At 34.2% G+C, this 139,227-nt stretch overlaps 9 protein-coding genes, 2 long non-coding RNA genes, 2 other non-coding genes and 12 pseudogenes across 16 annotated transcripts; 13 read left to right on the forward strand and 12 right to left on the reverse strand.

Annotated features, from left to right (window-relative positions):
- Positions 1 to 5,396: 5,396 nt before the first annotated feature.
- On the forward strand, positions 5,397 to 8,012 carry LOC120135836 (annotated as a pseudogene).
- Positions 8,013 to 8,861: 849 nt separating this feature from the next.
- On the forward strand, positions 8,862 to 12,106 carry LOC120136273 (annotated as a pseudogene).
- A 503-nt stretch (positions 12,107 to 12,609) lies between these two features.
- On the reverse strand, positions 12,610 to 13,481 carry LOC120135837 (annotated as a pseudogene).
- A 5,739-nt stretch (positions 13,482 to 19,220) lies between these two features.
- On the reverse strand, positions 19,221 to 20,004 carry LOC120136028 (elongator complex protein 3-like). The gene is made up of 2 exons (XM_039152149.1): positions 19,721 to 20,004; positions 19,221 to 19,551 (listed from the first exon to the last, which is right to left on the reverse strand). Exons 1-2 carry the CDS (start codon positions 19,931 to 19,933, stop codon positions 19,393 to 19,395), a joined length of 372 nt encoding a protein of 123 aa, XP_039008080.1. The 5' UTR covers positions 19,934 to 20,004; the 3' UTR covers positions 19,221 to 19,392.
- A 1,179-nt stretch (positions 20,005 to 21,183) lies between these two features.
- Positions 21,184 to 46,497, reverse strand: LOC120136106 (nucleolar protein 56-like). Of its 2 annotated transcripts, XM_039152225.1 has the most exons (10): positions 46,485 to 46,497; positions 43,520 to 43,525; positions 23,790 to 24,020; positions 23,186 to 23,400; positions 22,930 to 23,087; positions 22,618 to 22,805; positions 22,277 to 22,529; positions 21,924 to 22,072; positions 21,714 to 21,848; positions 21,184 to 21,500 (listed from the first exon to the last, which is right to left on the reverse strand). In XM_039152225.1, the coding sequence occupies exons 3-10, from the start codon at positions 23,992 to 23,994 to the stop codon at positions 21,199 to 21,201; spliced, it is 1,605 nt and encodes a 534-aa protein (XP_039008156.1). In that variant the 5' UTR covers positions 23,995 to 24,020; positions 43,520 to 43,525; positions 46,485 to 46,497; the 3' UTR covers positions 21,184 to 21,198. The 2 variants fall into 2 exon arrangements, with proteins under 2 accessions (XP_039008156.1, XP_039008155.1); XM_039152224.1 differs by lacking the exons at positions 43,520 to 43,525; positions 46,485 to 46,497 and having other exon boundaries at positions 23,790 to 24,082.
- LOC120136107 lies at positions 27,732 to 29,388 on the reverse strand (annotated as a pseudogene).
- On the reverse strand, positions 38,670 to 42,532 carry LOC120136109. Its single transcript, XM_039152226.1, has 6 exons — positions 42,384 to 42,532; positions 41,031 to 41,076; positions 40,020 to 40,140; positions 39,703 to 39,758; positions 39,155 to 39,255; positions 38,670 to 38,794 (listed from the first exon to the last, which is right to left on the reverse strand). The coding sequence occupies exons 1-6, from the start codon at positions 42,501 to 42,503 to the stop codon at positions 38,738 to 38,740; spliced, it is 501 nt and encodes a 166-aa protein (XP_039008157.1). The 5' UTR covers positions 42,504 to 42,532; the 3' UTR covers positions 38,670 to 38,737.
- Positions 46,187 to 49,349, forward strand: LOC120136108 (annotated as a pseudogene).
- Positions 49,350 to 49,691: 342 nt separating this feature from the next.
- LOC120135838 lies at positions 49,692 to 50,799 on the reverse strand (annotated as a pseudogene).
- Positions 50,800 to 51,463: 664 nt separating this feature from the next.
- TRNAS-UGA lies at positions 51,464 to 51,545 on the forward strand. Its single transcript has one exon. It is a non-coding gene; the product is annotated as a tRNA-Ser (tRNA).
- Positions 51,546 to 51,783: 238 nt separating this feature from the next.
- TRNAS-CGA lies at positions 51,784 to 51,865 on the forward strand. The gene has a single exon. It is a non-coding gene; the product is annotated as a tRNA-Ser (tRNA).
- A 3,099-nt stretch (positions 51,866 to 54,964) lies between these two features.
- LOC120135954 (CBS domain-containing protein CBSCBSPB5-like) lies at positions 54,965 to 59,358 on the reverse strand. Its single transcript, XM_039152092.1, has 13 exons — positions 58,966 to 59,358; positions 58,721 to 58,860; positions 57,554 to 57,722; positions 57,153 to 57,285; positions 56,893 to 57,063; positions 56,684 to 56,762; positions 56,472 to 56,585; positions 56,251 to 56,317; positions 56,026 to 56,131; positions 55,876 to 55,940; positions 55,555 to 55,664; positions 55,342 to 55,473; positions 54,965 to 55,000 (listed from the first exon to the last, which is right to left on the reverse strand). Coding segments are annotated over exons 2-13 (1,275 nt in total). The 5' UTR covers positions 58,849 to 58,860; positions 58,966 to 59,358; the 3' UTR covers positions 54,965 to 54,999.
- A 4,279-nt stretch (positions 59,359 to 63,637) lies between these two features.
- LOC120136032 lies at positions 63,638 to 65,947 on the forward strand (annotated as a pseudogene).
- Positions 65,948 to 66,261: 314 nt separating this feature from the next.
- Positions 66,262 to 67,589, reverse strand: LOC120135975 (annotated as a pseudogene).
- A 1,892-nt stretch (positions 67,590 to 69,481) lies between these two features.
- LOC120135839 (60S ribosomal protein L7a-2-like) lies at positions 69,482 to 77,403 on the reverse strand. Its single transcript, XM_039152023.1, has 6 exons — positions 77,350 to 77,403; positions 77,062 to 77,263; positions 76,674 to 76,843; positions 70,064 to 70,192; positions 69,884 to 69,976; positions 69,482 to 69,746 (listed from the first exon to the last, which is right to left on the reverse strand). Exons 1-6 carry the CDS (start codon positions 77,401 to 77,403, stop codon positions 69,615 to 69,617), a joined length of 780 nt encoding a protein of 259 aa, XP_039007954.1. The 3' UTR covers positions 69,482 to 69,614.
- Positions 77,404 to 77,658: 255 nt separating this feature from the next.
- On the reverse strand, positions 77,659 to 79,085 carry LOC120136254. 2 transcript variants are annotated; one of them, XM_039152348.1, is made up of 3 exons: positions 78,244 to 79,085; positions 78,044 to 78,171; positions 77,659 to 77,889 (listed from the first exon to the last, which is right to left on the reverse strand). In XM_039152348.1, the coding sequence occupies exons 1-3, from the start codon at positions 78,402 to 78,404 to the stop codon at positions 77,753 to 77,755; spliced, it is 426 nt and encodes a 141-aa protein (XP_039008279.1). In that variant the 5' UTR covers positions 78,405 to 79,085; the 3' UTR covers positions 77,659 to 77,752. The 2 variants fall into 2 exon arrangements, with proteins under 2 accessions (XP_039008279.1, XP_039008280.1); XM_039152349.1 differs by having other exon boundaries at positions 78,036 to 78,171.
- A 7,975-nt stretch (positions 79,086 to 87,060) lies between these two features.
- Positions 87,061 to 88,083, forward strand: LOC120135980 (NAC domain-containing protein 83-like). Its single transcript, XM_039152107.1, has 2 exons — positions 87,061 to 87,304; positions 87,569 to 88,083. Exons 1-2 carry the CDS (start codon positions 87,130 to 87,132, stop codon positions 87,982 to 87,984), a joined length of 591 nt encoding a protein of 196 aa, XP_039008038.1. The 5' UTR covers positions 87,061 to 87,129; the 3' UTR covers positions 87,985 to 88,083.
- A 3,982-nt stretch (positions 88,084 to 92,065) lies between these two features.
- On the forward strand, positions 92,066 to 99,146 carry LOC120135840 (annotated as a pseudogene).
- A 9,177-nt stretch (positions 99,147 to 108,323) lies between these two features.
- On the forward strand, positions 108,324 to 111,659 carry LOC120135841 (annotated as a pseudogene).
- A 932-nt stretch (positions 111,660 to 112,591) lies between these two features.
- On the forward strand, positions 112,592 to 114,841 carry LOC120136218. Its single transcript, XR_005517319.1, has 2 exons — positions 112,592 to 112,858; positions 112,941 to 114,841. It is a non-coding gene; the product is annotated as an uncharacterized LOC120136218 (long non-coding RNA).
- A 1,813-nt stretch (positions 114,842 to 116,654) lies between these two features.
- Positions 116,655 to 118,835, forward strand: LOC120136215 (annotated as a pseudogene).
- Positions 118,836 to 120,228: 1,393 nt separating this feature from the next.
- On the reverse strand, positions 120,229 to 124,551 carry LOC120135842 (annotated as a pseudogene).
- LOC120136219 lies at positions 121,238 to 122,173 on the reverse strand. Its single transcript, XR_005517320.1, has 4 exons — positions 122,094 to 122,173; positions 121,821 to 121,902; positions 121,646 to 121,729; positions 121,238 to 121,285 (listed from the first exon to the last, which is right to left on the reverse strand). It is a non-coding gene; the product is annotated as an uncharacterized LOC120136219 (long non-coding RNA).
- A 1,983-nt stretch (positions 124,552 to 126,534) lies between the features above and the next one.
- Positions 126,535 to 128,047, forward strand: LOC120136216 (elongator complex protein 3-like). Its single transcript, XM_039152321.1, has 3 exons — positions 126,535 to 126,563; positions 127,450 to 127,602; positions 127,771 to 128,047. The coding sequence occupies exons 2-3, from the start codon at positions 127,513 to 127,515 to the stop codon at positions 127,930 to 127,932; spliced, it is 252 nt and encodes an 83-aa protein (XP_039008252.1). The 5' UTR covers positions 126,535 to 126,563; positions 127,450 to 127,512; the 3' UTR covers positions 127,933 to 128,047.
- A 2,829-nt stretch (positions 128,048 to 130,876) lies between these two features.
- Positions 130,877 to 131,788, forward strand: LOC120136012 (zinc-finger homeodomain protein 2-like). Of its 2 annotated transcripts, XM_039152135.1 has the most exons (2): positions 130,877 to 131,350; positions 131,390 to 131,788. In XM_039152135.1, exons 1-2 carry the CDS (start codon positions 130,968 to 130,970, stop codon positions 131,772 to 131,774), a joined length of 768 nt encoding a protein of 255 aa, XP_039008066.1. In that variant the 5' UTR covers positions 130,877 to 130,967; the 3' UTR covers positions 131,775 to 131,788. The 2 variants fall into 2 exon arrangements, with proteins under 2 accessions (XP_039008066.1, XP_039008065.1); XM_039152134.1 differs by having other exon boundaries at positions 130,877 to 131,788.
- Positions 131,789 to 139,227: the final 7,439 nt, after the last annotated feature.

A 139,227-nucleotide genomic window follows, 5' to 3' on the forward strand; every position in this document is an offset into this window, starting at 1 on the left:
CCTGTAAATTTTCTCTCTTAGTAAAAGATCTGCAGCAGTCCGGAGACGTAAGCACAATTGGCTGAACTCCGTTATCAATTTCGGGTATTATTTTTCCGCTTTTATTTTGCATTCTCACTAATCTGGTTATAGGAAAATTACTTGTACTCGGTTTATTTCCCAACAACTGGTAATCAGAGCTTTTGGGTTGTGAATTTTGTCAATTTTTTGCGAGGTTACTATTCGGGTTACTATTCACGTGAATAGTAAATTTCGTGAATAGTGAAATTCGTCGGCGATACGAGTTTGTCGACGGAGGTGTTCTAATACACGACGGTTCGTAGAAATTGTCAGAAATGATCCAAACGAAGCCAGATTCGAGTGAGAGCGATGGCTGCAGACGAAGGGAAGGTGAAAATTGAAAAGTTCGATGGTGCGGACTTTGGATTTTGGAAGATGCAAATTGAAGATTTTCTATACCAGAAAAATCTATATCAACCCCTCTTAGGAAAACAATCAGAGGGCATGAAGAATGAAGATTGGGCTCTTCTCGACAGACAAGCCCTCGGAGTTATCCGACTGACGTTATCCCGCAATGTTGCTTTCAACATAGCAAAGGAAAAGACCACGACGGGCCTTATGACGGCTCTCTCCAGTATGTATGAGAAGCTATCGACCTTAAACAAAGTTCATTTGATGAGGCGATTATTTAATTTGCGGATGACGGAAGGGGCATCGGTGGCACAACACCTAAATGAACTCAACACAATCACAACTCAGTTGAGTTCAGTGGAAATTGAATTTGATGATGAAGTTCAAGCTTTAATTCTCTTATCATCTTTACCAGACAGTTAGAATGCTACTGTTACAGCAGTCAGCAGTTCGTCGGGAAACATCAAATTAAAATTCGACGATGTTCGGGATCTTGTACTGAGCGAAGAAATTCGACGGAGAGAATCGGGTGAAGCATCAACCTCCTCAGCCTTGCACACGGAGTCTAGAGGGAGAACTTCAGAAAGAAATTCAAATCGTGGCAGATCGAAATCCAGAAGGGGAAAATCAAGAACAGGAAATAAAGATTTTACCTGTTATAATTGCGGCAAGAAGGGCCACTTCAAAAGAGATTGCCAGCACCGAAGAAAAATACCGGCGCACAGGAATCTGCCAACATGGAGGAGACAGGTGATACCATGATTTTAAGCGTCAACAGTCCGATTGAATCATGGATTTTGGATTCAGGGGCATCTTTCCACTCCACGCCATGCCAAGAAATCATGGAGAACTATGTCAGTGGTGATTTTGGGAAGGTTCATCTTGCTGATGATGAAACCTTGAAGATCGTCGGAAAATGAGACATCCGACTAAAGTTGCCAAACCAGACCACCTGGAAGCTGACAGGAGTGAGACATATTCCTGGTCTCAAAAAAATTTGATTTCTGTAGGACAACTTGATGGAGAAGGATACAGTACAACCTTTTCAGGTTGTGAATGGAAGATTACCAAAGGAGCACTCGTCATTGCTCGTGGTAAGAAGACTGGTACTCTCTATGTAACCTCAAATTTAGAGAATATCATTGCAGTAGCAGATGCTGATGGAAAATCAAACCTATGGCACCAAAGGCTTGGCCATATGAGCGAGAAAGGGATGAAGACACTTTTGTCAAAGGGGAAGCTGCCGGATCTAAAGAATTTAGATGTCGGACTATGCGAGGATTGCATCTTTGGCAAACAAAAGAAAGTCAGCTTTGCAAAGATTGGTAAGACACCCAAGGTTGAAAAGTTAGAGTTAGTTCATACTGATGTATGGGGACCATCTCCAGTTCCATCTCTTGTAGGCTCATTATATTATGTCACCTTCATCGATGATTCTACAAGGAAGGTGTGGGTTTATTTTCTGAAGAAAAAATCAGAAGTCTTTGATACCTTCAGAAAATGGAAGGCCATGGTGGAAAATGAGAATGGTATGAAAGTCAAGCGGTTGAGGTCTGACAATGGAGGAGAGTACAGAAATAGGAGATTCAGAGATTTTTGCGCAAACAATGGGATCAAGATGGAGACAACAGTTCCTATGACACCGCAGCAGAATGGCGTAGCAGAGCGCATGAACAGAACTCTGAATGAACGTGCCAGAAGCATGAGGATACATGCTGGATTGCCCAAATTTCTATGGGTTGAAGCTATCAACACTGCAGCTTACCTGATCAACCGTGGGCCCTCAGTTCCTTTGGATGGCAGAATACCAGAGGAAGTTTGGAGCAGGAAAGAAATAAACCTTTCACACTTAAGAGTGTTTGGTTGTATTTCTTATGTACACATAGACTCTGCTGAAAGAAGTAAACTTGATGCTAAGTCCAACAAATGTGCCTTTGTTGGTTACGGCGGTGATGAGTTCGGTTACCGGTTTTGGGACTATGAAAATCAGAAGATCATTAGAAGCAGAGATGTCATTTTCAATGAGAATGTGATGTAAAAAGACATGTCAACTGTAGAATCAAGCAGCTCCAATACCAAAGCTGAAACAAAGGAATTTGCTGAGTTTGAGGAGATTTCTGGAAATGATGTTCAGATCAGTCCTGAAGCAGTTCAAGAAGAACCAGACACACCGGAACTAAGACGCTCCTCCAGAATTCCTAAACCAACCCAACGGTATTCTCCTTCTTTGCACTACTTGTTGCTGACTGACAATGGTGAACCAGAGTGCTATGATGAAGCAATGTAAGTGGAGGATTCAATCAAGTGGGAGTCTTCCATGAAAGATGAGATGGACTCGCTTTTTTCAAATCAGACGTGGGAATTAGCTGAATTACCACCAGGCAAGAAAGCGCTTCACAAAAGTGGATTTACAGGATCAAAGAAGAGCACGATGGGAGCAAACGCTATAAAGCAAGATTGGTTGTCAAAGGTTTTTAGCAAAAAGAAGGTATTGACTACAATGAAATTTTCTCTCCAGTCGTGAAACTGTCTACAATCAGACTGGTGTTGAAAATTGTAGCTGCAGAGAATTTACATCTTGAGCAGTTAGATGTAAAGACAGCTTTCCTTCATGGTGATTTGGAGGAAGAAATCTATATGAGGCAGCCAGAAGGCTTCATAGAGGCAGACAAGAAAAACCTGGTATGCAGGTTGAAGAAGAGCTTGTATGGTTCAAAACAAGCTCCTAGATAGTGGTACAAGAAGTTCGATAGTTTCATGAGTAGCAGTGGTTTTACCAGATGCCAAGCAGATCATTGTTGCTACATCAAGAGGTTCAACAATAGCTTCATTATTTTATTGTTGTACGTTGATGACATGCTCGTTGCAGGCTCAGACATACAAGAGATTATAAACTTGAAGCAAAAATTGTCAAAGCAGTTTGCCATGAAGGATCTGGGCGCTGCAAAGCAGATTCTTGGGATGAGGATCAAGAGAGATACAAAGTCAGGGACTTTGATATTATCACAGGCTGAGTACATCAACAAAGTACTCTCCAGGTTCAACATGCAAGATGCTAAACCAATAAGTACACCTTTAGGTGTTCATTTCAGACTCTCCAAAGAACAGTCACCAAATACGGAGGAAGAACGTGCACACATGGTGAAGGTGTCGTACGCCTCAGCGATTGGAAGTCTGATGTATGCCATGGTTTGTACCAGACCAGATATTGCTCAAGCAGTGGGAGCTGTTAGCAGGTACATGAATAATCCGAGCAAGGTACACTGGGAAGCAGTTAAATGGATCCTCAGATATCTACGGGGTACCACAAACAAAGCACTTTGTTTCAAAGGTGGAGATACGATACTGACAGGCTATGTAGATGCTGACTTAGCCGGAAATGTTGACATCAGAAGGAGCACTACAGGGTATATCTATACTCTAGGAGGAACCGCAGTGAGTTGGGTTTCTCAACTACAGAAGATAGTTGCTCTCTCCACAACTAAAGCAGAATATGTCGTTGTTACGGAAGCTAGCAAGGAGATGGTTTGGCTCCAAAGTTTCTTGGAAGAGTTAGACAAGAAACAAGAAAACAATGTCTTATATTGTGACAGTCAAAGTGTTATACATCTAGCAAAGAATCTGTCTTTTCATTCCAAGACAAAGCACATACAATTGCGATATCATTTTATCCGGTCTCTTCTGGAAGATGAGATTTTGAAACTTGAAAAGATCAGTGGAGCTCAAAATCCGGCAGATATGTTGACAAAGACGGTGACTACAACAAATTGAAGTTTGTTCAACTTCAGTTGGCATGCTAGAGTAACAAGACTAGAAAAGTGTTGCATAGATCGAGGTGTGAAGACAGATTAAAATCAGTCTTCAAGTGGGAGATTGTTGAAAGTATTAAAATGGTTTTCAAGTTTGGTAACCAACTTTGAAAAAATGATTTTCAAAGTTTGGTAAATGTTTCTTTGAAAATGGTTTTCAAAGTTTAGTAAATGTTTCTTTGAAAAATAGTTTTTCAAAGTTTGGTAGATGTTTGTTGAAAAATGATAATGGGATAATCACAATTAATCCATAGGTTTTAGGGTATTTACAAGATTAAGTCCTTAAGTTTCAACTATAAATACCCTAGCTCATTTAGCTTCAAAACCATCCCAAAAATCATTTCTTTCTCCAAATACTAGAGAGTTTTCTTGTGAGTAGTGAGTGTTTTGTAAACACCTGTAAATTTTCTCTCTTAGTAAAAGATCTGCAGCAGTCCGGAGACGTAAGCACAATTGGCTGAACTCCGTTATCAATTTCGGGTATTATTTTTCCGCTTTTATTTTGCATTCTCACTAATCTGGTTATAGGAAAATTACTTGTACTCGGTTTATTTCCCAACAGGCACCTACTGATTGAAAGTCTAAAACAAATACTAACACTTATAATTAATCCTACATGTTAATAAAAAAACATATGTTTCTTAATTTCTTTTATTTTTTATATATATAAAAAAAACTTTAAATCCCTCCTTTAAACATCCACCAACTGTTATTGCTTTTATCATCCAATCTTACTATGGATTACCCTGCTCTTTTATTCTGTAAATCATGAACACGAATGAACCACAACCGATGTAATTTCTACCGAATTTTTAACTGGGCTTTAAACCTAATTTCAAATCAAGCTAAAGCTTTAGCTCTCAGCTGGATATGATATGACTACACGAACGTTAAATACCTGTTTGCTGGAAAGACCAGGGTTGATCCCATGCCGATCTCTTTAATTTTTAGGCAGTGTTAGGGGCCAGACCAATCATGGCTAAACAATTTTTAAAACACAGTCCCTTTAGCTTTAGCTAAGACTCGTCTCGCAAGCAAAGGCAAGATACCAATTCAATGGGGGACTTTATTCCATCACCCACCACTATATAAACCCTAAGCAAATGCTCCTTAAACAAACCACAAAACAACTATCAATCGCTTGAAAAGCAAAAAAACTATTCTTCATTTGGCAAAATGATTCCGGATGTGGCAACCCAAGGCTCACACTCACAGGAGCAGCTGATGAGATCGAGTGACAGTGTGATGATGAAGCAAATTCTGTCGACTCATTCGCCGATGGTCGTTTTATTGACGTCAGACCTATTCTTCGAATCATCGACAATGTTTTGCGTCACCTCACTCCGAACATCGATCATCATGCTCTGAACGTATAGCTCTAAGTTTTCTCATTTTTTTAATGTCTTTCAACATATAGTTTTTAGTTGGCATTTCAATCTATAATTTGATTGTAGGGCGGACAAGGGCACATGGATGCTATTGATGATATGTCGAGTTCTGCTGCTATGGATGGAAATTGCATGCTTGATGCATTGGCTTATGTCATTCACAAGATCTCCTGCGAGGTACGTGCATGGATATTCATGCAAGATTCCGAGTATCATAGTTCTCATGGTATCCTTTTACGGCACTTTCTTTTCTTTTTCAACCGTGATGAAGCTTGCTTGTGAATGTTGTTTACAGATATCATGCAAGTGCTCGGGCGAAGGCGATGCTCATGCGACAACGATGGTGCTTCTCAACATGCTTTCAAGCTATTCATGGGACGCGAAAGTGGTGCTAACATTGGCAGCTTTCGCAGTGAATTTCGGCGAATTCTGGCTGGTTCTTCAGCTCTGCACCACGAATTCGCTCGCCAAATCAGTTGCCCTCCTTAAACAACTGCCGGACGTGTTGGAGTATTCCCACACACTAAAACCCCATTTCGACGCACTTCACCAGCTCATCAAGGCAATGATGGAAGTAACCAAGTGCATCGTCGAGTTCACCGAGTTACCTTCTCAGTACATATCGAGTGATGTGCCGCCTATGTCGGTTGCTATCACTCATATCCCTACTGCTGCTTACTGGACCATTCGAAGTGTTGTGGCTTGTGCTGCGCAGATTACCAGCCTTGTCCGCATGAGACACGAGTGAGTAAACTCGATCTGATTGTTACATTTTCAAATGCTCGAAGTGATGAACTGAATCAATCTTTTTTTTTCTCGGTGAGTTTTAGGTTCAATACATCGACATCGGAGGCTTGGGAACTATCAAGCTTGGCCCATAAAGTCTGCAGCATACATGAACACCTTCAAAAGATATTACATCTTTGTTATCAGCATATAGGTTAGTCCTAGAAATCGAATTACAAAGTTTTATTTTATCAAAAGGATTCGATTCTATGTGCCCGATACAAATATATTCAATATTGCAGATGAGAAGAAGCAAACAGAAGCTTACGAAGGCCTAAAACACACATTCGGAACGCCTCAACTCGACAACTCGAAGATTCTCCTAAAAATTTTCTCACTCAGCAAGGAAGACCCTCACTCTCTCTTAGGTCCAAACAAGACCAAGGTTCATATCGATACACTGAGAAGAAAGCATGTTTTACTGCTGATTTCGGACCTCGATATCATCCAAGACGAGATCCATGTTCTGGAAGCTGTTTACAAATACGAACGAAGTTCCGAGGTTAACTACGAGATCATATGGCTCCCGATCGTGGACAGCTCGGCTTGGAACTATATATGGTTATCAGCAAAGGTTTTTGAGTCTGCAATCGATGATGCCATGGTACACCGTGAGCCATCCTTCGACTATCGAACCGGCCGTTGTTAAGTACACCAGGGAAGTATGGAACTTCGTTAAGAAGCCGATCGTGGTGACATTGGATCCGCAAGGAAAAGTGACGTGCCCCAATGCACTCAACATGCTGTGGATATGGGGAAATGCGGCCTTCCCTTTCACTACTGAGAAAGAAGCAAGTCTTTGGAAGGCTGAGGCTTGGACCATCGAACTACTTATCGATGGGCTTGAACCAAACTTATTTAACTGGGTACATCCTTATACAGATATTTTGATTGTTATGAATATGATTCGAGTTATTGACTTTGTGATTATGGTCTTGCTTGATTTATCAGATGAGACAAGACAAAGTGGTATGTTTATATGGTGGTGAAGACATTGAATGGATCGAAAACTTCACTTCCGCAACAAAAAGACTTGCACAGGTTCTCGGCATCGGCTTAGAGATGGTTTACGTCGGAAAGAACAACGCCAAGGAACGAGTGAAAAGGATCATCGGTTCGATCAACGAAAGGCAGCTCAGCCACACTTGGGAAGATACCAATGTCTGGTTCTTCTGGAAACGACTGGAGAGCATGTTGTTCTCGAAAACACACCACAGGGTGACCAACGAGGCCGATGTCATAAAACAGGAAGTGATGACATTACTCGGATACGACGGCAGCGAACAGGGGTGGGTGGTGTTCTTTTCGGGGACTCAGATGGTCAGAGCCAAAGGAGACAAAACTCTAAACTCCATTCACAGCTTCGAGCAATGGGAGGACACTGCTCGAGAGCATGGTTTCGTGTCGGCGATCCGCGGACACTTAGAAGGGGTCGCCGACGAACATCACTGCACTCGGCTTATCCTCCCGGGGAACAGCGGGGGAATTGCGGAGAAAGTGGTGTGTGCCGAGTGCGGACGTCCCATGGAGAAGTATTTCATGTATAGATGCTGTGTTGAATGAAAGCCAACAAGGATTGATGGAATGGAAGAGTGGAAGAAGATTTCATCAGAATAAACAATCGCCTTTTGGTGGTTCATTTTACTTAGTTCTAAGCGATCAATATGTAATAAATGAAGTGTGTTTTGGGCTTTGGCTATTACCTTACATTTGAAGTGATCAACTTTACATTTATCTCTAAAATATTCTTTTATTTTTTTAAAAAAAAGTAAAGACAAAGAAAGTCTTTAAACATAAAACAAAATGAATTTATTACATAAATTAATCACTTAAATTTGATAATTAAATATATGATATTGATGAACTCATCCAGAAATTTTAATGGTTAATGAAAGTATAATTATGAACAAATATTATCATATAATTAACAATTAAATTTACTTTTTCAGAAATGCAAAAAGTTAAACAAAGTATATGTACAAATACAAAAACAATGCAACTGAAAAAAGGTTTATTATACAATAATACCTGAATTGTTAATGTTCCTCAAATTAGTACTCGAATATATTTTTGTCTCAAATTAATATATGTTTTTTTTTAATTCTCAAATTGATGTTTGTATTGTTACTGAATACTGATTAAATTGATTATTTAAAATAATGATATCATTAAGTGTCAAATGTCATAATATTATTGGCCGTTGGAATACCACATCAATAACATATACTATCAATTTTAGATTTTCTTTTCAAATTTAGATATCAATTTGAAAATTCTTTCTAAGTTAAAGTACTAATTTGAGAAAAAAATTAGGTACCAATTCATAAAATTGTAATGTTCAGGTATTATTTTGTATAATAAGCCGAAAAAATATTGCAGAAAGTTTCTTTTATCTCTATCTTATCTCTTTCCTATTTTAAATAACAAAGCTTTTATCTTTTTAGTTTATTCTCTCTCTTATCTCTTTGCTATTTTTCTGCTGAAATTAGGGTTTTGAAATGTGGATTTACAATGTCACAATACCAATAATAAAGCTAAAAAATATGACAGAAAGGTATTATTTAGGTACCTTTTTTTTCAATAACAAAGCTTTGATCTTTTTAGTTTATTCTCCCTCTTATCTCTTTCCTATTTTTCTGCTGAAATTAGGGTTTTGAAATGTCGATTTACAATGTCACAATCTGAAGAAGCTCCGATCTCCAACACGACTGCTCTAGCCGATTCTGCCCTTAACGTTTTAGGGCATAACTTTCCCGATCCGAATCCGACGACTCGCTGACGCTGTCTGATCTTAATAAGACGGCTGAGAAAACCAAGCATGACGATAACAATATCAAAGAGCAGTTGGAGGACCTTGATTTGAAGAAGGACGAAGAGGAGAAGGCTGCTGAGACGAGAGACGAGGAGGATAAAAACGAGAGAGAGAATGATGGTGAAAACGTGAAGAGGTATGAAGGAGTGAGGTCGCATTATCCGGTGAGACCAGACGCAGAGGATTGCGCTTATTATATGAAAACCGGACTTTGCAAATTTGGATCTAATTGCAAGTTTAATCACCCTTTTCTAAGGAAGAATCAGGTGCTTTTCTCACCTTATTTTAACTTCCATTTATTTGTATCAACTTTATACGTTCTAGAAATGTTCCACCTTTAGCTGAATAGGAGCTTTGTTAGTTTCTATTTGTTTATTTTTAATATTTTTTGCTATATTACTATGACATTTGTCAAAAAATTACTTCTCATTTTGAGATTGACTTGTTTGCAACATACATGTACTTATTGATTTCGTGCTGACTTTTTTATTACGGGTATTTTGGATTTATGATGTTTAAAGTCTGTTCAGGAAAAAATCAAGGAAAATGATGAACCAAGCCAGACAGAATGCAAGGTCAGTATTCTATTAATGACTGAATTTTGTGCAATTTATATTTCTTTCAAAGGTTAGCGATCTCCTAGCATTTGACAATATTGCTCGAGATTTTTGCAGTATTACCTAAGAACTGGTGGATGTAAGTTTGGTAAGGCATGTAGATACAATCACTCAAGGGCTAAATCGTTAGCGGCTCCAATTTTAGAACTTAACTTTCTGGGACTTCCTATCCGACAGGTACCAGTCTGTTTTTGTTATATTTGTTAATTGATTTTTCCTGGACTCCATAACTCAACTCGTGGTCCTCATTTGCTTTTGTCTACAACCAACCAAATCGTAGGAGTTGTCTTTTAGTGGCTATTTGGATTTTGGAGTCATCATTTTGTAAATTTGAAAGTTTTAATTTATTACAGGGAGAGAGAGAGTGCCCCTATTACATGCGTAATGGGTCTTGCAAGTATGGAACCAACTGCAGGTTTAATCATCCTGATCCTACCACTGCTGGAGGTTGTGACCCACCTGCAGCATATGGTAATGGTGGATCTGTTTCATCACAAGCTGCTTCACAAGTGAATATGGCATCCTGGTCCTCACCAAGGACATTGAATGAGACTCCTACTGCTCCCTATATGCCAAATATGTTCTCACCAACTCAAGCTGTTCCACCTCCAAATCCAGAATGGAACGGGTATCAGGTAATATCATTGCTCGTATGTTGTTTTAGTTTCTGTTATTATAGTCTATGGCATCTATTAAGTTCATCTTAGCATACTATAGTGCATGGCATCTATTGAGTTTATCTTAGGATTACAGTGTCCTCGCCTCCATCTTAGCATCTATTCAGATTATTAATGGAATATTTTCAATTTTGAAGATCAGATGGTTAAAAAAAGTTTCTTGGCGTGTTTGTACTCTTTGGGTTTTACAAACAAGTGTCCTTTTAGGGGGGTCATTAAGGTTATTATTTGAAATAATTTAATTTTCAATGCATTGGAGTTCACAACATTAGCTGCCAGTCGCTGCATTGAATACACAAGTATTACTATAAATACTTGAATTGAATGGTATATTACCTAACTTGAAGCGGCTAACACTCGTTAACAAAACTTTACTTTTGGCCATCTTCAGAATGTTTTGGTTGAAATTATGCTGACTTTCAAGTTTCAACCTTTCTGATGAAGCTAGGTCACTTTGTGTATCAAGTTCTGAAATACATTTGCATGTAGGCATGGTCATATACAGGCCATTTATAGGAGACCACAGAACCACTGTTATATTCATTCTTCGGCAGAGTAAAAAATGCTGAGACTTGCACCAAAGAAAGCTAAGTAGAACCTTGACGTTGGTTCAGTTTCATGCATGATGGATTGCTTTGTTTGGCTTTATCTAATGTTTTTTTTCATGGAAAAATGTTCGAAGTTGGTAGATAAGATATACTAATTGCTTTGACAATCTATAATGTTAATAGATGCATGAAGATGGAGAATCAAATTTTTTCCACGTCTTTTTTTTTTTGTGCTCCATACAACACACATTTATTGCTTCTGTTGCAATTTTAGCTTTTATTTATTTCACTGCATTAACTCAAGAAGCACATGTTTAAAAATGACTGATTGGTGTAAAAGCTGGGTCTGCATATAATGTTCTCCAATAAATCAGCTTTGTTTTTTCAAAATATTTAACCAATATGGTTCTGGACAATGACTTGCTATTGTTTGCCTTGTCAAGGCCCCTGTTTATCCCCCACCAGAAAGGAGTTTGCATCCAACCCCAACTTATGTCATGAGCAACCCCTCAACTGACATCACTGTCTATAATCAACATCAGCCAGAGATGATGGTTGATGAATTCCCAGTACGGCCTGGTCAACCCGAGTGCACTTACTTCCTGAAAACTGGGGTCTGTAAGTTTAAATCTAATTGCAAATATCATCATCCAAAAAATCGATCTGCAAAGCCGGCCCCATGTTCTCTCAGCGAAAAGGGCTTGCCACTGAGACCTGTAAGTTTGTACTCCTTTAGGTTATGATTTTTATCAAATATATATGAACTTGGTAGTGTGACTTCATTTTAAAGAAAGCCTTTTTATGCCCACTGAAATTGAAAACGTGACCTGAAATCCAGGATCAAAGCATCTGCTCACACTACAGTCGGTACGGCATTTGCAAATTTGGGCCAGCCTGTAAATTTGATCATTCAATGCAAGCGGCTCCAACAACAACTGCATCTGAACTAGATCAGCCTCCACCATTCACCCATTCTGCACCATTAGAGCAAACCGGAATGGCCAGAAGTAATGGTACTGATATTGCAGTTCAGCAGCCCGTGTAAAATTATTCTTCAGTCTAAATTTTCGTTTTCCGAACTTGAAAACTCTGTTTAACTTAACTTTCACTTGCTCCGTTGCCACAAGCTTTTATACGGGATGGTTTTATACACACATATATGATGGGTTGTGCTTGTAGTGCTACAAAGCTCAAATTTGAAATCAGGGTCTGTAAATTATCAGTTTCAAGTAAAATTTGGGATGTGTTCTACTTCCCTTGAACATGTGCCTCAAATGTTGCATCTCGGTCCAGTTGATTTCCTACACATGGATTGCCGGATTACGGTCGGGTTATTTCTTCCCTATTTGAGCCTGACCCGATCGTTAACCCTAAAAAAATATCTTTTTCCAAGAAACAAAGAAATCTTTTCTTGTAATTGTTTAACCCATTCTTAAACTTTATCTTAGGACTAAGAATTTAACATGCAATGCGTCTGACATTTTTTCCTTTTTGGAACACAATGCACGACTTTTAGTTAACTATGAAATACAACATTACATCAAGTTACATGGCTCCCAAACTACACTTGTTTTTCTTTCTTCTTCCTCTCAAGGTAGGGTTTATAAAATTCAAGATTGCAAGCACCAAATTCCATAACCCAATCTCTGGCCAAAGCACCGACATGCTACATAAATGGCTACCACATCTCTGCCAAAGCAAGAAACTGCTCAGCCGGTTTTCCCCTCCTGTCCGGATTATAATATCCGGATCCGGTGCAATCGCCATATACATGTTCTTCTCGAGGTCCATCAATTTCATTATTTCACCATTGCCGCTGATCTCTCGTACACGATCAATATCACCATTGTTGTCAATCTCTCGTTCACAATCAATATCACCATTGTTGTCAATCTCTCGTTCACAATCAATGCGCTTTTCTTCACAAGATTCTTCAATGGCATGCAAGATCTCATCCCTAGAAGTGTATGCAACGCAAATGGTAAGCACCGTATTGGAATATCCGGCAGTTGCTTCCATAAGTTTCATGGCTAAAATCCTAAACTCATCGCTGAAAAGCCCCAAATTCCCTGTGAAATGAACCCTGATGGCAAAACGTTCGACGACCTTCTCCAGGAGATCAAATTTCTGCAACATCAAATCCATGAGTGTTTGAACTTCTTCTGGTTTTCGTTTGAAGTTGTCGATGCTAAAGGAATAGGCAGCGACATATTTCACCCCGAGCTCATAGCAGTACAACATCATAATCATGAGAGCCCAAAAGCCAGCATCATGGCCGCCACCGGTCTGTTTATTAGCATATCATCGGTTTCCGTCCATGATGAAAGCAATGTGGTTGGGGATTGGACCAACTCTAAGAACTACAAAGATGCATTTTCTGATGAAACTGCTGTCACCACGTAATACGTTCCCTACCCTAGTCGAGCCACTCATCACTTCTTTTTCCCATTGGAAAGTGAGACATGAAGCTTGGGAAATTATAATTATATATACATATAGGAGTCTGTTTATGTTATCGGAATTCGAGACGAGTGTTAACTACGAACGTCCACCTAAAGCTATCGCTTTAACAGCCAATTTCTGGGTAAACAAGGATCAAGTGGTTTTGTTTGTTGTAACTGAAACCGTAAGTAACGGTTTTTTAATAGGTAATTTTGATGCCTACATCCGCAAAAACTACGTGTTTGCTTAGTTAATTTGTGCTTCTCCTCGAGGAAGTGTACGATATAATTAGAAAAAAAATGATAAAATATAGTATCTCATATCACTCAATTATATGATCAGGAACAAACATATTACTTTTTTATATAAAAATTATTATTTATTTATTTATTTAAAATATTATTATAAATAAATTATTAGTGGCTATTTTTTTTTTTGATAAAGTATTAGTTGCTAAAATTAAGACATATATCTAATATAACTTGGCATAATAATAATTTTTTTTGGTAACTTTGAAGCTGTTCAAAGGAACAATTGAAGTTCACCTTTGTTTATGGTCACAGGAAAGTTAACACACTAGCTGACGCTTTGGCTCGTCTTAGGCGTAAGACGAACCTGGGACTCTCTTTATTTGTTCAGCCCCGAATGAAATCCAAAGATTTCTCAGGTTGGATAATGTCGAACTTGAGGAGAAGGAATATCCACTGCCAATGCAGTGCCCATTTGTAACAGAAAAAAAAGCTCTAATATGGACTGTTGCGAAAGTAGAGTAAGTGTGCCAAATGTATCGAATGTATTTTAGGAACAGATATGCCTCCAAGAGCCATAGCGCCCACACCAATATGCATCCCTCCGACGACAATGTTAACGAGTGCCCGTGTCATGACAAGTGTGGTGGCTCGGGGCGGCTCTTGTATAGATAATCTAGAACTCTTGAAAAACTTAGGGAACAAAAAGTGAAAAAATGAAAAGAAAAGAAAAAGGGGGGCAGACATTACCAATTCTGCAATTAGTAGGATCAGAATGAAAGAAAGATAGATTCTTTGGTGAAAGTATACAAAATATTCACAAATAATAAAGTTCAATAAATAATCAAGTTCAATAAATATTCACAAAATCAGCCTTTGTCCTACTTCAATTTCTTAAATTTCTTGAATTTAGTGTATCTCTGCCTTTGCAATCTCTGAAATTGGGTGAACAATAAATCTCCCAATTGATGGTTTCTTAAAATTAATCCGTGCTCGACTTTATCAGTAACTTCGTCCAGTTTTTCCAGTGGCGAAACTTGGTGGTAAAGTTTGGGATGTTTAATTAAGAACATTAAAAAAATTTAAAGTTTAATATGAATTTCTAAAAAATTTGAAGGGGAACAAATTAATTTAACAAAAATAGAATCTTAATTATAATTTTGGTACTTTGGCCTTAAAAAAGAGGGAGTAAAAAACTAGTCTATGTACAGTTTTTTCTCTTTTTTTCACTTTTTCTGCAATGATAAAACTCACCCATGTTTATAGATTTCAGTGGTCATTGGATTGTTGACCCATGTTAACATCTTAGTCATTTAACATTATAAATATATAGATTCTTCTAATAAATAATTCTACACATAATATTAAATAATACAAATATATAGATTATTTTATGAATATACATAGACATCTACTCTTTCTATATTAATATAGAATATTCTTAAGGTATATCTCCTAAATGATAATTATATATTTACCTATAAGTTGGTACAATAATAATTTGTCTTAAAATTTATATATTTTTATAAATCTTGTTCTAATCATAAACGATTTAATAAATATAATCCTTTATATAGAAATTCTATCAAGAAGGATATTATCAAACCAAAATAGTCCATTAAATCAAAATAATAATTGAATATCATAAAATATTGATAAATTAACGTTAAAATGTTATTATACCAAAAAAATTATAAGAAATTAATATAACATTTTTTTAGAGAACAAAAAATTTAAGGAGAAAACAAAAATTAAGATGATAATTTTAAATTTTTAAATATAAAGAGTTATGTTTATTAAATTATTTTGAATTAAAATCAAATTAATAAAATATATAAATTTTAAAGAATAAAATTATTATTATACCTGACACAACATTCCGTTTAATATTTAATAATAAGTGACCTATAATAATAGCGAGTGACTAAATTATAATGTTTAGGAAAAAAAGTGACTCGTTTGTTATCAATCATATAATTGACTGATCTCTCTGTATTTTGCCCTGAAAACATAATGACTACATCATACATTTAATAGACATTGAAGAAAAATATAAATGCCTGTGATGCATATTTATCATTTTAAGAATTTAATCATTTACTTTGTATACTTGAATTATCTGTAATCACTAAAATTATTGCTCGGTCGAGAAATCCATGTTTATATTGATTTATCTTTCTAACTTTAAGATACTCCAAAAACTTTCGATCGAAGTAATTACATGTTCGACTCGAACTTACTTATCGGTAGAAATTCTCCAACACTCCACCTTTTGTCATAATAAATATTCTATTTAAGGATATTATCAAACCAAAATAGTCCATTTAATTATAATAATAATTGAATATCATAAAATATTGATAAATTAACGTTAAAATGTTATTATACCAAAAATATTATAAGAAATTAATATAACATTTTTTTAGAGAACAAAAAATTTAAGAAGAAAACAAAGATTAAGATGATAATTTTAAATTTTTAAATATAAATAATTATATTTATTAAATTATTTCAGATTAAAATCAAATTAATAAAATATATAAATATATAAATTTTAAAGAATAAAATTATTATTATACCTGACACAACATTCCGTTTAATATTTAACAATAAGTGACCTATAATAATAGCGAGTGACTAAATTATAATGTTTAGGAAAAAAAAGTGACTCGTTTGTTATCAATCATATAATTGACTGATCTCTCTGTATTTTGCCCTGAAAACATAATGACTATATCATACATTTTTTTTGGATAAATTTCTCTCTCTTATATTATCCAAGAAGCAGTAGAAACTCACTGCTACAGCCAAAAACAGACAGCCAAACCAGAAACAGCCTCCTAGGGAGTGCTAATCCCCCAAGCTAGACAAAGATTACAATTAACAACATTATTCTTAATAGCTATTCTAGTAGCTTTTATCCTAATTACATCCTTAATGCAATAGATCACATCATCAATCTCCCTATGAATGCTCCTAAACTGCCTATGATTCCTCTATTCCCATATACAATATATATATGCACACTAGGCTAATCTAAGAATAAACGAATGAAGAGTCTTACCTCTGAACCGAGATATCGCCCAGTCCAGTTCCTCCTCCCAATTTCCCACAGTTCTATCAACTACACAGCCGCATAATCCCTTCCCAAACAGCCTTTGAAAAGGGGCATTCAAAAAAGATATGGCTGCGAGTCTCACACACAACATCACACAATCTGCACTTATCATTCATCTCAATCCTCAACCGAATCAACCTATCAGCAGTAGGCAACCTATCAAGGACCGCCATCCAAGCAATGAGGGAGTGCTTGGGTATATGCATGGGGAACCATATAATCTTCTGCCACCCAACCTTCTCCTTCCTCCCCCTAAGCCCCTGCCACAGCCATCGAGCATTGACCTTGTCCCAATCCGTGATTCCTACAAACAGAGGATATACTTCCTCCCTGGCTTTCAAAATTTTCCTCATGCTCCAGCTGAACGAGGCTTTGCACTCCATAGACCAAAAATCAGCCCCTTTAAGAACATATGTCCTCACCCAAGCAACCCAAAGAGAGCCCTCAACAACAAGAATCTCCTTAACCAGCAGCATTATACAAGCCTTGTTCCAACATTTCAAATTCTTAAGGCCCAGCCCCCCTCTGATTTAGGGGTGCAGATTACCTCCCAACTCACCCGAGCCCCCTTAGCTGGAACATCACCTCCCTTCCAAAAGAACCTAGCACAAAGCTGGTCCACTCTTTTAACCACAGCAGTAGGGAGAATAAGTTGCCTGCACCAAAAATTGGCAATATTGAACATAACAACTTTCACCAGTTGTAATCTGCCAGCATAACTCAGCCATCTATTGGACCAAAGTCCAAGCTTAGCTTTAATTTTCTCCACCAGATTAACACAATCCTTCTCAGTTAATTTCCTGGAGACAAGAGGTACTCCTAAATATCTCACAGGGAGGCAACCAATTTTGAATCCAGTAACCTCATGCACCGAAGCCTTTTGATTACCATTGACACCAGCAATAAAAATTTCAGTTTTGGAAGCATTAAGCCTCAGTCCAGATATCTCATAGAACCTCTCCAAAACACATTTCACCCCAACAATTGAATCTAAACTACCTTTGCAAAAGATAAGTAGATCATCAACAAAACATAAGTGAGTTAGGTTCACCTTTCTGCACTTAGGATGAAATTGAAAAATCTTATCAGAGGCAGCAATGTCAAGCAACTTGGAAAGAATGTTCATGGCTATCACAAATAGGTAGGGGGACAGATGATCTCCCTGCCTAACTCCTCTACCACCTCTGAAGAACCCCACAAGGCTTCCATTCAGCACAATAGAGAATCTAGAGTCCATAACACAAGCCACTATCCAACTTATAAACTGCTTTGGCAACCCTAACCCCTTCAGAACAGCAAGCAAAAATTTCCAGCTTATAGAATCAAAAGCTTTCTGCAAATCAGCTTTAATGGCACATCTAGGGGAAATAAAATTTCTACCATACCCCCTAACAAGCTCCTGTGCCAAAAGAGTATTACCTTCAATATTTCTACCCTTCACAAATCAGCTTATAATTCTACACATAATATTAAATAATACAAATATATAGATTATTTTATGAATATACATAGACATCTACTCTTTCTATATTAATATAGAATATTCTTAAGGTATATCTCCTAAATGATAATTATATATTTACCTATAAGTTGGTACAATAATAATTTGTCTTAAAATTTATATATTTTTATAAATCTTGTTCTAATCATAAACGATTTAATAAATATAATCCTTTATATAGAAATTCTATGAAGAAGGATATTATCAAACCAAAATAGTCCATTAAATCAAAATAATAATTGAATATCATAAAATATTGATAAATTAACGTTAAAATGTTATTATACCAAAAAAATTATAAGAAATTAATATAACATTTTTTTAGAGAACAAAAAATTTAAGGAGAAAACAAAAATTAAGATGATAATTTTAAATTTTTAAATATAAAGAATTATATTTATTAAATTATTTCAAATTAATAAAATATATAAATTTTAAAGAATAAAATTATTATTATACCTGACACAACATTCCGTTTAATGTTTAACAATAAGTGACCTATAATAATAGCGAGCGACTAAATTATAATGTTTAGGGAAAAAATGACTCGTTTGTTATCAATCATATAATTGACTGATCTCTCTGTATTTTGCCCTGAAAACATAATGACTACATCATACATTTAATAGACATTGAAGAAAAATATAAATGCCTGTGATGCATGTTTATCATTTTAAGAATTTAATCATTTACTTTGTATACTTGAATTATCTGTAATCACTAAAATTATTGCTCGGTCGAGAAATCCATGTTTATATTGATTTATCTTTCTAACTTTAAGATACTCCAAAAACTTTCGATCGAAGTAATTACATGTTCAACTCGAACTTACTTATCGGTAGAAATTCTCCAACACTCCACCTTTTGTCATAATAAATATTCTATCAAGAAAATGTATAAATCTCCATGATCTTCTGAAAATATTTAAAGGAGGGTATACAAATACGGGTTCATGCAGGCAAACAAATTGAACAAAAATTATGATTTATGTGTTGCTAGAATTTTACGCTATTTTTTAAATCGAAACTAGCCTTATCAGACTATACATTTGACCATGTAAGGGCCTTCAAGCTCATACCCTAATTTCCTATAATAATGCCGGGTTCCTACACCAGATATAACAGCTATTTTTGTCGACCTATGCTCTTTGCTGGCTATCCGTTCAGCTTCTTCCATCAGAAGTGTACCGTAACCCTGCGAAGACGGGAGAAACACACATGCGCTCAGAGTCAGCTGATGATTACTTGATGACCTGGCTAGTCTCGGACATTTTAAAGGAATGTATCCACATTGAAATAGAGTAACTTCTGTTCGACTCCATTCTCTTTACGTATTATTTTAGTACTAATGATTTGACCATTACCTGATATTGCAGTTTGTCAGCATCCCTGCCGTGCACTGGAACAGCGCCGTCGGTGGAAGTGGAAGAGAAGATGGAGAGACAGTATTCCGCGGCGGAGATAGGTTGATCAGGTGGCGGAAGAGGGATTGGCGGTCTCAGGCTACTGTAAGTTCTGGTCTTGTAACAGAATCCGGTCTTTGGATCCATTTGACGGCTGTGATTTCTCTCCGCCATGGAAATGGAGATTCAAAGCTGGTTGGAAACTCAAAATGTTGAATTTTATTAAGTAACGTCTCGAATTTGGCTTTGGCGACGATTTGTTTCTTTAAATTAAACATGCAATTATTGTAATTACGCTAACGACAATTATTGGAAGCGCTAAATGTTTGAACTTTTCTGATTGTCCTTTTCGGGGAAGTATGCTTCCGACTTTTATAAAATATATATATTACGTAAAATTATATATTAATTTAATTAATGATTTTTTTTAGATTTAAAATTTTAATCCAAATAAAAGTGTGCGTTGATTGTTGCCATCATTGACTTTGACATAATTTAAACTGTTAACTATTTAATTGTTCGCCTAATTGGTCCTATTCACTGTTTACTTTTAAATTTACTATAAAATCTTCAATTTTGATATCTACAATTATCAAAAATTGAATTAAATATCTGCATTAATCAAATCTACGGGATCTGAACTCGATAACTTGGATTAGTTAGTTTCCTTTGTAGTTAAAATGAAAAAAAAAAGTTTATAGATTTCGAATTAATTAATAATGCTAACATAATTGTTTTATTCCGATAAATTCACAAACATCTTATAATTAAATGTTTTTTTAGATTTAAATCATCAAAAATATTAAATTTGAGATAACTGATATTTGATTCAAATGAATATTTAACCATATGTATTTTGTCATTGATACAACCACCACCTAATATTATCTTGATGGTCACCGTCCTTATGTCCCCTACTTGTCATCCAACAATATATTTTTTTTCCCAACGGAAAGCTCTCCACTATTTTTCAATCATTTGAACATCTATCTTTTACCCTTCGAGCAACCTTGAATTTGATTGTCTCTTCCATCTAAAATTTATCTGCAATTCGTTTGAAATGATTTTTAAACAATTCGACTGCCAAGGAAAGGAAAAGATGGATAACTGATTGATTCGTTTATTATTAGTTCTTTAGCTCAAAATACGTGTTTTGTGTGTGTTCTAAACATGTGAATGGAGGCTTCGGTTTTGGCCGTCAATGACAAATATATAATCATATGGATAAGGGTTCTACAAAATTTGTGCCAAACTTTGAACGAGTCCCAACCCAAATACCATTCATTGTCTGAAAAACTATTTCCAAAATCAAAGACTTCCAACTACCATATTCAGATTCAACCAGAAACGTCGGCCAAAACCTAGAAGTTAATAGAATTTTCAAAATAAAACACTATTGGCATTTCAATACATGAATTTCACCAAATTGAGATTATATTTCACTCTTGGGGCTTCTTCTTCTTCTTTTTAGTTTCATCTGTAGCTACTTCATCTTTACTCTTCTTTTTCTTCTTCTTGGCTGTTCCGTCATCCTCATTTGCGCCATTTGTTTTCTCCTCTTCGTTATCCATCTCTTGCTCCATCTTCCGTTTATCTTTCTTCTTCTTTTTCTTCTCTGATTTAGATTCCTCCAGGGCATCTCCATTTGTAGCAGCAGCTGGGGCATCATTGGTTTTTGATTTCTTTTTCTTGCTTTTCTTTGCAGAAGTTTCATCGGGCTGTACTTCCTCCATTTCCGTATCTGTACAAGACATGCAGTAAAATAATTGATAAGAATATCATACACAGAGAAAGCAGATGTGCAGCATGCTAAACCTCCAGTAGAAACCAATGAATTCAGCATATCAAATCAAAGACTTGAATGTTAAGTATTGCACTTGTCTCTTGACTAAATATCTTTTTAAAATGTGTAATCTATAATTGAATTAGTAAACAGAGTCATACACCGGTGTACCTTTGCTCTGAGTACTTTCAATCGCAGATTTCATCACATCAATGTTTTTTCGAGGTGCAACGCCCTTGTCATAGAATTCAAGTCGTTCCTCCACTTGTTCCCGCAGTTTCTCCCCAAAAACAGTGCTGCCCCTCTCTGAAAACAGGAAGACAATTGACATGTATTATGGGGAGAACTTACAGTGTAAGAGAAAAGAAGATAAAAGATTACCTGCAAAACAATCAATACGAGATGCAATTGAACACTTATTTGCAAGATAGCGTGCCATTCTGCCCTTGTTTTTTGCAGATGCTCGACCAATGAAAGATGAATGGAAAATTAGACCATACTTGGGTGTGTTTCCACGTGTTTTTAGTGCCCTGAAGCCAGTAAGCAATGAGTGAAGCAATGTCTTGAAACTTAGGATTGGGGGGAAATCTAGATAAGAGCTTGCACTCAGATTAGCATATAAGATTTTAAAAGACACGAATCAAGCTTTTGTTCAACGAAGGCCTAAATTTTAGCGTCCCGTACGTCTCGGTACTGCATCACTTCATAAGAATAGGGAGTGAGAAGTCAAATACCTGAAGAGGGCCTTCTCTGCACCAAGAATCTGAAGAGTGGAAGAGGGGCACTTGGCCAAATTTGTGAGACTACCGGCATGAGAGATCAAACGAGCCCCAACAACTTCCCCGATCAATGATGCCAAATTTGGTGCAATGTCATTCATCTTAGTCACTAGATAATCATAAAGATTCTTTCTGTACTCGGCAAGATCCATTACCCTTTGAGCAAAAAGCTGAACATTAATCAAATCAACTGGTGTCAAATCCTGTCCTGCAAAAAGAGTAGGAGAAAAGGAAAAGGTAAATAGGAGTATGCAGAGAAAAAAGGTTGAACTGCAGCATAAATGCAAGAGATGTACCCATTGATGCTTTGCCAGCTTCTACAATTTCTTTTGCTTTGTCCTCGTCCCCAAGGATCTCAGTTAATGCAGGGACATGTTCTTCAGACAACTTTGACTTGTCCTCTATAAGCTTAGCAACTCTAGCATATAGATAATTATCATTGACAATCTTTACCAACTCGGGGAAATGCCAAGAGTACCATTCCCTGCAGGAAGAAATCAACAAGGGGATGCTATATAAAATCATGTCGTGAAACAAGTGTACCAACTAGTTACGAACACACACTAAACTAAAAAGGATGTTAGCTTCAGGGTAAAGTGAATACGAACCTCACTCTCATTGAAAAAGAATTAATATCCTTGTCAAGAGTATCAAGAAGGAAAATTGCTTGAATAACCATATTGTCAACTCGATTGACATTGAACTTAACCTTCGCTCTACTGTAACTGTGCGCCAAACCGAGCTGAGCTTTCTCTAAGTCCCCAGACTACCATGTTTAAGAATAGACATGAAGAGCAACACAAAAAAATGAGGAAAATAAACAGTTGTAGCCATATTGTAAAAAACACAAAGAAATATGCAAACCTTTAGGTCCTTGATAAACTTATCGAAATTCAACCGCACACCACGAAGAAGCTCAAGAACAAACTCTCCACTCTGACATGGAAGTTTAGTTGTCTCAGAGATGTGGGAACCAAGCTTAGGCTCTGCAACTCCCAAGCTGAACTTTGGCTTCTTGCCTTCCTTCACTTTTGGGAGATTCAGCTCCAAAAAACTCCTCAACTCATCTGTCATAAGCCCTGCCAAATGAAACCAAACATAACCCGATAATTAACCGAACCTGAAAAGCAAGCAGACTCATTTCAAATGTGTTATGCAGAGACACTAATTCGATTAATGCACCTTCTTTTAACGATTAGTTCAGAATGATTATTAAACATTTAAAATTTTAACAGGAACCTAACTTCATCAGATATCACAGAAATGGAGCAAATAAAAATGGAAAAATCCTTTATTTCTAGCATCACAATAACTTATATAAAAGAACCGCTAAAGCTTTGCAATGTTGTACTAACAGATGCCTTTGCAGTAGAAATATATATCCATAAAAAATAATCAAGAGAATATAACTGATGACAAAATGAAAAACACGCCCAGAATCTTGAAGAAAGGTAAAACGTTACGATACCTTCAGAAACAGAATTGCATTGATTGAGACCATCGAGAGCGGACTCAAAAGGCTGAAACGCAGTGAGTTGGACCACTTTACCAAACCGGTTCAGATCCGAAACGGAGTTCCTGACGGCCTCTGTATTCTGACCGATTTCATCGAGCCCGTGAGCATGGAACAGCGCGTACCCAGAAGATGACTCGAACAACAAGTAGAGAGCCATTCAAGAAAGGCTCCAAAAACGCAACCCAGAGAGCTTAGTTAGCTTCAAAAACAATCGAAGCTAGATGATATAGGCGTGTCTGGTTGTCTAGGGTTGGGGAAATGCGAGACTGACATGGAAGTTGGAACTAGGGTTTAAGGCTCTCATGGTTTTATACCGCCTGCAATTATTTTCCAAAACTTCGGATTAGTCCTTGTTTGTTTTCCATTTATACAGTTTAGTTCTTGTTCCTTCAATTCACTCTATAAAAACTTTAGGATAAATTATAACTATGACCACTTAATTATTATAATTTTTTATTTTGACCATTAATCTGTTAATTTTTCCAATTAAACTTCTTAACTATTTAAGTAAGAATATCTAATGAAAGCGCTTATGTGGTAGACAAAAAATTTACATAATTATACGTTTGGTCCTTATTATTTACATATTTTATTGATTTAATCTTGACTTTGATTTTATTTAAAAATCTTAATCTTCTAATTTGATGATAATATGTGTCATCATTCGAAATATGTTTTGGGGTTTATGAGGACTCAAAGGCTCGAACATAAGTATGTGGAAGAAAGGTCAACCACACTTACCACATGGTTAAATATCATTTTTAATTTTATTTTAAAAGTTGTATATATTTTATAATATAATAAATAGTATAATTTTTAAAAAATAAAGTAAATGTGACAAAACGATAACTTAAATTTCGGTGAATTAAGAAAGTTGATAGCATCTGAACCACTTAAATAAATTTAATACTTTATTTTAAATTAAATATATCAAATTTTAATTAATACTATATTCAAAATAAAAATGAATTTAATATTTTTTTAAATAAACGAAACTATCAAGTGATCTCAGTGATAAATGAGAATGTGATTTTTCTTATAAGTATTGGGTTTGAGTAGCTACGTCTAGAGTATGTGTGCACGTCATTAATTGATTAAAAACTTATGAAATATTATCTTATAATCATATTAGATTATTAAAAAAATATTTTTAAATAAATAGCTTATAGTTCAGCCCAATTAGGTGAGGATAAAAAGGGGTCTTTAGCCGGCCCATATTAATTTATTTATTAGTTTATTTGAGCCCTTGGTCTATAAATATTTAGATGGACTAAACTTATTTATTTTCCTATTATCTATATTACTGAACACATTATCCAGCTGATAATCAAAAATTAATTAGTGATATATACAAAATATTCAATTATTATTAGTAATCGCAAATTGATTGATATGATAGATATAGAATAATCTCAAATTCTAAGTTTAAATCTTAAATATTCTTAAATTTTAATATTATTTCATATATGTAACAAATCATACGATCTTTTTACATATTTTGAAAAGAGATGATAAAACTGGAATTACCTGATAGATTATGCACCGATTTGTCTGGAATTACATGATATGAGATAATAATATAATTGTATTTTATGTATTTAGGGATAATTGTTATAATATTTTATTTTTTATATTTTTTAATTAAGTTATTATTTTATCGAATGAAAAATTATAATTAAGTAAGATTGAATCAAATATACATAATCTCGCCCCACTTCTATTGCCATTGAGATAAATGTTGAGCATGGATAAGAGTGGTCCACGGCCATTGCTGCCTTCCCGTTCAGTTTATATCATTTTCTTGGCTGGACTGGTCCGACTGGATAATGCTGGTATGGCATCCCATCATAAAACCACATAACGTTGTAAACATGTCATATAAAATACCTCATATCTTACGTCATTTATCAAAATTCATCGCTGTAAACAAATAATTTTTTTTTACTTCAATTTCCATCTTATGTTAAACGACACTATTTTAATATTTGATCACAAATAATATATATGACAAGCATAGATGCACATCTTCGGGTTATTGGGGTTGGAGGATTTCATAGGGTTGATGGAAGGAGGGGAAGAAGAGAAGATGAATGATTTGAAAGAAGCGTTGGAGATGTACGATGCCGATGGAAACGGGTTCATCACGCCGAGGGAACTCAAGATAATGTTGACGAAACTCGGTGAGTTTAAGTCCATCGATGAATGCAAGTAGATGATCAAACGATTCGATCTTAATTGCGATGGTGTTATCAGCTTCGAGGAATTCAAGTTGATGATGCAATGACTCCATGGGAGGTTCGTTGCTTCTTCAATCTATGATTCACCATTGATGTGATATTGTATTTAATTTCGAATTGATTCTTTGAGACCCATGTATCTACATTCCAAGTATTCGTATTTTTTTTTAAAATGATTCGTGTTGAACGTATTTATTTATATATAAAAATGAAAACACAATTCTTTACAAATATTTTACATATTAAAAGTTTTTACAAATTCTAAATATATTTATATTCGATACTCATTAAATTATTGAGCAATCTTAATGATAAAACAAAAGAAAATATTTATTTTTACATACCATTTAGATTGGATTGAGTTTTTAGCCCACCCAACCTAAGTATAACACACTCGCATAACATTCTACTTGAGTTTAGGGATATTCCACCTGAATCGATTGTTGAGATAAAGATCAACGTCCGACTAAATATAGAGAAATAAATATATATTAATAACTTTAATTTTTATTACGTAAAATATAGACATAATTAAAAAAATATAAGTAAAACTATTATAATAATTATTCTTAAATATATAAAGATCAATTATCCTATCTTTTTCACATAGAAACTGATATTTTTTTCTATATAAACCTTAACTTGATTCAAATTTAAAAATTAATATACGATTAAATCTAAAAAAAATTGAATCAAGTTGAATGTATGCAGAGATATAAACGTTAATTGTCAAATGATTGAGAATCTTTAAACATATATTACCTTATATTTTCTAAGATTTATTAAAAAGAAAATGGGTGATGAATTGGATACCGGTTCACTCTGTTTGAACAATTTACTGTTTACAAACGGGAAAAACATGGGGAGAAGACCCTGTTGGAAGGAAAGTCCAGTCTCCCGCGTTTGCTCTTCAAATTCAACGTAAGTAGCCCATACATATTTTGTAGGAGATGAAGTGCCTGATAGGTCCTTCGATTATAGGAATCTATTCAAGTTAATCCTTAAGTATTACATGGAATAATTTAACGCTTCTATTATAAGGATCCCTTCAAAATTGTCTCTCTATGATTAAATTGATCAATTTAGTTATCATATTGGTGACAAATATCAGATAACATTATATTTAGTCTTATTTGATCATTTACTATTGGTATATATAGTAAATTAACCCCCTTTAATAGTAGGATGGTTAATTTGAACTGAGAATAGAGAAACTTGTTAAAGAATTAGTAAATATAATTATTAATTTAAATTATAATTATATCATAATTTTTTAATTTTATAATGATGTATTATCATTTAATTTATTAACGAAACATGTAATCGATCAAATCCATCAACAATCGAGGCAAGAAATCCATCAAACCTATATAAGAAGATTATAATACACTTCATTTGTTTGTTGACCTATAATCACTCATATTATGGGTCATATTAAAACAAAAATATTAAACAATATGAGTGATTATAAGATAATATCTATTTAGAATTTTTTTAAACTATTGACAACACATGTACCTTATAAACGCAGGACCTAAAATTTATTTGACGGAGGAAATGATAGTTTTTAAGGTAGGATAACAAATAATACATGTTCATTCAAATACAATTAAGCCATACATATGGATAAGATGGAATATATGATTTAGTGGTAGCAATGAGCGAATTTCAATAGATGATGGTTACTAGTACATGGAGAATAATAGAAATAGTAATATTACGCTGATTAACGCTGGAGGCTTTGTCTCGTTATTTGAGTTCCCTTCTCTTTACCATGACATAGAGACCACCGGCCATATGACCGGTCAAGAGAGGAACAAAAACAGGCTGATCCCCATTCACCGGTCTGATCTCGAACCGTTTTAGAATAGAAGCCACCACATACTTCATCTGAATGAAGGCCATTTCTTTACCAAGGCAAACTCTTGGACCAGCCTGAAAAACTGGGAACTTGAAAGGGCTGACTGGCTTTAACAACCCGTTTTCCGCACTCGGTTCTTGGAACCACCGGTCCGGTTTAAACTCGAACCTGTCCTTCCCCCACAACGCCTTCATCCTCCCCATTCCGTAGGGGAAATACGTTACCCTATCTCCTTTCCCGACGAAAGTCCCGTCGGGCAAAACGTCGTCGTATAAGGCGTGCTTGGAGTCCCATGCAACCGGAGGGTAGAGCCGCATCGACTCACAAATGCAGGCCTTGACGCAATTCATTTCCTTCAAGGTTTCGAAATCGAATCCATTTCCTCCATTGTTAAGCATCGATTCCACTTCTTTGACAACCATTTTCTCGGCGTTTTGATGCTTCGAGAGCAGCCAAAACAGCCACGTCATGGCGGAGGAAGTGGTGTCTCTTCCGGCAATTATGAAGCTAATCACCATATCCCTCACGACTTCCTCTTCGTGGCCAGCGGATAACAACCTCGACAGGAGATCGTCACCGCCGAGATCGGCGCCGCTTTTGGTTTTCGCTTCTTCGAGAGCCTTCTTTTGTTCCGAATGATCTCCAAAACACAGCCGTGAACGAGCTCGATCGCTTCCTTGAGTTTCTTTTCCGAACCAACGATAAGTGCTCTCTTTAATTTCCACACCAAGTACATGGGCGCCATTCCCCGCATGGCGGATATCTCCGACGCCGTATCGAACGCCGTAACGAGCGGCGGCACCGGTTTCGAAAGATCCAAGCAACAAGGATCGTAACCCAATGATACCTTACACACACTATCGAACGCGAATCTTCTAAATACATCCTGCAAATCAAGAACTTCCTCCGTTTCCATTGCCGATTCAAGCAAGGGTACGAGCCGACCGTCGACTTCTTCTTGGAGCGTTTTTACGAGGAATTCTCTCAAAGACTTAGTGCTAAACTCATGGCTGGCGAGCTTCCTTTGAGTGCTCCACAGCTCCCCATCGACGTTAAATATCCCACAACCGAGAAGATCACCGAGAATTTCAGTGAAAGGCTTGCCTTTAGGGAAATTCTTGAAGTTGTTCTTGAGTATATGTTCGACGTTATCCGGGTTAGCAGTGACGACCGTACGCCGTGCACCGAGCCGCCTCACCACGATGGTCTGGCAATGCGACACCGACAAAAGATCGGTGTACCAATCCAACAGACGGCGGCGGTTCCTGTAAAAAGAGATTAAACAGCCGAGAACCGGATAAGAAGGAGGCCCCCCATTGGAAGTTAAAAACGAGTTATTGGCCAAAAAAGACTGCAGGAATCCTTGCATGGAAGATGAAATGAAACTGAAGGACAAGAAAAACCCAATCACAAATCCCAATAAGAAACCGATAACCATGACTGCAAATTATACAATGAAGAACAAACAAATGTGTGTGTGTATATATATATATATAATTGTTTTTTTGAGAAGATGAAATGAGAGCTAGAGAAGTAGCTTAGGGTTGGTTTCTGGTGGGTCACAACATGAAGAGTTATTTATAAAGAGATTAGAGAATGGAGACCGACCAGAAAAGCAGCAGTTTTAATTAGGGCTTAGGGTTTGGGACGAATAGGGACAAATGGTCACATCACGTGGTTTGTTTTGGGGTTCATGTCGACTTGATTTGTAGAAAGAAGCAACATATACTGTAGATAACAGTGAGCAAAGGTTGTATCATTGGGTAAAATAATTGAATTATATTTAAATTATTTGTTATTGAAATTATTTGAGTATCGAAGAAATAGTAAATTCATATTTTTCTGAAACCTCTCCACTCGCGGTAGGGATCTGAGATTTTAAATCATTTTTTAATGATATAGAAAGTAAACGATTTTTTAATTAAAATGGATTATTTCTATAATTTATTAAAATTTTAATTGAATTTATGTTAGGAGTTAATTAACTTTAACTCATTTAGAAAATCACTCAAAGTTTACTACTTTGAAGTTTAATAAATATTAAGGTTAATTAATTATTTATTTAGTATCTTTTATATTCTTATGTTTTTGTTTTGATCGTCTAACTATTTGTTTAATAAATCATGTATAATATTATTATTTTTTATTTTAGTCACCGTTCGTTAAGTTATCATCAAAATTTAACGGTTATTTTAATAATTTGGTCATCTACGAACATTTTCATTTGCATTTTCATAGGGTGTAGCCAATGATCAATCTGGCAATTTCCTCCATAGTGAATTATTTTAAATTAAGATCTAATTGTTAGAATGTATAAAATTTGAGACTAAAACTTTTATTATATCACATCATGTTATCATCTACATTAAGTTTTAACATAAACACAATAATAGATGGAATATTAAATAAGTAGTTTACCTAAAATTATTATAAAATTATTTATTTATTTCAAGCTTTTACCTAAAAAAATCTTTAAATAAAGTAATTAAAATTCATTATTTAAAGATTCAACATTTCACTGTTGAATTTGTATACAAATATTTTGCTGCTCTAACAATGACTATTTACTCAATATTTTTTAAAGTTTTTTTAATATTTTACCTAAAATATTTCAGTTCTAATACATCAAAGAATTTTTTTTACATAATTTAATAAACATGTTTTGTTCTCAAAATCTCGCCAAATTTTCCTTTTGTGAATTATATAATCATTTTATATATAAAAAACTAAATTATATAGCATAACTATAATGGTCTATGGAAACCCCTAAACCTTCAACATTTAGATTTAGATCTTATCATACAAAAATTTCTTCAATTAAATTAATATTATAAATTGATTAAAAATAATAATAAATAATATAATACTTTTAAAATGCATTTCAAATATATTTTTATAGTATCTTCACTAGATGCATTACAGTAACAAATCAAATAATCAATTGCTAGCTTCAATATAAAATATCAATAAATAATATGTTGAGTTCCCTTAAAAATATAACAATAAAAATATTGTGAAGAAAATATGTTCCACCAAAATCTAAAGCAAAATAATAAAAAAAGGGTGGTCGGATATTTGTAACGTAATGTAGTATTAGTCTGCACGTGCTAATTTATGAGGCGAATATTTCAAAGAGCACGTGGGAGTTAAAAAGCACGTGGTGTTCGGGAATCCCCTAGATCTTGACAGTAACACATTGTCTTTTTAATAAATGCTGACATCACTCTTTCAATCAACGCAATTACTGCTGCGCCATTCGCTTTATCTACACGTGTTAAATATTCTGATTTAACTTTTGTTCAAAAGATATTCCCATTTAATAATGGGTAAACTACATGGGTGACCATTTAACTGTGGTGAAAATCATTTTGACTATCGATGTTTTAATTTAATCAATCAGATCACTCAACTATTTAGATGGTTTAATCAAGCCACATGTCATTAATATTTAACGAAATATGTGATGTGACAGTTAAAATATTTTGATATAATTATATAATTGATTCTAGTACTTATATATTATTTTAATTTGGTCATAATTGTAATAAATCAAAATAAATTATATTTAGATGTTTTAATTTGATCAATCATATCACTCAACTATTTATATGTTTCAATCAAGCCACATGTCATTAATATTTAACGGAGTATATGATGTGACAGTTAAAATATTTTGATATAATTATATAATTGATCCTAGTACTTATATATTATTTCAATTTGGTCATAATTGTAATAAATCAAAATAAATTTAATAATCAAATTAAAAGGTGCTATGTGTCATTGAGGAATCAAACCCAGGACCTTTGTCTGTAATAGAAGAAACGAAACCATTAAGCCAATGCAATCATTTAATATGTTTTTGATAATAAAGAATATATATATTGTATCTTAAATATGTAAATGCTTTGCTAAAAATTAGTAATATTTTATATATCTTAAAATTTAAAATTATCTTTTAATTTTGTAACTTATTAAATATATTTTATTTTTATTTGAATGTAAAAAAATATTTTATTATTATCATCACTTAAAAATATATTTTTAAAAATATCTTAACTTAAAATATATTTAAATATTTTATTATTGATTTAATATAAATATATATTTGTTACTATTATTTTCACTGAAAATTATATTTTATTCTTATTTCAAATTAAAATATATGTTATTATTATCTTAACATTAAAAAACATATTAAAATATATTTTTAATTTAAAATAAGAATAAAATATATCTTAACTTCAAAATATATTTTAATATATTCTTAAAAGTTAAAGATAATAATAAATTATATTTTTAATTTGAAATAAGAATAAAATATATTTTTAAGTGAAAATAATAGTAAAATATATATTATATATTAAAATAAACATAAAATATATTTGTTAAGTTAAACAAAAATAAAAGATATATAAAATATTATTAATTTTGATTAAAGCATTTACATACTAAGATACAATATATATATAATTTGTTGTCCAAAACATACCAAATTATTGCATTGAGTCAATGATTTGGCTCATCTTATTTCAACCAAAGGTCCTGGGTTTGACTCTCATTGCCTTTTTTTATTGCGCAAATTTAATTTCTTTCAAACAAAGGATTAAATAATCAATCTCTAATTGTGGAAAATAAATCTATTAAATTAAAAGGAAATTTAGTCTTTCAATCGAATAATGACACCAGTCATGACAATGACACATGACACCTCTTGATTTGAGGATTAAATTTATTTTAATTTAGTACAGTTAGGACCAAATTAAAATAATATATAAGTAACAAGGACCAATTGTGTAATTGTACCAAAATACTTTTACTGCCATGTCACCTACTCCATTAAATGTCAACGGTAGGTGGCTTTATTGAAGCATTTAAATAGGTAGATGATCTTATTGATCAAATTGAAACATTGATGGTCAAAATAATTTTTGACCATGGTTGAGTGGTCACCCGTGTAGTTTAGCCTTTACTAATACACAAGATTCTTGATGATTAGAGATATTTAATTATTAGTTCTGGAAAAGTTAAACGTGATGTATTGTTTTTTATTAATTTTTATAGTATAACAATGTTCATTAAAGAGGTGAACCGATTTCCTTGAGTGTCAATATTATATATATAAAAAACAATGTTTATTCAGGAAAAAAGGGTAGTAAATTCTTTAAAAATTTTAAATTATTATATATTTTAGATATTTTTTTATTAATAATTTATTTACTTCTCTTAAAATTTTATAAGTCCCCTCAAATTTTTGACATATGTATCTCTAACACAAAATCTTGTGTTTGTCCATGATATTAATTATTATATTTTTATCCACAAGTTGTAGATTTTTATTGTTAAATTACTCAAATGTGTACTCAAAATATAATATTTTATGCTAATAAAATATTGACACAATTACGAGATTTTAATCACATACTTTAAAGATTATTGACTGGTTCTTTAACATTTAAGTTTGAGGTTTACCTTACATGAATTATCTTTGAACTTTTTTTTTTAAATAATTTATACTTAAGGGAAGAGAAGGGGAATTTTACTCTTAATATATACTAAACCCACAACTTAAAAGAGAAAAGAGGTGTCAATTGAGAGCTCTTAATCACATGCTCTAAAGATTAATGACTTGAGCTTTCTAATTAGTTATAGTTAATTATTGAATTGATTATTATAACATTACTTGTAAAGATTGATGCAACTTCGTGTTTGTTTGTTTCATTATAGATATTGAATATAAAAAATAATATAATTTATTGTAAAAATTATTATTGTTATTTTAAAACATTATAATAATTAATTAATATTATTTATATCATTATTATAATTTAAATATTAATTTTTGCTATTTTATAAATAAAAAAATTAAGATTTATATATCATATTGTAAAGATATCAATAAATTTATTTTTAATTTTTAATAATATGAAACGATTACAAAATAATATCAATTCAAATTTTTAGTCTGGCAACAATATATACATAATGCAAATATAACCGTTTAAACTTAAATCTTTAAGCAGTATAACATTTTATTTTACCACTAAATTTAAGAGAGAAATAGTCTTTTTTTTATATAAAAGATAAATTATTTTATATTAATTTAGAAACTAAATTGCTTTGACTATAAGGATTTTCTTCCTAGTGAAATTGGATGTGGCGATCGTGTCGTGTTTAAGACCTATCATTATCCATACCGACATCACTGCATGCCTCTTAAATTTAATCAATCATATGCGCCGTTGTATTTTTGGCTGCAGCCGAAACCAGGACTGCGCCGCTATTAAAACAGTAAACTCGAGACGTCTCCAAAAGAGAATATTAGATAGGGGCGATCCTGTCCGATCGTGACCATCGCCTCCGTTTTGGCCTTCCATGATCTTTTGGGATGTCGTTGGGACCTCGCACCGTCCACTTACCCAATCAGCGATCAACATTTCTTTCTAGTTTTGTCCCATTCTTAATTTCAAACCCAACACCTTTGTCCCCTCTCCACAGTGATCACTGACTTTTGCTTCAAACTTCAACTGAATACAACTTTATGATGAGGATACTCACCACTAGGGTTGCATATTTGTCGGATTTCAATTTGATTTGGATCAGTTTTTATCCGATCTGGTTTTTTTCCATAAAAAAAATTGGTTTATAAAATAATTGATTCGGTTTTTAACCGGTTTGGAGGGCCGAATATCCTAATCGGTGTAACCGGTTTCGATTTAAAAAAAAACCGGTTTTTTAAAAAACCGGTTATAAAAAAACCAATTTTAATATTATTAAAATTACATCGTCATCAATTGCAACAAAGTTTACGATAATTTGTTGAAAACATTTTGATATTTCGATATAACAAATTAAGTTAAATGAATTTTAAGATTTTCCAAATGATTTTCTAAGTATATTCGATATAATTATTCGAATATCAAAACATTACTTCAAATATTTCAAAAATCATTTTTAATCCTTAGTTAAGTGTAAAATTAAGTTTTAATCTTAAAACAATTTCAAAATAATCTTTCAAAGTATTTCGAACCATTTCAAAGCCAAAAATTCCAGATTGCTCATAGGGAACCGATTCCCTCCAAGGGGGTACCGATTCTCCCATGAATGGTTTGGCTTCGAGATTTCCAGAAAGCTCGGAGGGAACCGATTCCCCCATAGGGGGTACCGATTCTCCCATAGGGGGTACCGATTCCCCCTATTCAACGGTCGAAATATTTGAATTTTACACTTAGGGAACCGATTCCCTATGAGAGGGTACCGATTCCCCTCACGCTCCAAGCATTTTTATTAAATGTTTTCACACTTAAACGGCTATATTATCTTCATTAATTATCCCTAACGTTCAGAAGTAATTCAATGTATATTTAAACAAGCTTAGAAGCCATTGATCAAAGACAAGAAACATCAAACAACTAGAATCAAGAAAGAATCAAAGAAAAAACATCAAACCTCAAGTTCGATAAATTCAAATACTTAATTGAAATACTTAATTAACTCAACATAATTGAAATACTTAAATACTTCCAAGTTTGATAAATTCAAATACTTAAAAACTTTCAAGTTCGATAAATTCAAATACTTAAAAACTTCAAATTCGATAATTGAAACAAAGTTTACGATAATTAAAATAAAGTTTAAAAATAAACTACATTGCCATTTCTTCTTCATCATCTTCGCCTTCTTCATTTGGAGGGGATATTCCAAGTTCGACTTCTTCAATGTGTAAGTTTGCTTCCAAATCGGCATCAATTGCATCTTCTAGGGTGGTGATATATTGCTTACGAGCCGCTTCATCCAAATAATCCTTTAAACAAATGCATACTTCCACCGACTCAGGACTTAGTCTTGATCTCCGTTGCGATATAACCCTGCCACTAACAGAAAAAGCGAATTCCGAAGCTACCGTAGAAGCTTGGACGGTTAGTAAATCACGGGTCATGGCGGCTAGAATCGGAAATTGTGCTTCATTTTCTTTCCACCAAGCCAAAATATCCAAACTTTCAAACTCTTCAAATGTCATTTTTGATAGAAAATCGCATGACATGTAATTTCCCAACTCGCTACTTAGGGTGGTAGTACGTGATCGTTTGGATTGGGAATTTACAAGAGTGTTAAAAAGATTCAAATTTATGTTACTTGGACGTCTACTAGATGATTCTGCATTCATTCTCATTTGATCATGTATTACACTACTTGATCCGTATTTAGTTAAATAAATTGCAAACATGTCTCGAAAACATTTGTTAAAATAATTTAGTTTTGGACAAAGTTGGGTTCATCATCGGTTAAATTAAAAGCAAACGCAATTTGTTCAATTAGTATTTCAACCCTACCAACATTTAACGTTGGGTTTAAAGCGGCGGCACAAGTAAAAATGGGGAGAATTTCCTTAAAATATTTTAAAAGTTTTTCCTTCATTGCAAAGCCAATTTCTTGAAAAACTTCGGTTTCAAATTCAAAATCATTTAGTCGGGTAGCCAACAAAAATATTTGATTAAGAACCAACGGGCTAGTAGGGTAATAAATACCAGATAAAAAAATTGTTGCATTTTTAAAAACCTCAAGCAAATCAGTTATTTTGGCTATAGTTTCCCAACTCGAATCCGGATAAATGTTTGGGACATGACCCATCTCAAAAAGCCGATGTTTGAAATGTTTGCAATGACCCAAAGCTTTTTTATAAACGGACTTACAAAATCGTTTATAATCATTTAGTTTTTTGTTGTTGTTAAAAAGAACCGATTTTATCATTGTTTTAAATTCTAATCTAATCGGCTCAATAACCTCCAAACCGACTTGCACGGATAAATTAATTATGTGTGCAACGCAACGGGTATGAAAAAACACACCGTCTAAAATCGGTGAAAGTAATATTTTCAATCTTAGAACCGCGTTTGTATTATTCGATGCATTATCAAAGGATATAGAAAAAACTTTATTTTTTAATTTATAAAGACAAATTACCCTTTTTAAAAGTGTAAATAAATTATCACCGGTATGCGACTCACCGAATAATTCAAACGCGATTGTTCTTTTCATCATTTGCCAATTATCTTGATCTAACCAATGTGACGTAACAGCTAAAAAAGAATTTCCGGTATTATAAGGGGAACTCCAAACATCACATGTAAGCGACACACCATAACGGTGTTCTTGGAATCCTAAAATCATTTTTTCCCTCGCCATACGCCACATTTTTATAGCATTTCTTCTAAGGGTAGTACGACTTACTTGAGTATAACGTGGTTGCATTAATTGTTGAATTGTTGTCGTGAAATCTTCATCATCAAAGTGGTCGAACAGCAATGCTTTTGTAATCACGAACTTTGTAAACGCTTCTCGTAATTTTTCGTTATCGTAAACAAAAACACTACCTTGCAGTGTAAGATTCGATTGACTAGGATCCGATCTTGAGCGAAATGCCTTGCATAATTTTGTCAAATGGTTCTTCAACATTGTGTTTCCTTCCGATGCAAGAAACTTTAGACAAAGTTTACAACGCACCCTCCTCGAGCTATTTGACATCTCACATAAATCGTAGTAATCCCAAATATCTTTGTTTTGAGTGTGTTCGATCACTCTTACGACTTCAAGGTTTCCCCCGACGGAAGATTTAACCGTTACTCATGATGAACAAAAAATTACAAAAATAAGATTTGAGATATGTTTAGGTATTGTGTAATAAGATTTGAGAAAGTTGTAATCAACCAAATATATCCCAACCTATTTATACATGTTTATGGTGGTAAAATGGTAATTTTTTAAAGAAAAACGGTCAAAAACGATCACAAAACCCCCCAACGGCTATATTAACGGCTAGTTTTTTAAACCCAAACCAATTTTTTTTTCCGGATAAAAATCGGTTTTTTAACCGATTTTTTTCAAACCTGTTTTTTATCCGGTAAAAAAACCGATCTAGGTTTTTTTCTCCAAACCGAATAAAATAACCGGTTTAAAAAAATCCGATTCGGTTAAAAAAAACCAATTTTTCCCAAATCCGGTTTCAGATATTTTTTTCGTAAAATCGGATATTCAGATTTTTTTTTGCACCCTACTCACCACATCCCTCGCTTCCAATTATAAAATTCATTCCTTTTAAAACATAAATGTCTCGAGAGATTAATTTCAACTTTAACTCCATTTAATATGAAAATTTACATCATAGTCTTATTTAATATCTAATATACTCCATATTGGCTCTATTGAAATTTAGTTATTTAATATTTATATCTTCAATTCAACCCATTGAATCAATACCTAAAAATAACATATTGATTTCCGTTCTTAAACATTGCTCCTCAGTTGACTAACATATTGGTTCTTTCATTCATGTTAATGTAGGTTTGACTAACAAAGCACTTTCTCTAATACCAATCGTAGGCTTAGAGCATAACCTACTTTAATGGTCTATCCAACAGACACTTCTTTATAATCTATAATTCAATCTACTCACGAACCCAAACATGCGTTAAACTCCCATCTATTACTACCCATTACTAAATAATCATTCATCAATATTCATAATCATAATTTACATAATCCATGGATAGGTCTCATGCATATGTATAGCAATGATTAATATATTGAAAAGTAATAAAACATAACACTAAATATTAACCCCACCCCCCGAAAAAGAAAAGGTCTTAAAATTACTCTGAATCATTCTTATTCTTTTCAGGAAACATTAATCTTAAGTAAATTCCACCCTTTTGGTATCACTTTCCTAAATTACATCAAAAGGACAACATGACCGCCTACTTCTCTTACCTCTGCGTGCGTATACATTGCAAGTGCTGGCAGCATCAGCCCGTCTTCTGAGATGAACCATTGAAACATTTCAAACGAGCAATCAGTTCATCCTGCACAGCTCGATGAATCATTAAATGGGTTCAGAATTTAGTAGTAATTAGCTCAGCGTGTAAGTAAATATATTCTATGTTATTCAGATATTTGTTCATTCAATTCTATCCATGTATCAGGATGGTCTTTGGAGAGCCGTATCCCCATATCCATTATCCAAGAATGCGTCATATATGGATATTTTAAGAAAAAATGAATAATCAGAACATAAGCATGTGGTGCCATTGTGTCATCAAAAATGCAAAAGAAACACCACGGAGATATCTATTCTCGGATCATTAAATATGGCTGACCACCCAGAGCATTTAAAATTAGAAGACTTAAAAATGGCATCCAATAAAACTTTCAAGAGAACATGCCTTCTTCCCCTTGGAAGAGAATCCTCTTTCCCTAAGAAGGGCACGAAGCCTCTCTACTGTTAAACTATGGTACTCCTCAGCTACACGACTGCTTGATCCCTCTGCAAGTTTTTAAGTTGTTAGAACTCGTGATATATTTCTCTGAATAATGAAGCAACAAATGGTTGAGACAATTTAAAAGATAAATCATACTCATGCTGAAGGACAATAAGGTGGTTTGATGAAAATAGAATGGCTTCATTTACATTACATGCCAATTTATTAACTAGAGCACGGAAACTCATCACTAGAGATCGGTCAGGGAAAAAGAAATTTGAAATATATAACACTAATCAGACAATTTAATCCAGAATGTCATTTTTTTACTACTTTTAATAAGAAATTTCATAAATCCAATTGTAGAAAAAAATACCAGCTACAAATGACTGCAGTGACATTCTGATTTCCCGACATTTTTTACCCCATAATGGAAATATGCACATGAATACACACATGAGGAGAATGGACTAATACAAAACATCTTACTTACTGACCTGATCGAGGAGTACCTTGTGTATTGGCTTTCTTTGCAGAAGCCCTGCTATCCATGACTCTTTCACCAGCCCTGCAGGAAAAAGATTGGCAAGCATCATACAATCTACCCTAGTCATCTTGTATGATCGGATGGAATAATATGAGAGTGCAATAACACATGATGTAATCCATGTATTTTGCTACAAACAGCAAGCTGAACAAAGTTATAAAATAGTTCTTGATGTCCCAAAAGAGGGTTAACAGTGAAACATAAGACAACTAATATTAACACATGCAATAAATATAAACAAGAAATTAAACATCGTTCACCCAAGAAAGATTAAACCCATACCTCTTTCTAGGGCCGTCAGCTGCAGCTTTCACATCCTTTGAACAAGAATCAGCTTTCTTATCATTAAGCATGAGTGATCTAATAAGTATGTTCTGTTGGTTTGTCTTTATGTGCTGGTTCTCTGGACAAAGAAGAGAAAGTAAGATTATCTAGCTTCTGAATTAGGATAAATCTCATAACTATTTCCGCACCAACGGAGATCTTGAGCATAGACAAGATAACCCGCAGACAATTCATGGATATTAGAATTATAAACAAGACAATAATAAAATACAAAGAGAAACAAAAGGACACTTTAATCGCCATCCAACACTGAAGATAGTTTTATACAATCAATATGTGACTTAAGTTACAGTAGGGAAGAAATATTTAGAGCGTCAAATTAATATCCTTAAGATACATTATAAATTCCATATAGCTTTGAATTACAAAATCATTAAGCTCCCAAACTGTTGCAATGAGTTCCATGTCTTAAATTTGTAATGAATTTCTCTATTTTCTGCTAACTATTTCACTTGATAGGTGTTTCAAGCCTTCAACAGTACATGTTGATTATAAAAAAGTGAAACAAAGTAACCTATTAAAAAAAGTTGGGAATGATCACAGCAGAGGTAAGGCAGGCACCAGAATGCAATTAAGTGTAGTTAGCCATGCAAGTTGATTTTTCAACAATGGAATCCAATATTAAGCCTCTTAGAGAAACTACAATGCAAATTGGCAGAAGGCTACCTAGAGCTTCCCCATAAACAGGTTTTGCAAATATCAATTTTTAAGACCTTCAGTGAATCAAAAGTGCAAAATTTAGGATCATTCTAAATAGAGGTATATACACTAAAAAGATCATGTACATTAAAATAGATGTAATAGCAGTAATTAATGGTTCTTAAGTGGAAAAGGCAGCGACTGAGTGGAATGGTCATGCACATATTTAAATATTTAAATTAAAAGAGAAATTATTTGCAAACTCTCAAAACATATAGAAATCCTCAATAAGTTGAAGTTTACAGAAACCTGGTGGAGAAGTGTTGTTCTCACAAATATAAACTCGCATCCCCCCCTGCAAAAAGTTTGCAATATAAGCAACATTTTTTGAAAATGAAATGCTCTAGATAAAGGACAAATTATTCATTGACAAGACTAAAAAGAATAATTCAGTTCAACATACAAAGCAGGGAAACAAATATGCCAAGAAATAACTATATTAGTTAAATAGGTGATTGCATTCAAACTAGACAGCCACCCAGTTTCCTTTTACTAAGCTGATCCATTCTTTAACCAATGAGAAACTCTTAGTTTGCGTCCCTAGAAGAAATTAGTATATGACTGGAATTGAAATACAGATTTTACTTTTTTATATTTTTCGAGGAGACTCCTTGAAAGAAATAGAAGGGAATACTTAAAATGGTGCCAAAAACATAGCAGGGAGAGAAAGAAGCCAATGGATACAATCATACATAATCCTAATTACATGACATCTTTGTGTGGCAAGATACGGTTAAGGTAATTGAAAAAAAATATGGTATAGCGAAACAGACAGATAACTAAAGAAACCATTATTTGAAAGTATTTATGCCCTACTGAATACAAACACAAGGAAATGACTCAAATTTGACGAATAAAGCAGAGTACATTCAGAAACAAAAGACTGCCACGTCCAAAATCCTAAAACCACTGCAAAGCATAAGAATTCCCAAGGTGTAACTGGCTATATCCTAAAACCACATAACTTACACATGGCAAGAAGAATTAAAGTGAATGAATAAGGCTGTGCTATGTCAAAAGATATGTGCAAATGGAACATTCTTATAAAATGCTAAATCAGGCTAACATGACATTGTATTTGGTCAGTAAAATCAAGTATTTGGCAGACAAAGATGCAGGAATTCATTCCAAGTTGAAAATAAGACCCCCTAAAATAGCTTGACTAAGGACAACCCGAATTTTAATCCCAAAGAGATCATATTTCAAATAGCCTCTGTATACAAATATTTTACTGCTAAATAATTCTTCATTAGCTCAAATAACAAATTTCTCAACACTTTCCAAGTCAAATTTCTCACTGCGAACCCTACCAAACCATCCACCAAACATAAACTTAATCACATTTGACACATTAATCAATGCATCCTAAAACCTCCAATCCGAACCATAAATCGTTTCATCGCTGCTAAAATTAAACGAATCCTAATCTAATATCATAATTATTTCCTTTTCCAGTCTGAATTCAGTAAAACTACTTTTACTTCCACAAACAGTTCAAGGCTGAGTTCACTTATCACTTTATACGCGACAAATGACAAAAATAAAGTTATAATGACAATAATAAGAAATTAAGTAAATAAAAACGAGAATGAAAAACGCTACCAGATTGGAGGAGATGACGGTAGAGGAGAGGTGGCCCCGAGAGGGGAGATTGAAAAGGAACTTGGAAGCGCCGGAAGGCGGTTTATCATAATGTAAGTGTTGAGAAGAGGAGCCTTCCATCGGCCTTTGCAATATCCCTCGCCCCAGTTCTTTTTCAAGTTGAAAACTTTTTTTTAAAAAAAAAGTTGAAAACTAAAACTAGAAAAAGGGTGAAGAAATAAGTGGAAGACGAAGCGCGAAAAGTCGAGAAAGCCCGCCATACTTATTTTCCCGCTATATATCCTGGATTTCCCACTTCGTGTGACAGCCTTACAGGTTAGAGTGGGTCTTTTCGTATTTTGGTTTTTTGGGATTTTAGTTATTTAGGACTGAATTCTTTTAGTTTTAGTTATTTATAATTTTTTTATGAATTTAGAGGACTGAATTTACGAGATAATGTTGTAAGAAAAAAAATTCACGAGATAACGCGTTCTAACAATTAATTATTGAGATAGGGTGTTTGCTACAGGACCAATGAAGGTCGCCGGGTGGTCTGGGCGACCAATGAAGGTCGCTAGGTGAGTTTGGGAGAAACAATCAAACAATAATTGTTTGGGTTAAATGCAAATTTGGTCCTCATAACTTTACACTCTCATACATGTATTTATTTTAGTCACAAACAATTATAATTTAGTCATACATGTTTCTTGTTTATCCTATTTTAGTATGTATTTATTTTAAAATTGATTATTGGGATATCTTGTTTTGTATTTAGTATGTATTTATTTTAAAATTGATTATTGAGATATCTTGTTTTGTATTCAATAATTTTTATTTGTTCTATGTTTATTTATTTCGAGTATTTTCACTATTTTTTAGTTTTATTTAGTTTTATTTTATATTGGAAAAATTTGCGAAATAATATCGTTGGTAGGGAGAAATAAATACATACTAAAATATGATAAACAAGAAACATGTATGACTAAATTATAATTAAACATAAATACTAAACAGTGGCTAAAATAACATGTTTACAAATTTCATGGCCAATTTCGAAAATTAAGGAAAATATATAAAACACATGAAATCAGTGATTAAAATGAAATAACTAAAAATATATTATGATCAAAATGAAGCATACACAAACTTGACAGAATAAACAACTAGTGACTAAAATATAATTATTAAAATATACATGCCTGAAACAAAACATTAAAAATATCACTAAATGATTAAACAAATAGATTACAAAGTTGTGCCAATAATCAATTTTAAAATAAATACATACTAAAATAGTATAAACAAGAAACATGTATGACTGAATTATAATTGTTTGTGACTAAAATAAATACATATATGAGAGTGCAAAGTTATGAGGACCAAATTTGCATTTAACCCAAACAATTATTGTTTGATTGTTTCTCCCAAACTCACCTGGCGACCTTCATTGGTCGCCCAGACCACCCGGCGACCTTCATTCGACCTGCAAACACCCTATCTCAACAATTAATTGTTGGAACGCGTTATCTCGTGAATTTTTTTTTCTCACAACATTATCTCGTAAATTCAGCCGAATTTATTTAGAGTAAGTATAAGGTAGTATATGTTTAAATTATTTATAATTATATATCAGTATCAATTATTAATTAAATATTATTTTAAAGTAAACTCCAATTTCAATTTGTAATATAATATTTTTATTATATTTTATTAAAATTAATTATCTAGATTAATAATTGTTTAAATAACTATCTTTTATTTTTTTTGACAAATTATCTTTTATTTAATAACACAAAAAATATGTTGATGAAATAATTATAAATTAAAATAAATAATATGTTCTAAATATTTTTAAGTGGTAAACCTTCACGATAGTTTTATACTTCTATTATAATAAACCTTAGATTTGTTGTTTTTATTATTCATCTAGTGTTCTTATAGTTATATTATAATGTTTGATGTCATTTATATTTGTATTTAGAGATTAATGTAAAATTTTATAGTAGTACGAACTTTTAAAATTTTTAGGATACAAACTTATAAAAAATTTATAAAAAGTATAAACATATTATCAATAGAAAATATAAAAATCTAAAATATACAATAATTTAAAATTTTAAGAAAATAATTATCCATGATCTCTCCCCTCAATCTATTATTGTTCGTATCTATTAAAAACTTATTTACTATGCTTTTAGTTTATATAATTACTCTAATTTTTAGTTTATATAATAATTTAAAATTTTTAGAAAATAACACTATTGATCTACATTATGTTGCAGTTATGGATTCATCTCCTCGGGGGGTGAAACTACTGGCGACACTATAGGCAGAAAATCACTAATTATGGGTAGTGGAGGCAGTGGCAACGGCGCGGTGGAAAAGCTGTCGGAGCATAGTGGTATCGATCATACCATGGGAAATAATGGTCGGCCCTCCTGTAGGTGGAAATGGGTGAAGTGATCCTTGAGGACTGAACCTATTTCCTCCAAAATAGCCATGGCAGTGATGGTAAAATGGCTCCATGTATTGCCCTTCAAATTTAACCCAACATATTTCTCCATGTTTCCCATTCTTTTCAAAGATGTTCATGATCACATATGGATTTACATTTCCAGAAACTCTCGGTGTCCCTTTTTCTGCATCAATGACTACAGAATATACACCTGAAATCCACCAGAGAAAGGGAAATATTACTTTCTCGGAATCCATTTTTCCAAGAAAAAAGGGTTTCTTTTTCTATCAATACAATGTTCATCGAGGATGGGAAATTGAATTTACCATGGAGATTTTGCAGCACAGCCATCACCTTCCTCTTGCATGTATCACACTTGACATTCACTTTCAAAAAACATGACTGAGTAGGGGGGGAAAACAATAGAAGAAGGTAAATTAGTTTTAAGGCGAAGTGATGGAAAATATGGTTTAAAAAAATTCTGCCATTTCTGCACGAGATTCCATTGAAGCAATTTCTTGTTGAAGAAAATAAAATAAAGAAGATAATTGATCGAAAATGTATACATTTGTATTTATGTTATATGTGAGAGGAGGAATTTAGTCAGTCAAATAAGGTAAGTAATAAAAGAATGGATTTTTGTTTTTTTCTCCACATGTAAATAAAATTTCCTAAACTATAAATGAGGTTTGTTCATCACCCAATGCACTCTTATACTTAGGTCATCTAATTATAAAATTTTTAATTTGATCACTATATTCTCGAATTTTACTCGTTTAGGTCACTCAACTGTTAATGAAACATGACCAAAGGATGTCATCGCAAGAAAATTAAGACCATGAACCAAATAGAAACCAATGACAGAAACCTGCATTGAAAATCTAAAGGCGCCAGTTATGATATCCTCAGTCAAAGAAAGAACTAAAAACAATATGATAACTTTCAAAATGCAAAATAACTGCTACAGAGAAACTTTAATTTATAAAAATCCAAATTGTCATTAAAACAAGAATAAAACACAAATCATTTCCATTCTCTTTAATTTCGTCACTAGTAATACAACTTGCTAAGTGGATATATATGGTATCAAATCATGGATGAGTTAGAGAAAATCCAATAAAATCTATGTGGATAGATAAATAAGTCCCCGGCCCACCCCCACCCCACTCCCAAATTTTATATTAAATATTAATTATTCAATGTCCTTTGTTTATCAAAATCATTGATTCTCTCAGTACCAATATGTTTTTGTTAAACTCAAAAACTGTGCCAAACCCAAAGATATTTGATCAAAGTCACTGTCAAGAAATAGGATAGGATAAAGCAAGAGTCACCATAAAAAACCACGAACCCCAGTCATCAAAACAAGTGGCAGCCATTGAAATCCGGATGGATAAGACCACCCCTTCCGCTTCTTCCTTGCTATAAAGGCAAACAAAAAAAAGAGCAAAGTTAGTTTTTTACACACTTGCCCGAACAACCTCGTCAACGGTCGATCGAATCATTGTTTCATCCTTTACACAGTACTTCAAAAGTAACCCTCTTATCTCAGACCATTGAATGAGCAAAGTTGTCAGCTTTATGAACATTCGAGTTGAAAATAGGGAGAGAGTAGTGCATTTTTCTTTTTGGGGTTTCGGTTTGGTTGAAGATGGCGAGTTTGCAACTGAAAAGAGAGAGTGACACGGACCAGGAGACTCCGCAGAGTCCAGAGGCAAAGCTTGGGATGGAAGGGAGGATCTATGGGGTATTCAGGAACCAAAGCTTAGTCCTACAGAGAAGCTCAATGCTTGCTTTGAGAGCATCCCTGTCTCTTCTTTCCCTCTTGCTCCTCAAGGTCTGTTTTTATATTCATCTATTTGCTTGCATGGTTCCTATGATCATATGCGCGATTTTGTTCTTTCCCCTGTTTTGGGTATGGGGTTGATGTGTTTGTGCCAAATACATATGACAATGAGAAAGTATATATGAAGATATTGACTTGTAATGTTTAGTTTGATCTTATTTGGTTCAAGACAATGTTGAATTCTGTTTGCAGGGGTTGAGATAAGATCGGATGCTAGTTTAGCCGAGGCTGTTCGAATTCTGGCTCAAAACAAGATTCTTAGCGTACCAGTTGTTAACGTTAATTCCCTGAGGATGCAACATGGATTGACAGATACATTGGCATTGTAGAGTTTGCTGGAATTGCTGTATGGATTTTGCAACAGGTCGAAAAATCAAACTGAATTTTTATGAATGATGAATCTTAGTTTAACCTTTCTTTTGTGATATTTAGCCTCCGAGTATGATGTTTAGGTTGAATATGCAGTTGTTTGAGCCATGTTGGGGCTGGTGGGTATGTTACTAGGATTTAGTATGGATGTCGAATGCATGTATGTGTCTGACATAAGTATTTCAAGAAAAATGGAGAGTCGAATCAATATAGCTCGGTGGATATTTTATCCCTCTGTTGTCCACCTCTAGTATATGGAATTTAACATATTGTTTGTAAACTGGCATTGGAATGCCACAGAAAACTTATCCTGCTAAGGGGGAAGATGGATTGAGTGCAGAATTTCATGGTTTTCATGTTCTAGTTTATGTTACTCAAATTTGGGTTTTAGTCTATATGAGTACATATTTGTAATGAATAAAAATTTCCACCATTTGCAGTCAGAACAACCTTCACCTAGAAGCCATTCATTATTTCCTAGCGGAACCGATGTTGCAGTATCCATTAATGGAATGACCTCTGCGGTGGGACTCGGGAGTTTAGGCCCGAAGATGCTTCAATTACTTCCGGAGACTTTTTTGAGGCTTTAACATCCTCTCAGTTCTACAAGAACACTAAGGTGCTATTTCTAAATCTCTTCTGTAGAACAGCTTCCACCATATTGAATTCTTTCCATTTCTCGGATGTGTGTATCCATGTTGTGATTGCATACAGGTTCGCGATATCTCGGGAACATTCCGATGGGCACCCTTCCTGCTTTGCAGAAATCAACTCATTTTGATGTTACTGCTTTCCAGTACAAAATGAAGAGTGTTCCAGTAGTTGATCTTGGTGAAGGAAAGATCGATAACATCATCACACAGTCGGCTGTCATCCACATGTTAGCAGATGCACTGGGTTTCACTGGTTCGAAAGCTGGGGAAATAAAAAACTTTCGGAGATTGGTCTTCCAACGATGTCACCTAAGCAGATTATCAAGTGAGTGGCTGTTATCTGTTTTTGTTTTATGGATTTGAGTCTTTCCATTTCCTTTCCTACCACTAATTCATAGCTTTATTGAATGTCCTGATGAGATGGCACACCTTATCCATTGCAATTGAGGCTAGGTAAACTATGTTGCTCTAAACTCAGTTGTGAGTGTCGGATACGTCTGGATTTATATCTGACATGGATACTTAAAGAAAATAAACAGTCGGAACTTGGAACAACATAGCCAGTACCTTGTAGGAACTAGGAAGCCCTAAATTTAGTGACTGTTCTCCAAGGATGCAACCTAATGGTGCTTCCTGCAAGTGAACTATTTAACATCAGGGAACTCGTAATCACCAGACCTGCTCGAATGATAGAGCCTTCTTAAGAGCAAGGTTTCTTGATCTCATCCTGTTTGTCTGGTCACAATTGCCTTGCATTTCTAACAATCCCCCCCGGGGCCAATTTTCCCTTCAACTAAAACTGCTCCTTAGCAACATGTTAGTAAATCCCTCTTTGCATTTCAGGTACATGAGGATGAACCGGTGCTTCAGGCATTCAGTTAATGCGGAAAAATAGAATTGGAGGTGTACCAGTCATCGAAAGTGGAGGAAGAAAAGCTATCGGTAACATAAGTCTTAGAGATGTACAGTTCCTTTTAATAGCTCCCGAGATCTACCGTGATTACAGGTTTGTGATCATTTTGAAAACTTCGATTCTGGATCAGATACGTTTAGAAATTTGGTGTTCTGAATTATGTTCCGTTTGGTTGTGTAGATCCATCACAGCAAAGAACTTCCTGATAGCAGTTAAAAAGTACCTAGAGAAACATGACAAGGGATCGCCGATGTTGAGTGGCACGATTACTTGCAAGAGAGACAAAACCATCAAAGAGTTGATCAAGACACTTGACTCACAAGAGATCCATCGAATGTATGTCGTGGACGGCGATGGGAATTTGGAAGGAGTGATCACACTTAGAGACATCTATCGAGGTTAGTACACGAACCGCGTTGGGTACTTTGGTGATTTTCTTTGATGGAGTGTTGCCTTTACCGCAGAACAGTAGGGTTTAAAGTGACCGGATAGTTCAGGCCCTACATTTTCTCTGTGTTTTGCTTTCCCGGTGTCGGAGACTAATTGGATGTGTGGATTCTAAGTTCTAACACAGATGAAAAAGCCTTGTGCTCGAGTTTACTTCAGGCTTGACAGGTCCGATTTCTGTAAAATTTTGTAGTGAAGAACTCAAACTCCAAGTGTTATCTTAATAAGAACCCTTCTTATTTCTCTTGAAATAATTGTAAAGGATAAACAAGTAGTGAAATGAAGATTATATTTGATGACAATTCTTGATTGGACCGCATGTTTTTTTTTTCCCAAACGAAAATAGTCAAGAAACAAATCTCCGTATACCTCAAATCGGATCGCAAATGGATCAAAACGTGAACTTTTCGGACCGAAGTAAAACGATTTCGGATAACAATCACTAACAATTTATTGGTTCATCATTCTCGATATATGGAAACATAGGCGTGAAACATGGAGAGTTTAAGAAAAATGTTACGACTTTGAAGAGACCGAGTAAATCAACAATTGTTACCTCTTCAAGCGTGTTTTTTTTTACAATAATTGTTAATCTTATACAAACAAAACAAAGTAATGAAAATGGTTCTTACAAGGTAAAAAAAAAGCCTATTCCATGGAATCAAAACTTGGAGCATACCACCCTAACTGGTCACTGATCTTCTTCAACCTCTCTTCTTGTCCTTTCGAGTCACCTATTGCAGTTGTGAAAGGATATAGGTCACTTTCATGGCCATTGACCTGTATGTAACAACATCCCCTTTCACTAAAAACTCCATCACATCCGGACCAAACCTTCCATCTACCTCAGCCTGCATATTTTCCCTGATTTGTTTCAGTTTCATATCAATCATCTTAAAAATAAAAAAGCCTTAAATCCCAATTTACAACATCATATAATAATAACTAAGACTCAGCTACGAGCTACACATGAGTACTTATGAATCATATCTTCGTAACCCGAATCCGATTAACACGAGTAATTCAAGAAAAAGAAAATGAAGAACAATGCAGCTGTTTCGGTTTTAACTTACCAGTTGGGGTATCTTCCACAACCAAAATCTTGGCATTCTTCTGAGTTTTGGGAATTGCTTCCTGTAGTTCCTGCAATGAAACAAGCTCTCAAAAACCAAACCCATCATGAAACTTTTGAACAAATTTGTCAAACCTGAACTGCATCTTTAGAACTCTCGGGTACAATCCATGGGAAAGCAAAGATGATGACTTTGCATTTGTTGAAATACAACCCGGATTTGTTGATGGACAAGGCCTAATTTTCCTGTGACATCACTCATCATCATCAAGAAAAACAACTAAACATTAACCATACATACACACATACATACAGGCAGTGACTTAATTGAAACCCAAATAAAGTGCTGAAGTGAGATCGCTCTCTAAAAATTTTAATTTTTTTTATATTTAATTTTTTTTATAAATTTTTTTTAATTATTTAATTTTGTATATTCTAAAATTTAAGATAAATTTAACCTATTAAACTTTACTATTTATCATTCACTTATTAGTTATACTTTAATAAACCGTTAATTTTTAACTGTGTTATGACATCACTTAATTAATCAATTTTTTAATCATTAAAATGTATATTAAAAGAAAAAATAGAAAAAGTAATAAAAATACCTGAAATCTGTTTACCTTAGAAAACAATCACAGTAAAATGCAGCTTCACCGCCGCCGAGAGCAGATTTCTGCATCCTAAACTCCAAATTCCAACTCACAAACCCCCCCTTCAACGTTGTCACCCTTCACCCTACGTTCTGCTATTTGGCCTCACCCTCCACCTTAAGTTCTACTATTTCATCCAAACCCAAAATGATGAAACAATGGCAGTCGACATTCACTCTCGAGGAAGAAAGGCATGTGATTGGGTATTAGCGGCTTATGTAAATTTCTGGTGCATATATTAAAGTGGGCAAACTAAGGTCGAACATGACTCAAATGGTTCAAATGCTTGAAGGGCGTGCAAACAATGTAGTTTAATTTCTTGGTGAACTTTAATAAAGTCAAATTGAGTTTCAAATGAAGGACAACAGCTGTTGTTTCCATTTGTCTCAACACCATTAGCTCTTGGTGAACTATCCTATGCCACTTTTTTATTTTCATTTTTGAAACCCATTTTTTTTAGAAACTTTGAATTCTGTAGAGCTCGTTGAAGGAACATTCCTGAAGAATTATGAATATCTTGGAAGTGGGAGTTTTAGACAAAAACCTGACCAGGAAGGAGAAGAAAAAGGGAAAGCAAATGGGGGATAATAAAAAAATATAAATAATATCAATAATTAAAAATAAGTGGATTAATACTTAAAAAAAGTAATTTCATTATTAATAAAAGTAATAAACTACTACGTCTCCACATTCGTCGATATGTCCGAGTGGTTAAGGAGACAGACTTGAAATCTGTTGGGCACTGCCCGCGCAGGTTCGAACCCTGCTGTCGACGGATCTCTTTTTCTTTTTAATGTTATTTGTGCTTTTTTATTTTACCTTCTCTGCCACCGGCTTGTTTTAGGCAAATTCGGCAGCTGGTGGTGCCCGTCACTTAAAAATGGGTGGAACTGGAGGTGGCGGCAATTGTGCTCTCGTTGAGGCTCGCTTGAGGTATATTGTGTTCATTTTCTCGCGCTATGCTCGCCGATATTTAGATATTTAAATAGTAAATACTAAATAGGCATCAAAGTGTCGACATGTCCGAGTGGTTAAGGAGACAGCCTCGAAATCTGTTGGGCTCTGCCCGCGCAAGTTCAAATCCCGCTGTCGACGTTATGTCTCGTTGGTGGTGCCCATCACTTAAAAATGGGTGGAACTGGAAGTAGCGGCAATTGTGCTCTCGTTGAGGCTCGCTTGCGGTATACTCCGTTCATTCTCTTTACACAGTAGTGGTAATTTTTCACTCTATATATTTTCTGACTCTAATTTTGTTTGTATTAGGGGTTTTCATTCGTATGAATTTTGAATGTGTTTATATTAGTTCAAGGAATATGTATCTTTTAATCTTTAAATAGGCAAAAACATTTGAAAACGGGTTCAAACTGCAGATGAAGCAGAGGTTGGGAAATTAGAACTCCAAGCCTTTTACAGTAGTAGTATGCTTTCCACTCTTTAATGGGGGTGGATTTGGCTAACTAAATTAGCTGACCCTATTCTCATATGTAATGAGAGTAAGGGGAGGTAGAATAGTAGGTTGTGCCCCAACGCCAGGTTGAGAGCAGCTTTCCGTAGAAGACCTTAGTTATGAATTGCCCTAAGTGGAACTCGATCCCACGACTACAAGGTTAAAAGCCTTGTGCTCTACCAACTGAGCTAGACGGCTACCTTAAACAATGTCTCCTTCCATGTTGAGCTTAATAAACTATGTGGGCTAAGCTTGGGCTTCGGATTTTTTTTCTCTCTTATGTCACCTTTTCTTTCCTAACAAGGAAGCCGAAGCCTAGGCCCTAGGGAGGGAAAGGGATTTTGAATGTGCTGAAGTTTGAGCTTCATTTTTTAAGTAGTGTCTTAGTGTGATTCTATCTTGGTTTAGAAGGCATAGATATTGGAATGTTTCATGTTATTCTTGGAAGTGTTAACAATGAGGCCTGTAGCTGATCATTTTCTTTCAGTTGTTGTTTTATTTTGAATCTTAATCCATGAACCTTAGTGTCATTTAGTGTCTGCAAAATGCAGCTAATCTGGTGATTATGTTTATAGGATCTTGCAAACGAGAATGAAAGCATCAAGCTTATAATAGATCGACAATGGGAAATTTTACGGACATATCTACTTGGCAAGTATATAAGGTTAGTACAATTATTATTATTATTATTATTTGATTAATCTGGGGTAAATACAATGTAGTATTTATTTAAAGATAACTTTCAACCATTTGACATTGAACCCTCATATTTAGTTTTCATATAGAAGAAACATTCAAAGCACCTTATGGTTCACCACTCTTACAACCTCCTCTTCTAGTTCTACTACTAATATTTCTGAACCTAACGGTCCTCCTCCTCTGTCCAACAGCTCTATTATAGGCAACGATGATCCGATGTTGTATGTCACTTGGGAATGGGCGAAACTAGAGGTGGAAGCAATTGTGCTTTTGAAGAGGCTTGCTTGAAGTATAAAAACTCTATTGATTTTCTTCGCACCGTGCTCGTTGCCAGTCCCAATTCTCAGAAAGTAGTAAAAAGCCTGAGATCAATGTTTTGATATTCTGAGTGGTAAGGAGCCACACTGAGTCTGTTGGGCATACCCCGCACAGGTAAATTAATCCATATGCACGAACAAAATTACCTCATTAATTAAAGAAATAATTGTTATTCCTATAGATCTCAAGTTCAAACACCAGGGACAACAATAACGTTTGAAATTTCGTTATCAAATAGTTGAGAATCTTTAGAACAAACATCACCCTAGATTAAAAAAAACTAATACATATATTAATTGTTAAATATTTATTATTTAATACACCATAATCTGTGAATAATAATTTTATACATAAAAAGTGTCAATGATCAATCTAATTGTAAAATGGGTACGTCATATCCACAAGCATGTTCTGATATCTTTATTATAAGTTGATTATAGAGAAATATGCTTTTTTGTAATAATACTAACTCAAATAATGTCTATAAAATATGTGAATTTGTCCAAATAAAAAGGAAATAAATACTAGTATAATAAAACCACAACAAAAAAATTATTAAAAAGAATAGATACCATAATATAACCACAACGGAGAGACATAATCGAGGGTTGTTTCTGGAAAATCTAAAACTGAATTTCATGAAATGCAGCTCTGTTTATTTTCCTTACACAAGGTGATTTCACCCTTCAACAAGTGTCAAAATTTTCAGTGGAGACGACCAATGTTGAAAATTATGCAGGCAGCAAAGAAGAAGCCATCAAACAAAAGGATTTGTTAATCTCTATGCTATTGTATGTTGACCTAATAAATTAGGGAATAAATCAAGCACAAGAGCCATTTTTATGAAGGGGAAGTTTAACAATGCTAATTACCGGCTTTCTTCAAGTATGCTAATAAGCCCAGCCCAGCACAACAGCAGCCCCAGCTGCCACCGCACTGTACGCGGCGGCCCACGCATCAGATTGAGCATAATCCAAGCTTCCTGAACCCGAACCCCTTCGATGGTTTGTTTTCCTGAATAATCTAAATGCAACCTCAAACCCTGCAAAATTCATCAACCAGATTTTACTTAATTGAGCTTAATGAAGTTGTTATTGATGAGGGATCTTTCTATTGTACGGCCGATTGCAACTCCTAATAATCAGGTATTATTTCCTTGAGATAACATTATCATAGAATGTTTGAGGTCAAGCAGGGTGTAGAGCACTATTAAGAGAGCTTGGTATTCACCTTAGCACCACTTTACACCCTTCTCGACCTCCCTTCCGAGGCGCTCCCCAGGACCCGCTAAGGGTTAGAAGACAAAACCTCAATTACTCTATGACAATGCTGTCTCAAGGACATAATACCTGGCTGTTAGGAGTTTCAACCGATCATGCAATTGGAAGATCCCTCAATAATTACTATCGGAGGAACATAGCTTCGGAGGAATGGTGAATTCCACTGTAAAATACTCTATCAGCTTTCTATTCATAAAAAGACGGTTCAGTCATACCTTCCAACCAACTAATTTTGCATGCTCCACAGCCGCTGCGAGATCACTGTCTGATGTCAGTACAACTTTGTCATGATCTTCATCTTCATACTGCATAATATGCCCACCAATTATCAAAACATACAAATTTGACACACATCGTCTTCATCTTCATCAAAAATAATTTTTTTTCCCAAATGCCTACCAGAATTTGGGGCACCCTGTTCCTGTCTATGTCATCCTCCAGTCTATGAAGGATTGCAGTATTAGATCTGTCATACTTCGCGTATCTGTATTGTGAAGCAATAAACAAACTACCTATTAATGTACGATTTTCCTGGACATAACAGTAGGTATAAATGCAGGTTGTTGATGAAGGAGAAGATCCTCCTATACTATCTACAGAGCATAATGCCCAAGACCATGAACTAACCAGTTGTTAATCACACATATTAACAATAAGATTAGAACTTGGATCAAAAAAAGGTGAAAGATCAATTCTTGCAGCTAGTGTCATTTATAAGATTACTTGGCAAGTTTTGGTTAGGCTGCACAATTTGATAAGACAACAAACGCTTGCACCTGTGCCGCATGCAAAATAAAGGGCTATATTTTCATGGAACAGAAGCATACCAAAAGAATCTATGCATTCTTCCCCTTTTGTCTTGTATTTTGAAACCGAATGTGTTTGGCAAATTGGGTGAAGGATAGGGAAGAACTCTCCCTGTCTCAGCTACTTCAGAAGCCAGCTTCAAAGAATTATCACTGAGACATCACTATCACTAAGTTAGTAGACGGTAATGGCAAAAATACAACTATATCTAGAGGAACATAGATAAAGAAAACCTTCGAGCATCGTCATCAACTTCATTGGGTGGTAAGGCCAATGCAGAATCCCAAAACCTTTGCATCATCGTCGTGGAAGTCTCATTATTGATTCCAGAAGCAGTCCCAACCTAGTTATTGAAGAAGACGCCAAGACCATAAAAAATCATGAATTGCGAAGGAAATAGGAGAAAGAGAATCATAATCTTCTTTGATTCTCAAACCCATCTACAAAGATATGTAAACAGGTTTGTTAAATGCTTTGGAATAAATATTCATATGCTATAGCATTTATCCCATAAAATTACTTCAAAAACACCAAAGTCTTGGAACAATACTGACTTGACTTATAGTGGCAACAGCGGCATGAGTAATGTGGAGTACATCAACAGCAACAATCTCTCCATCTGCATCCAACCATAGAAACTTATTAAGAACCAGATTGATGTACATACAACAATATATTCTTAGCAAGGTAGCAATTCATATAACCTCTATCTACTACAGGAAGGTGTAAAAATTTCCCATCATGCATGGTATGCAAAGCATCAACAATTGGTGTGTCAACTGTTGCACATTCTGGGTTCGGAGTCATGACCTATCCATGAGATCAAAACGAATATATAGGTTAAAAACTGGTAAGTTGCTACTAATGTGCATACGACCAAGTCATGAGAATAAAATGGGAACATAAAATGAGATCAAGGTAAAATTCACCGTTTCTACAGTAGTAGTCTCTGGAGACAGATTTTGCACTATTACCCGCATCAATATATCCTTTGAACTGTCAGAATTCAAAGGCATAAGTTAGAATATAGGATATGCCACTGACAACCGCAATAATTAAAAACAACAAAACAGATTAAAACTCCATCCTTTCCTCCCTCAGCTACATAGCGAACAATGTAGAAATGCAATTTGATTCAAAATAGACTCACGTTATAATCCCTCGTGGTTTTTTGTCAACTGTCACAACTGCAGAGTTAAATTGAGATTCAAGCATCTTTTTTGCAGTAGCTAAAACTGTGTCATCAGGTGAAACCGTTACAAGCCTGACAGATGGGCATCACGTTAAGCAAAGCTACTCATAATATAATGTGTGGACAGAACACCATTAACAGATAATGCATAAAGAGAAAGTATTACCTACTTTGGATTGTCTGTAATAATCGTAGACAGTAACGGCCTGAACATACGCTCCCGAAGTGTCTCAATGAATGTACTCTGACCTGCATATCACCCCATAAGATTGCACAGACTGAATTGGTTTGCTGATTCCAAAACTAAAACACAAAAGGAAAACCACAACTATGCACAAAAGCAACTCCATTGAAAAAAAAGAATACACTATCCACCAACCAGATAAAGATGTTCCCCAATTCTTTTCTACACCCTCAACAGCTGCAACAATGGCTTTTCCCTTCTCAGCTGCCCTTTCCATTCGAGCAATAGCATCATACAAACACTTAGCTATATCGAGTAAAGCAATGACTTCCCCATTCTCTACAACAGGCAAGTGTCTAAATTTTCCTGTTTAATGAAATCAGAACAACATTAGACGATAAGCTATAAGAAAGTATATCACACAGAATGGTGGTTGTCAATCACATAAGGCCAACCTTGCACCATCTTCTGGAGTGCCTCCACAGCAAGAGAGTCAGAAAGAACAAATACAGGATTCCTAGTCATCACCTTGGAAACAGGTGTCTCCTCCAGACTAAGTTCCCGGGCAATCACTCTTAGTGTTATGTCCTTCAGGCATTAAAAAGATGAAAACTCACTAAATAAGAGACATCATAGTTCACTAGACGACTGAAGGCAGTGAGTACAAAAGCCACACCCTCCCCCCAATAGCTAAAGAGTAAATAATTGAGTAATACAATTGTCAAGTCTGAAATGCCTGAGAGAGCATAGCTTAAGATATCATATCAGAGTGAAGAAATTAAATCTTGTAGCTGTCGCAACTTGTTGGAGAATTGTGTATAAAAGAATTTGTTACAATCCACAATATAAGTCACACCTTGTCAGTGAGGATTCCACAGAGTAATGCATTAGAGTCAGTGAGTAATAAAGCATCAACCCTACGAGCAGCCATCCTACGGCAAGCCTCATAAATGCTTGTACTATCAGGTACCGTCAAAGCCTTTGATAGCCGCAGCTTCTTCACGGTACGCTCTCCAGAAAGTGCCCTTTCCACATGCAAGTTTAAACAAAAAGTTTGATTAATACTATGAAGACGAAATTTTATACTAGTTAGAATTCCAAAAATTTCACCAATTATCAAGAGTAATAGCAGCTTCTACTCTTGTCGATTAAATTTCAAAATAACGAGACCAAACATATTTTAAAGAAAAGAAAGGAAGGTTCATGTTTAAAGCAGTACAGCTAGAAGATGAAACGTATTGATCCAACCCTTTCAGATTGATTGAAGTACTTGTGTTAGACACATCTGTAACCTAAACATGAGCACATCCTCAAAAATATAAGTATGAACCTCCAAATAAAAGGGAAATAAAGAATGCTCCTATGTTGGATGCATTGCCAAGCAACATAAACAACACATACAAGGTAAAAAGGAAAACGAAGATCGTGGTTACTCTATGTTTTTTAATTCAAATCCTACGCAATATACCCGTCCACAGTCCATACCCTCTTCCTTTGCAGAAGACAGCTTCCCAAAATAGGCACACCACTCACTTTTTATTGGCAATATTCAAGAGCTAACGCCAAGTTAAAAAGAATAAAGTGTGGAAACATCTGTTAAGAATCATCTAGAAGTGACCCACAAAATTTTCCAATCAGGTACTCCCCAAACCATTGAAGATTATTCAAGCAGCAGCAATAAAGCTAAAGATCTTTCCAAAAGCAACTAAAATAATGTATACTAGTTATGTTAATTATAGTTTTCCTTCAATCCATTCAAATTCAATTATCCGTAATAAAACTCTAAAAAAGCTCAGGAAATTTTAAATTACCACATAGTTTAGGTATTTATTTGTATGTTATATTGATGATTTAATTCAGTTTCTCTTAGCTTTGTAGTTTCACATCCTTATATTTCTAATATAATTTTTTAAAATTCATATCCTAAAATTTTCCTTGGCTAAAACTTCAATAATCCTTTAAAATTCAATTCAACTAGTATCGCGGTGAAAATTGAACATGATATTGAAATTAAATAACTTACATAGAACGAGAAGACGGTAAGAGTTTTCGTATAGATTCTGAACCTCCACTCTCCGATATTCTTTTTCTTGCTGGTGACATACTTACCATTGATAAACTTCGCCTCGACGAACCACGTTGACTTGCCATCTCTAATCCAAGCTAATCGCATAGAATTTCCAATTTTCAGATATTAAAGAAAAACGAATAGAAACAAATTAACAAAAAATAAATCACACCTTCAACAAAAAATAATAAACCACTTACAAAAATTAGAAACTTATTTGATTTGCGTCGAATCAGGGGATTCCAATCAAACAGATAAATATATTAAAATTTCAGCTGGAATTTATTAATTATAAACAAACTGAGCTGAGCTTAAGAGGGAAACTGAAGTGATCGAAAAAAAAGCACTGAAGACTCTTAGCTTCAGAAAAAGCGCAGGGGAGTTCTTTGGAGTTTCTGAATTTTGACGTGAAAAATGGAATAACCGTGGGTCGTGAATCCTGTTGGGAGAACTCGCCGGAACACTTTCCGACCGGAAAGAGGAGATAGGATAACAAACGGAACCACGAAAACCCTAAGAAATGGGAGATTATGAAATTTGTTGGAAGTGTAGCCAACCACGTTTTTCCACGTGGAATATTTTAAAACTGAAATTTGATCCAATTTAATGGGATTTAGTGAGATTTCTAATTTTCGCGAATTTTTTTATTTATATTTTATATTTTAATTATTTAATCTTAAATTTTTTATTTTATCATTTAATGTTCAAACTTCGCTCTTGTGTCACTCAAGTGTTTCGTGTCCTTTCGTGTAAAAAAAAAATCTTAAAACTCTCTCTCAAACTCAAATCTTTTATACTTATTTTATTCAGCAATCACACAGTTTTTTTTAAACAAATCAAAACGACGACGATCGGAAACAAAAGAGAAGTAATAGATTTAGACTGTACGATGATTAAACGATAGAGATTTCAAATCATGCCATAAAAATGTTGAAACTTTAATTCATTTTCTTAATTTCGAGAAAATTAACTAAAAAAGAAGAAAGAAGATAAAAATCAATATATTTTACTATTGGTTACTTCACTAATGACAACCTCAATTTAAAGTTTAATAATTGGTTTTTTTAATAATAATCAGTACATTTAACATTTAATGCAGTTTCAACTATTTAATCATGATTTATTTGAGTTGAAATTTTAAATATGAGTTTACTTTTTTCCCGAGCATTTTATTAGGTTTATTTGATATTTAAATTTTTTATTATAAAATTATATTATCCTATAATCATATAAATCTGTATAATATTTTAGGATCGGTTCATTGTGGTGCTCAGCCTTAGTTGAGAGATTCTTAACCCAAATGGATTGCTCACCATTCGCATTTCTTTGGACCAAAGAAAAGGACCTTCGCTTGACCTTTTTTTTATATATAAAAAAAGGTTATCAAGCATTCATACTATTCAATCTAATCGAAGCTGTTCATTAAAAGAAAAGAATTTCACCGTTATTTATTGGAAACTTTGATCGTATTCAAAGCATCCCAAAGCAAGAATATAGAAAACAAAAGGTATATGGTTATTGTACTTTATGTTATTAGAATTTGGAAGTAAATGTTGAATGTATTTGAAAGATCATACATGTTTTTATTATGAATATTATTTGTATAGAAAGGTAACATTGAAAAATAATAATTTAAATTCTTTTATGTTATTGCTTGAATTTTATTTGAATAATATTTGGATGATTAAACTTTAAAAAGTTTTAATTTAATCACTCAACTTTCAAATTGTTTCGTTTTTAGTCATTCTAACGTTAATCATAAACAACAAGATGACGTGGTCTAATTTATTAACGTGTAAGTCATCTCGTTTTCTCTCTCTTTTTTATTTTTTTTCCATTTATCGTCTTCCAAAGAACCTTAAAATTCTTAGAGTTCCATTCATGTATCATGTCGCCTTCGACATAATTATTTTTATAATCATTTAATGCACTTATGAACTCATCTCATTGTCTCTTACCACTCTATCAATTAAGATTTTTCCAAAATCTCTTTAATCTCATGAAAAAATAACTCAAACTTAATAAAAAAAAATTGATATGCAATCTCCATCATCCTATCGTGGTGGAATCATAATATATTGTTCGTCTCCTCAACATCCTCGTCATTGATATTGAAAAGAAAAGATACTCCAACATCAGAAAATCAATGAGGATTCGAAAAGCTAGGTTAAAATTTTGGAAAGAAAATTTTAGAGATATTTTATAAATCTAAAAAGAAGTGTTGGGGCCTTTTCATTTTTTTTAAAAATATAGATGTCTTCCGTAACATCGCTAATAATTAATGGCATAGTGATAAAAAAAAAGAGAAATGTGAAAAATTAAGTGATCAAATTAAAAGGTTTTAAAATTTAGATATCAAATCAAAATATAATTAAAGTTAAGTGATGAATATGTAATTTACCCATATGAAAGGTCCATTGCACTTTACGCAACAACGCGAAACTCTAACAATACTCTTTGAATTTCACCTTTTTCGTTTTTTCTCCATAATTATATAAGCTCGTACTAATGTACCATTGCATTGTTTGAAAGCATTCCTTGTGTTTGTTGTTTTGACTGAGAGAGTTCACAGCCAAAAGAAGAAAATCATATATCAGTCTATAAGCGCTAACAATGAAGGATGGGCGCCCATTGTTATAGGGCTGTTGCTCTTCATACTGCTCTCCCCGGCCTCCTCTTCCAGCTTCCGGGGAACAACCGAACTTTCGAGTTCGGTAACTTTCAGACCAATGGCAAAGCCTCGTTATCCACACTCTTCTCTTCTTTGTCCTCTTCACTATCCTCATTTTGGCCGTCGGCATCCGCATCTACGCCGGATAAACTTTTTTTTTTAATTCTGATTTATTATTTGGACTTTTATTGCTATATAGTTGTTGTGTTTCGATTTACTACGCGGCTGACGTCTGTAGTAGCTCGAGTCCGTTTGTCTCGACTCGTGGATTTAGCCGGAAAAATGATGTACGACGGTATTTAATTCTACGCTTCTCATTGATGTTGATTATGTAACCCTTTGTTTATCGCTTTGCTACTTCTTGTTGTCTTCAACTCCCATCACCATTCATCTGAAATTTTAAACTTCACTTGTCACTAATTTATTGAATCACCATTACGCTTATCAAGGGTGAATAGTAAACATTCAAGTCAAGGAAAAAAAAAGACAAAAGAATAAAGAAATAAATTAATAATTTAACTTACCATGTTATATCTATAATTGAATGATTATTTATTATACAAATCAATAATAATATATAATATAAGATAATGTAATATTTTACGAACATTAACGACGTTGATATAATTTACCAAAAATGAGAAAATACGAATAGAATAAAATGAATTTCATTTAGTTTCAATCATTTCCCACAACATTTATGATTTAAGTCTTTGAGATTACCTTTCAAATGTATTGATTTCACATATCAGTGAAACTCCTTTATGTGAACATATAAATAGAACATGATGCTCCTTGGGTTTGTTAGTTACGTTGCGCATAATAATTTGAAAGGGATATAAATATTATATATAAATACAATCGAACGATTTTAATAATAAAAAAAGTAAATTTAAATAATTATATCCGCTCGAAAAATATTTAATTTTTTAAAGAAAAAAAACATTAATGGTCCCTAGATCGACAAAGATATCTCGACACCTGTCTTACCAGGTTCACCATTCAACTTTCGATCCATAATAGCAAATAATATATACCCTCCAATCCCAATTCCAATCTTACGTCTTCAATCAGCAGTTTCATAACACGTGTCGGCCTCCCCTTGGGTTCCAGAATCATTTGATTGTACCATGATTCATACGTGTCGAATAACCATGTATTGTTTGGAAAAATGCCTAGCTGGGGACTGTAGGCTGATGTATCCGTTATTCACCCATTAGCTCTGAATGAACCACCCCTGTTGGCTGATTGCCGGTTGTGGCAGATCAACTCTTAATTGGATATGAGTATATTTTAAAATTTAAATTTTATTTAGATAGTTATTTTTATTGTTGTACCTGTTTTAAAATTTATTATAATTATATATGAAATTTGTATTATTAAATATATGTCTATCTTCAAATTCCGACACTGATTGTTGATTTATATATGCTACTCCACTATTATCTTGGACTAAAACAAACTTTATATCCATGCCCTTTTATCTTGTTTTCTCTCCTTGCAAATCATTTTCGAGTTGAATATATCAGCATCATTTTCTTTAATCATGTGTTGGCATCAAGCAAATTGGAGTTTTGTTGTGACTAATTGCATATTGAGGGAAATTATAGTATATTTTAGCATTTGGGAATGTTTATGCTCTTACACATGCCTCATATGTGTTTTTTTGTTGAAAAAAGGTTTATTTATTTGATGTTATTAGAATATGGTTATTGACTTTATTGATTAATCCCTTTGAAAATTTCCCTGTTCATCTCTCTTAGGATTAGGGTTTAAGTTAGTGACCTGATTTGAGTAACGCTGAGCATGAGTAGGGTTCATCTTTTAGTAGGCAAATGGAATTGATCAATATTATTCTTGAAGTAAGCTTGGTTTTAAAAAGTAAAATTTGATTGAATTCAAATGATGTCTCCAGTTACTAATTTTAAATCAAGTTGAAACCTTTTTCTATTTGAACTTGATGAATATAGTATTATTCTATGAATCTATGAAACTGGCAAGAAAGCTAATAGGTAAATACCATCTATGCTTTTATTTGGTTCTTCTGGTGGTAGTGGGTTTCCTAGGGACCCCATTGTACAAGGAAATCAAGAAATATTTGGAATTATGAGAATGCATTTGAGTAGCGTGGTCGTGTCACCAGAGTCGTCGTTTTTGCCCGACATCTATGCTCTAATTGGATGATGGTAAGCTCAATCGTTTTTTGCTTGCATACAATGGGGAACATGTCTTCATCTTTCATAATCAACACCCTTTTCTTTGTTTTCTCCTTTTCTGCTTTCGTTTCTTTTAAAAGTATGGCTAAACATTGAAGTTTAAGCATAAAACATTTTTACTAGATTTAGGTGGATACAAATGAAATGGGGAGAGGCAAGGTTGAGTTGAAAAGAATTGAGAACTCAACAAGCAGGCAAGCCACTTCTCAAAAGAAAATGGGTTCTCAAGAAAGCTTTGAGCTGTCCATACTCTGTGATGCTGAAGTTGCCTTGGTCATCTTCTCTTCTTCCGGAAAGGTTTACCAGTTTGCCAGTCATGAGTAAGTTCAATTATCTCAAGTACTCTTTCGTTACATTTTCAATCGCGGTGCTGTGACCGGCATTTAAATTCATGGACGGAGGTAGGATTTCATGTCACACGGTGCTGACTTAAGAAGATACATTATAAATTTAGATGTGTTTCAGAGAGTATGAAATTAGATTCGTACAAAATAAATAAAATACCAACACCATATGATAATTTGAAATTTTCAAAGGATATGACCGCATCCCTCAGTCCATCTCTATTTAAATCCTTACTCCCACCATGCATTTTATCATGGAAGCATCTTTGCAAGACATGCATTTTCTTGTATTATCTTTGATTAATATTTTAATTACTGCAGCATGGATAGGACTACCGCAAAGTATAGAAGAGAGTTGGTCTGCCTGATTCAAGTAATCCTCAAGTTAGAACAATGGAGGTATTGTTTGATGATTTCTGGTAAAGCTTTTATTTCTTTCAATTCTTGCATGCTTGTTAAAAAAAATGAAGATAATTCAAGTTTAAACTGCATACAATCCTGCAGTTTCTCCTTTCCGAGATTCATTTCTCATATAGCTAATAAGACCAATCATGATGCATTGGTCTTCTGGAGACTTATTTCTGTGAAATCTGTGTCAATAAGTACCAAAGCAAAAAAGAGAGAACATTGCTTAAGATTTCACGCATTGGCTCAAGAAAATAACCGGCCGGGGGGGGGGGGCGGCATACCTTTAATACATCATGTTTTGCTGCCTTTCTTTTTTATCTTTTGTGTTCGTTGATTATATATGTCCAGGATCTATAAACAAATTCGTCTTCAAGATTCACATATACGGATTCTTCCTTACAGCTACACCCATGATTATAAATGTGCTAAACAGCTTTAGACTTTGCTGGTGCTCACAGTTTTGGAGAAGCGAGATTGAAGAGCTAAAGAGATCCATAAACACCTTGGAAGCTAGACAAAAGTATGTAGCACACACAAACACATATCTATATATTCCATGCCTTCAAAATATCAAACGTTTTCATGTTTTACAGGCACTTATCTGGAGAAGACATGTTAGCATTTGGCATGAGAGAGTTGAAACAGCTTGAGCGCCAGTTGAAAGTAGGCGTCGAACGTGTCCGCTCAAGAAAGGTACGTAGAGAAGGGTTAACACACGGTTATATGCTAGTCATGTTCGAGTAACTGTCAGATACGGGTATATAATATATCTAATACGAAAATGATGATGATATCTTATATCGACATCCTGAATAATGTATAATATCGTACTTATATATACATACATACATTCACATATCATTAATACGCCTTTCCTGTATTAAACAGAGCCGCATTGTTTCGGATCATGCCACCTTGCTGAAGAGAAGGGTAAGAAAATTCTAAGAACATGCTCTTGATCAGTCCTTTAAAATTATAAAAATATACCAAAAATATTGAATATAAACGTATCGAAAACATATCCGTATCCGATCTTTTATATTATCAGAAAAGCAGTTCAAGCTAACGATATCTTGTGTTTCAACGAAGCACAAACAATTGCAAGAGGACAGCACTCGCCTACAGAAAAGAGTGAGACTTTCATCGTGCACTTTATATAATGGATAATATTCGAACATTTAGTTTCAAAATGAAGTTAATTATATTTACTGTGAATTTTGAGGTTTAGTTGAAAGAGCTGGACGACGGAGATACCAGCTCTGGGATTGTGGGTGAAAATTCTTGCAGCATGCTTCAGAAAAGGTAATTAATTATTATTATTAAGTAAATAATTATATTCCATATTTCTATTTAAATGAATTTAAAATTTTAATATGAAAATATTTAAGTGCACTTATCTTACTGAATTGGAACATTGCAGGATCGTAGAAGAAGATCACCTTAACGAAACGGACCTGCCACTGTGATTTGGATATATGCATCGGCCACCGCCGCCGCCGCTCTAGGATCCCACACGCGGACAGTGACACAAGCCATGCCGCAATTGGTTATTTCTATCACAAAATGTATAAGAATTATGATTCTGTATTATTATTAATATATTCGTAGACAAAAGCTTAATTAATTATGGGAAGATTCCTTGCATTTTTTAGCAGCTTAATCGAATTTAATTAAAAAGATTATGCATTATTTAACTCTGAAAGTATATTTTTATGATAGTATTTGATTTAATTTTAATACTTAAAACTATCATCTATTATACTTTAAATGTGTTTTCGTCCTCATATAACAGGAAACACTGGATTTCACGCCTGAAGAAAACAAGGTACAATGAAGTCTAAATTAAAACTTGAAACCCCGATTTTCAATCCAATGTACCAGAATTCTAGATTTAGCACTCATTCAACAAAAGAACCCAAATTTATTGTGCTGCAAAGGTTTCAAATTTTCCTACTACCAATGAAATGGAAGAGTTTGAGGGGCTTCACTTTCAGATGATTCACCGGAGTCCATGTGAAACATTCCTGTTCCGTGGACCCTTGTATCCCTTCCATCGGCAACAACTGAACCCATGGGCTCTATAACGTAGTTTTGATGGCTCGGACCTAAGGATCGCACTGAGAGGACTGACCGAGGCTGCACCGTGTTACTTGAACCGATCCCAGATGTATACAACAGTGGAGATGACAGAAGAGAGAGAGCACAATCCGAATCATACAACATACCATGGCAGCTCCCATTGCCTTCCAAGAAAGGCGCAACAGCCCCGATAACTGGCTGGCAAACGGAAGCTTTCGCAGGTGTTTGATCCTCCCCTTGTAGGAACATGCACTGCTTACCTTCTCTGTAGCTGCTTGAAGAGGATCCAAGAACAAGGCTTTGTTTTACAGGTGAGTTTAACAACTGCTTCAGGCTAAGACATCGAGACTCGATCGCCGATTCGTTATCTCCAGGCCAAGTAGTTTTCACCACAGTGGTGGTCGGATATGCTTGCACACTAGAGAATGGCAACATGGTCATAGCTGACTTTGGTAATTAGAGAAATAGATTCGAGGACGCGGGAGAGGATCCGGTTGAGGCTTCCTTCTCCTCTGGTTATGTCGGTCAAGAAGTGTCCTGCAGCTTCTCTTCCCGTCATTGAACTCCTCCAGTGAGTGAAACCTACAAAAAACCAGCAAAGTTTCTACACTAATTCGAATCTTATCGGTTTTAAATTATGCCCAAGTTCCGAAAAGTAGCAGCTAACAAAGGAAAGGAAAGGAAATACCTGCTGCATTGTTGACAGAATCTTTGCTTTAGGCCATTGATCATAACTTCTGCAGTCTTAGAATGGAGCTCACACACCTTATGGCGCCTATGGTAGTCCCTACATTTACTAAGGTCCGAGTCACATTCATCGACGAGGCACGAAACCGGGTGAGTCCCGATATATTAGGGGATCGAGCCTTCTTCGAACTCGAAGACCCACTTGACCAAGCTTCAAATCGACTCTGAAATCCCCTCTAGAGCTAAGAACTCTACAGCCACTTGATCCATCGCCATTGATTGCATCTGTGTTTGTTTCAGTTTCCTCAACAAAATCACTAAAATCCCATGAAGTAGTTTTCAAGTTCCACTCCATTAAATAAAAAAAATCCGTCACTTTCCACTGTTTATGTTCACCTAATAGGAAACTTTTCAACAATTAAATAAGGGGGAACAAGTTAGCAACAGAACATTAAACAGTTCCAAAACATTGGAAGCAGAAAAAATAAATAAAAAGAGAGCAGAAAAAGAAATAATAAAAAAGAAATAATTGTTGGTTGTAAGGAAAAAGGTACTTACAGTTGCTTGTCAGGCCATCGATTCAGTGACACCATTGACTCCATTAACATACAATTAAAGTAGATAAAAAGCACGAGAAAATCATCAGCAAAAGTAAATAATTGCATGAAAGGGAAAGGGGTTTCACCTAAAACAGCTTTATGTTGATATTTTTTCTATGTATATATATATATATATATATATATATTTCATATCATACGGATTTAGAGGTTGTTTGGAAGATGAGATGATGTTGAGAAAGAAGGGATGATAGGGCACAGCCTGCAAAGAAATAACTTGGGAAGTACAAAGGATGGATACTTAGGACAAATGTGTTTCACATTTCATAGCATGTTTTTTCCTACCTTTAGCAAAAGAAAGTTTCTTCTTCCTTTTCTTTTTACAAAAATTATAAAACTAAGATTTATTTTATCAACATTTTCTTGTGAGCCTCATGCATATTTTATTAAACTCAATTTAATTTAAATATTCTTAACATATTTTATTAAAAATATTATAATCTTATTGTTTAACTCGATAATTAGACATTTGATTTATCTAAAAAATCTCATATTTGATCTTCTTGAATTTCATTTTTTTTAATATTTCACTGATTCACCTGTGATTGATATAACTTGTGAACTTGTCATGTTTACTGTTATTAATGATTTGATTGTCAAATGAAAGTTCTCAAGAATAATAATAATCTTAATAAAAAAATGATTTTAAAGATTAAATAAAACACTCAAAAAGTTTAGTGGCTACCAACGGAATTTATCCTAAATTAAATACCAGATATATTAATTTTGTTATTTATGTATGAAAGTGACCCTCCTCTCTCTTTCCTCGACTTCTATCATATTTTGATTATTTTCTCAGCCGACACTGATTGAAATAAATATCAGACGCCGTTTAACTTAATGATATAAACATAGAATTTTAAGTTTTTGAATTTTTTTAATTACTATATATATTTCATAAATTTTAATTTACAAATAATTTATTTGTTTATAAATAAGATTAGAGATTTAGATCTTAATGTTATAAATAAATAAATTTAAGATAAAATTTATCTTTATAATGAATCTCTTTAATATTCCATTTGAATTAATTAATTAATTAAAAATAAGGGTTATTGAATCAAAGAAATATTCGATATGTCATGATAAAATTGGATTTTTATTTATAAAATATAAATTTTAGATTGATTTAAGTTTTTCTTTAAAATGAATTAAATTCATATTTTTAAAAAAATCCATAATTGGATAATTGTACAAACCAAACGATTTCGGTTGTAAAAAAATTATTATCATTCTTTAAGATTCCGAGTTCGAGCACCAAAAATACTAGAAGTATGATCTTTCAATGTCAATGAGAACTGTCTTTTAATAGATACTACCTTATATTTACCTTGAATTAATTAAAAAATTATAATTTTATAATAATAATGAAAAATAATTTTATGTATTCATATTTTACTAGTTAAATTTGACAAAAAAATATTACAATTATAATATTAATTTAAATTTTACTTTAATTTTATATTATTAAAATAAATATATATTTATTATTATTTTAATGAAAATATATGTAATTAAAAAATAATATTAAATTTAATCAAAAATGAATAAAAAAGGGTGGCCAACAGATTATACTAGAAGTTGATAGCCTGGAAGCCCCAAAATGAATAGCCAGAGATTGATTCTCTTTAAAGATGTGTTATTTTCAATGTAAATATGATTATGAAAAATACACTACAAGTAGAACAACTTCTAATGACAAATCCATCAACATAAATAGAAGGAAAACAAATCCACTAAACAAAAGTTGCATCGAACTAGTCGGGGCCATTTTCATTTAACCAAACACGAAAAATAAAGGTACCTCCGGGAGAAACTATGGCATTTCTAAGTCATCCTCTGTGCAGCTTCTTTTGCAAGAAGCTTCTCCTTCGCCTTGGTTCTGGCCTGTGACTTGGAGCCCATTATACCACCTCCCCACTTCTTCCGGTACTCATCATACTTGTCGTTGAAGTTAGCCTGCATATTCGGCGTAGACATTTGAGTGTCAGGTTAGACCAGGGAAAAAGTCCAGGCCAACCAGTTTAAATCCATGTGTAATTTGAACAGAAACTAAATGGAAGTTGGGAAACGTTGCAGGTGTGGTGTAATATTACCTTGATGGCCTCGAGGATTTTGCTGAAGTCCAACTTATCCTCGTTCTTAACTGTTGTTAAGCATAAGACGGAAGCAGTTTTCTTGTGAACAATCTGCGGTAGGTATAAACACAAATAAGTAATCTACTCGCTTTAACTCTATATACAGCAGAAAAGCAGATAACTGCAGAAGACAATTACCGATCCCAAACGTGATTTTCCCTTGACAATGCAGTAGGGGACCTCCATCTTTCTGCACAACGCGGGGAGCCATACTACCAATTCTATGGGATCCACATCATGAGCAATAACAACCAATTGTGCCTTGTTCTGCAGAGGACATAGTACAAAATAGCAATCATTGTTTTTAATAACTTTAGCAATAAAAAAGAGTGCCTTAGAAACTTTATTACTCCTCCGAAATTACATAAGAGAGATGGTGAGAGCGAGAGAGCAGATATTCTGAAGGCAAAGAAGGAGAGTTTCATGGAGGGGTACTTGGTCTGCGTTCGTTGATTATCTTAGTAGAAGAGTGAACAAAAGAACATTAGGGGAACTTTTTAGTTACCATGGAAAAGTTATTAGGGTGTTTATTCCTTTTATTAACAACAGACCAAAATACAAGGATTGTACGTTTGCATTTGTCCACTTTGCTAGCAAGAAGGATCTGTGCAATGCGGTGGAGAAAATGAACAATGTCAGGATCGATGGGAAGATAATTTCTGTTTCAGTAGCTAAATATGATAAGTTAGCTGGGATGAAGAATCGTGAAGGGAATACTGAGGAGGGCTTCAAAAGGGTAGAAAAAGGTGAGTGGAAGGGCAGTCGAATGGCTTCTTCAGCGCAAGTGAATGAGAAAATGGAACGAATGAACAAGTTCAATGATGGAAGAACTTATAGGGACATTGTGGTTGGGGTGAAAAAAGTTCCAGAAGGTCATCAAGTAAACAGTCAAAAGAATACACAGGAAGAGAAGAAATTTTTGGATGTCTTTATTCCGATGGAAGAGAGATTATGGTTGAGATCTTCACTTACTGGCATTTGCAAAGAGATTTTTGAAGTAGAATTTGTACAGAAAGCCTTACGAAATGAGGGCTTCAAAGTTAAGGTGATAAGGTGGGGATGTGCGAAGAATGCGTGTCTGGTGGTGTTTCAGTCGGTGGATGAGAGAAGAATTGCAATGGAAGAAAAACGGGAAACTCTAATGTTCTGGTTTGATATATTGGAGCCGGTGGTAGAGGAGAGGGGTATCCCATTAGCTTATTGTGCGATTTCAATAATTGGTGTCCCATTAAATTGTTGGTCGGTCCCGTTCTTTACTAGCCTAGCATCCAGATGGGGTAAGGTTGTAAAAATCCAAGATCAAACTGCGCATAGAGTGGATTGCAGAGTGGCGCAACTGCTACTAAGGGTTGAGAGTCCTTTTGACATTCCAAAACAAACCATCATCACTACATATGGGAGAAAATTCATGATTAAAATTAAAGTTGATGGTGCTGAGGAATTTTTCCCAGAATTATCAGATATGGAGATAGAAGAAGCTGCAGAGAATCCATGGGAGGAAAGCTCTTCGGAATGGAGCAATGAAGACGTGCAGATTCGGCAAGAAGAGAAGGAGGCAGTTCAGGAGTTGTCAGAAACCAAAAATAGGATGGAGTATGGGGTTAGAAGTTCTCAACATGGCAAAAACACAACTACCGAGGGAGGTTTGAATTTAAACATAGGAAGGGAAAATACACTTGACTTGTGCAAAGAAGTGACAGAAGTAGGTGATGTCTCTACACAGCGGGATAAGTCAGAGGAAGTTAATGAAGGGAGAGAAAATGAGAAAAGTTTGGGAGGTGCCATTAGAGAGCATGATATAGTTGACTGCGAAAATGGGCCTATTAGGGGCCCGGTTTTAAATTTCAGGAGTGGGCTGGAACAAGAGGAGGAGAGACTAAGCAAGGGTAACTGTTTCGAAATAACAGAAAATAATGCTGTGCAAGGCCAAAATTCTGTGCAAGTGGGATCTGTTTCCCTGACCTCCAAAAGGAATTCGGGGACTGTATATGGGAGTAAATTGAGAAGGGGAATATACAAACATGTTTATTCAAGATCTAGGTCGAGGGGAACTAGGAGCTGTTTAGGTACAAGCTCGGATTATGTATATAGAAATGAGGAGGAGGGGACAGAGGCTTTAGAGAGCTGGAATGTTAGTAAATTGTTGGGGGTCACATTTAGAGGGGGGAAAAACTTTTATGAACAGAGCAATTCCATTGATTAAGGAGAGAGAAGTATATGGGGGAAATTAAGGGGTGATGGTTTACAAGGTTTTGATAGGATATAGATGATTAGTTGGAATTTACTGACTTGGAATGTTAGAGGTTTGGGTAGGAGGATAAAGGCTAGAGCTGTAAGGAGGATTGTTGATAAGATAAAGCCTTTAATTTTTTTCATTCAGGAATCGAAAAAGGAAGTGTTGACCCCGTTGGTTGTGAGGAAAATGGGAGGTAATTTGTTGACAGCATCGGTAATTTCAGCATCTGAAGGTTCTGTTGGAGGTTTGATTACTTTGTGGAATGAGGTAGAGTGTAAGGTTATAGAGGAGGTCATCCATAGGAGATATGTAGCAGTTAAGGGTATTATTGATGAGGCACAAGGAGCATGTTGGTTCATAAATGTGTATGGTCCTAGTGTTGATTCAGAAAAGGAGGCGTTTTTTGGGGAGCTTTTATCATTCTTAGAGAATATAGACTGTCCAATGTGTCTCGGAGGAGATTTCAATGTGGTAATGTCACAGGAAGAGAAGATCGGAGGTGCAGTTAACTTAGCTACAATGTTTGCTTTTAAAGATTTTATGAGCAAAGCTAATCTTCTGGATTTGCCTATGGTTGGAGGCAGATTTACATGGTGCAACAATAGAGATATCCCAACTTATGAGCGGCTAGATCGATTCCTAGTGGACCAAAGATTTTTATCTTTGTTTCCTATGATCTCTCAAAGACTCCTAGAAAGGTCTGTTTCTGACCATAACAGCATCTTGCTGGAAAATAGGGGCTGGAAAATAGGGGCTGGAATTGGGGCCCTAAACCGTTCAAATTGTTTAATTATGTCTTGGAAGAGGATGGGTTTTGTAAGATGATGGAAGGAGAACTTGTCAAGCTTTGTGATGTGGAGAATAGGCAACCAATCTCTAGTGTACTAAAAAGAGTGCAGGGAGCAGTGAAGAAATGGTCTGGGAAGGGCTATCTTGAGATTCCTGGGAAAATAAATAGGTTGGAAAAAGAAATACAGGTGATGGAACTTAATTTGCAACAAGGTATCTCCATGGTGTCTATGAAGAACCTAGTGGTAGCAAAGAAAGAGCTGTGGGACTTGTATAAAAAAGATGAACTGATTTGGTTTCAAAAGTCAAGGTTGAAGTGGAATTTGAATGGGGATAAAAACACCAGATTTTTCCATCAGTGTGCAAGAGGTAGAGGGAGGAGAAACAACATCAAATCCATCAAAGTTGATAACGAAGACATTTCAGATCCAAAACTAATTAAAGATTCGGTGGTTCACTTTTTCAAGGGGCTGTTAAACCAGGACAATACATTGGAAGTTGAAGAACTGGACTTGGATTTTTTAAAGCTTTCGGAACAGCAGAGTATGGCCCTCGAGAAGCCTTTCTCTGAAGAGGAAATTTGGGGTGTAATAGCTAATTCGGATAGTAACAAAGCACCTGGTCTTGATGGACTGAATTTAGGCTTTTTTAAGAAGTTTTGGCCAAATCTGAAGGAAGTTTTGCTGCTGTTTTTTAAGGAATTTTATGAGGGTAAAGAATGGGACATGGAAACAAACCACTCTTTCCTCTCTCTTATTCCAAAGAGGGACAATCCGGAGGGCCTTGAAGACTTTAGGCCTATTAGTCTTGTTGGGGGTTTCTACAAAATTCTTTCAAAAGTTCTAGCTAGAAAGTTAAGCTTGTGTATTAATGATGTTATTAGTCCATCACAATTCGCATTTATTCCGGGGAGACATATTTTAGATTGTGCGTTTATAGCAAATGAAGGCATTGATTGTTGGAGGAAAAAAGGATTGAAGGGAGTTGTCTTTAAGGTGGACTTCAAAGAGCTTTTGATTCGGTTGATTGGAAGATCTTGTTGAAAATAATGAGTAAAATGGGATTTGGAGCTAGATGGAGTTCTTGGATGTATAAATGTGTTTCAACAGCTTCCATTTCAGTCCTGGTAAATGGCACTCCTACGGAGAAAATCAACATTACTAGAGGTCTAAGGCAGGGCTGCTCGTTATCCCCTTTGTTGTTTAATTTGGGATGGGAATTGCTACATTTAATGCTGGTGAAAGCAGTGAACAAGGGGCTTTTCTCGGGTTTTGAATTAGGCTCTAATGACCGTTCTTTCATGTTATCTCATTTGCAATTCGCGGATGACTTAATAATTTTTAGTAAGGCTTCTAGTCATGATTTGGTGAATATTAGGAAGGTGCTTCTAATTTATGAACTGCTGGTGGGTTTGAAGTTGAATTTGTCCAAGAGTAGAATTTTTGGAATTAACGTGGGAGAGGAGGAGTTAGTTACATGGGCAAAGGAAATAGGGTGTGTAAAGGGAGTTTTTCCATCGGAGTATTTAGGTCTTCCATTGGGGGCCAAGAGGAATTCCTTTTCCATGTGGGAACCGGTAGTTCAAAAATTTTATAAGAGTTTGGCTGGTTGGAAGGCCAAGTCTTTATCTCTGGCTGGAAGGGCTATCTTGGTCAAATCCGTTTTGTGCTCTCTTCCAATATACTACCTTTCTATTTTTCGGATCCCTAGTAGCGTTCTCAACAAATTAAACTCTATCATGGCATCGTTTTTATGGGGGGAGCATCAGAGAAAAAGAACATTCATTGGATTAAGTGGGATTTGGTGTGTAAGCCTAAGAAGTTGGGGGGTTTAGGGATCCCGAATCTGTTGTTATTAAACATGGCTCTTTTGGGGAAATGGGTGTGGAAATTTGCTGCAGAGAAAAACTCTTGGTGGAAATCTGTTTTGTGCTGTGTCTACAATTTGGATCCTAATTCTTTGATGATTCGGATTCTTGGACAGCTCGTACTTCTTGGATTTGGAGAGGAGTTGTTAAGAATTTCTTTTCATGTGATGCATTTGGGGACTGTTTTCGGAGAAATTTGTGTGTTAGAGCAGGAAATGGAGAAACAGTTAAGTTTTGGCATGATGTTTGGTTGGGTTCGGTTCCTCTTAAAGATAGGTTTCCAAGGTTATTTGCTCTCTCGAATAATAAAGAGGGTAAGGTTGCAGAATTCAGATTGCATTCTGATGCGGGTTGGGTTTGGGATATTCAAACGAGAAGGAATTTGGTAGATTGGGAGGTTGAACAGTGGCTGCAAATTATTTCTCTGTTGAACAACTCTTCTTTGTCCCTAGTTGAGGAAGATTGTTGGATTTGGTTGGGAAATGGAGAGGGTTGTTTTACAGCAAAATCATGTGTGAATGCTTATTTTGATAGAGAGGGTAATGTTGAATTAGAAAGCAATTGGGAAAGATATGTTTGGAAAGGAGTAGCTCCACCACGTGTGGAATCTTTCGTTTGGCAACTTGCTCATCATAGGGTTGCAGTGAAAGAGGAACTGCTGAAGAGAGGAGTTACTGGGGTTGAAGACTCTGTCTGCCCTATGTGCAGGAAGTATAATGAGTCGGTCGCTCATCTGTTTCTTCACTGCGAAGTGGTATGGGTCTTGTGGGCTAAGTTTCTAAAATTATGGAATGTTTTCTTTGTGGTTCCTGGTTCGTTAATGGATTTCTTTATGGCCTGGGATGATCTAGTGCCACGATCTCTCATATGGAAGTTTATTCCAAGAGCGGTATTGTGGTCTGTTTGGAAATGTAGGAATGAGGTGATTTTTCAGAATGAGAAGGTTGATCCGGTGTTGTTGTTCTTCATTACACGTTTCAGAACTGTTTCTTGGTTCGAAACATCAGTTAAGGATGTTCACTTTCATTTCGATTCTTTGATGGGTGATTTAAAACTTGCAGATCAACTTGGCAATTCGCATAAGAAGAATCTTCCTTCTTCCAGGTAGAGTCCTCCTCCGGAAGGGTTTTTAAAAGTAAACGTTGATGGTGCAATGGTTAAAGATTGGGATAAGGGTGGTATAGGTGGCTTGATTAGGGATGGCAGCGGGTTGGTGCTTGGGTCATTTTCAGAGAAGGTTGGGGGAGGTCCTCCTTTACTCGCGGAGCTTTTGGCTATTAATAGAGGGCTGATTCCTATTGAGGAAGTTGAAACCGATTTCTTTTCAAAACAGAGGATTATTTTGGAATCAGACTCTTCTAATGCTCTGAAGTGGATTAATAATCCGATCCTTAGTCCTACTTTGTTCCAATCCTTGATAACGGATATAGCTTCTGCTGTGGAGAGGAAGGGTATTATTATAAGGCACATCTCGAGAGCAGCTAATTGGGAAGCTGATGAATTAGCTAAAGCTGGCATAGGCTGATTTTAGTTGTGTAACTGTTAAGGTGTTGTCTTGGTTGTTACTATTAAAAGTGTATTAGGGTGTTTTATGCTTTCAGAATTATGGTTGTTTTGTTGTGTAAGAAGTTGTTGTTGTAGAGATGTGGAGGTGTATTATTGTTCCTATTAATAAAAGTTAGAGGCACTCTTTCCCTCCTTCCAATGTCCTTCATGTTATGTTTGTAACATGGAGGATAAGAAGGGGGTTTTAATGAGGCCTTATTCTATCAAAAAAAAATAACTTTAGCAATAAACAGAATGAATGAAACCAAACCACACGAATTGATGAAAAATTGTGGAGACTAAATCACAACCTGCTCAATAAGGTATGTAACATGGTTAAGTCCATATTTTACTACAATTGGTTTCTTTGATTCAGGAGCTTTTCCTTCAGCCTCAGCCTGGGCCTTCTTCAGGAGACGTTCCTTCTTGGCGGCCTTGTCCTCTGGCCTGTACTTGAGAAGCAACTTGAAGAGACTAGTTGATGTATTAAGACATAAAATGACCAAGGTATAATTACAAATTCCTATCAATCATTATAAAAAGGAAAGGAGTTCTACAGCAAGAACAAACAAGAAAGCATTTTCACGCTTACATAAATAGATTTAATAAATGAATCAAGCTAAGAAACCATAATTCAATCAAACTAAAATTTGCGAATGTAATATGTGAAAAGAAATAAGTAATGATTTTATCACATACCAAGGTTCTTATCAAGAGTCTTAGTAAATTGGTTCAATGCTGGTGGGACCTTCAACCTCTGCTTAAGGATCCTCTTTTTCCTTTGAATACGAACAACCTTAGGCCACTTCACAAAACGATGCAGATCCTTCTTCGGTGGCAAAGCCCCTCCAATACCGAACTGCTTTGGACGCTTCTCGAACAATGGATTGACAACCTTATCCTAATTTCCAAAATAACAGATAGGTGAGCCCACAACGAATTATTAAAGGGTTCAATGTGATTAAGTAATAAGAAATTGAAAGTTACTTGTTTTTTCTTTGCTGGCACAGCTACCTTTCCACCTCTCTTCGGGGCCTGCATTTAATAACAAATTAATTAAAAAAACAAAGACAAACCTGAACCCTTTTTTTTGGATAAGTAAAATTTTTATTCATCCAAAGAATGCAGACTAGCTGCAACAACCATAACCCATCAACCCATTACATCAAACCCCAATCTATACACAACTGTCTATTTACTGCATCTAGCCTATTCATGCGGCATCCATACATTTTAATACTTACAGCTTCTTTAATTCTACTTACAATGGTATCGATCGAGCGAGTCTTACCTCTAAATAGCCCGTGGTTACGCTCCTCCCAGATGAAATAAATGAACCCAGACCAGGCCAGCTTAAGGATATGAACCAATAGAGACTTCCCTTTAAGGTTCAGCAGCAACCAGCAGACAAGGTCATTCCAGCATAAAGGCCCCAGATTAAGTGCACAAGCATGCAAGATGGCATGCCAAACTCCCACAGCATAGGCACAATCAGAAAAAATGTGATCACGAGACTCAAAACCAGATCTGCACAAACCACAACCACTATCAACAGCTATACCAAACCTTGCAAGCCTGTCTTTAGTTGACAATCTGTCTAACATTGCCATCCAAGATATCATTGAAAATTTTGGAATATGGCCAGGAAACCATACAAGCCGATGCCAACTAACCTTCTCACCTCTACAGCGAATATTATCCCAAATCCACCGAGCATTAACTTGAGACCAGCTACTAATAGAACAGAACAGACTGCTAGCTTCACTCCTCAGCTTAAACATTTTAGCTAAGATCCAGCTAAGGTGAGCCCTGTAATCAGCATGCAGAAATCCACTGATCTAAGCATAAGAGTTCACCCAAGCAATCCAAAGGGAACCTTACCCCGCCAAAATCTTCTTAATCAGCAGTAAGCAACATGCTTTGCTCCAATCTGTCAAGCTCCTTAAACCCAAGCCTCCCTCAGATTTTAATAAGCATATCTGTTTCCAGCTCACCCGAGCCCCTCTAGCTGAGGAATCACTCCCTTTCAAAAAGAACCTCATGCACAATTTCTCAACATCCCTTATGACTCCCTTAGGCAAGATAAGATGTCTACTCCAATAGCTAAAAATACTAAATAGAACAGATTTAATGAGTTGCAATCTACCCCCAAAGCTCAGCCTCTTATTGGCCCATTTACTCAATTTTTCCTTAATTTTAGTTACCAAAGCAGTACAATCTTTACTAGTAAGCTTCCTGGTAACCAAGGGTACACCAAGGTACCTAACAGGGAGATTACCAACTCTAAAGCCTGTTCCAGCCTTGATTTGCCCAAGGACAAGGTCAGATACACCACAAGCATAAAGCTCAGTTTTAACCTGAACCCTTTTGAATAAGCACGTCAATTAATAATTAGGTTCAAACCAATAAACTTAAATCCCAAGAGCCACTACAGGATTTTTTAAACATAAACAATGGAAAAATCCTGCAAAGGACTATAATCCCCAAATTTCTTTTAGCTAAACAAAGACTTATACTAATCTTTCAATGAAATCAATGTTCACTACACTATACCAATAGCTGCAATCTGTAATATCTGATAAAATGGCACACAACGTTTAATCTAGAAAATAGCACAAAGAAAAAGCTGAGTGTACTGAACCTAAATAAAACAAGCATAAATGAAAGAGCATTGGCAAGATAGAATTGAAAGAAACAATACAGAAAAAGAGATAACAGTCTAGATGGAGTTTTCGGAACCTCCTGAAGCTTTCCCGAGCTTTTTGTGGTTGAATGGATACGGCGGAGCAAAACCCTAGTCGGGAAGAAAAATCGAAAATTCAGTGTTTTATATTATGATGGACAGAGACATGTTTGGGCCAGTGGTAAAACGTTATGGGCTTGTTGGACCTTTCTACGCTTAGAAACAATATATAAAACAATTCACGCTCTTGGTGGGAAGTCTTCTGGAAGAAGCTTACTCCTGCAAAATCTAGCATAAAATCTTCTGGATCAACTTCAAATCAAGGTCGTAATAACGTTTACACTTGACGATCTATATGAATTGAATCATACTGTGATATGGATTTGATGCACCCAAAAGCTGAGGTGAAGGACGTTATTACAGATGTAATAAATAACATGTCCGATGACGAAATTGAGCTTAACGGTGATACAGGTGGTGGTTCTGAACTGTAAGTGATGCCCTCCATTGGCACTTCTCCTACAAAATTGTACCAGTGAAAGATATTTCTACGGAACAAGTCAGTTTTTTTTAACGCTAGTTAATGACAATAAACATAATGAACCAATTAAAAGTTTAATAGTTATAAATAATATAAGCTTTAAAATTTCTGTAAACAAAATAAAAAGTACTTAAAATTTGAGTTGCCATCTCTACAGTTTACGTATATTTTGATGAATTATTATAGTAGCACTTTATCAGATATCAAAAGGCAGACGTAGCCTACGTTTTCATTTCGTGTATGAAACTGTAAATTTCGTAGAACTGTATGACGTATTCAGGGCAAAAGAAATTGCAGCAAAAAATGAAAAAGAAGGCTGTTTTATTTAATATGGTAAAAAGGTTGTTCACAAGGGCCGAGGCTTAGAAGCTAAAGGGTAACAGCAGCGAGTGGTGGCAGTAATAGTGGCAGGGTCTGTGTCGATGCTCCATGGGATGTTTCTCCGACTACTGTTTATTCATGGACATCACCCCCTATTACTAGGCAATTGATGACACACTCTGAATCTCTAACAATCGAACACACCTTAATCTCTCATTATCTCAACCCTAAACGTGGAAAAGCAAAGCAAACCCTCTTTTCTCTCTCTAGGAATATAGCTGCAAAATAACTCCACCTTCTCACTACTTTCTTCATTGCATGGTCCCCGTAAAGATATACTGATGGATAACCCTTATTACATGCATGTACGTGTTTTCATGTCGTGTTATATATATATATATATATATGTTTTCCTCACCATATTTATATTGTTGTGTGAAAGTATTGTATCGATTATTTTTTATATTATGGAATTTAAATAACACGGTTTTTATTTTTTACGTTTAATAATACGTCTAGTCAATAAATTATATGTTCATATATCATTATAAAATTTTAATTTAATTTTTATACATAAAATTATAAATTGTGTTTGAATAAACGGGTAACAATAGCAAAAGAAACAAAAGGAGGGAGCTTTGATTACAATGAAGAATCGGCTCACTCTTTCCAATCGAAGACAATAATATATATAGCGGCTGTAGAATACATAATGCATGAACAAATTAACAACTTGAAAAAATTCAACTCGATTCAACTTTAAAAAATTCAATTTAATTTGATTTAACTTGTAATTTTATAAATTCTATTAAAAAAATTTACGTTTGAGTCGAGTTACAAAATAGAACTTGAATAACTCAATTTTTTTTAGTAATTAATGAATTAGTTTTCACATTTGGGTCGAGTCTCTCAATTTTTTATGATATATATATATTTAGGGATGGCAACTCAACCCGAATCCGACGGGTTCCGACCCGACCCGATCGGGTCGGATTTTTTTAAAAAAAAAATCGGGTTCGGGTCGGGTCGGGTTTTTTTAAAATGTACTGTTCGGGTCGGGTCGGGTCGGGTTTAGGGTGAAAAAATCCGACCCGACCCGACCCGAAAAATATAATTTTATCCTATATATTTAGGGATAATTACAATAATGTCCCTCCATATAATTTTTTTCAATTAAGTCACTGTTTTCATTGAATAAATTTTTTTTATTATTATTTCGGGTCGGGTCGGGTCGGGTCGGGTTTCTAAGTCACATATTCGGGTCGGGTCGGGTCGGGTGAAACCTTAATTTCGTCGGGTCGGGTCGGGTCACGGGTGAAAAACCCTTTCTTCTCGGGTCGGGTCGGGTGGCCCAAAAACCCGACCCGACCCATTGCCATCCCTATATATATTATATATGAAAAAATATATATTGCTGCAATTGAGGTATAGACTAATCATTTTTGTTGTATGTAATTGTTTATACTCTCTTTAGGGATGTTTCTTGTAGCAACATTGTTCCTTTAGATAATAAAATTTAACTTATCAAAAATATTATAAATATTTATAATTAAATTTACATAAAATTCGTACAATTTGAATATGTTAACCTTATCTTAAATTATAGACAATGATAATTAAATTTTAAATTGTTCAACTTGATTCATATTATTTTAATTTCTCTTTTGGTATGGTATTTTGTTGTTCTTTTGCTAAAGTTGTATGGTGTGCTTCATTTTTACCAATGAATGCTTCATTGGTTGGATGAATACATAGAGGGGAAACATAATACAGTCCAATTATTAAAGGCGTTCATAAATTATGTGTTCGGCCGCACGTGAGCTTGTCCACACTTTTTCTTATCTAATCAACCTTTTCATCATCGCTTTTTCCTTTCAAAAATGCCACGTGCACTTCTAACCCTGGTTCAGTTTAAATAATAACAATTTCAAAACATTTTTTAAATATTTCGCTTACCATATAGAGTATAAGGGTAAATTACATTATTAGTTACCAGTGTATGACTATTCCTTAATTACTGAACTATTTTTAATAAATTTATCACTAGTATTATATTTTTTTTCTATTACAATCATCGATAGTTTTAATATTAGTGGTGATTTTGACATAAATTTATTATTTTTTAATTTTTATATCGTTTGTTCTTCCATCATCAACAGTGCACGTGTCAATTTTTTTTATAATTATTCAGTTGATTAGATGGTATCAATTATCACAAGTTTATTAGATAAATAAAATATAAGCATTATTAACATTGAAGGGGAGTGTCCAACCATTGGACTAGACAAAAAATATATTAGAATTCTACCACTGAGCAATGGGTTATAAGTATGATTCATTATAGTATATAAGTTTTTATATATTTATAATATATTTTTTTGTCTAATTTGATGAAGGACAAAAAGAAATTCACATTAATATAACGGTAGATGACTAAAATATAAAGAAGAAGACGTTAAAGTTAGTGATAATTGGTTAAGAATATAGGTTGATTATCCAAATAAAAATATAATTATAAGTTGATGTCTAATGATATAGTTTACCCAAAATATAAATCACCCGCTGCTATTTCCCTTGTGTTCTTATTCCTTCATTCTCACCGTCTCTCAGTTCGATGTTCAAGCTATAAAACAAAACAAAAACAAAGCAAAACCCTAAAATGCCCGCATTTCGTAGTTGATTGTACTCTGGGATCGATCCTCACCATATATCTCCTCCAGTCCCCAAGGTGATGTGAAGAAGCTCTCTTTGGTTTCTTTGATCGAAAATGAGTTTTCTTTTTAATTCGAGTCAAAATTTGGATTTTAGTTCAATAAATGCGAAGGACTCTTTTGAGATATTTGTTGTTTTGTCATTTTTGTCTTTCATGATCTTCTTCTGCAAATATTGTCTTTTCAAGAATATACTTTCCAAAGCGGAAATAAATCGATTATATATTTCTTTATTATTATAATATTATTGTTTTTTCATGCAATTTCTATCTCCTCTGCTCTATCTGCTTCTCCTCTCTGCGCAGCTGTTGCATCTTTTATGTACTGTGAATCTCTGCTTTGTCGACTGCTCAGTAAAATTCACCATTTTCCCATTTTCTTTTCTTCTTCATCTCAAACATTTTCTTCGCTCTCTCTCGAGGGAAGCTCCGTTTCCAGCTCTTTAAAATTTTGAAATGAAAATGGGTATTTGAAAACTTTTTGTTCACAGAGATTTCTGGTACGACTCGCCGTCGTTTTGGTGTTACTGTTTTGAGCCTAAAGTGGAGCTCGTGAAGCATTTGTTTTTATTTTTTTTTGGGTAGGCTCTCTTTGGTTCTAGTCAAATCTGAATCGCCTACTAATGATCTGACGGTTGTTTTTTTTTTCTCATCTTCGTTTCTTTTTCAGAATTTTGATGGATGGCGATGTGATGTTCTTATATCCTTTATATATAAACCTTCCCCGCACTGTTTTTTCTATGCAGATTTCCCAGGAACGGAAGCTTTTCCCAATGGCGTTTTTTTAAAGTCTAACTCGAGGTATCAAACTCGCCTTTTTTCGAATTCCGCGACTTGTTGACCTTTGATCTCTGGGTTTCCGAGTATTGGGTGCTGCTTTCACCGATGAATGGGCGTTTCGTTTCGATACTGTCCTCGGTTTCCATCGCCGTATTATTCCTCTACCTCATCGTGTTTTTCCCAGGTGCTTGATTTACATGCATAGATACCTTCCCCCCCCCCCCCTTTATTTGTTTAAAAACAATACCAGAATTGGATCTTTGACTAAATTCCTTTCGTTTTTATACTAATTTCAATCGCAGATGAGTGCGGTTCTTTCAGGTCGAAGCTGATGGAGCTGAGGATCAAGCAAGGAAACAACACACTTTCTACTCCACATCATCGTAAGCTTCTTGTTGGTAAGCTACATCATGGCGTCGGGTCGGGTCGATTTTCGTTAACCAGAACTTTGTTTTGTCTGTAAATGTTTCCGTTGTTCAGTTTTGAGTGCTTTAGTGTGGCTAAATTACTAAACACGCCCCTTGTTATTTCTTTATACTTCAAATAAGCCCTCGCATTTTGTTTATTGCTTTTGTATCTAGGAACAGTGACGGAACCGAACAGGATTCGAGGGGAGAAGTGTAGCAAGGCAGACATTGTGATCAACCAGGGCCACTTCGCCGCTCCCGAGTGGCATTCCGACGTACACCGTGGAGATCATGAACGTCTGCATCACCGGCTGCGACATCTCGGGAATTCACTTGAACTGCGGCTGGTTCAGCTCTGCTCGGCTCATCAATCAAAAAACTTTCCGACGTCTTCGCTACGACGACTGCCTCGTCAACGATGGAAAGCCATTGACCAATGGCGGGACACTGTCGTTCCAGTATGCCACACCTTCCTTTACCCTCTTTCGGTCTCTCGTGTCGTCTGTTCTTAAAGTCGTAAAAGATTGAAGGACCTGAGCTCAAACTGTAAATGATTTTAAAGCAAGAATGGTTAAATTGTGATAGTTTAGAATACTGGGTTTCATACCAATATTATACCTATACACCCCTGTGATTCCATCCTTTCAGGTTAAATTTATTGCCAATATAGTTATTCAGACCCATGTTTGAGTGCCAGATGCAAAGTGTTTTTCTTTCTACTTTTAATTTACTAACCTTATTTGTACAATAATGATTATATTATATATTATGCATGAGTTATCGCTTAAAGATGTTACATATTTAAACCCATGACATCATGACATTTACATATATTACATGCAATATATATATATTACAATCCAGGAGAGATAGAGAAGAACAAGCAAATGATATATTTATGTATGCAAATCCAGGTTAGGGTTAGGAAGTCCGTATTTTTCTTCCTTTGATCATGTTGATAACTTTGTAATTTGCAGCTCATCCACTCATTCCATGATCTTGAACATGGAGAATCTGGGTTTTCGGCACCCGATGATCCTCTGAATCCGTTACCATGCCCAAATTTATAATATATTTTCTTATAATCATCTCATACTACTAAAGAAATAAATCAACTCTCAATAGTCCACAATAACAAAAGAAAACCATTCCGAAACAAATTTAACAGGACAAAACAAGTACCTATTTATGGTCCACGTTGTAGTGGTTAGGCCTATGCATTTTCAAAAATATTGCTTTTACATTTGGCCCACTTGTTAATTCAATCTTTACTATTGTCCTTCTTTGTATTCACTTGCCCATGTCAAGGTTTCAAATGTTTTATATTTCATTTATTGTTATACATACTTAATATCATATTAATTTGTTCATACATAAAAGCATAAAAGTTAAGAAACAGAAAGTAGATAAGATTATTAAATATTATATTAAGAAATAGAATAAATATTTAAAAAAACAATTTGGTTGATCCAAAAATAGATTTGGACTTGAGTCGGTGATATATAAACATAAGTATATATGGATAAACTTGAGGTTTATATTTTGAGTAAGATTAAGGGTCCATTTGTTTATTGCTGAATGAACCACTCAGCACCGGATGTTGAACCGTTCAACATCCAGCGTGTTTGATTCTCACTTCTGATGAAGATTATGCTGAATGAAACAACAAAACACTGCTGAATGATTCAGCATTAAAGTACATTCTGAATCATTAAGCACACGATATTTTACCATAATACCTATTTTTTTCACATGTTGTCTTATTAAACATCATATCTTATAATATAATAAATCAATATGAAGGTAAAAATGAAAATATTCATAATTCAGATTGTACATTCAAAACCATTATCAAATAACATGTCACATTCAGAGCCAATTCATACAGAGCCTTTGAATCATTCAGACCATTGAATCATTCAGCGCTTAATCATTTTATTTTATCAAACAACCCCTAAGTTAAAAAGAGAAGCATAAGTGTGTTAATTTTTTTATATAAATTCAAATTGAACCGGTTTACAAAATATCTATTTTTTAATCTAATTTACTTCGTTTATAATATTAAAATTTAAACATTGTTTAGGAATCGAGCATCTTTATAAAATTAATCCAAATATTTATCTTTAGTCATCGTTGTGTTAAATATTATAAATGGTACGTAACTTTAATAAATATTAATAATTTTATTAAAATAAATAATTATTAAATTAATAATTTAGAACTATAAGAAGCTAAATTTAGGAGGTGAGTTTTCTGATGTCTGAATCAACATTGCGTGGAAAGAGCAAAGATAACTTCTTCGTTGCGAGAAAAGCACAAACTCCAATGTCTCTTTCATGGACGATTTAAAAGCACAATTGTTTTATTCTTTTTCTTTGAAATCAAAAGCAATAGCTTTTCAGTTGGTTTATTTTCTCCAACTTAACTAATCCTCAAACCAACGGCCTTAAATTCTTCAATTTTTTTTTTAAACATTGCATTTTTAATATAATTTATTTAAAATTGTTACTTACGATAAAAAAATTAATTCTATAAACGAAATTAACGCCGTCATGTTTGTTTTATTTTTATTATATTAAATGTATTTAAATATAAATTATGATGTTTGAACCGTTCCTATAAGATAGATTGATAATTAAAATAGGTAACATGCTTGTTGATAATTCAAAGTTAGTTGAAAAGCTAAAATAAAATGCTGATAAGTTCTTATTTAGAGCAAAGGTAGATGAAAGCTTTGACCGACTTAAAGCCCCTTATAAAGTAGAGAAATGGAGAGATTAATTAAAATAAAATAGCAATTAAAGAAACTTACACATTAAAAACTTTCTACACTCGTATATTATACATATATATGAGTAATTATTAGATACATATTTAAAATAAAAATTCAGTATAATGATTTGTATCATTTATATTAATCGCATATTAATTAAATGATAAATTAATTTAAACAAAATTAGGGGACCATGCTATCAAATTTAGAAGGGACCAACACGTTAAAAATATTCCATGGGAAAAAAAGTTAGGTGTGAACTCCAGTTTTACTCGAATGTCATATTGGTATAAACTCGAATCGATTCAAATTTAATGAATAAATAAAATTTTAAATTATTATTTGACTAAAGTCAAGAAAATTCATTTATTTAATGTTATTTTGATTTGATAAACTTTAAGGATCATAGAGGGACCATTGATGTGTTTTCCTTCATCTTTTTGACCCTATAAATGTTTTCAACTTTCAATGGACATTGCTTGACACTGCCACCTCTCATCTTGCAGCAGAAGAAAGGGAAGATTCAGGGGTACTAATTTACTTAACAAGGATATGAACAATCTGTCGGTGAATGGACTGAAAAAATTGCCGCCGGGGTTCCGGTTCCAGCCGACCGACGAAGAGCTGGTTTTTCAGTACTTGAAATGCAAGGTCTTCTCCTCTCCTTTGCCTGCTTCTATCATCCCTGACCTCAATGTCTGCAACTTTGATCCCTGGGATCTGCCTGGTAAGCTTTGTTCTAGCTTTGCATGCATTATCTATGGAGGGTTATTAAATGTATTCGTAACAGATCGATACTTATACTCGAGTTCGAATTGTTTTAGTTTCTAATCTTGTATGCATATGGATAAGATATGAATATTAACTACGAGAGCTCCTATGGAATTAGCTCTACGTTATATGATTTATAGTTATGGTATTCTATCTCATGGATATATTTTGGATGTACATATATTTTAAAACGTAAGAATCGAAATATTTTCTTTTGTAGGTGAGATGGAGGGGGAGAGGTATTTTTTCAGCACGAAGGAAGCAAAGTATAGAACAGGGAACCGGATAAATCGAGGGACTGCTTCCGGATATTGGAAAGCAACCGGTTCGGATAAGCAAATCATATCAAGGAGAAATGAAGTAGGAGGGATGAGAAAAACCCTAGTTTTCCACATGGGGAAGCCTCCACATGGATCAAGAACTGATTGGATCATGCATGAATATCGCCTACTTACTCTATCAAATCACTCTCTACATGCAAACATCCAGGATTATTTGAATCATGACATAGAAAAGTGGGTTCTGTGCCACGTGTTTTTGAAGAAACCAAGTAACAAGACTAGTGATGAGGAGGAGATTATGCACAGTTTTTGTAATAATAGTAACAAAAAGTCAAAAAAAACCAAAATTGTTTGATTTTATGAGAGAAAACGATGGCATAACAGCCGAGTCATCTTCTTCTTCTTCAAGTTCGAGCAGTAATATCACTGAGGTTTCTTCAAGTGCATGCAGTAGGCAGTAGCATCCACTGCAATAACATTGCATGATGTATTCTGTAATATTTAACTGTTTAATATATATTATTTCCTTTTAATCAATTATTAGTGTCGGTCTATATTAACTTTCGAAACTATAATAATTTTCTTAGAAACGAATTAATATGATAGAATATTATATAAAAATTAACTTTGCATAAATAAGAGAGAAATACATATAAATGATCTTGAATTAAAGCAATAATATCTGCATATGATTAACATTATTAATTTATGTTATCTTACCTTAAAATATAGAATAACAAACAAAGGTAATTTATTATTATATATATTGGAAATCCTTTCATGGTACTTTTATTTGTGTTTTGTCAAAAGTTGGATTCGGAGCCGAAAGCATAGTGGATTCCAAGTTAATTATAGTAAATTTAATTCAGTCCAACTTCAATACATACACACACCAGAGTGACAAGTGGTATCTACTACGTACTCAAAACAAACTTTATAGAATTTTTAAATATATTAGTCTAATACATATAATCCTTACGAATACCAAGTCATAAAGAATTGTTGTTATTTTTTGAGATTTTAAGCTTGAATATTAGAAATACTAATAATACGAGCATTCAATATTAAATGGTAAAAAAATCGATACATCAAATTCTAATTATTTTATGTAAAAAAAGAAGAAGAAGAAGTTGGAATAAAAGTATCTTAGTCTTTTTGTTTCTTTCTTTTTTATAATAATTTTCATTATTCTCGGGATAAACTACATTAAATATTGTTATTTTTATTAAAATATTATTAAATTATAAATTGATATAATTATTATATTAAAATTTAATTTTACATGTAATTATATCACTGAATTATTAAATCATTAAGTGGTTATTAATGTATTATCATAAATAATATTTTTTATTAATTTGGTGACGTGGTAAAAAAATATCGTTTTAGTGCTGTTGATGCTCAAAACATTTTTCATGACTATATCATTTAATTTATGTATTGAATTTGTCATTACATTTTAAAATGCTTCAGTTTTAGATATTAAGTTTTTCGATTGTCACTAACGATCAATTGTCTTACATCATCAGTTGTTATTCACAATAAAATTAATATTTATACATTTGTATTTTGTACTTCACTGACCTTCTTTCTCTTCAAATAGATTTTTTTTATAAAATTCGTTCAAAATCGATAAAAAAATTATATAAATATTCGACATGATAATGATCCGATATCTTCTTATAATCTTTCAATGATACCAATTTTCTAAGTATATTATTCAAGTTCTCGAAATAATACTTCTTACTGCTCCACTTTCACCAGCATCAAGTTGGAGGCATTCCAGGCGTTGACAGCCCAATATTGTTAGTTTTTTGAACCTCGAATTAAGCCCAGCGTATAGTTTTGAAGGAACCAGGGTGCTTCGTTGGTGAACACAGGCAGGTATTTCGAGTAAATAAGGAGCAGAAGGAATTGGTTAAATAGAAGGAATTAGTTAAAATCAAACGCTTTCGAGTTGTGGATTATTCTGGGTCTGACGCACAACAAGTGCTCGTCAATATGTCTATATAGTAGCATGAGTAACAGTAGAAGTACGTTGTTCGTTTGCTAAAATGGAGGGGAAAGAAAGCGTCATCCCAACTCTGTTTGTTCAGAACATTCCACCTAGATACCATTGGAGTGGATTGAGACAACTATTTGGCAGACATGGAGATGTAGTTAGTTCTTACATTGCAAGGAAGTTAGACAGAGCAGTAAATTGATTCAGGGGGATGTAGATGAGGACGTAGTTCGAAAGCTTCGGAAATGCCTGGTAGGAACGATGACGACGATTTGTTCTTCGAGTCAGGTGGAAGACATGTTACGCAGGAGGCCTAGGTGAAATTAAGACCAAATTTCTGGGAGGAAGAGATTTTTTAGTAGAGATTGATGATGACGAATTATACAATATCATGAAGGAGCATAATTGGTCTTATTTAAATGAAGTTTTCTTGGAAGTTCACCCTCGGTCAGAATCGTACAGACCGTCGGAAAGAGTAACTTGGATTAATTATTTGGAGTGCCATTGCACTGTTGGAATCATTCCACGTTTAAGAGAATAACAGAGAATTGGGGAGAATTTTAGCGTTGGGAGAAAATGCTCTACAATCAAAGGACTGGAAGATACGAGGGCAGTGGAGGATGTGGTTAATATGGGTCTCTCAAACCAAGAGCTGAGCGAGGATACTTAATTCTCAAATCCAGGCAGATCCAAAGAGCAAAGGCGAGGAAAAACAAAAACAGTTTTATTCAAAGCATTCAGGAGAAATTCGTATATTCACAAAGGAAGAATAGAATTTGTCGAATGAAGAAAAGTAAGAAGAGATACAGAGGGAAGAAGAATTGAATGACTTGAAGGTAGGTCCCTATCTGATTCTGACATACAAGCAGGATGTCAGAGACTAAGAGGGAATGATCTTAACGTTACAGATTGGTAGAGAATTAGGAATAGAGTTCAAAGGCTCATAAGAAGTTGGTTCGAGAAATAATAGCCTTGGAGGAATTGGAAGGTGAATCTCATCTATGTCCATTGAATTTAGTTGTCTTCATAAGGGGATGTTTTGAAAAGAAATTATTATCCTAGTTGTAAATCTGTATATTTTCTTCTTTACTATGCTGGCTTTGTGGTGTAATTAGAGAGTTTGTGTGTTTAATTCATGGTTGTTCATGTCTGGGGGTTGTAAGGAAAGAGTATTTGGCTGTTTCTTTAATGTTTTAGTGATTGTACTATCTGTTTGTTATCTTCGAGTCTTGAATGGAACAGAGGTTGTGTTGTTGTTTTGACAGAAGTTTTGGTTCTGCTGGTATGAGATGGAGTGTGTCCAAAAAAATTGTCAATGGTGTTATGGTAGCTGGTTGTTGTTGTATTGTTGAATTCAAATTGTGGAAGCCGAGACGATATGGTGGATTTCTCAATCTTAGGTTAAAGTGCTGAATTTAAGTATCATTGTTATTGAGAAAGTTGGATTGTGACTGGCCTTGATAAGCTGGAAATTTTAGATATTTTGTTTTGTAAGATGTCTATTGTGGAGGAATGAGTATTGCAGGAGGTTTTTGTGGTGGCATGATTTCGATCATTTTTGTTTGCCTTAGGGGTCTCAGACAATGTATTGTATCTATTGAGCAGTGTGTGTTCACGTTTCAAGGGCTGGATTTTGTGTCAATTAGATACTGTTATGATGAATATTAAGTGGAGGTTTTTTAGTAGGAATAATAAGGAAGAGCCATTACCATTGGTGTTGTATTTGCACTGCTGGGTGAAATACGATTGTGGTATGGTTGATTGGTTGGTTATTGTTTGGTTTGTTGATAGATTCATGACTTCAAGCTTGGTGACATTAGGAAAGACCTTGTTCTGGATTCCATAGTATTGTTTGTGTAAGCGTAATCTTCTTCGAGAATTACCTTGGTAGCCCACTCTGGAGTGTGTGGAAATATTTTTATGTCTTGGTATGAGTTTCCTGGTGTCGAGTTTTGTTCTGACGATTGGATTTGTTTTGATGGTTTTTACTTTTGAGAGTTTTGATGGCTGTAATGTTATGTGTTTTTTTAGATGGCCAAAGGTGTGAATTTGTAGGGGTGGGTTTCTTGTGCATCTGGGTTCTGTTTTTTTTTGTTCGATGCGTTTGTTTTGTTCTCTTATGTAGTACTATTTTCCTCCAATTAGATTAGAGAGGTTTTTAATGAGGCTCATAAGTTGAACTTTGACTCTTTATTTAATTTAATAAATTGTCCTTTGCTGAGCAAAAAAAAAATCTGTTCTTAACAACGGTGAGCCGGTCAAGTAAATATGGTAATTCAAACCAGTTCTAACGGATGCATCAAAATATTAATGTCAATACATCCGCATATGCTACTTAAGGCTATGTTTTAATACACACACTCAACACCTTGCAAGATTTAAGTATATAATAGTTCATACCTGACACACTTTATTCGTTAGGAAAGGCACGGAAATGAGTTCTTCATCCTCAACAACACTAGCATTCTTGGATTTCATCAAGAAACCGCCAGAGTCTTCATCGAATTTCAGTATGAAGGCCAGCTTGAGTAGATCGGACAACGAACTGATCTCATCTTCCTTTCCCACAGTAGTCCTTCAGCAATGGTTTCAGAGAATAAGTAGCATATTCAAGCTGATCCTTTTGTCCACCAGACTCGTCCATCTTCTGAAAGAAAAACTTGGAGCTCGCTTTCCCAACGCACCATTCGACTTGCTCGAACTTCATGGTTTTCACCTGAAGATACTAACAAGTATATTCGACTTCAACCGGTTCACAAGTCTCGAGGACAATGAGATTGAGGAGGGGCTGAACAACTTCATGCCTTCTGTCAGCATCCAAATTCATTGAAGAATATGCTAAAAGGCCCAGAATAACTCGGAGCTGCCCTTTCCCAATCATAGAATATCCAAGATTAATATGCGCTTGAACCCTTTCTTCAGTTTTTTTTAACCCTGTTTTTTTTACAACTCAAAAATATGGACTGAGGCAAATGGGTAAGCTTGGCTGAGGATATCAAACAAACAGTGGAAGAGAAGAGGATTGGACAAAAAGATCCTTAAGTTGAAGATCATCACCTATAAACATGTTTTTATCAAATAACATATTCCAATCCAAACCCGAGTCCACAGGAACTTTCCCAAACTTTCAGAAATATTTTCTCTTTCTTTGAACTATTGTGCTGCAAGACAAACCTCCAGAATGCACAACACTCATCATTCATCAAACGATGTCCTGAAGTTTCCCAACCTTTCCAGAGTCTGCAATAATCATCAAGTGAAGGATTGATTTGACACCGAATGTACCAGATAAGATTTACAGTGGGACTTTGTTTTTATAGTGTTTGTCCAAAACATTGAATTGCAATCCAAAAGTCCATCTTTATCATGTAGAACACATTCATCGGGTTCTACCCACCTTCCATTTCGTCTCCTTCGACCCTAGGTTTGTTGACATCTTTGCCGGAGCTTTGCATCAGTTTCGGGATCTTACGGCTACACTTAAATTACTTGTTTGGGAAATTGACTCTGAGACTCGGCTGGCGGATGATGCACAGCGTCGCCGCCATCCCTTCGATCGTCTTATCCTTCGGCATATTGAAAATGCCTGAGTCACCGAGATGGTCGTTGAAAATAAATGTCTAAAATAATGGCTAGCAGCCGACGACTATAAATAATTATTAAGCTTATTTTTGTTGAATTAAGCAATGGATAATTACAACATTTTCAACTATAAATACCCTAGCTCATTTAGCTTCAAAATCATCCCAAAGCATTCTAACTTTCTGCCAATACTAGAGAATTTAGAGAGTTTCTTGAGAGTTTGTTTCTCCTTTTTATCAAGAGAGAATTATCATTATTTCTCCTTGGTAGATCGAGAGAGGTTGTAATTTCTATTTTCTCAGAGTGAAATTCTTCTACCGTTGCCCGTGGTTTTTACTCTATATTATTTAGGGGTTTTCCACGTAAATTTTGTATCTTTTTATCTTCATTTTATTTTCTCAAATTATCAGTTGCGATTTTACTCTATTCGATAGTCGTCTTCCGCAACAATTGGTATCCGAGCCAGATTTGAGTGTGTAATATCTACTTATTGTCTTTGTGGGTTGCCACCAAAAGGTGGATCCTCTAACATAAGAAAGTAAAAGTTATTACCCATTCTTTGAAGGTTCCAAGAACTATTCACGATAGTGAAATAATGAGAGCTATCTGTAATAGAAGCTATGACAACAAAATTTGATATTGAAAATTCACGTGAGAAATTTCTTATTGTGGAAATTAAAGATGAAGGCCATCCTGAGGAAAGACAGTTATCTAGCAGCTATTAGTAAAAGGCCGGTAGATTTTACAGATGACAACAAATGGAAAAAATGGATGGGAATGCTATGACAAACTTTCATCTAACATTAGCAGATGAAGTATTGTCAAGCACGAGGAGAAGAAGACAACTAAGGAGATATGGGATCATTCACCAAATGAACGAGGCTACATCGTTGCACAATAGAATTTTCCTTAAGAGGAAATTGTACACTCTCTTATGCCAGAATTTACTTCAGTGACGGAGCACTTAAACACACTGAACACGTTATTTCTCAGCTTACATCCTTAAGATGTACAATAGGGAGAACAAGAAACACGCTGAACTTCTACTTCAAAATCTACCTGATTCGTATGATCACTCATCATCAACTTGAAAAATAGTAATGTCACCAGTCTAGTCTTTGATGACGTGCAGCTGTGTTCTATAAGAAGAAAATTGACGCAAGAACAAGGAAGACAGACAAGTAAATCTGCAACAAGCAGAAGCGTTGAAAACGATGAAAGGGAGATCAACAGAACGTGGCTAAAGTAGCAGTCACAAACATGAACGTGGCTAAAGTAGCAGTCACAAACATGGTAGATCGAAGTCGAGAAGCAAGAAGAATTTAAAGTGCTATAACTGTGGAAAGAAAGGTCACTTGAAGAAGGATTGTTGGAGTCTAAATAAAAACTCCGATCCACAAGGCAATACCGCAAACACTTCAGATGATGGAGATGTTTTATGTTGTGAAGCGTCAACCACCGTGGAAGATAGAAAGAGATATGCAGATATATGACTCATTGATTCGGGAGCAACATATCACTTGACCTAAAGAAGAGAATGATTCCATCATTATGAACCTGTCTCAGAAGGATCTGTGCATAATTACAATGATTATACCTTAGAGATCGTTGGCGTGAGAACCATCAAATTAAAGATGTATGATGGAACAATTAAAGTTGTTCGAGATGTGCGACACGTGAAAGGCCTGAAGAAAAATTTATTATTCTACTGATTGTTGGATAATAATGCAAGCAAGATTGAAACACGGAAAGGAATCATGAAGGTGTTTCATGGAGTGCTTGTGGTGCTGAAGGCGAAAAGATAGCTGCAAACTTATACATGATGAAGGGAGAGACTTTACCAGAAGCAGAAGCCTCTGTTGCCTCATGTAGTTCAGATTCTGCAATGCTATGGCATCGGAAACTTGGACACATGTCAGAACAAGGAATGAAAGTCCTTGTGGAGAAAAAACTACTTCTAGGCTTAACAAAGGTATCACTTGCTTTGTGTGAGCATTGCATAATAAGTAAGGAGCACCAGTTGAAATTCAACACGTCAAATTCTAGAGGCAAAAGTGTTCTAGAATTGGTTCATTCTGACGTATGGCAAGCACCAGTTGCATCCCTAGGCGGAGCAAAATACTTTGTCTCATTTATTGATGACTACTCCAGGAGATGTTGGGTGTACCCTATTAAGAAAAAGTCAGACGTGTTTTCAACTTTAAAAAACTTCAAAGTGCGGGTGGAACTTGATTCTGGAAATAAGATCAAGTGTTTCAGAACAGATAATGGAGGATAATACACAAGTGGAGAATTTGATGACTTTTGCATAAAAGAAGGCATCAAAAGACAGTTCATAGTGGCGAACACTCCTCAACAAAATGGAGTGGCAGAGCAGATGAACAAAACCTTGTTAGAAAGAACAAGGGCAATGTTGAGGGATGCATGCCTAGAAAAATCATTCTGGGCAGAAGTAGTCAATACCACCTGTTATTTGGTGAATCAAACTACATCAACTGCAATAGAGTTGAAGACACCAATGGAGATATGGACTGGTAAACCAGCTGATTATTCAAACCTCCATGTATTTGGAAATATTGTGTATGTGATGTACAACTCCCAAGAAATTTCAAAACTGAATCTAAAATCCAGGAAATGCAAATTCTTGGGGTATGCTGATGGTGTAAAGGGGTATCGCTTGTGGGATCCCACTGCCCGCAAAGTGATCATCAGCAGGGATGTTATCTTTGTAGAAGATAAACTACAAAGAAAAGAATAAGATGATAACACTAAAAAGCCAAAGACTACGCATATACATGTGGAAAAAGAGTTTGAACAAGGAGATTCTTCTGAAGCAGAACCAGCACATGATGAACAAAAACCAGAGAGTTCTGAAGCTCTAACAACTCGTCAATCAGATCGTGTGAGAAGACGTCTCAATTGGCACTTAAATTATGTTATAGAAAGAAATATTGCATACTGCCTTTTAACAGATGACGGTGAGCCATCAACATACCAGGAGGTAATAAAAAGCTCAGATGCTTCACTGTGGATGATTGCGATGCAAGAAGAAATTGAAGCCCTTCATAAAAATAATACATGAGACCTTGTGCCACTACCACAAGGAAGGAAGCCAATTGGAAACAAATGGGTCTTCAAAATCAAGCAAAATGGTGAAGATCAAGTGGAGAGGTATCGACATGATTGGTGGTCAAAGGATATGCTCAAAAAAAGGTATTAATTTCAATGAAATCTTTTCTCCTGTGGTTCGACTAACAACAATTCAAGTAGTTTTGGCAATCTGTGCTACATTGAACTTACATCTAGAGCAACTAGATGTTAAAACAACTTTTCTTTATGGAAATCTTGAAGAAGAGATTTATATGCTCCAGCCTGAAGGTTTTGAAGAAAAAGAAAAGAAGAACTTGGTTTGTAGGTTGAACAAATCTATGTACGATCTAAAGCAGGCGCCGAGGTATTGGTATAAGAGATTTGATTCCTTCATTATGTGCCTTGGATACAACAGACTTAATGCAGACCCTTGTGCTTATTTCAAGAGGTCTAGTGATAACGAGTTTGTTATATTGCTGTTGTATGTGGATGACATGTTGGTTGCAGGACCCAACAAAGATCATATTGAAGAATTGAAGGCACAACTGGCTAGAGAATTTGAAATGAAGGACTTGAGATCAATAAAAAAGATTATAGGGATGCAAATTCACCGAGACAGAAGTAATAGGAAGATTTGGCTTTCACAAAAGAATTACTTGAAGAAGATCTTGTCAAGATTCAACATGTAAGATTGTAAGCCAATTTCTACCCCTCTTCCTATTAACTTCAAATTATCCTCCAGTATGAGTCCTAGCAGTGAAGAAGAGAAGATGGAGATGTCTCGAGTACTGTATGCATCAGCAGTGGGAAGTTTAATGTTCACTATGATATGCACAAGAACAGACATTACACAAGCAATGGGAGTGGTTAGTCGGTACATGGCAAATCCAGGCAAAAAGCATTGAAATGCAGTAAAGAGGATCCTGAGATACATCAAAGGGACCTCAAATGTTGCATTATGTTACGGAGGATCAAACTTACTAATCAATGAGTATGTAGATTTTGACTATGCAGGGGATTTGGATAAAAGAAAATCTACTACAAGATATTTGTTTAAAATTGTTGGTAGAGCTGTAAGCTAGGTTTCAAAATTGCATTCAGTTGTGAATACGTCAACAACAGAAGCATAATATGTAGCAGCTACACAGACCAGTAAAGAAGCAATTTGGTTGAAGATGCTATTGGAGGAGCTTGGGCACAATCAATAGTATGTCTCTATATTTTGTGACAGTCAAAGCGCCTTGCATCTAGAAAGGAATCCAACATTTCATTCAAGGACAAAACACATACGAGTTCAGTACCATTTCATTCGTGAAAAGGTAAAAGAAGGGACGATAGATATGCAGAAGATCCATACCAAAGACAACAGAACATATTTCATGACGAATGCGATCAATGTTGATAAATTTACTTGGTGTCGATCCTCTTGTGACCTGTCAGAGACGTAAGCAACATGATTGTACAAGGTAGAAAGAATGGTGTAAAGATATGATTATTCTAATCAAATCTTCAAGTAAGAGATTGTTGAAAATAAAAGTCTAAAACAATTACTAGCAGCCAGCGGCTATAAATAATTATTAAGCATTATTTTTGTTGAATTAAGAAAGGGATAATTACAACATTTAGTCCCTAAAATTTAGAGTATTTATAAGATTAGTCCTTAAGCTTCAACTATAAATACCCTAGCTCATTTAGCTTCAAAATCATCCTAAAGCATTCTAGCTTTCTGCCAATACTAGAGAATTTAGAAAGTTTTCTTGAGAGTTGTTTTCTCCTTTTTATCAAGAGAGAATTATCATTGTTTTCTCATTGGTAGATCGAGAGAGATTGTAATTCCTATTTTCTCATAGTGAAATTCTTCTACTGTTGCCCGTGGTTTTTACCCTATATATTATTTAGGGGGTTTTCACGTAAATTTTGTGTCTCTTTTATCTTCATTTTTATTTTTTTAAAATTATCAGTTGTGATTTTGCTCTATCCGATAGCCATTTTACGCAATAATGGTTAGTCATGGAAGGTCGATTAAAAGACTGCAAGGCAATCTTATTACTGATATCCAACACCGAGGAAGAAGCCGAGTCTCGGTTCCACGACATAAAACTCGCGGCAGGGATCGATCCGAATTGCGTCTCGGAAGTCGTCAAGCCAACTAATATCAACCACGTCCAAGGCGTATGGAAAAACTTCTGATAAAGCCGACACCAACCGTACATCGGATCCTAACCGCCACCGTCAGAATCCATTTCTTCTAGCATGCAACGGGGAGCTGTCGTATTATACAGTCCAAGAATCTTCAAGAAAGTCGGAATCGCCACCAAGAGCAAGCTCTTACTCGCCACTGTCGGTGTTGGCCTAACAAAAACACTTTTCATCTTAATAGCTACACTTTTCCTCGACAGGTTCGGGAGACGACGACTCCTATTAACCAGCACCGGTGGACTGATCCTTAACCGGATTAGGCTTTGCCTTGACAATGGTGGAGATGAAACCAGATGAAAAACTAGTGTGGGCATTATGTTTAAGCATCATGTTCACCTACACGTATGTGGCCTTCTTCTCTATAGGGCTTGCTCCGATCACATGGGTGTATAGTTCCGAAATATTTCCTCAGCACCGGTGTTGCAGTCAATAAGTTGATGAATGCCATAGTTTCAATGAGCTTTATCTCGATATATGAGGCCATTACCATTGGAGGTGCCTTGTTTATGTTTGCAGGAATATCAGTGGTGGCATGGTTGTTTTTCTACTTGTTGTTGCCTGAAACCAAGGGAAGGACATTGGAAGAGATTGAGACACTCTTCAGCAAGAACACCACACTTAATGGAAACCTTTCAGCCAACTAGCAATACTACTGTTTCAGTAGGAGTTTGAATTAGTGTTTTGAGAGTGGCATTTTTCCTGTTGTATTCTATGCAAATTGGATACTAGTTTGTATCCACAATTAGGCTATGCCGATGCCGTGACAAACTTTTTATCCCAGTTCCAGCAAATATGAATTTCAAACATCATATTATGAACAAATTTCAAAGTATAAATTGTAACATCCGCAATATCGGGTTAGTGACCAAATTGTAAAGTTTTAGAATTTGGTGACTAAAGTATAAGAATGAAATAGTTCAATGATTATTGGATATATATGATGATTATTATTTAGTAATTAGTAAAGGAAATAAAGGGCAAAAGGGTCAATTGACCAAGAAATGAATAAAAAAATGGGATTGGTAGGATTAAAGCACGTGGAAAGGGAGAGAATTCTCCAGATTTCTCTTCTCCTTTCTTCTTCTTCTTCTTCTTCACGTGGAAGACAAGGGCCAAAGGTAAGTTTCTTTGTTTATAATTGAATTGTTGATTTTAAGGTTGGGTTTTAATTATTAGATGATAACTAAGCTTAAGGAAAGCTTAAATCATCTTAAAAGCAAAGGATGGTGGAGTTAGGAGAGATTAAAGATTTAGAGTTTACAAATGAAATCTTGGAATAAAGTTCATTTCTTAGATTGGAAGTTAAATTTGACTTGTCAATGGTTAAATTAAGATATTTGGAGTGATAGAATTGTATGTAGATCATATAGAAAATTTGGTATGATTATTGAATCTCATAAGGAAGATAGGATTTTGAGGTTAAAGATGATTTACATGGATATAAGTTGGTTCAAGTTATAGTAGTTAAGTTTAATGTCATAAGAGGGGCTTAATATAGAAGAATTAAGGGAAGAGTTGATGATTACGTGCTAAAATGTCAGTTCTGGGCAATGTGCATCGATGTACATTCATTGTGCACCGATGCATCGATGATAAATACCAGAAATTGTTTAAGGTGCATCGATGCACATGCAGTGCATCGATGCATGAATTTAAATAGAAAACATCGAATATGATTTATGCATCGATGCATAAGGAGTGCATCGATGCATCCCCATTAAATACAAACATCGAATAGGATTTATGCATCGATGCATGGTGTAGTGCATCGATGCATACCTTCATTAAAAGATGAAATTGGCTTTTCTTTGAGACTAAGGAGTGATAGTTTCGAATATATCAATCAGTACACTGATATGCATTAATGTATTATTATGTAGATATAGAATGAAAGCTTGTTCCGGAACAAACTAAGTATTAGGATTGATTCAAACAACGAGGCCCAGGTGAGTGCAATTTAAATTGTACTTATGTATCAAATAAACATTGGCTTGCGATGAGCCAGTGATGGAGTCACTATGGTAAGAAGGGACTCCTAAAAATGTTATTTGAATTGTGATTCTTAAGTTTGCATGAGTGCATGAAAATGGGTACATATGTTATATGTATTGCATATGTTACATGAATTGAATGAATATATGTTAGTGTGATAAGTTATGTGAACGGGTTTAAATAGTATAGGTGATTATATAAGTTTATAATATAAATATGTGATATAGGACATAAGTTAAAGAACTATATGATATTAGATAAGATAAACATATGCTATTATAATTGATTATAGGATCACGAACTATGTAAAAATAGCAAGGATTTATGTGATAGCAGAGAAAATGATATAAAATAGATGATATTGATATAAATGATAAGTTAAACGACATAGACATATGGGATTATATGAAAAAGAAATAAGTTATGTGATTATGAACATGTGGATATAGATCTAGTTGAAGATATAATAACAAGATATAAATTACACGAGTTAAATATATATGAGAATTAGTATAACCAACTTATGAGATGAAATGAAAAGTGAGACAAGTTAAATAACATTGACCTATAGGACAATATGAAAATAATATATAAATTAGGAGGCATTGACATAAGTGATTATATGAACATGTAAGATAAGCTATATGGGAAGAGTTATGGGCTTAAATGAACATATAATATATGAGTCATATAGTAAAGATCTATGAAGCTATAGGAAGATGTTATAGGAGTTATGTGATGATAAGTTATAAGAATATATATATAGGTAACAAGTTATGTGAAATTTAATTGAGTAAACAATGTGAGATAAGTTATGTGAAACTAGGATATAAACAATGTGAGATAAGTTATAGGGTATTAATATACGAACTATATGAAAGTATGTACATGAATATTTGTATAAGTTTATATGTTATTCTATGTGATATATGATGTATATATGAACATATGTGAATAAGATATGACATGTGTGTTTATATGAAAAATGAGAAATGATATAATCCATATGAAATAATCTACGTGATTACATATAATACGTGATTACATGTACTTGAGATAAGGGTTATATGATATGAGATGTACGTTCACACATACATATGGTATGTGATAGAAGAAAAGGTACAAGTGATATGAAACATGAGAATAATGCCCATAGTATATGATATGAGAGCTATAGGTATAGTTGGCATGCCAAGAGTCGAGGGTTTCATAGGTCCTTCGGGACAACTCATAGGTCCTTCGGGACAAATTCACAGGTCCTTCGGGACAAATTTCATATGCCACTCAGTGGGACTTATACGAGTTGTGGTGACATCAATAGTGCACAACCTCAATGTACTCACATACCTCTATTCTCAATAATATACATGGGCAATTAAAATACAAACTTTAAAGTGAAAGTGGTACAAGAAGGTAAGTTTCGTATGTGCATGATATGATTATATATATGTTATCATGTAATGGATACACGCATATTGAAATATCATGATCAAATATTTAGAATACATATTCATCGGATGAAATGGGTATTGATTGGAAAAATGTATGATATTATATGATAGATATATTAATGATAATGATAGTATTTGTACAGGTATGTGTTTTGTTATATGAAATGTTCTATGGTTTTTATTATATGTTTATATGCCTCACTAAGTCAACGACTTAGCGTGTGATTGTTTCACACGTAGGTTTCGAGAAGAGTAAAAAGCAATATGGAGCAAGACCGGTCAGTTCTCCTTACCAAATGTCAGATCAGAAAAGAGGTGAATAATATGTATTTTAATAAATAAAGTTTTAGTTGGCATGTAATCAAAAGAATATATATTGTATAAGCTCTGAATAGTTTTGTAAACGTTTTGAATAAGTTTAATGTTATAAAAGTTTTTAAATTACTCACTATTTTATATGAATAAATGTTTGAAAAAGACAATGTGACACTTCGGACTCGTATCCGGGTCGGATACGGGTTGGGGGTGTTACATTTAATGGTATCAGAGCTAAGGTTTAGCCGATTCTCGGCATAAACCGAAGTCCAAAGTGTCATAAAAGGTGTACATGCCAACCTAGATTGAAAAATTTCTGATCTGATTGTGTAAGGAGTATGTTGTCTTGCTAATAGAATAAGAATAGTTTAATACAGTAGAAATCCGATCGTGATAATTTCGAAGTAAGTGAAAGGTGATATTCCTGATTGTGATAGCTATTCACCTGCCCTGGCCAGGCAGGAGGAAGAGCGGACATCTCAGGAAATGCCTAGTAAGATCAAAAGTTGATTTCAGAAAGCTGAAATCATATCTGAATAATGATAGAAAGTTTTCATCGTTTGGAATCAGAAAAACGATATAGAGTAGTTTTGTTATTATGTGGATAAGATAGAATATGGTGAACATGTGTCACCATAAGAGTGTTAAAAAGATTTAATGACGTGATGACTACGTATAGAAGAACTCAAGGATAAGTACATCAGTGACAAGTGTATAAGATGTATAAAGTCAGAGCTTATGAGTTTGAAACGAAGTGATAGTATTGCGCATAAACAAGAGTATGTTTATGATAAGGGTTTGCAGTTAAGATGGAAAGAGTTAGCATTGGCTAACTAGAGTATGTGATAAAAATGTATTGGAATTATAAGATTATAAGATATTGTCAGGATATGATAACCAGATCTGCAATGGATCTGAATATAGTTGCATATTTGGATCATAGTAATGTGGTATAGTAAAGGAAAAGGAAGTAAGAATTTGTATATTTAAGTAAAGCTGAGGATGGATAAGAAGAGTTTGAGAATGTGTATATCGATGATCAGATTATAGGAAACAGGAAGTCAGAATGTTGAGTTTGAGCAAAAGAAATTTCAGGATGTATGAGAATTGATGTGAAATTGATAAGTTGAGTAAGCGAATGTTGAGATAATTTAGATTGGAAAGGATGTATAGGATTGGTATAATAGGGCTTGTGTCCTAGATTGAACGAAAGTTATTATCTAGCTGTCAGAGTAAAGGTGCTAGAGTTATAAGATTGGAGGAAAAAAATAAAGTGGAATTAATCGATTATGATGTGAATTTGAATATAGTTGTATATTCTGAGCAGATAGCTATGATGTAGAAACTGAGATAAGTATTTGCATGGAACCTTCAGGAAGAAAAATACAAGTATAAGAAATGATAAAGAATGAAGTTATGTATAAGAAATGGGTTATTAGAGTAATGATGATGCAATGAAGATTGGTACATAAAGATGAGTATAAGTGATAAGACAAGAGTATGTGAATACGAAAGGAAATATATGATTTATGTATAAGGAAGAAGGAATAAAGAAATGAAAGGGATTGATTTAAAGGATCAGATACGATAAATATGGAAGTACAGAGGACAATTTTGATATAGAAATAAGACAAGTGTGCAAGGTGATGTGAAAATATTGTTTGACTCCTTAAAGTATATGTTTAATCATATTGAAGAAGATTTAAAGTTGTGTTTTGGTCAAATGATGACGAAATACAAGTTTGGTATGGTTATAAGGTAATTAAAGAGTTATGAAGAAATAGATGGATTTATGATATAGAGTGATGAGATGGATGTACTTTCAACGTGATGAGTGACATTAGATGGAATTTTAGAAAAGTTAAAGGAAAAATGCATAAAGGAAGGAGAGAGAAGACATAAATGGATTAAAGTTACTGGTTGTTGTTTAAATGATAAGTGACCTGATATGAATATATATATATATATAAAGGAAAAAGGTAATTGAAAAGCTAAAGGATTGAAAAGTAAGTTTCTGATGATGACAAGAAAGATTAATTAAATGAAGGAACATGAGAATCTTAGAAGATATGTTCTATCAAAATGTCCAGTGAAAATTCGAGGACGAATTTTCTTAAAAGGAGGGGAGATTTGTAACATCCGCAATATCGGGTTAGTGACCAAATTGTAAAGTTTCAGAATTTGGTGACTAAAGTATAAGAATGAAATAGTTCAATGATTATTGGATATATATGATGATTATTATTTAGTAATTCGTAAAGGAAATAAAGGGCAAAAGGGTCAATTGACCAAGAAATGAATAAAAAAATGGGATTGGTAGGATTAAAGCACGTGGAAAGGGAGAGAATTCTCCAGATTTCTCTTCTCCTTTCTTCTTCTTCTTCTTCACGTGGAAGACAAGGGCCAAAGGTAAGTTTCTTTGTTTATAATTGAATTATTGATTTTAAGGTTGGGTTTTAATTATTAGATGATAACTAAGCTTAAGGAAAGCTTAAATCATCTTAAAAGCAAAGGATGGTGGAGTTAGGAGAGATTAAAGATTTAGAGTTTATAAATGAAATCTTGGAATAAAGTTCATTTCTTAGATTGGAAGTTAAATTTGACTTGTCAATGGTTAAATTAAGAGATTTGGAGTGATAGAATTGTATGTAGATCATATAGAAAATTTGGTATGATTATTGAATCTCATAAGGAAGATAGGATTTTGAGGTTAAAGATGATTTACATGGATATAAGTTGGTTCAAGTTATAGTAGTTAAGTTTAATGTCATAAGAGGGGCTTAAAATAGAAGAATTAAGGGAAGAGTTGATGATTACGTGCTAAAATGTCAGTTCTGGGCAATGTGCATCGATGCACATTCATTGTGCACCGATGCATCGATGATAAATACCAGAAATTATTTAAGGTGCATCGATGCACATGCAGTGCATCGATGCATGAATTTAAATAGAAAACATCGAATATGATTTATGCATCGATGCATAAGGAGTGCATCGATGCATCCCCATTAAATACAAACATCGAATAGGATTTATGCATCGATGCATGGTGTAGTGCATCGATGCATACCTTTATTAAAAGATGAAATTGGCTTTTCTTTGAGACTAAGGAGTGATAGTTTCGAATATATCAATCAGTACACTGATATGTATTAATGTATTATTATGTAGATATAGAATGAAAGCTTGTTCCGGAACAAACTAAGGATTAGGATTGATTCAAACAACGAGGCCCAGGTGAGTGCAATTTAAATTGTACTTATGTATCAAATAAACATTGGCTTGCGATGAGCCAGTGATGGAGTCACTATGGTAAGAAGGGACTCCTAAAAATGTTATTTGAATTGTGATTCTTAAGTTTGCATGAGTGCATGAAAATGGGTATATATGTTATATGTATTGCATATGTTACATGAATTGAATGAATATATGTTAGTGTGATAAGTTATGTGAACGGGTTTAAATAGTATAGGTGATTATATAAGTTTATAATATAAATATGTGATATAGGACATAAGTTAAAGAACTATATGATATTAGATAAGATAAACATATGCTATTATAATTGATTATAGGATCACGAACTATGTAAAAATAGCAAGGATTTATGTGATAGCAAGAGAAAATGATATAAAATAGATGATATTGATATAAATGATAAGTTAAACGACATAGACATATGGGATTATATGAAAAAGAAATAAGTTATGTGATTATGAACATGTGGATATAGATCTAGTTGAAGATATAATAACAAGATATAAATTACACGAGTTAAATATATATGAGAATTAGTATAACCAACTTATGAGATGAAATGAAAAGTGAGACAAGTTAAATAACATTGACCTATAGGACAATATGAAAATAATATATAAATTAGGAGGCATTGACAGAAGTGATTATATGAACATGTAAGATAAGCTATATGGGAAGAGTTATGGGCTTAAATGAACATATAATATATGAGTCATATAGTAAAGATCTATGAAGCTATAGAAAGATGTTATGGGAGTTATGTGATGATAAGTTATAAGAATATATATATAGGTAACAAGTTATGTGAAATTTAATTGAGTAAATATATGAAACTAGGATATAAACAATGTGAGATAAGTTATAGGGTATTAATATACGAACTATATGAAAGTATGTACATGAATATTGTATAAGTTTATATGTTATTCTATGTGATATATGATGTATATATGAACATATGTGAATAAGATATGACATGTGTGTTTACATGAAAAATGAGAAATGATATAATCCATATGAAATGATCTACGTGATTACATATAATACGTGATTACATGTACTTGAGATAAGGGTTATATGATATGAGATGTACGTTCACACATACATATGGTATGTGATATAAGAAAAGGTACAAGTGATATGAAACATGAGAATAATGCCCATAGTATATGATATGAGAGCTATAGGTATAGTTGGCATGCCAAGAGTCGAGGGTTTCATAGGTCCTTCAGGACAACTCATAGGTCCTTCGGGACAAATTCACAGGTTCTTCGGGACAAATTTCATATGCCACTCAGTGGGACTTATACGAGCTGTGGTGACAGCAATAGTGCACAACCTCAATGTACTCACATACCTCTATTCTCAATAATATACATGGGCAATTAAAATACAAACTTTAAAGTGAAAGTGGTACAAGAAGGTAAGTTTCGTATGTGCATGATATGATTATATATGTTATCATGTAATGGATACACGCATATTGAAATGTCATGATCAAATATTTAGAATACATATTCATCGGATGAAATGGGTATTGATTGGAAAAATGTATGATATTATGAGATATATTAATGATAATGATAGTATTTGTATAGGTATGTGTTTTGTTATGTGAAATGTTCTATGGTTTTTATTATATGTTTATATGCCTCACTAAGTCAACGACTTAGCGTGTGATTGTTTCACACGTAGGTTTCGAGAAGAGTAAAAAGCAATATGGAGCAAGACCGGTCAGTTCTCCTTACCAAATGTCAGATCAGAAAAGAGGTGAATAATACGTATTTTAATAAATAAAGTTTTAGTTGGCATGTAATCAAAAGAATATATATTGTATAAGCTCTAAATAGTTTTGTAAACGTTTTGAATAAGTTCAATGTTATAAAAGTTTTTAAATTACTCACTATTTTATATGAATAAATGTTTGAAAAGACAATGTAACACTTCGGACTCGTATCCGGGTCGGATACGGGTTGGGGGTGTTACATAAATTGTTAATAGTAAAGAGAAAAATATTCTCATTAATGGAGCCCAGTCTTGCTCAAATCCAAATCTTACAAGACGGCAGCGTTTGGAATCAATGGCCCTTGGCCCAGTTGTGCATTGTATGAGAAATTTGGCAGTCAATTCTCTCGTCAAGTTTACCAAATATCGCCCCAAATCAGATAATGGTATACTCTGGTGGTCAGTCAGTAATCTCAATCATCGAATCTTATTAAGATGTCTTGTACATCTTTATCTTTCTCGTATTAAAAACTATTTGAGATTAAAAATCAACTAAAAGTTTAAAATCGATGTAAATCTATCATTATACTAGCCGTTTAATTAATAATATTACAAAAATATTATATTTCATCTTTCCATCTATCTATATGTATATATTTAACGTCAAATCTGTACTAATTTCCCATTTCATGTGAAGTTTTTAGTTTCTAACGCATTACAGTAGTGAACTTTAAAGAGAGCAATAGGTGGCCTGATGTCTCATTGAAGCTCTCTTTCTCGACCAGAAAGCTCCAAAAACCCAGCAAAAAGATATTGATAATGGAATCAAAGAAAAGGAAATGCTTGGAAGTGTTTACAGGATAAAAACAGTTAAAAGAAGAAACCAAAGTTGGATTAAACATTGGAGCAACTACTAAGCTTCATAAGGCTTTTGCCGTAGATCAATGGCTAAACCCGTTTCTTACTGTAACTTGCGGATCGATAACGAGTTTGGAAACAGCCATGAAGTTTCCAATAAAACAGTAAGAAAATGATCATTTTTTAACATGAGTTCCGGATTTTTTTTCTCATTTGAACAATTCAGAAGCAGTAGCCAAGATGGCTCAAATTCATGTGAACCGGAGATACATGGCAATGGTAGCATGTGCAATCGTTCTAGTTCTTGTCATGATGACCAACGTCGGAACTGCAGAAAGAACACTGAAAGACAAAACCAATCATGAAGTTTTCAACGTTGGAAAGCTGTCTGGCCGGTATGTTAGCCACCGGTTAGCCTCGTTTGATCTTTCGATTTTTTGTTTAGTTTTTGATAATTGAACTCAATTGTTGATTGAGCAGGAGATGGAGTTTGGTTGGAAAATAGTTGTGGGAACAATCGTTGGATTCCTTGGTGCAGCTTTGGGTAGCGTTGGAGGTGTTGGTGGCGGCGGTTTTTTCGCTCCCATGCTCACTCTCATCATTGGCTTCGACCCCAAGTCTTCCACTGCCATTTCCAAATGTGAGTTTTTTTTTTGTTAAATATCGATCACGGCATGAAGTTCGAGTTTTCAACGCCGTAAAACTCGAACTTTTCTTTCGGAGATTGCAGGTATGATCATGGGTGCAGCAGGATCAACAGTATACTATAACCTGAGACTGACGCACCCAACACTGGAAATGCCCCTCATAGATTATGATTTGGCATTACTCTTGCAGCCCATGCCTATGCTTGGAATCAGCATTGGAGTTACCCTCAATTTCCTGTTTGCGGATTGAATGGTTACACTTCTGCTTATCATCCTCTTCATCGGTAATAATAAGTTGCTCCGATTCATCCTTTTTTTTAAAGTAACGTTGTCCGAGTAACATATGTAATCATGAATTAATGATAGTAATTTTCCTCTGATATCGATGCCATTGCCAGGTACTTCAACTAAAGCCTTAATCAAAGGTGTAGATACATGGAAGAAAGAGACAGTGATGAAAAAGGTAGATTTTTCAACTTGTTTACTCTTTTAAGTATTTCCACGGCATGGATTGTTGATGAGGATTTTGAGATTCTATTATCAGGAAGCAGCAAAGTTAGAAGCTGAGGAATCCAAACTATCTGGTGAGTGCCTTGTTAAGCAAGAAACTTAATGTAATAACAGGTTTCGATAATTTCGTACCTGCGTATGCTTACATCCTTGAGAGTTGCAGATGGAGCTGTTCAAGATTATAAAATGTTACCTAGTGGCCCAAGCGCCATGCCACATGATGATGATGTGAGATTTAAGAACATTTCAGGTTTTCTTACAACAATAGTCTTTTCATTTCCAAATCACAATTCCATATGATTCAATTCAGGTTCCTCTGACACAAAACATACACTGGAAAGAGTTATCGCTGCTCATTTACGTGTGGATCGGTTTTCTCGTCGTTCAGATTATTAAGGTATGCTAATACTGTCCACAACATCCCAAGAACCATAATGCCTTGTTTTTTTCTTAGCTAAATCCCACATACATGCTTGTTTACGCAGGAATATCTTCAAACTTGCTCAGTCATGTATTGGATTGTGAACTCCTTGCAGGTAGAAACTTAAAAAGGCCATATTTGCAGAACAGAGAATTTAGAGTTTCTTATGGTTAAAATATCTGCAATTTTATTGTTTTTTCCCCTATAGATACCTATTGCTGCCTCTGTGACAGTCTTTGAAGCCATATGCTTATACAAAGGGAGAAGGGTGATTGCATCAAAAGGAAAAGAAGTGACAAATTGGAAGATATATCAGATTCTTCTTTACTGTTCTTGTGGCATAATTGCTGGTCTGGTTGGTGGTCTGCTTGGACTGGGAGGTGGCTTCATCTTGGGTCCTCTTTTCCTTGAACTTGGAGTTCCCCCTCAGGTATAGTTAACCGATCTGTACAAATAATAGTGTATCAGAATATAATTGTCACTGCGTTTACGTCTAAGGTATTTGTTCTCTATGTATATTCACTGGTCTCTTAAAGATTTTTGACCTGCTAGATGCCTACTTGGTTCGAACAAGGAACCTCTCACATATGATCTTGTGAGAGAAATCTTTGAATCAAAAGAGATGGACCTACAGATGGTAGATCTTCTAGGAATTGGTATATGCTCAATATAAGTCTACTCGCGGGGCGAGTCTTTCCCCCTAGACACAGGGAAATGCGTTGGAGACTTTTATGTAACCAGAAGCTGATCAAGTTTTGCATCTAAAGACATAAAACGCATCCGGTATTGACAATGTTACTATCCATTTGTCCAGGTAGCTAGTGCAACATCGACGTTTTCCATGGCATTTTCATCGTCGATGTCGGTTTTACAATATTATCTTCTCAATCGTTTCCCGATCCCGTATGGTAAGTAGCATTGACAGTAAAAAAAGTTCCTACTAGAATCAATCTCATGCAATAACTCCAAAGATCTAAAACTTTAATGCATTTCAGGGTCGAACATAGGCTTCATTGACCTAATAGTTGCGCCGTTAACTTTTCGTTTACCCTGCAGCTGCTTATTTTGTTCTGGTAGCCACCATTGCTGCAATCACCGGGCAGCATGTAGTCAGGAAAATTATCTCCGTCTTCGGACGAGCATCAATAATCATTTTCATATTAGCCTTGACGATCTTTGTCTGTGCAATAAGCTTAGGTAATGCAATGCTTTCCTTTGTTTCAAAGGTAAATACCCTTATAGGAAGCTGAGTTGAAGAACACTATTTATCGATTGTTTTCAATTTAAAAATTGAGTTTTGCTTGTATATGTTGGTGGACATTCATTTTGTAATCTAGTTATGCAATTATATATATTAATAATATTAAATTATGATAATAATATAATGTAACGATTATATCGTAATGATTTTTAGATTCACGTGTTATTTTAATTGTATTCGTTACTTAAAAATATAATTATTTAAGGAAAATTGCCTAATAAAATTTATAAAATTTATAATCGTAATACAACATCCGTAATCACATAATTTAATACTATTAATGCATTTGAATCCGCTCTTGCTCTAACACCTGGAAAATGCATGCCATATGCGACAAACACCTGGGAAACGCATGCGATGCATCTGTTTACGTGTCTGTCAAGAGAACCGACGGCGTCGTTTTCAATCGCACTTAAAGAGGGACAGCGCATTCAGGAAGTCAAAGGTTCAGATTTCCAAAAACTAAAAAAAATGGACGGTGAAGATCAGATAAACATGAGCTAAGAAACCAACCCCCGATTTGTGTAATAATAACGCATTTACAATAACTGGACTCTTTACGTGGCGCACATCTATTGGACGGATCATTGTTTTGAAAACAGTATCGGATTGACCGGTTCAACCGGAAACAGTTGCCTAGTCCGGTTCAATCTAAATCGGTTGAACCGTTACTAATGAACCGGCTAGAACCGTTGAACCGTTCAAACCGGACCGACTAAAAATCGGAAAAAATCGAGAAAAACCACCAATTTTATTTTAATTTTTTAAAAAAATTAAACCAAACGACGTCGTTTGTTAAACGAGCCAAGTCGAACTCGAGTATTGCTGAGCTCAACTCAAATTTGAAAAATTTAAAAGTAAGTTCAACTAGATTCAAACTCACGAGCTAAAAATTATGAAGTTTAACTCGAACTCGAAATATAATATTGAAACTTGAACTTGAAAAGGCTTAAACTAAAAAAAATTTAGAAGCTCGATTGAAGCCTAAAATTCGAGCTTAATTGAAGTGAAAGAATAGTTCACTCAATGCTTATCAAAAGGCTCTATGATTTTGAATGCCAAATTACCTTTATTATTTATAAAACTTAGTTGGGATGATCTTTTATGTTTCTTAGTAATGTGGGATTGTTTTTAAAAAAAATTAAATCAAACAATATCATTTTGTTATGATTTTTTTAGCCATAAATTTATTTTTTAATTATAATTATATAATTATATTTTTTATTTAATATATTTTACCTTAAATATTATGTTGTAGTTAATTTGAATTATTTTGTTTCAATTGATTTTATGATTTTTAACTTATATATGTTATGACTTGCTTTGAATATGAATTGTGATATAAAAAATTATTTTTTATTAAATATTTTTGGTATTTTTATTTAATTTTTTAAATAATTATGACGTCGTCTGATTCTTTCGATCGATCAAACCGATTAAATCAGTAAATCGATAACGTGACCAGTTCGTAAATCGGTCCGGTTCTGAAAACCATGGGACGGAGTCTGCCGAATTCCCCTCACCCTTCGCTTCCGCATCTTGACCCACGTGGAGGAATCTTGACCGTTCACCCTTCCAAACCCTCTTTTACCTGGATCGTCCATTCTAAAAAATGCCTCTATATATTTTAGGGTTTGAGGGGAGAGAAAGATCCATTCTGAATTTCTGATCTCTATTATTTGTTCTTCATTTTTTTCCTTCTACTTTGTGCGAAATATCAGATCTATTCTCTATGATTCTTGATTCGAGGTTTGTTTCATTAGATCCGGTCGCACAGTTTCACGATCTTCGATTTGATATCAGGTTGTCGATGAGAGGATTAACGCCTTCTGATGCATATATATGAAAGGCCTTAGACGGAAAGATCCGGTAGTTTTGCAGGGGGTTTGCATATATTTGTGGATTTCTATCTTCTTTGGTATGTAATTCCGTCTTGTTATCTTCCTGGAGATTTCTGTTCTATAATTCGTTAATTATTTATCACTCTTGTAATCTTGCAGCGATGGTGAACCATTTGATCTCGTTCGTAGTCCCTGTTCTTGACCTTGAGACAATCGTGGGAATAAATTAGACGTCTATGATGTTATGAGGTAGCGATCTCGGATTGGAAGGTGGTTTGTGTTTGAAAGGATGTGTAAGATATCAGGGCAAATGGTCCTGATCTATCTTTGTCATCCAAGACCTTTGCCATGACAGGTGCGCTTGCATGGCAGGTCACCGAACTTAATAAAAAAATATTTATTTGGTGTTTCGGAGGGAGTTCGCACGGGGGTTGCCCGGGTTCTCCCCTCTGCTGTGGTGTCTCGTCTCTCTTTACTCCCCTACCCTTTACGCTTTCCTATTATTTTCTCAATTCATATACGCTGTACCATACTGGATCGACGCATGGTCCCACATCATCATCAGCACCATCATCAACTTGGATTTAGCTCTGTTCTCCACGATATTCATCATCAACTACTTACGAATCTCAAAGCCAAGGTATTTGTTTACATATTTAAAACCAAAAGTTGCATATCTGCTTTAAAATATAGAAATTTCCTACTTTTATCGTTCACTATATACCTAACTGGGTAAGTCTGCTAGTTGATACATTTAAACATGGATATAACCATTAATATATTTTAGTTATTAATCGTGCTTTTAGAAACATAACCAAAAATTGATTTAACAAATCATTCAAAATTTGTATGCTTGTACGTGGCTTAAGATTTTTTAATTTCTTCAAGCATTTATGTTACTAGATTTTGACATATTTTAGAAGTGACTTTTTAATTATATGCCCTTTTTTATAAATCTTTCTATTTATTTGATTTAATAAATGTTTTCCTACCAAAATTACATTCTTCGAGAACTTTACTTTTAAAAATCATAATCTTCATATATAATCATATTATTTTTAAATTTCTTGGTAAACTAACTAAAAACTATTGTTTTTTGATATTAAATGTCAAACAATTGTTTCTTAAATATTTTGATTATGTTATATTGGTAAGCTAAAACTCATGTTTCTCAAGTATTTTGGTTCTTTGGTTTTGATTTGGTATTTGAGAAGCTGACATGCCTTTCTTAATTCACTTTTATATAAAGAAATGGATCAAACGCACGTTTAAATGGTTATGGTGTTAACACTCGATGTACAGTTGAAACCCTTAGTAAAATTTCCCGACGACTCCATTTTGGCCAATGTTATAAATTTTTCCACCATTAGATTGCATCTTCTGAATCAACCCTTAATTTATCAGCCATTCATCATTTCCAAATGTTATTTATTGGTATTGTTCTCTCGCCTCTGCAATTTTTTATGATGGTTATTTTATCTGAATGGACATATTAAGCGTCAGTGTGTTTAATCGAACTGTGTACTCTTAGGTTAGTTTTGGTTGTAGTTTCACGGTAGCATATGTACAATTCTTGTATTGCTGTTTGTAGTTGTACAGGCCCTTGTTTGGGCCTCTGTTTGACATTGGGTTGAAGGTTGGAGATCATTCATTGGCCATGGAAGATATTGGTGAAAGACATATACGTAGAAGCGAATGATGTTCTGTTAACTGCATATCTCATCTTTGAACATTGGAAAGAAAGCACTGTAAGCGGTTTGCCAACTTTCAAAATATACATGGTGGCCGCCATGTACTGCTGATCTACTGGTTGAGAGATTTCCCTCCATTTTCTACTCCTAGAGGCATTGGAGCCGCATAAATTGAAACCCATCTTGATTTTACATGGTGCAGCGTTCTGGTGAGAATTTAGTGTTGAAGATTGATGATTACGGAGGTACATTTGTCGATGTGTAATCAGTCCCTTTTACGTAGTGAAAATTTTTCAGTGGACTTCGGTCCCGTGGTTTTTTCCCCCTTTATAGGGTTTTCCACGTATATTTTGTCTCCTTTTTATATTATCTTTTCCATATATCGGTTATTTGCATTCATCTACGATCAATTCAAGGACTAGGTATGGTAGAACATATAAACACGTTTCCAGTAATCCTCTATACCGAAGTTTTCTTTAAAGATTTTTAATTAAATACAGTGTATTTATATTTAATTATAAAGAAGGGGGCAATTCTTCAAGTTGGGTCATGCTCGCAAATTTGTTATTACGACTCTGTATTCAAAGTCATAACCAAAATGAGATTTGGATTGCGTGGGGTTTGGCTGCAATGTGTTTTTATGCTAATATGTGGGTTTCCGAATGGAAGGCTGGCTATTCTTGAAAGATCTGTAAGCTCAAAAAGGTAGAGCTATCGGTCCACTGTGGTGGTCGAGAGGGTGATGGTTCGAATCCGTCCAGATCTCGTCTTATTTTCCTTTATAGGACTTTAAAATTATTACTGTCATGTCTCTTACGTGTGAGGGACAAAAATAAATAGGCATTGGTTGACTTTTTGTGGGGGCGTTTTAAATTAAAATTTAAAAAATCATGGCGTAAACATTGAAAGCTGAAAATAATTGCTTGGATTTGCTCCGCTCAATGTGTGAGAATAGGAGAAAGCATCCATTCTATTTAGTTCATAGATTATTACAAACACATGTTGGGATGTTGATTACTAAGAAATAAATACTTTATAAATAAAGTTCAAAGATCATTTTATATGTATATGGTTATAATTATCTTTGTTTGCAATGTATTTATCCGGCGGACTATTATTTAGTGTATTTATTATTAATGAACAACCGAAAGAAATAAAAGTATAAAATATTTACTCCAATGAGTAACCTAGAATTTCGTCTGTTTTCTATAAAAAAATATGAAACCGAAAATGTACTTCGGTAGTCAAGCCTTGGACGTTCCTATAAAAATACTTTGCTTCTTCACTAACGTGTATCATATGTTTCATTTTATATGTTTACAAATCTTTTAGAATATTTTATATTTATACTAATTTTTTAATTACATTTAAAGATTTTTAACTCAAAAAACTTTTAAAATATTTTTATAATATTTTAATTTTTCTATTTTCTCCTGTTATCGTAATTTTATTATTGTTTTTCTTGTCTTGTCAATCATAATTATTCATCCAGCTCAGTTGGTAGAGCACAAGGTTCTTAACCTTGAGGTCGTGGGATCGAGTCCCACGGAGAACATTTCATAATTCAAAAGTCTCTTACGAAAGTTGCTCTCAACCTAATGTTGAGGGTAGCTTACTATCTTACCTCTCCTTATCCCATACATATGAAAAAAAGGGACAGCCATTTTAATAAATGAAATGTTCGATAATCTCATTGCCTCATACTTTCAATATTGAGCCGGTTTTTGCTTAACCAGGTAGGTTCTTTTTCTTCTTATTTTAATCTCTCTTTTGTCAATACTTGTAGTGTTGTTGAGTTGTAAAGTAGATCTATCTGCATTAACCGTTTCATCTATATTTTTGGAATGATTTATTTTTAATTTTGTGTTTTATAAGATTTGAAGAAAATGCTCTGTTTCTCTCTCTCTCTCTCTCTCTCTCTCTCTGAAAGTTAACGTGGAGATAGATCTGTTTTTGTCATCGATCTTTAAGAACTCCGGACCTCTGTTCCTCGTTCAATGAATGCTTGGAATATCAATAGCCTTTTTATGGATTCTTTTCTCTGCGTTGCTTTTCGAATTTTCATTTAAGATGATTAATGTGTATTGATCTCTCGTTAGGTAAGGAATTCGAACTTAATGGAAGCTGTTAAGTTTGTGTAATTGATAATCAAATTAGAGCTATTGTTTTCTTTTAAACTATAAAATTCGGATTATTAAGGTTTTTGATTGACGTAATCTGCAGTGAAATGTTTCTTCGTAGAAAGAATACACAGAAGGATGATTCCGAGCAACGAGGTGCCAGTGATCTTTTTGTTCATATATATATATATACACACACCTGAACTTTAAGAAGAAAAAGTTTGAATGATTTAGTTCAAAGCTTATGGACTTGATCTCTATATTTAATTCATGTTTCCGGGAGTATTCGTAGAAAGAATACTCGTAACTGACACATATCCCTAATACGGATAACATACATTTTGTTTCAACCAACACCGGATGCTTGAACATAGTAGCTGTTAATTTTTGGTGTTAAGATCGAATATTGGTATTTAAACATAAATTGTTCGGTTGCAGTTGTAAGTAAACTCTAAATACTTGGTTGATATGCAGGTCAGTGAACTCAGGACTGCAATAGTACCCCTGTCTGGGTGCAGTTCAATGTACTGTAACGATGCATGCCTCAGGCGATATTTAGAAGCTCGGAATTGGAATGTTGATAAGGCAAAGAAAATGTTGGAAGAGACGTTAAGATGATCGACTTATAAGCCTGAAGAAATCTGTTGGGTATGTTTGATATTCCCCGCCTCTTTATGATAGTAATACATATGTATATATGTTAATCAAACTTGGTTGCTGGTGTATATATGCTAATCAAACTTGGTTGCTGGTGTGATATAGGGATATGTACACGACATAGATGCATACATATATATTTCAAGATTTTCATGTATCATGAGTACTCTGGATTATCATACTTAGTTTATTAGTTCTAGTCGAAACTTGTTTAAATCAGTATTGTTGTCTCAATATAAATTGGTGGATTTGATGATTATGAAGTGGGATAATTGTTCTTTCCTTCTACCTGATCACGGATCACATGTTTCATTCTGGTTTTTGCATATGATTGTGAGTTTATAACTAGTACACTTTTTGGTGATAAACGCCCTTATTTCTGGTTTCGCAAACTTGCCTCATTGCATGTTCTTCTCCAGCATGAAGAGGCACATGAAGGTGAGACTGGAAAAGTTTCCCGCGCGAATTTCCATGACTGTCAAGGAAAAACAGTGCTTATAATGAGGCCTGGAATGCAGGTATGCACTGGGTTTCATTCAGTTTGTTTTGGGTCACCAAGGCGACTCTTTTAATTTTTCCACCTATATTTCTTGGCAGAACACAACATCCGCAGAAAATAATATCCGCCATTTGGTCTATCTCTTAGAAAATGCCATCCTTAATCTCTCAGAGGGCCAAGAAAAAATGTCATGGTTGATAGATTTCACAGGGTTTTCACTTAGCACCAGTGTTCCCATCAGAACAGCTCGAGATATCATTTACTTCTTAAAAGTCACTACCTGGAGAGGCTGGCGATTGCTTTCTTGTATAATCCACCAAGGTTTTTTGAAGCATTCTATAAGGTTTGTATTCCTGCCTTTCTATTTGGTTTCTTGTATCATTTAAGCATTCTATACATTCGAACACAGGCACAAAGACGTACTCTTATCTGATATGAACACTCGAGTTCGAGTAACATAGTCAAATACAGGTATTTGTAGAAAAATGTAGAGCCGGACTCACTTGAACCATTGGATTTAGATTTATATATTTCATTTGATTGATATACTTTGCTCTTAAACATGTTCCACAGGCTGTCAAGTTATTTCTGGATCCAAAAACAGCTCAGAAGGTGAAGTTTGTTGACCCTAAAAACAAAGACAGCGTAGAGCTCATGCGATCATACTTTGATGTTGAGAACCTTCCCAGTGAATTCGGTGGAAACGCGACGCTGAAGTATGACCATGAAGAGTTCTCACGACTGATGGCTCAAGATGTAAAAATCGGTAAATTCTGGGGAATTGATGAAAAACACCTCCAAATCGGCAACGGACATTCGGTGACACCAGAGCCAGTGCCTGTTGCACAGCGAGCGAGCGAGCTGTGAGGATACACCTGTTGTCTGAAAATTCTATGCGTCTGAGATTTAAGTAAATACAAGTCAAATCAACATCCGCATCCTTGCTTAGGTGATGAATTAGTGCCCCTCCTTGTTTTTCTTTTATCCTCATTGCTAATCATTAAGGACTGAGAAAGGGACATGTTTTATGCTTTACACAAATGCTAGCACTTAAGTTTTTTTGCATCTTTCAGATTGTTTTCTAGAGGATATGAGTACGACCGTACGAGGGCCGAGAAAAAACACCCAAAAATTTAAAATCGTAGTATTTGAACAAGTTATAGTTTATCAATTTAAAAATCGTAATTATCGAATCGAATTTTATTTTTTAGTTAGTGGTCTAATAGAGTGATCTTCATTGATTCATAGCCACCAAGGAATTGAGTACAATGATCTCCCTCATGGAACCGTTTACCTTTGCCATCTGCATATAACAATTATTCTCAGCCGTTCCAGCTCTAAAAGTTGTTCGGTTTAACTTTTTCAGAAGCACAACATTTTCAGAATTGGGGCTAGATGACAGATTAGCTGACTGTGCTTCCTCAACTTCCTTCTCTAATACAGTTTCCCGTAATGTAAAAACAAAGATATAACTGCACAAGATGTCTCCAAACTATTATTCCAATTCTTAATTGGTCCTTAAAGTATTCTATTTAACTCCTTAACTTTCAGTATTATCTTATTTTGATTCTTTGTTAGTGTGACATTAGTTTTTAATTTTTAAATTCTGAGAATTGAATCTAGAATCTAAAGAAGTTAATTTTTAAGAACCAATAAACTATCCGGAATCAATTATTTAATTGAATTAACTGAAATTTAATATATTTTTAATTTTAAACTCAATTCTTATGAATGGCCCGTAATATTTAAATTCACAATATAACCCGAAAGAATAAGATTAGAAATAAAAATCTAACAAAAAAGATCATTTTTAATTTATTATCACTTGCATTGTTATTTTGAAGCAAAACTAAAAAAAATCAGTTAGTTAAAAATCGATTGAATTAACCATGCGTTATATAAAAAATATACGACAACAAAAGTAAGGGAAGAAGTAAAGTGTTAACAGAGAGAACACCAAAAGAAGTATGTTAACAGAAAGAAGTAGTTAAACACAATTACAGCAATTAAGAATGAAAATAGGTTAATAATGCATGTGGGTCATGAAACAAGTTTTAGTAAGGCATAGTATAAAAGGCAAAGACGGTTATACAACAAGGTGAAATTTGAGGTTGTTTCTCTCTTCATCTAAAGAACGATTGAATCTCCTCTAGACTTCTCCTTTAGTTTCTGGAACCCAACGTGCCACAAAACAATGGTGAAGGCGGCCACCGCAGCGTACACAGTGAATGTCCCTGAAACCAAGCCATGTTAATGTCTAAAACATTATTAATTTTTGGACAGACAACTAAAGGCTGAGAGAAAAGGAAGAAAGATAGAGACCTCCACCATTCCAGGTGAGGAGCAAGTTCGCAGTCATGGTAACCATCCAAGCCGTCATCCAGTTCGCCAACGTCGCTACACTTCCGGCTAACTCTTATGTTGACCGGCAGTATCTGAAATTTTAAAATTTAGTAAGTATAAAAAAAAATTAATCTACATTACAAGTGATACAAAGGTGAAAATACGAAAAAAATTAAATCCTCAGACATTATAACCCAAGGGATTGCTCCGACGCCGAGTGAAAATGTAATCGAAAATGCCTACATAAATGAAGTAAATAATCAACACAAACAATGGATCAATAGATTATATTCATCAAAATATTAAGTGAAATTCACATCTATATATTTTGTGCTTCTTATAATTCGTGAGTGTGAACTTGCTACGCACTACGTTTTGAACAAATCTTACCACTAGCCCCACCAATGACACTATTCCCATTATGTCATGTAGGCAGAACCTTCGGCAATGAATTCCTGTTATCAATGAAAATTGTTAGTAATGTTATACAATATTTGTTCGATTGAATATATATATATATATATGACTTTTATCTATTTAAAAGGTTATTGAAAGAATTTTACCAAAAAAAAGGTTATTGAAAGCATTCAAAGAAATACCAAAAACAAGTGGGTGTAACATCCATACCTCAACGTAAAATGCACTAGCAACAAGGAGCAAACTCAGAGTCATTCCAGATGAGGATATCTGCATTGGATTTTGAGTGTGTCAATTACGAGTATATACTCAATTATGAATTTGTAAGAGTCATTAGGGATCATATGTCACTAATATATATATATATATATATAATATATATATCATTTTGAAAAAAAAGAATCAAAATAACATAGTAAAAACTCGGAGCAAACTCACAATAAGAAGTACCCTACGGCCGGCTTTGTCTACCAACCATGTGGTAACACCGGATGCAATGACCTACACAGAATACAACTCCTATTATACCAATCAAAATAAAACATCAGAGGCAAAATCTGAAGAAAAAAATAATTATAAAATTTTGAGACGAAGACTGATTTGAGAAAGAATACTGAAAGTTCAAGGTGTTGACGAACAAAATACACCAAGGCCTGTCTACCCTTATTGCCTTGTCCCTGTTTGCAGTATACTAATGTACCTGGAAAACAACTCTGCTGAACTACCGTTACCTGAATCAACCAAGCCCAAATGTCGCAGCGTTGCTAGATGAGACCCCTAAGCAAATTATAAAGCAAAGTCAATGATGAAGCAAAAGGCAAAAGTAAAGTTTCACAGAAATTTGCTAACAAAAGTTTTTATAATCTATTTTGATTGTCACTATTGTATTGTTGTTGTACAATTTAAATGTGTGGGTTAAGTGTGTTAATTTCCTCTAATTTAGGTCTTGAGGGTTTACAAGTAGTTAGACATTGTATCCCACACTCTATTTAATATACATCCTTAGTATTTTTCGTTATGTTTCTTAAATGCACACGAGTCTCGGATATGACGGGTCATCCATGAAAGATTGTATCTCCATACTCATATCCAAAAATGAAAAATTGTAGTTAAACATGACAGAAACGTTGTTCTCACCGGCTCTTCAAATATATTACTGGAATAGAATAAAACGGCATTGATACCACTGAGTTGCTGAAGCACAAGTAATCCAATCCCTATCTGCGGCATACCAATTGCATTAAAACGTGCTATTCGATTCTAAGAACGACGGAAAAAGGAAAAAAGATTCAACAACAAAAGAATATTCTACCATCAAAGGATACCAATATCTTCTCCGCCTGAGATCTGCAAATTGAATCGTTGTTTTCTTCCTTGATGATTCTACGGACTCTCTGCACAAGTGCCTCATTGATGCTTAAACATATTACTCAGATTCAGATGTAAGTAATGAATAGAAATAGACATCCAACACAGATATATATTCAACATTTTTTAAAACTTCAATGTGATCAAAGTGTCATTTGAGGATTATATCCCCACGCTCATATAGGAAAGATTGCCTATAATTCAGTAGTTACTATACCTTGATGTCATTAATTTCAACGGAATATCCGTATTGAAACCACGCAAAACTTGCAAAGAGGCTTCAGCTTCTTCCATCATTCCATTTTTGCCTGGAAAACATCCAATCACAAGACAATAACATAGAAGGGTCCAACCAATATATGATATAGCAATTGCAAGCTTTCAAACCAGCCATCGAGGAGATTCGGGTGAAGAACAGGCCGGTATCAATATTAGGCATGGTAATATTCCTACAAAGAAGAAAGATATGTCAATCTGTTATGGTCGTTTTCTAGAATTCAGATACATCGGTATGCTTACTTATTCGAATATGTACCGGGCATGAGTAGTTAAAAAATGAACAAATCTTAATCTACCTACCTAAAACTGCAAGCACTCTCCAATTTGTGAACAGTCCCAATAGATAAGCCAGCATTATTCCAATTGTGACCGAAAGCTTTTCAATAAACAAGTTTAACTCGATCAATCAAACAATATTAAGTAAATATGGGATACCAATATGGATTTTAATGTGAAAGAACAAACCTGGTTTACTGATCCAAGGCTTCCTCTCATGTTTTGTGGTGATATCTCAGCGATATATACAGGTACCTGCACATAATTAAACGACGATGCCATTGCTTAAAAAATAAGAGAAGAAAAAAGAACCGAAGAACAGGTGAAGGCATTGGAGTTACCGTGTAAGAAATTATGCCGACACCGAAGCCTTCTAGCAACCTTCCCATGAATAAAAATGATGAATGCTACAAATGACAAAGTCATTATAATATTAACAACAAGCTTTGCGGGGGTTACATATCACAACCCATCACCATTCGACAAGTTTTGGACCATGTCGCACAAGTACCATGATACCACGATCCGGCTCATATTGGCGGATGGGGATAGGGATAGGGAGTGACAAGACACATCAAACAATAACAAAATTGTCAAAAGTTGCTCACATTGGCAAAAGATATGGCCAACCATCCTATTATGTTAGGAATCGCTGCAATCAGTAACGACTGCAAATTTCAACACACACAACACAGTATATTCAACGTTAAAATTTTTTTTAAAAAATCCTAAAAGGAAACGTTTTGAGAATTCATTCATATAGTTTAAATATAAATATATAACGAGGAAGATTAACTAATTGATTTATAAGTTCACAATTCTAAGCTGAAATATTGTATTAATGAATCTGGAAATAAGGGAAACTAAGTAAAGAAGTAATAACATTAGAGGATAAATTTCAAATCTATATATTTGAGTTGATCCAATATACAATCTAATAGGAAATTTGGTATATTATACATGTGAATTTTTTAATAACATTGTTGTTTACTTAATATTGTTTATGTTTACATGTTACACAATAATAAATTAAGTTTTATTATTTGATATACAAGCTATGAAAAATTATTTTACAAATCATAAATTTAAAACTCTAATCCAAAACTCAAAATTTTAAATCCTATAACTAAACCCTAAATATACCCTTAACCCTAAAATGGACATGGAAGATCTTATGTAAACTAAAGTTTACACAATTGTATATCATACATTTTATATAAATTAATAAGTTTTATTTATTTTCGAAACGTGTCTGTCTTTTGTCATTTAAGATACCTAATATAAATGAAACCATTTAAAAAATTAAGACATTGTCATTTTATAATCTGTTTTATCATTTAAGTTGCGTTTTTCAATATCGGATCTTTATTTACTGTAATTTTCAATCAATGATTATTATCAATAGAAATTTGAGATATAATTTTGAGAATTTTAAAGCTTATCCATGAGATACAAAGTATTAATCGATAAATTGATTATCAATACCCCTTTTCGGCCAATATATTCAGCAATCTGACCGCTGGCTATAGCACCAACCATTGCGCCCACATTTGACAACGAACCAAAAGCAGAATACTACCAGCACAAAAGAAGAGAGAGAGAGGGAGAGAGGTTAATCTAATGCAAAGAAATTAGAATAAAACCAATTTAAATAGGAAAAGGAAGAATTTAGGTGATTGAAATTTAGACTCTGAAACCGAAAGACCAAGATCAGCAACGATTTCATCTTGCGTAGGAGAAGAATATCCACACTGCATTTTCAAATTTGGAAAATCATTAACAAAAAGCAGTTGAAACACGAAGTTAGAAACAAACAAAAAAAAAGAGAAAGCTGGAGAAATTATATACGGTGAATCCAAATTGGATAGGGCCCAAAGCGACGATGAGAACGCAGAGGACGACGGAGATCGATCCATCGCGGATGACTTGATGCGATGAGCTCAAAAGACTGGACTGCCTTGAGTTCATCCGGTACCAGCTGCCGGTATGTAGAAACGGCTTCTTGAGATCCCGGGCATCTTCGGTATCATCGCGGAAACTCATCGAAACCAAACAATGGCTGTGGGATGATCGGAATTGCAGGGAAACTTGCAGCTCAAGTTTTCGATCGAGAGGAAATAAGGAAATTTGGAAAATGACTGTTGGGGAGGTTCATATTTTTGAAGGGGAAATAGAACACGTGGCGCTTTTATTTTTGGAAATTAACACGTGGTGCATACCCATGGGTTTAAAGACTAGATCTTATTGCAAGGGACATTTTTTTACCGGTACTTTTGAGCGCCAAACGAGGATCCGAGTTCTTCTAAATGATTAAAATTAAAATAAATTATGTCCGAATTTATTTAAATTTTTAATATAATTTCTAAAAGGTCCACGTATCTATTGTAAAATCATACAATAACTCTACATTGCAATCATTTTGATATGTCATTTTTGTTAGTAAAATAATATAATGTAAATAAGTTGAGTGTATCTCACATTAATGAGATATAAATTTAATGAAATGTTTATATATCTTAAATTTGTCTTTATAAATTTAAAGCTAGGCTCACAATCTGGTCTGGAAAATTCTTGAGCTACACATGCAGGCTAGAACTCGTTCGAGCTGTATTGTTCAACATTGCTAATTATTGGAGCAGGCAACTTCTGCTTCCTCAATCTATAATCAGCAAGATTGAACAGCTATGCTCCCATTTTTTCTGGAAAGGCTCCGATACATTAGCTATAGGCGCGCGTACCTGCTGGAATAACATCTGCCAATTGAAATCAGAGGGAGGTCTCGGTTTGAAAGACCTTAAATCATGGAATAAAGCCTGCTTTATTACTCTCACGAAAAATATTTTAGCAGGAGAGGGTTCTCTATGAATAGCTTGGATTAATGCATATGTTATTAAAGAGAATGATTTTTGGGCATGGAAAATTCTGCTCACTAAGTTGGGGCATCAACAGAATCCTCAGCTTCGAACTGAAGCTATTACTGCCATTTCGAAAGGAGCCTTCACCATTAGAAATTTGGCAGAGATTAGAATGAAAAAAGACAAAGTCCCTTGGCACTCCCTTATATGGTTCCCCCCCATTTACCCAAGCTAGTTTGATTGTATGGATGGCTCTTTTAGAGATCGTTCCTACTCGTGACCGACTCATTCGTATGGGATTTTACTAATGGAATTTGTGTCATATGTAATGAAATGATGGAAAGCCGTAATCATTTGTTCGTTGCTCGTATGCTTCTTTTTTTAGGGAGAAAATCTTCTCCTAAATGGACTGAAGAAGACAATTGATTCTTGGGAGAATATGGTAACTTGGGCTTCCAACACATGGAAAGGAAAATCTCTTATCACTACTATTCTTAAACTTGCTTGGTGTGCAAGCATCTATGTCTTGTGGGAGGAACGCAATCGAAGAATATTTAAAGGAACCTCAAGAAAAAGAGAAGAAATCCTTAGCAACGTCAAATAATTCGTAGGAATTAACTAAGGGGGAAAAAGATAAATAGGTTTGATTATGTAAACCAATCTTTGTATATCTTGGGTATCGATTAGCCGATCATTCTCTTGTATTGAGTGTATTTTTCTGATCAGTGTTTTTTGTAGCCGTCATTGCTTCTTTGGGTAATAAAAGCTTAATTATCCAAAAAAAATTGTCTTTATTAATATTGAATAATAAGTGATGAAGCTCATACACATATTATATTTATTGTTCGATTCAATGTATGATGTGTTGAAAGTATTGTTAAAAATGGTTTTCAAGTTTGGCAACCAACTTTGAAAAATTAGTTTTCAAAGTTTGGTAAATGTTTCTTTGAAAATGGTTTTCAAAGTTTGGTAAATGTTTCTTTGAAAAATAGTTTTTCAAAGTTTGGTAGATGTTTGTTGAAAAATGATAATGGGATAATCACAATTAATCCCTAGGCTTAGGGTATTTACAAGATTAAGTCATTAAGTTTCAACTATAAATACCCTAGCTCATTTAGCTTCAAACCATCCAAAATCATTTCTTTCTCCCAATACTAGAGAGCTTTCTTGTGAGTAGTGAGTGTTTTGTAAACACCTGTAAATTTTCTCTCTTAGTAAAAGATCTGCATCAGTCCGGAGACGTAAGCAAATTGGCTGAACTCCGTTATCAATTTCGGGTATTATTTTTTCGCTTTTATTTCGCATTCTCACTAATCTGGTTATAGGGAAATTACTCGTACTCGGTTTATTTCCCAACATGATGTATTAGCAAATATTTTTAAGACATTTGTATACGTTTAATTTTGAACCTCTCATTCAATAAAACTCACTTATTCACAACATTCTCTCTTACATTGTTTTTTTTAGCAATTTTTCATTTATGAACAAAGTTTTTGGTGACTTTCTAGACGGGTTTTATTCTGGTATTCTTTAATTGCGAGAAAAGAATAATATTATTAAAGATTTTATTTTCTTGTTTCGGGTATATAAGGTTTGAAAGATTATTAAAAAAATTATTTTTCATATGTTGTTTCCCGCTAAAGCTTGGAGAAATTGGCATCTTAGCTCGAAAGGCGAGCTATGTCGACGATCTTTCAACCGGCAGTAGGGTTTTTCGTCGGCATGGGCCTTGATCAGTCCACAGACTTGTGATATTTTCGTTTGGATCAAAAGCAAACAAACTCATAATAACCGAATATTGCATTTCTTTGGGCATCATGATGACCCAAAGAAACAAACTCATAAATGGTATAAAGAAAACAAGAAAATATACGTGTTATAGGGCCAGCGGGATATTCCGATGCCTCTGGTGTCACAACCCTATTTTAAAATTAAATAAAATAAAAAATTATAAATTAATTTGGTTGATTTAAGGATTAAGTTGCAAGTTTCTGAAACTTGCAACTGGATTTTGAATTTGTAGGAAGTTCAGATACTTAATCCTGAATTTACCTATTTTTTGGTCGGTAGATAAAAAAAGATAAGGTGACTACAAGGATTTGAACGCACATTTAGTGGTATGGCTGTGCTAAATCATTATACGCCTTCTTGTTTTGGACACAGGATATTCTTGTTGGGCTGTTGCGGTTGCTAAAATGTGGCCGGAACACTACTTGCCCTGAACTAATGGGGAAATGTTCTATCGTCCGTGAACTTCATGTGTATGGAACCGCTATTCCAGTGCACGGCAGGGATGCTGACAAACTGCAACATCAGGTAATGGTCAAATCATTAGTACTAAAATAAAACGTAAAAAGAATGGTGTCGAACAGAAGCTACTCTATTTCGAGGTGGATACATTCCTTTAAAATGTCCGGACTAGCCTGGGCATCAAGTAATCATCAGCTGACTCTGAGCGCATGTGTGTTTCTCCCGTCTTTGCAGGGTTACGGTACACTTTTGATGGAAGAAGCTGAACGCATAGCCAACAAAGAGCATAGATCGACAAAAATAGCTGTTATATCTGGTGTAGGAACCCGGCATTATTATAGGAAATTAGACTATGAGCTTGAAGGCCCTTACATGGTCAAATGTATAGTCTGGTAAGGCTAGTTTCGATATATAAAAAAATAGCGTAAAATTCTAGCAATACATAAATCATAATTTTTGTTCAAATTGTTTGCCTGCATGAACCCGTATTTGTATACTCGCCTTTAAATATTTTCAGAAGACCCATGGAGATTTATACAGTTTTGATGAATATTTTATGACAAAAGGTGGAGTGTTGGAGTATTTCTAGCGATTAGTAAGTTCGAGTCGAACATCTGATTCTTCAATTGAAGTTCTTGGAGTATCTTCAATTAGAAAGATGAATTAATATAAACATGGATTTCTCAACTGAACAATAGTTTTAGTGATTACAGATAATTCAAGTATACAAAGTAAATGATTAAATTCTTAAAATGATAAAACATGCATCACATGCATTTATATTTTTCTTCCATGTTATTAAATATATGATGTAGTCATTATGTTTTAGGGCAAAATACAGAGAGACACTCAATTATATGATTGGTAACAAATGAGTCACTTTTTTTTCCTAAACATTATAATTCAGCCACTCACTATTTATAGGTCACTTATTGTTAAATAACGGAATGATGTGTAGGTAATAATAATTTTATTATTTAAAAATTAAAATTTATTTAATTCAAAATAATTTAATAATATAACTCTTTATATTTAAAATTTAAAAATATCAACTTAATTTTTGTTTGTTTTCTTCTTAATTTTTTGTTCTTCTCAAAAAAAATGTTATATTAATTTCTTATAATTTTTTGGTATAATAACATTTAACAATAATTTGTTAATCTTTTATGATATTCAATTATTATTTCGATTTGATGGACTATTTGGTTTGATAATATTATAAAAATATTAAATTGATCGAATTTATATATAAATGATTATATTTATTGAATAGTTTGGCCAAATTAATAAAAATATATAAACTTGAAAACTAAAATTATTATTATGTCAACTTATAGGTAAATATAATTATTATTTAGGAGATATATATTGGGAATATTCTATATTAATATAGAAAAAGTAGATGTGTAGATATCATAAAATAATATAGATATTTGTATTATTTAATATTATATCTATAATTATCTATTAGAAAAATCTAGATGTAATGTTAAATGACTAAGATGTTTTACCACTAGAATATAAATAGGGGTGAGTTTTATCATTGTAATAAGAGTGAAAAGAGAGAAAAAGTGTACCTAGACTAGTTTTTCCTCCCTCCATTTTAAGTTAAAAATACTAAACCCTCAAAATTTTTAGAAATTCATATTAACTTTACATTTTTAATCTTCTTAATTTTTTAAAGTTTTAAGTTAGCCCTCAAAACTTTATTACCAAGTTCCGCTATTGAAAAAGTTGGATGAAGTTACTGATAAATTTAAGAAACCATCAATTGGGGGAATTATCATTCACCCAAATTCAGAGATTACAGAGGAGAAGACATACTAAATTCAAGAAATGAAGTAAAACGAGCGCTGATTTTTGGGTTATTAACTGATACCAAACAACAATTAAGCCTTAATGCAAGCATTAATGACACTTGAAGCTAGTATTGGACCGCTCTAAAGAAACAAACTCATAAATAGTACAAAGCAAACAAATAAATATTCAATATTTCAAAATATATAAACTAATTAAGCACAAATTCAACATACATGTTTAGTAATTGGTTTAGTTAAATTCACTTTTTTCATAATATTATGTGATTTGTAAAATCCATATTATGATTGATCTTATTTTTTGTTTCTAAAATGATATTTCTTAACCCCAAAAAAAAAAGTAGGTTGAAGACTTGAAGAGCATTGATGAAATAGACCGCTCCATTTCACTTTCTTTGCATTTATATGAAATTGCACGTTTTCTTGGAAGATAAGTCTGCCCTACAGATTTACTCTTTCGGAAACTTAGATGAGGTAGCTAGGCTAGTGCTCATGCTCTTCTGCAAAATCAAGTGGTGAGTTGACCCCTGTCTCACGACATATCTGACCATTTTCCATTCATGTGTAGTGCGGGTACCATGTGGTTCAAGAAAATTCAAACTTTTTCGTATTAAAAATGATGATTTAAACAATGAAATAGATATAAAATGTTAATATAGATTATTCAATATTTCAATTAACTCAATATTCATTAATATTTTTAAGATAAATTTAAATTTAATAATTTTAAGCAAGCCTTCAAGTAGAGAGACGAATAGATAGTCATAGGGAATCTGACATACACACACACACTAAAAGGACAAGTGCACTATTAGCTATGGATCAGCATTCCCGCACTTTAATTCCTGCACAAGAAAAGCCCGTGCGGGGTCCTGCCCTCTTTCTTTCGATGATCATCTTTATTCTTTAGCTTAAAACTCCTTTTGTTTAAGAGATTCAGTAATTATCCTAAAGTTTTCTTTGCTTTGTGTCTGGGTTCTTGAGGTTGCAGGAAGATTCCAGGCAAACACCCAACACATACTATTATCAAAGATTTTGCTTTAGATTATTCATTGGAAGGCAATAATTAGGAGCTGGACCGGTTGTGCAGGTTCTGAGAGGAACTAACATGGCCTTGTCGGTTGTTCTGTAAGAGTACTAGCTCTCTCAGTGTCACCAGTCGTTAATGCTAATCACTGGGCTTTTGTTTCAGTACAAAACAACCCACACACCTGTTGCTTTGTTTATATGGATTTATGGGCTTTGATTGGTGGGTAGGAAACAAAAATCTCTTATATATCCTTCTTTCTTTTAGTCTCTTCTCCTGGTCTTTTACTTAACCATTTTTTCAAGACTCCAGTTTAGTGTTTTACCTTAATCTATGGTAAAAAGACGAGCTTTCTCTCATCTGGTTCCTCATGCAACTGATTTAAATCAAAAACTCACTACTGTTATCAGTTTAATTTGTCAAAGGTAAGTTCTTTGTAGAACATGTAGTCTCGTGCTTACAATTGTTTATGATGGTGAACTAGGGTTAAAAAGATTGCAGGAACTGTTTGGAGTTGTTTATTAGCTTAATAAAGGGTGGATGAGATCAAGATTTCAAGGTGTTTTTCATTAGAAATCAGTGGTTTAATGGAACCGGGAGGGCGAGATAAGGAAATGGGGATGCTAAGCTCTTTTAGTTATAATAATAAACTCAACACTGAACCAAGAACCCTAGATCACCACACTGAACCGAACCCACAACATCAAATAGAGAATCCGGGTCAACACCCAGAACCAGTTTCAGCTCCGGTTCCACTGCCTCCAACAGAAGATGGTCCTTTGATCAGATATGGAGAATGTTTGAAGAACCATGCGGCCAGGATGGGCGGCTATGTCGTCGATGGCTGCGGGGAATTCATGCCGAGCGGGGAAGATGACGCCGGGGAGGCCTTGAAATGTGCAGCCTGTGAATGCCATAGGAATTTTCATAGAAAAGAAATGGACGGCGGATCGCAGTGTCCCACAACAACGTGCTGTGCTTTTCCCTACTACAAAAACAATACGAGGAGACCAACACCTCTTCGCCAACAAAGATGTCCCCCTGGATTGTCTAACAGTACTACTCATTGTTTGCCGGTTGCACCGCCTGTAACGATGAACTTTGGCGGTGGAAATAGTGGCGGCAGGGCGGAGCCATCGAGTAAAGATCTGAATGTGTTTGCAGGAGGTCGAGATTCATGGCATTTACAGTCATCAAAGAAGAGGTTTAGAACAAAGTTCAGTGAAGATCAAAAGGAAAAGATGAGGGAATTTGGCAAGAACTTGGGTTGGAGAATCAAGAAACAGGATGAAGCACAAGTGCAGCAATTTTGTGGTGAAGTGGGAGTTAAGAGACAGGTTTTCAAAGTATGGATGCATAACAGTAAACAAGCTATGAAGAGAAAACAACTGTAAGAAAAGTAGCAAACTCATTAAATCTGTAATATTCTTCTTGATTCATTTAGTATTTTAGATATAATTTCTGATAGTTCTTATAAACTCACATATATCATACTTCTTCCTACTAAAATTTATAGGATAACTGTTTGATATATAATATGCTTTTTTAAATAATAATAGAATTATCATGAGTGTTTATTTTATAAATTTAATAATTAAAAATTTTATCATCATAATTTTATAAGAAATTATATACAAGTTTATTATTTTAAGGGCATCAAAACTTGCTTTCCCTCCTGATTTCACTCGGGTCTAGGTCTATAAGTAATAACAAACACCTTAATGACTTTACTACAAAATATAAAAAAACTTTAGTATGAGGTGATGTATTTGGAATTTCGAAGGATTAATAACACTGATGCCCCTGTACTTTGATAAAAATAGATAAAGTAGTATCTATACTTTTAAAATATTCAAAATACGCTTTATGTTTTACTTTATCTTCTAATATGTTTACCGAGTCTAACGTTATAAAAGATGATATGGTAGGACACGTAATCAGGAATGGATCGAGAAGAGTAGGGTCGGGAGCAATTATCATGTAATTTAGTTATTTTTTATTGATATTCTAATTTTTTCTTAAAATTTTATAATTCACTTCTTGATATAAAATACTACGTCTGTTTCCGACTACTAAAATAACTAATATTGATTTTTTTTCTGAATGAAACTAATATTACTTTTTAAAGGCCACTATTTAAACTTTTTGAAAGAATAGGTAACCTAAATTAATAGTCAACAAATCCCACTAAAAACATACGTTAGAATCTCAACCAGAACCCATTATTTCTTCCCACTCGGTGGCTTAACCTCTTTCACTAGTTTGATGATAGATGGTGTTGTTCTAGTTTAAAGTATGCAGATCTTTTCAGTTTTCCTCCCCCTAACTGTTCCATTTGACTCATTAATCATGGTTGCTTCAAACCCTACCATAAAGTATTGTATGTTCGTCTATAATTAAAGCCGGGCCAACCGGAGGTTGGCGGTTTTTTTGGTTGATATTGACATGATCAATAGGCATCATGATCCCATTTTACATGGTTGCCAATGTTTCAAGGTTAGGATTAGTAATTTTCAAGACTTGAGAAACCTTGTTTTGGAGCCACAACTCGGGCCATGGTTTACATGGCAGTCCTCATTTTACTCTCTATGTTTCCAGTGTAATGTTCTAATGATCAATATAAAGCCATGATTGAATGTGCTTCATATTCTAACTAGATTGCCACACGTACATGATTATAACGCTATATTATATTAATATATATAAGAAACTTAGATAATGTAACGATTAAAATGTTTTAAATTTTTTTTATTTAAATATTTATAATTTAATATTATAATACATATAATATCATAAGAATAATTTTGTAAAATATATATTTTTGAGTAATATTCATCGAACCAAACACTATAATCTTATATTTATACTAAACAAATCAAATAAGGTAATGCAACATTTACATATTAATTTTATATCATAGCAATCTTATTCCCAAATATAATATTATATTTCATGAACCAAATGTCCCCTCAAAATTATACGGATAAAGCCAAAAAAAAATTAGTTGAGAGACATGGGATAAAATATAAATTATTAGAAAATCAAATAGAAATAAATGGACGACACTTCGATTGGTTCAATGGCTAAATTTAGGCTTTTAGGTCAGCCCAATTATACCCAGATTTTCCTTGTCTTTTTTGTTATTTGAACAAATTATATCTATATAGTTTTGTTATTTTACTCGATTTATTCTTTAGACTTTTATTTATTTTTGCTTGAATTTACTTAGATTATTGATATATAATGTAAAACATTTGGTTCAAACGTCAAGCAATATTAAGAATGAGTTAAGATCAGAAGAAAATACAAAGAAATACAAAAGCAAATAGTAATAGCGGTATCTAGTATGAAGTAGGGAGATCATTACTTTGTTTTTTTTTTTCTTATTATGATTACCATTTACTATTATACAACGCTAGATTGATAGTCTTTCTGCAACTGTCTCTGGTTGTATGAGTGTTGTGTTATTTTTCACCTTTGTCTTTGACTCCTTAGAGGCCTGAAAGACAAAGAAAATATAGGTTAGACTTTGGAGAAAGGAATTTTATCGACTTTTTTTATAGCTCACTGAAAATCTTGAAAACAAATCCAAACTATTCTGAAAAGGAACATTATCAGTTTACGCAATAATGCAGTCTATGGTTCCAAATAGGTTGGAAGTGTAAAGACAAATGCATAAAATTTTAATACAAAAACATATTCCTAGTGATCGAGAAAGTGAGAATAAAGATGGTAAACTATCGACTCATGATTTTTCTTAGTGATACCTTTATTCAAATCAAACAGAAGAAGGTGATCCTTTTTTTTATTATCACGTGGGAATCTCTTAACTGGTACCAAGTTATATAGAACCGGTGACATGTTATCCAAAAAGGTTAAGATTAGATCCCATGTTGGATTTTTCTTCTTCTTTTGGCTTATAGGAATTTTGTCCCAAAAAAGAATATCAAACATAAATGATGATAAGCAGTTAAGTGAACAGGATGGTTGCCTAATGTTCAGTAGGAAAAAGGGGCAAAACTGGTGGGCCACTGAAAAAACCGGGGCTTGAAGAGTTCTTATTCCTCATTTTTAGGACTATGGAGCATGGACCCACAAGGGGACTCCGGTTATCAATGTTTTAGGACTTTGGGAATGTCAGTATATGATCTAAGTAAGAGTTGTTATAGGTTTGTGGAGCTACAAAGACAACATTGATAGTTCTCTGGAACAATGTTTATTTGAACGAACATTGTAAGATTTCGAGTATTCATTCCAAAAAGTAATCAAAGGTGCATTGTTAGGACGTGAAGTTCATTCATATCACAGGGTTCTTCACTTAACTGGAGATGTTGAAGTGTATCTGTATAACTTGTTAATACTGACAAATAAGAGTGCAAAATACAATGAAAAGTGGTTTAGATGATTCTTTTGGGTTCAGTACTGTCATATTAGTGAACTTAAGTAGATCATATTACCGGTCACTGTTTTAGCCGCTGCTGCCACTTGGATATGGATATGGGTACCGGCCAGACTCAATGTCTTTGAGATCCTTGACTAGGATATCATAGTGCATCTTGACTTCCTCAGCTGACTTTCCACCCACAGCCTTGGCAACATTGTGCCAGCGGTCGGGGGTGTCCTGATCATATTTAGCCAGGGCCTTTTCGAAGGTTTTGTTTTGCTTAGGTGTCCAGGAGGAGCTAGAGCAATGTGAAGAAGTGCGAAAATTGGATTACATAAGTGAAAATATAATTCAATTGAAAACAGTCTGGATCAGAAAGACTGAAGCTTGTAATAATGATGGGGTTGCTTCTCTTAAAGACAATTACTTGAACTTGGAGGGGTGGTATGGGAAAGGAGCACCTTATAAGCAAGTATGGTGGGGTTGAGCCGCTTGGGCGAATATATCCTCCAAAATGACAGATTATAATGTGATGGGACCCGTCTCCTTAGGAACCACTAGATGGAGCAGTAAAAGAGAAGAATCGATACCCAAGGACAGTCAATGGCCGTATTCCTTGATTAGTTCACCGGCAAGTGAGATTCGCCTTGCTAGTTACTAATTCAGTGAAAAGAAAAATCAGATATAGATACCATTAGCTGGAGCTTACTCATCCCCTGTCGTCTTCTGATGGTCCATCAATTAGCAAAGCAGTAGTTGCATTAGTTAATGCATTTTCATTTAGGATGAAAGTGGACCATCAGATTTGCTAATGGCATCTATATCTGATTACCAAATGGTATCATTAACTAATGGTATCTACATCTCAATGGGCACACTACTGACCGCTAGCAAATCTTGCAAGATCTTGCTGATGAATCTTATCAATGGTATCATTAACTAGTGGTATCTATATCTCAATGGGTGCTTAGAAATTATAACTCTCATATTGGCAACAAGGTTCAAGAAGCCATGGTAGTTAAAACTTATATTACTCCATCTTTTCATTTTCAATCTTTTTCTTCTGGGGTAGCGGTGTTTAGCATATGTTTAGATATGGAATACGGACATGATCCTGCAAAGGTTCTTCAAGTAAGTAAAAAGTTGGGACACAATTTAACATATTTGTTTGGATCATATTATCATGTCTGACATTTACACCCAAATCCAAAAAATATAGGTTAGAACTAAGAATATATATTTTTAATTAATTGCACTAAAAATTCTCAAATTATTTCCTAATTCTAAATTGATCTCAAACTTCAAAATATTATAATCGGGTTAACAAATTATCAATATTGCTTGTCAAGTCATTTCATCACTCTAATGATCTACTTACCATTAAATGCCAACTCACATGTGATGTTAAGCATAGTTAAAATACATTATTTAAATTAAAACGTATACATGTTGCATAGATAGATAGCTTGGGCTCAATGTGGAGTGAAGATACACTTGTACTGTTTTACCTCATCGTGCAAGATTTTCCTGTCACCGCCTTCCTTCCCAAGAAACATGGATGAATTCCCATATTTTTACCTTGATAGCTGCTCATTTGTATTTACTTAAATTTTCAAAAGAAGATGCCTAAATAGACATTCTGTTTCCTTTGTGATACAATTTATTTTAGACTTAATTGCACCAAACATCCTAAATTATGTTTTTATTTTAAATTGGTCTTCAAACTTTTAAATATTTTAATTTCATCCCTAAACTATGTCTCACATTCTAAATTAATCCTGAAGCTTTTGAACATTTTAATTTCATCCCCAAAAAAACTATATCCATCATTCTAAATTAGACCCCAAACTTTTGAATATTTCAATTTCATCCACAAACTATCAATATATGCTAATTACTTCTCGTGTTAATAAAATTATCATGGAAACCGTTAATTGTCATATAAACACTAACGTGTATTATGAAATAATATGATGTGGAATTAATAATAATTATTGTTGGATTTAAAAAAAATGAATTAAATTCGAATTGTAAAAAGAAATATAAACAAAATTGAGAGAACAATAATAAAAACCAAAGAACATTTCAATTTCATTCTAAATAATAATACTGGAAAAACGTGATACACATTAATTATCGTTTATACCATATCATATCATTATATAATACACATTAGTGCCTATATGACAGTTAACAATTTGATTACATATGACATGATTAGCATATACTAATTATTTAGGGATAAAATCAGAATATTTAAATGCTTGATGACTAATTTAGAATAAGGATCATAGTTTGGAATGAAATTGAAAAGTTCAAAAGTTTAAGAACCAATTAAAATGATAGACACAATTTAGGAATGAAATTAAAATGTTCAAAATATTTAGGGACTATTTTAGATGAGGGTCATAATTTGATATGTGTGGTACAATAATCTCTTTCGTTTATAATAATTATTATTATAACATTTTACTAAGTTTTAAAAAGGTGTTTTTTTACTAAATAATATATTAACTTAAAAGAAACTTTCTATCATATTTTTTCGGCTTATTATACAAAATAGTATCTGAACTTTTTTTTTCAAATTAGTACTTAAATTTATAAAGAATTTTCAAATTGGTATCTAATTTTGAAAATAAATTCTTTTTCAAAAAAAATTAATAAGAGACGCATTGTCGTTCTGTAACTCTTCGATATTACTCTTCAATTTTGTTCTCCCCTTCCAATCAAGATTTTGTTTATGTCATGTCTTCAATAGTGCTATTGGATTTGATAAACAAAATTTCAGTTAAATACGACGTGCTTTTGCACATATATGATGTCCTAAATGAAAAGTTGAGTGAACTTAATGATAAAATCTAGCATGAAACAATCTTGCGAAACTATAATTTGGGGAAATTATCATTCCCCCAATTTCATAGATTACAAAAGCAAAAAAAACAAATTCATGGGATAAATTGAAGAAACCCAAGCCGAATGAGAGTTGATTTTCGGTTTGTTGAACAATGCGAAACAACAATTAAATGATTGTGGGAGCATCAGAGTCCAATCACTCGAGGATCTTCAAGTAGTTAAAGCAATACATGTGACCTATAATTGGATGGGATTCATCGTCAACTGCGCCGCTAATGAGATGGTGCATTTAGTGATAAACCAGTGAGTTGTCGAAACCCCAGGCATGGATTTCATATAATCGCTTGTTGAACTATTTTATTTAATATTGAAATATTTTTATTCTTTCTTTAATTTCTACTAAGAAATATTTTGAAATACTTAAAATTTAAAAAAAATTAAGGTCTAACTAAAATTTTTGAAAATTTGAAAGGTTTAATGAGAATTTTTAAAAATTATAGAATGGGTTTTAATTAAGAACATTAATTTTTTTAAAAGTTTAATATTAATTTCTAAAAATTTTGAGACGGACAAATTAAATTTTTTTAAAAATTTTAAGAATCTAAATTATAATTTTAGTAATTTTGCCTTAAAAAAGAGGGAGGAAAAAATTAGTATGGGTACACTCTTTTCTCTCTTTTTCAATCTTATTATAATGGTAAAACTCACCCCTATTTTAATGGTCATTGGATTTTTTACACATGTTAACATCTTAGTCATTTAATATTACAAATATCTATATTCTTCTAATAGATAATTCTAGATATAAAATTAAATAATACAAATATCTAAATTATTTTATAGATATATCTAAACATCTACTATTTATATATTAATCTAGAATATTCCCAAGATATATCTCCTAAATGATAATTATATATTTACCTATAAGTTGTATTGGATTTCAACAACAATGTTCAATCAACCTTATATTCAACTATTTAATCTTTTAGTCCATAAATTTAATATGACCATGCCAAAATGCATTAAATACCTCATAAACTATCATATAACATGTCTCCAATCTAAGTATATAACACATATATCCACCATGTCTCATAATAGACCATCATTAAAATGTATTTGTCTCTTTGTTTTGAAATTTCATTCTCATCCATGTTTCATTCATGTTAATAATTTTGGGCATGCAACATTACTTATAGCTCTAGAAATTTGGGTGATAATTTTTACAGTTGCATCAATAGCAAAGTCAGAGGATGGTACACTTGCTTTTTGTTTTTTCCTGTGAAACTCCTAATTCTCTCTTAGTGTTTTTTTCTAGATCATCCCTAAACTTGCAAATTGCCTCATTTGATACATTTTGGACAAACTTAGCATGTATTTCAGCTTTTTTACGTGCCACTTTCTCCTCATTCGACTGTCGTTTGAGCTTCGTGGTTGACTTCTTCATCTTTAACTCAACCTATTCAAATACTATTATTTATTAATTCATGCTTATAGTTTCATGAATAAAATATACAGACTAACAATAATTTATAAAAATGAGATGTAAAAACAGATAAAATATGTATCATCAAATTAACAAATATCATTATAGTAATTCGCCTAAT

The sequence above is a fragment of the Hibiscus syriacus genome, unplaced genomic scaffold (genome assembly GCF_006381635.1).
Source record: "Hibiscus syriacus cultivar Baekdansim isolate YM2019G1 unplaced genomic scaffold, ASM638163v2 tig00110621_pilon, whole genome shotgun sequence".
In the NCBI taxonomy this organism is placed as follows: domain Eukaryota; kingdom Viridiplantae; phylum Streptophyta; class Magnoliopsida; order Malvales; family Malvaceae; genus Hibiscus; species Hibiscus syriacus.

What these genes read in the sequence shown, in the direction of transcription:
- LOC120136028 (XM_039152149.1), bottom strand. Translation starts at nt 19,933, where the DNA reads ATGGCGGAGAGAAATCACAGCCGTCAAATGGATCCAAAGACCGGATTC. An exon ending in CTGACAAACTGCAATATCAG is followed by an intron (nt 19,552 to 19,720) that starts GTAATGGTCAAA and finishes CCGTCTTCGCAG; the next exon opens with GGTTACGGTACACTTCTGAT.
- LOC120136106 (XM_039152225.1), bottom strand. Translation starts at nt 23,994, where the DNA reads ATGGCTCTCTACTTGTTGTTCGAGTCATCTTCTGGGTACGCGCTGTTC. An exon ending in GCAGAGAAGGCCCTCTTCAG is followed by an intron (nt 22,073 to 22,276) that starts GTATTTGACTTC and finishes TACTGGCTTCAG; the next exon opens with GGCACTAAAAACACGTGGAA. An exon ending in TCGTATTGATTGTTTTGCAG is followed by an intron (nt 21,849 to 21,923) that starts GTAATCTTTTAT and finishes TCCTGTTTTCAG; the next exon opens with AGAGGGGCAGCACTGTTTTT.
- LOC120136109 (XM_039152226.1), bottom strand. Translation starts at nt 42,503, where the DNA reads ATGGAAGGCTCCTCTTCTCAACACTTACATTATGATAAACCGCCTTCC. An exon ending in CCGTCATCTCCTCCAATCTG is followed by an intron (nt 41,077 to 42,383) that starts GTAGCGTTTTTC and finishes AACTTTTTGCAG; the next exon opens with GGGGGGATGCGAGTTTATAT. An exon ending in AAAGAAAGCCAATACACAAG is followed by an intron (nt 39,256 to 39,702) that starts GTACTCCTCGAT and finishes AAAAACTTGCAG; the next exon opens with AGGGATCAAGCAGTCGTGTA.
- LOC120135954 (XM_039152092.1), bottom strand. Translation starts at nt 58,848, where the DNA reads ATGGCAAGTCAACGTGGTTCGTCGAGGCGAAGTTTATCAATGGTAAGT. An exon ending in TTGGGGAACATCTTTATCTG is followed by an intron (nt 56,763 to 56,892) that starts GTTGGTGGATAG and finishes GGTGATATGCAG; the next exon opens with GTCAGAGTACATTCATTGAG. An exon ending in CTGTTGCCACTATAAGTCAA is followed by an intron (nt 55,665 to 55,875) that starts GTCAGTATTGTT and finishes TTCAATAACTAG; the next exon opens with GTTGGGACTGCTTCTGGAAT.
- LOC120135839 (XM_039152023.1), bottom strand. Translation starts at nt 77,403, where the DNA reads ATGCAGGCCCCGAAGAGAGGTGGAAAGGTAGCTGTGCCAGCAAAGAAA. An exon ending in TGCCAGCAAAGAAAAAACAA is followed by an intron (nt 77,264 to 77,349) that starts GTAACTTTCAAT and finishes TTTGGAAATTAG; the next exon opens with GATAAGGTTGTCAATCCATT. An exon ending in AAATCCTCGAGGCCATCAAG is followed by an intron (nt 69,747 to 69,883) that starts GTAATATTACAC and finishes CCGAATATGCAG; the next exon opens with GCTAACTTCAACGACAAGTA.
- LOC120136254 (XM_039152348.1), bottom strand. Translation starts at nt 78,404, where the DNA reads ATGAGGTTCTTTTTGAAAGGGAGTGATTCCTCAGCTAGAGGGGCTCGG. An exon ending in ATTAAGAAGATTTTGGCGGG is followed by an intron (nt 78,172 to 78,243) that starts GTAAGGTTCCCT and finishes TGCTGATTACAG; the next exon opens with GGCTCACCTTAGCTGGATCT. An exon ending in GGATAATATTCGCTGTAGAG is followed by an intron (nt 77,890 to 78,043) that starts GTGAGAAGGTTA and finishes TGGTTTGTGCAG; the next exon opens with ATCTGGTTTTGAGTCTCGTG.
- LOC120135980 (XM_039152107.1), top strand. Translation starts at nt 87,130, where the DNA reads ATGAACAATCTGTCGGTGAATGGACTGAAAAAATTGCCGCCGGGGTTC. An exon ending in TGATCCCTGGGATCTGCCTG is followed by an intron (nt 87,305 to 87,568) that starts GTAAGCTTTGTT and finishes TTTCTTTTGTAG; the next exon opens with GTGAGATGGAGGGGGAGAGG.
- LOC120136216 (XM_039152321.1), top strand. Translation starts at nt 127,513, where the DNA reads ATGGGGAAATGTTCTATCGTCCGTGAACTTCATGTGTATGGAACCGCT. An exon ending in CTGACAAACTGCAACATCAG is followed by an intron (nt 127,603 to 127,770) that starts GTAATGGTCAAA and finishes CCGTCTTTGCAG; the next exon opens with GGTTACGGTACACTTTTGAT.
- LOC120136012 (XM_039152134.1), top strand. Translation starts at nt 130,968, where the DNA reads ATGGAACCGGGAGGGCGAGATAAGGAAATGGGGATGCTAAGCTCTTTT.